At 35.1% G+C, this 144,179-nt stretch overlaps 1 protein-coding gene across 6 annotated transcripts; it reads right to left on the bottom strand.

Annotated features, from left to right (window-relative positions):
- Positions 1 to 23,802: 23,802 nt before the first annotated feature.
- Positions 23,803 to 143,098, bottom strand: KLHL4 (kelch like family member 4). 6 transcript variants are annotated; one of them, XR_007474918.1, is made up of 11 exons: positions 142,299 to 143,096; positions 78,421 to 78,588; positions 77,895 to 78,031; positions 74,838 to 75,034; positions 70,873 to 71,085; positions 65,961 to 66,147; positions 59,728 to 59,947; positions 57,889 to 58,056; positions 55,917 to 56,129; positions 25,548 to 27,105; positions 23,803 to 25,458 (listed from the first exon to the last, which is right to left on the bottom strand). XR_007474918.1 is itself a non-coding variant. In XM_004283102.3 (11 exons), exons 1-11 carry the CDS (start codon positions 142,718 to 142,720, stop codon positions 25,399 to 25,401), a joined length of 2,157 nt encoding a protein of 718 aa, XP_004283150.1. In that variant the 5' UTR covers positions 142,721 to 143,096; the 3' UTR covers positions 23,803 to 25,398. The 6 variants fall into 6 exon arrangements, 5 of the variants coding, with proteins under 5 accessions (XP_004283150.1, XP_049561052.1, XP_049561053.1 ...); XM_004283102.3 differs by having other exon boundaries at positions 26,934 to 27,105; positions 57,889 to 58,051; positions 59,723 to 59,947; XM_049705095.1 differs by having other exon boundaries at positions 23,803 to 26,751; positions 26,934 to 27,105.
- Positions 143,099 to 144,179: the final 1,081 nt, after the last annotated feature.

The following is a 144,179-nucleotide window of genomic DNA, read 5'->3' as shown; positions in this document are numbered from 1 at the left end:
GTTGGTCACAAAACACCGAGCTGATATCCCTGTGCTATGCGGTTGCTTCCCGCTAGCTATCTGTTTTACGTTTGGTAGTGTATATATGTCCATACCTGTCTCTCGCTTTGTCACAGCTCACCCTTCCCCCCCCCATACCCTCAAGTCTGTTCTCCAGTAGGTCTGTGTCTTTATTACTGTCTTACCCCTAGGTTATTCATGACATTTTATTTTCTTAAATTCCATATATATGTGTTAGCATACGGTATTTGTCTTTCTCTTTCTGACTTACTTCACGCCGTATGACAGACTCTAGGTCTATCCACCTCATTACAAATAGCTCAATTTCGTTTGTTTTTATGGCGGAGTAATATTCCATTGTATATATGTGCCACATCTTCTTTATCCATTCATCTGATGATGGGCATTTAGGTTGTCTCCATCTCCAGGCTATCGTAAATAGAGCTGCAATGAATATTTTGGTACATGACTCTTTTTGAATTATGGTTTTCTCAGGGTATATGCCCAGTAGTGGGATTGCTGGGTCATATGGTAGTTCTATTTGTAGTTTTTTAAGGAACCTACATACTGTTCTCCATATTGGCTGTACCAATTCACATTCCCACCAGTACTGCAAGAATGTTCCCTTTTCTCCACACCCTCTCCAGCATTTATTGTTCCTAGATTTTTTGATGATGGCCATTCTGACTGGTGTGAGATGATATCTCACTGTAGTTTTGATTTGCATTTCTTTAATGATTAATGATGCTGAGAATTCTTTCATGTATTTGTTGGCAGTCTGTATATCTTCTTTGGAAAAATGTCTATTTATGTCTTCTCCCCGTTTTTGGATTGGGTTGTTTGTTTTTTTGTTATCGAGCTGCATGAGCTGCTTGTAAATTTTGGAAATTAATCCTTTGTCAGTTGCTTCATTTGCAAATAGTTTCTCCCATTCTGAAGGTTGTCTTTTGGTCTTGTTTATGGTTTCCTTTGCTGTGCAAAAGCTTTGAAGTTTCATTAGGTCCCATTTGTTAATTTTTGTTTTTATTTCCATTTCTCTAGGAAGTGGGTCGAAAAGGATCTTGCTGTGATTTATGTCATAGAGTGTTCTGTCTTTATTTTCCTCTAAGAGTTTGATAGTTTCTGGTCTTACATTTAGGTCTTTAATCGATTTTGAGCTTATTTTTGTGTATGGTGTTAGGGAGTGATCTAATCTCATACTTTTACATGTACCTGTCCAGTTTTCCCAGCACCACTTATTGAAGAGGCTGTCCTTTCTCCACTGTACATTCCTGCCTCCGTTATCAAAGATAAGGTGACCATATGTGCGTGGGTTTATCTCTGGGATTTCTATCCTGTACCATTGATCTATCTTTCCATTTTTGTGCCAGTACCATACTCTCTTGATTACTGTAGCTTTGTAGTATAGGCTGAAGTCAGGGAGCCTGATTCCTCCAGCTCCGTTTTTCGTTCTCAAGATTGCTTTGGCAATTCGGGGTCTTTTGTGTTTCCATACAAATTGCGAAATTTTTTGTTCTACTTCTGTGAAAAATGCCAGTGGTAGTTTGATAGGGATTGCATTGAATCTGTAGATTGCTTTGGGTAGTAGAGTCATTTTCACAATGTTGATTCTTCCAGTCCAAGAACATGGTATTTCTCTCCAGCTATTGTATCATCTTTAATTTCTTTCATCAGTGTCTTATAATTTTCTTCATACAGGACTTTTGTTTCCTTAGGTAGGTTTATTCCTAGGTATTTTATTCTTTTTGTTGCAATGGTAAGTGGGAGTGTTTTCTTGATTTCACTTTCAGATTTTTCATCATTAGTGTATAGGAATGCAAGAGGTTTCTGTGCATTAATTTTGTATCTTGCAATTTACCAAATTCATTGATTAGCTCTACTAGTTTTCTGGTAGCATCTTTAGGATTCTCTATGTATAGTATCATGTCATCTGCAAACAGTGACAGCTTTACTTCTTCTTTTCTGATTTTGATTCCTTTTATTTCCTTTTCTTCTCTGATTGCTGTGGCTAAAACTTCCAAAACTATGTTGAATAAGAGTGGTGAGAGTGGACAAACTTGTCTTGTTCCTGATCTTAGTGGAAATGCTTTCAGTTTTTCACCATTATGGATGATGTTGGCTGTGGGCTTGTCATATATGGCCTTTATTATGTTGAGGAAAATTCCCTCTATGCCTACTCTCTTCAGGGATTTTATCATAAATAGGTGTTGAATTTTTTCATAAGCTTTCTCTGCATCTATTGAGATGATCATATGGTTTTTCTCCTTCAATTTGTTAATATGGTTTATCACATTGATTGATTTGCGCATATTGAAGAATGCTTGCATTCCTGGAATAAACCCCACTAGATCATGTTGTATGATCCTTTCAGTGGGTTGTTGGATTCTGTTTGCTAGTATTTTGTTGAGGATTTTTGCATCTATGTTCATCAGTGATATTGGTCTGTAGTTTTCTTTCTTTGTGACATCCTTGTCTGGTTTTTGTATCACCGTGATGGTGGCCTCATAAAAGGAATTTGGGAGTGTTCCTCCCTCTGCTGTATTTTGGAAGAGTTTGAGAAGGATAGGTGTTAGCTCTTCACTAAACGTTTGATAGAATTAGCCTGTGAAGCCATCTGGTCCTGGGCTTTTGTTTGTTGGAAGATTTTTAAACACAGTTTCAATTTCAGTGCTTGTGATTGGTCTGTTCATATTTTCTATTTCTTCCTGATTTAGTCTTGGCAAGTGGTGCATTTCTAAGAATTTGTCCATTTCTTCCAGGTTGTCCATTTTATTGGCATAGAGTTGCTTGTAGTAATCTCTCATCATCGTTTGTATTTCTGCAGTGTCAGCTGTTACTTCTCCTTTTTCATTTCTAATTCTATTGATTTCAGTCTTCTCCCTTTTTTTTCTTTATGAGTCTGGCTAATGGTTTATCTATTTTGTTTATCTTCTCAAAGAACCAGCTTTTAGTTTTATTAATCTTTGCTATTGTTTCCTTCATTTCTTTTTCATTTATTTCTGATCTGATTATTACGATTTCTCTCCTTCTGCTAACTTTGGGGTTTTTTTGTTTTTCTTTCTCTAATTGCTTTAGGTGCAAGATTAGGTTGTTTATTCGAGATGTTTCCGGTTTCTTAAGGTGGGCTTATATTGCTATAAAGTTCCCACTTAGAACTGCTTTTGCTGCATCCCATAGGTTTTGGGTCGTCGTGTCTCCATTATCATTTGTTTCTAAGTATTTTTTTTATTTCCTCTTTGATTTCTTCAGTGATCACTTCGTTATTATGTAGTGTATTGTTTAACCTCCATGTGTTTTTATTTTTTACAGATCTTTTCCTGTAATTGATATCTAGTCTCATGGTGTTGTGGTCGGACAGGATAATTGATACAATTTCAATTTTCTTAAATTTACCAGGGCTTGATTTGTGACCCAAGATATGATGTATCCTGGAGAATGTTCCATGAGCACTTGAAAAAAATGTGTATTCTGTTGTTCGTGGATGGAGTGTCCTATAAATATCAATTAAGTCCATCTTGTTTAATGTATCATTTAAAGCTTGTGTTTCCTTATTTATTTTCATTTTGGATGATCTGTCCATGGGTGAAAGTGGGGTGTTTAAGTCCCCTACAATGAATGTGTTACTGTCGATTTCCCCTTTTATGGCTGTTAGTATCTGCCTTATGTATTGAGGTGCTCCTATGTTGGGTGCATAAATATTTACAATTGTTATATCTACTTCTTGGATTGATCCCTTGATCATTATGTAGTGTCCTTCTTTGTCTCTTCTAATAGTCTTTATTTTAAAGTCTATTTTGTCTGATATGAGAATTACTACTCCAGCTTTCTTTTGGTTTCCATTTGCATGGAATATCTTTTTCCATCCCCTTACTTTCAGTCTGTACGTGTCTCTAGGTCTGAAGTGGGTCTCTTGTAGACAGCACATATATGGGTCTTGTTTTTGTATCCATTCAGCCAATCTGTGTCTTTTGGTGGGAACATTTATTCCGTTTACATTTAAGGTAGTTATCGATATTTATGTTCCTATTCCCATTTTCTAAATTGTTTTGGTTTCATTATTGTAGGTCTTTTCCTTCTCTTTTGTGTCTTGACTAGAGAAATTCCTTTAGCATTTGTTGTAAAGCTGATTTGGTGGTGCTGAACTCTCTCAGCTTTTGCTTGTCTATAAAGGTTTTACTTTCTCAATCAAATCTGAATGAGATCCTTGCTGGGTAGAGTAATCTTGCTTGCAGGTTTTTCTCCTTCATCACTTTCAGTATGTCCTTCCATTCCCTTCTGGCTTGCAGAGTTTCTGCTGAGAGATCAGCTGCTAACTTTATGGGGATTCCCTTGTGTGTTATTTGTTGTTTTTCCCTTGCTGCTTTTAATATGCTTTCTTTGTATTTAATTTTTGACAGTTTCATTAATATGTGTCTTGTCACATTTCTCCTTGGATTAATCCTATATGGGACTCTCTGTGCTTCCTGGACTTGATTAACTATTTCTTTTCCCATATTAGGGACGTTTTCCACTCTAATCTCTTCAAATATTTTCTCAGTCCCTTTCTTTTCCTCTTCTTCTTCTGGAACCCCTATAATTCCAATGTTGGCATGTCTTATGTTGTCCCAGAGGTCTCTGACACTGTCCTCAGTTATTTTCATTCTTTTTTTTCTTTATTCTGCTCTGCAGTAGTTATTTCCACTATTTTATCTTCCAGTTCACGTATCTGTTCTTCTGCCTCAGTTATTCTGCTATTGATCCCTTCTAGAGTATTGTTAATTTCATTTATTGTGCTGTTCATCATTGTTTGTTTCGTCTTTAGTTCTTTTAAGTCCTTGTTATATGTTTCTTGCATTTTATCTATTCTATTTCCAAGATTTTGGATCATCTTTACTATCATTATGTTGAATTCTTTTTCAGGTAGACTGCCTATTTCCTTTTCATTTGTTAGGTCTGGTGCACTTTTATCTTGCTTCTTCATCTGTTGTGTGTTTTTCTGTCTTCTCATTTTGCTTATCTTACTGTGTTTGCGGTCTCCTTTTTGCAGGCTGCAGGTTCGTAGTTCCCATTGTTTTTAATGTCTGTCCCCATTGGCTAAGGTTGGTTCAGTGGGTTGTGTAGGCTTCCTAGTGGAGGGGACTAGTGCCTGTGTTCTGGTGGATGAGGCTGGATCTTGTCTTTCTAGTGGGCAGGTCCATGTCTGGTGGTGTGTTTTGGGGTGTCTGTGGACTTATTATGATTTTAGGCAGCCTCTCTGCTAATGGGTGGGGTTGTGTTCCTGTTTTGCTAGTTGTTTGGCATAGGGTGTCCAGCACTGTAGGTTGCTGGTCGTTGAGTGAAGCTGGGTGCTGGTGTTGAGATGCAGATCTCTGGGAGTTTTTTGCCGTTTGATGTTATGTGGAGCTGGGAGGTCTCTTGTTGATCAATGTCCTGAAGTTGGCTCTCCCACCTCAGAGAGCCCAAACTCTTGCATCTTCCCTTAGAAAGGCACTAACATCGTTAACTTGAGATGTCTGGGGTTTTTTCTGATTACCAGTAATCTTTTGATGTTCGACTACATGTGATTTTTTTGTTGTTTTGTTGTTTTGTTTGTTTGTTTTCAGAAACAACTCGCTCCTCCCTTACTTCTTTGGAACAGTCCCTCAGAGCTATCCGAGAGGCTGTCTTTCCAGGCTATAGTCCTCAGTAATATCCTTGAATAAAACATAATTCTCAACTTTTAGGATGTACATTCTTTTCAGTTGACACATTTAAATTTTAGGATTATTTGCTCTAGTTCTGGAAAAAATATCATGGGAATTTGGTAGGGATTGCATTATTCTGTAGATTGATTTGGATAATATGGACATTTTAACAATATTAATTCTTCTAATCTAATACATAGAATATCTTTCCATTTCTTTGTACCATTTTCAAATTCCTTCAACAATGTTTAATAGTTTTCACAGTATAGTTCTTCCACTTCCTTTGTTAATTTTATTCCTAGGTATTTTATTCCTTTTGATGAAATTTTAGACAGGATTATTTTCTCATACTTATAGTTCATTATTAGTGTATAAAAATGCAATAGATTTCTGTATATTAATCTTGTTTCCTGCAACTGTACCGAATTCATTTATTAGTTCTAATAGTTTTTTGGTGGGGACTTCAGGGTTTTGTATATATAGTATCATGCCATGTGTAAAGAGTGACAGTTTTACTTCTTCCCCAAGGGAATGGTTTCCTTCTTGCCTAACTCAGGGCATTGACAGTAATGGTGACATAGTTTTTTTTTTTTTTTTTTTTTTTTTTTTTTTTGCAGTATGCGGGCAGACCTCTCACTGTTGTGGCCTCCCCCGTTGCGGAGCACAGGCTCCCAACACGCAGGCTCAGCGGCCATGGCTCATGGGCCCAGCCACTCCGTGGCATGTGGGATCTTCCCAGACTGGGGCACGAACCCATGTCCCCTGCATCGGCAGGCGGACTCTCAACCAGTGCGCCACCAGGGAAGCCCATGGTGACATAGTTTGAGTGTCAGATTGGAGGCCAATGAAAGCAGATGGTGTAGGCTTAAAAATATTCTTAATTTTTTTGGATTGTAAATTATTAGTGTGTAGATATGCAACTGATTTGTGTGTGTTGATTTTGTATCCTTCAACTTTGCTGAATATTTATTAATTCTAACAGTTTTTTGGGTAATCTTTAAGTTTTCTACTTGTAAGATCATATTGTATGTGAACAGAAATGATTTTATTTATTCCTTTCCAATCTGGATGCTTTTTATTTCTTATAAAATTACTCCAACTAGGACTGGTAGTACTGGGTTAAATAGAAGTGGTGAAACAATATCCATGTTTTGCTGAAAACTGAGGGTTTGAAAAAATATTCACCTCTCCCAGTCTTCACAGACTGGCTCTGTGCAGGGGAACACCTCCTCTAATCCACCTGTCATGAAAGCTGAAGGTCTTCTCAGGCCTTTTCTGAAGATGCATCTCCCATAAGTATATGTGTGCTTTTTTTTTCTTCTTTTATAATGCTCCCAAATACATGCCTATTTTTAAATGTCTTAATTTACTGAGGAGTCTCACCCCTGCTTCTTCTCAGAGTCATAGATGTTCTATTGTTTTCATCTGTCTGTTAATTTCATCCTCCCAGGCACTCACACATCTGAAATCCCCTTGAAGCTCTCTTGCATTGAGGCCCCCATCAATTGCTTTTATTCACCTTCAACCTGATACCTAAACTATGCCACCATTCCTGTCAGTGCCCTGAGTAAGGCAAGACAGAAACCATTCCCTTGCACAGCTCCCAGACAAGCCAGAATATAGCAAGTTATACTCTATGTCCTGAGTGAAGAACCAGGAATTGGGACTGTGCCATGCTGTGTAGCTCTGGAGATGTTTGGGGCAAAGGAGATCAAACACTTCATGAAATTTTCTACTGTTTTGAGTGTGTCTTTTTCTTGTTTAGGCTTTGGTTGCTGCAGCTTATTAAACTATTTCTAGAGATACCACATAGCTACTTTTGTCTATATGTTGTTGTTTATTTGGTATTTTCATGGGGAAATAGGGACTGAAGCTTCCTAGTCTGCCATCTTGCTGGTGTCAATCTCCTAAATTAACTTTTAATTCTCAAACTACAGTGGTTTGGGCTCCCATCCATGTGATAACAGTACCAACTCCCTTATTTCCTTGTATCAGTTTATTTCTGAATCTTCAAAGATGACCTTACATGTGCCCCCCAAACCAACATCTTAGTTAAAGACACCATATGGCATTTGTCTCCACACTGATTCCTCCTCTTCTCTAGTTGCCACTTGTTTTTGAAACTCACTGTTGCCACTGCTGAGAATGCCTAACATTCTGTGCAAACGATGGGTATCTCAATATTCATAAATTTTCTCCTGCTATGGCAATGTCAGACTAAATGGCATCTCCATACCTAGCCCCTGCATACAGCTCTGAGCTAACCCTTATATCTGGGTTGGCAAGCAGCTCTGTTTATGCCGGCAGTATCCCAAAGTCTCCTTTGATTTTTTCTATAAGCTTTTGACCCTGATCTCTTTAACCACAGTGAGTCAAACCCCATCTGTCTTATGGAGGTGCTCCATTCAGGGTGCTACCTGAATACCACAAATTGGGTAGCTTTTAAGGAATAGGATTTTATTTCTTACAGTTTTTAAGGCTGGGGAGTCTGAGATCAGGGTGCCAGCATGCCACCAGACCTCTTTTAGGTCACAGACTTCCTGTATCCTCATGTGGAGGAAGGAGGCAAGGGGTCTCTCTGGCTTCTTTTTTTATAAGTTCATTTATCACATTTATGAGGATTCTGCTCTCTTGACCTAATAATCTCCCAAAGGCATCACATACCAATACCATCATATTGGGCATTTCAGTTTCAACAAATGAATTTTGGGGGAACAAAAACATAGAACCATCCAAAATACTGAGTTTGGAATACCCACCTTTTCAATGCATTCACTCTTTTCCTTACAGCCCAGCCCATGTTCTACAAGTGAAAAATCTCCTTCCACTCCCAGCTATAAAAATTATTTTATAAGTGGAGTACTATAGATTTTCATGTAATTTAAGTAAGTTATATGTTCTATACTAATTTTGCCTAGGCCCATATGAATCATCCAAAAATGCCCTGATGCAATCAGAAGAGGCTCTACTGTTCCCAAAAGAGGACAGATATTAGTGTGACTTGGTAATATTTTGAGATATTAACTTATTACTTTTTCTCATTCTGTTTCCTTTCTCTTCTCCTAATACACGAAAGCAACTTGGTTTTCATTGTCTTAGGGGAAATAGGTGGCAGGTAGGAAAACAGATACAGCTTAAAATTCTTTCTGACCTTGGGATTGTCAAATCTTAAATCCTTAGAGGAAAGGGATGTACAGTCAGATATAGAATATCTTTAAGAAATAAGAAAAGAGAGAACTTTCTACCAGATAGGAAAATTACACTCCATGGTGGGAAAAAAAGCAGATATTCAAGAGAAGTTTGTGAGATCCAAAAGCAGAGATGGTCTGTGTACTTGCAAATGACACCACCTTAGTGACAAAAATTAAGAGAAGAATGACTGAGTAGTGCATCACAGAGAACTGAACAACTCACATCCTTAGTGGATTCAGGGGTGTCATGTAGGGCATAGAAGTAGCAAAAAGCCCAGTCATGAGGAGACCATGCAAGTGGATACCCTTACTCCTTCAGCCAGAGGGGAGAATACTGAATTAACTTTTTGTTTTGCATTTTTTGTACTGGTTTCTTGACAGCCTGGTAGAATGGAAGTTTGGATTCAGAAGTTTGTTGAGTTACAACAAAAAAAGAAAGCTATCTTTTCAACCTGAGTTTGCATTTTAAGATTTATACCCACTAAGTAAATATTCAACTATGTGACTTGGGACAAGTGTTAAAAACAGAAAGTATTGCCAATATGTCTAACTTATCTAAAGAATAAGACATGCAATAAACTTATGAATTATACCATTCCTTTTAGGAAAGTACAGAAAGGATAAAGTAGAGGAATGAAGTCAACAAGGTGTCAAAATAGGAGGTCCCGAGCATTTATTTCCCCACAGAATCACCATTTGGCAATTATCCACAGACAAAAGAACAATTGTGGGAGCTTCAAGATCTGGGTAGGAGTTTGTGACAGCTCAGTAGAGCCCAAGGCCAAGGAGAATGCTTTGATAAGGTGGGCCTGTGCCCCAGGGAGGTGGTCCACCAACCACAGACCCAACTGCAGACATAGAATCAGCCCTATCCCATGTGGACTTAGCTCCAGCCCTACTTGTCCATGGTCACAGAGGCAGTCCTATCTTCCCGGGGTACCCAGCAGAAACCATGTCCACATATATCCCTGTAATAGGCCTGCTGATTACAGACCTGACTGCAGACATAGATGAAGCCCCATGACCCAGATCCAACCCCACTTGACTGCAGTCCCAGAGGCAGTCCTGCCTGCCTGGGGACCTGGCAGGAGCCATGCCTACCTATAACCCAGGTAACAGGCCAGCTGGCTGCATACTTGTCTGTGGAACTGGAATCAACTCCATGATCTGACTCCATCGCCACTGAAACATGAACCCACAGCAGTTCTGTCTGCTGGGGACCTTGCAAGAGGCAAACCTACCTATGACTCTGATAGCAGGCCTGCTAACTGGACCCAGAAGCATCCCCACTGTCTACAGACCTGTCTTCATCCCTGCTTGCCTGTGGTCTTGGAGGCAACCCTGTCCACTCATTCACCCTGTTCCAGACCTGCTGGCAAACATGCCTTCAGCCCTGCCCACCTATGACCTGATGCCCCCACTTAAGGATGCTGGCAGTAAGCCCACCTTGGGAAACCACCAACAGGATCATCCACAGATCCTGTCTGCTAACAATACCATACTCTCTGACTAGGCTGAATGGTGAAGGTCTTTACCTTCTGAAGCCAGTCTGTAAAATGTAAATGACTGGAAAACTGCTCCTCCAAATGCACAGACACAAACCCAAGGCTACAAGGATCACAAAGAATCAGGCAACCACCAAAAGAAACTAATAAAGCTCCAGTAATTGACTCTAAAGAAATAGAGATCCATAAATTACTTCACAAAGAATTCAAAATAATCGTCTGAAAGAAGCTCAATGAGCTACAAGAGAACACAGATAGACAACTAAACAAAATCAGGAAAACAACATATGAACAAAAAAAAAGTTCAGTGAAGAAATAGAAACCATAAAAAAGAATAAAATAGAAGTCTTCAAGCTGAAGAATGCAACAACTGATCTGAAAAATTTAATAGAGAACTTCAACAGCAGAATCAAACAAAAGAAAGAATCAACAAACTCAAAGAAAGTTCATCTGAAAATAACCATTAGACGAAAAAAAGAAGAAATGGAGAATACCCACAGTTCTTATGGACATCTTTAAATATTAGTATATGTATTACAGTATTTTAAAAGGAGAAGAGAGAGAAATGGGTGAAAAATTATTTGAATAAATAATGGCTGAAAACTCCACAAATCTAGGATCTGAAATGGACATCCAGATTCATGAAGCTCAGAGGATCTCAAGTAAGATGAATCAAGAGAAATCCACACTGGGTACATTATAATTAAACTGTCAAAAGTCAAAGACAAAGAGGATTTTGAAAGCAGCAAGAAAGAAGTGACACTTCATGTATAAGGGAGCCTCCATAAGACTATCAGTGGATTTCTTAAAAACAAACACATAGACCAATGGAATAGAATCAACAGCCCAGAAATAAACACATGCATATATGGTCAACTAATATTTGAAAAGGGAGCCAAGAATATTCAATGGATAGAAGACATTCTCTTCAATAAATAGTGCTGGGAAAATTGGATATTCACATGTAAAAGAATGAAAATTGTACCCTACCTTATACCACTTACAAAAGTTAACTCAAAATGAATTAAAGACTTAAATTTAAGACCTGAAAACATAAAAGTCTTAGAAGAAAACACAGGGAAAAAACACCTTGACATTAGTCTTGGCAATGATTTTTGGGATATGACACCTAAGCACAAGGAACAAAAACAAAAATCAAGTGGTATTACATAAAACTACAAAGCTTCTGCACAGCAAAGACATGATGAAAAATGAAAAGGCAACCTAGAGAATGGGAGAAACATTTGCAAACCATCTATCTGAGAAATGGTTAATATCTAAAATATATAAGGAACTCCAACTAAATAGCAAAAATACAAAACAGAGAAACAAACAAAAAATTGATGAGGAAATGGGCCAAAACCTGAATAGACATTTCTCCAAAGAAGGCAAAAAAACAGCCAACAGGTATATGAAAATGTGCTCAATATCACTAATCATCAGGGAAATGCAAATCAAAACCACAATGAGATATCAATTCACATCTGTTAGAATAGATATTATATAAAAACACAAAACAAAACAAAAGACAAGTGTTGGCAACAATGTGAAGGAAATGGAACCCTTTTTGTATGCTACTGGTAGGAATGTAAATTGGTGCAGCCATTATGGAAAACAATATGAGTTTCCTCAAAAAAAATATAGAATTTCCATTTGATCCAGCGATCCTACTCTTGGTATATATCCAAAGTAATTGAAATCTGGATCTCAAGGAGATATCTAGACTTCCATTTTCATTGCAGCATTATTCATAATAGCCAAGATACAGAAACAACCTAGATGTCCATGGATGGATGAGTGGATAAAGAAAATACAGCATATACAAGCAATGGAATATTATTCAGCCTTTAAAAAGAGGGAAATCCTGACATTTGCGACGACATGCATGGGTCTGGAGGACAATATATTAAGAGAAATAAGCCAGACAAAGACAAATACTGTATGATCTCATTATTATATGGTATCTCAAATGGCCAAACACATAGAAGCAGAGAGTAGAATGTGGTTCCCAGGGACTAGGGGCTGGAGGAAATGGAGAGGTGTTGTTCAAAGGGTACAAAGTTTCAGTTATGCAAGTTAAATAAGTTCTGGAGATCTGGTATACAGCGTAGGGTCTGTGATTAGCAATATTGTATTGTGTACTTGAAAATTTGCTAAAAATGTAGATCTTAGATTATGTGCTTTTAGCACAAAAGGAAACAGAATAAAGCAAAACAAAATAAAGGGAGCAGGAAGAAACTTTTGGAGGTGATGGGTAAGTTTGTAGCATCAGTTGTCATGATGGTTTCATGGATGTATAATTATGTCCAAACACATCAAGCTGTATGCAGTAAAAGTCTACAGCTCTTTGTATGTCAATCATACCTTAATTTTAAAAAGGTACCTGTTTTGAAAGTTATATTAGATAATATATGTAAAGAATTTAGCACAGAGTTCAGCACATAATAAATACTTAAATATTAGTTATTAAAAAAAAACATGGGTAACCTGTGAATCCCTACTAACTACTTCACTCACCATATGTAACCTCCAGAAAAGAAGGTCCCTACCAGGTCAAGGATAATGTAGGGGAATCGATTTTCCTTTTACAACTTTCCTGTGTTTTTCTAATGTAATTCTGGTTATACCTGGATCATTAAGGCCTCAATGTAGATAAATAACAATTATTGCAAATACGTTGATCTACACACCACTGGAGAAGTGTGGAAAATAGTAGTACACACCCATGTTCAGTCCCCACCTCCTTACTGAATAAACATGAAGACCACTCTCCCTTAATCCTCTCCAGCTAATGGATGCCATGAGACTGGTTCTATTTAATGAAATGTTAGTGTGTGTCTCTTCTGGGCTGAGGAATTTAAAAGTCACTATGCTACTCCACACTGTCTTCTGTGTTAGTGGTCTTGAGGTCACGTGTTGGGATGTTAGTGTCACAAGATATAGAGAACCCAAATATACAAGACAAAAGAAACTCCATTCCCATCTTCAACCCATGCTACCATCCCCCAACTGTGCACACGCGCAAGCACACACACACATACACACACACACACACACACACACACTAAACGTGCATCAGGATTTGCATGAATGATAAATAAACATCTGATATGCTAATCCAGGAAGATTTTGAGGTTTCTTTGTTAAGACAGCCTTGTTTGACCTATTCTGATGACTGTAAATATTGTTACAATTTTGTTTTCCAATGGCTGATGAACCATATTCTATGAATTCCTTGGACATAGTATCCTTTTTGTACAGAGCATCTTTACGATGCCATATAGTAAATTTAAAGCTTCCATAGTCAGCAATAATATGTGAGCAATCCTAGGATTTGCTAAGTAATTCATGAGCCTCATTCTGTACTTCTTCACAGTCACTTTTAGATAATAAATCTCTTCCAGAGAGATAATTATGACATTCATATATCACATTTATGTGCTTTGGATTCAAATAAATCTGGCCCTGCTACTTAGTAGCTGTGTGGGTTAGGGCAAGTCACTTAACCTCTCTGAGGTTCAATTGTCTCATTTGACAAATGTAACTAAAACAAATCTATCTAGGGATGCTGTGAGGATAAAATGAGGTAATACATGAAAATCATTTAACATGATACCTAGTAAATATGCATACTATAATTTAACTGTTAGCTCATTATAGAAAGGGATTTTCAGCACTGATGTATGTAGCAGAGGCATTTGAAGAACTTAAAATGCTTTTCATGTTGGCCCCAAATCTGACCCACCCTAACATAGTGATAGGAGCATTATTATTCCAAGAGTCAATTAGTGCAGATGACTCCATCCCATGTCTACTTTCATGGAAGGCAGTCCAAACCAAGGAAAAGTATTATATCTGGGAACAATGGATGGTTAAGTATCTCAGGATTAGCAATGATGAGTAACCGTAGCCAGCTCTAAACCTGAAGGACAAGGGTAGGGTGTAGTTAGTGAAATCCAGAAAAAATATGTAGCTATAGGAGAGAGATGCCCAACGGAAGCTGTGGTTTTCTGTAAAACACATATACTGCCACAGTGCCATGGCAGAAAGAGAGCCGGGATAATAAATAACCTTTCTCTCCTCTTACTCTCTCCTACAATCTCCATCCAGTGCCTCTGGTTGAATAGTTCCCCAAATGAAAGTCAGAGCAAAGGTACTGTGTTGATAGAATCCTTAGAAGTCAGCCTCCCAGGGCACAGAGAAGAGTGGAAAAGGGCACAAGTAGATCTAGAGGAGCAACCAGAGAATAAAGAGCAAATCTATTTGCTTACCCAAGGCCTGAGTTTCCAGAGAAGGTTGCACAGGAGGAAGGTGGCAGAGAGGCTGAAAGAAATTTTCTCAATCTAGAAAGGCTGCAGAGGTGTTTCTACCTGAACTTGCTCCATGGTGGAAGAAGGACAAAATTGGAAAGACCTCAGAAGAGATGGCTGAGGGTTGAACAGAGGGAGGATAGGAACTTCTAGGTCAGTGTAGAATATGATTTAGTTCTTTTAAATCATGACATCTTTTAAGTTGTCATGAGTTCTTTTAAGTCATGACATCTGACTTTATGGAATAAGAATCATATTTACTAAACACATACTATTACTCTGTGTGAGTTTCCAAATTGTAACAAAAGAAACCTAGTTATTTTGTGCTGGTAAAAGTTATAGGTTATCTTCCTAAATTCATCCTATATAGCAATGTTATAAGTTATCTTCCTATATAGTCCTTCCACTTATCTTCTTAAAAAATGACTACTAGACATTTAAAACTGGCACCAATATATATCTGTTAACATTTTGCTATACTTGTTTCCTGTCTTTTTCTCTCCAAAAGTGCCAACCACTAACATAAATTTAGTGTATATCCTTTCAGTCAATTGTTTTGTACTTTTACATACACATATAATGATTTTTTAAAAAGGTTTGTGGAAGTGGAATTACATTATCTTAGCCCTTTTGAGAAACAACCTATCCTATCTGGTTCTTGAGTACGTTCCTCTCCAGTCTGACATACAGAAATCAGAAGAACATCTGAGTGCTTAGCTCTATAGTTCCCTCCAAATCTTCTGTATCAGGTGTATCAATTGTTCCACCAACAAGACCACCATGTAGGTACACAGGTAACTTATATCTTCATTTAGGGGGCCATGGGAACACCTGGACAGTCTCCTACCATATTTATTGTCACAGGAAGCTCAGAGTTTATTTTTATCCACTTTACGCCTAGACCTACATACTACACAATGATATCTGATTTACAACTGATTAAGCATAATGCTGGAGCTTGCTATCTCCTTAGGATTTATCCTAGAAAATAAGGTATATATCCTATCTAAGGGGTCTATTACCCCTAGGTCTCAGCCGAAGAAGGTAAGGACATGGCCAGTTCCCTCCTCCCCCAAATATATACTCATGTCTGTCTTGTTTCATCACCAATCCTCTGCTCAAGAATCTTTCCCTCCAAACTCATGGTATCTTTATCTACTTTTAGTGGGGAACCAGGAAAAATCCTGCTTCTAATTTAGCATAACTTTTTGGTAAATCTTTCTTTCTTATACCTAGATCAATGGTCTTTTGAATTTATAAAGTCAGATTTTATTCTTTACTCCTCATTGGGACTATAGTGTTGCAAAGTGCAGATGGTTACAGAATGAGAGTGAATTCCAAGAAGTAAAGAACATCTCAGATAATATGTAAATCATTACTCAGTTACACAAGCAGAATCATACAATATGTGACATTTTGTGTCTGACTTCTTTCACATATCATAATGCTTTCAAGGCTCATCCATATTTTAACGCATATCAATAGTTTTTCCTTTTTGTGGCTGAATAGTATTCCATTGTATGGATATACCACATTTATATAATTATTCACCAGGTGATGGATATATTGTTTTTTCCCCCATGCTTGACTATTAAGAATAAATCTACTATGGACACCCAAGAACAGATTTTTGTATGAACAGATGTTTTAATTTCTCTTAGAATGTGCCTAGGAGTGGTATTGTTATTGGTTATTGTTATAGGTATCTATATGGTAGATAACTCTATGTTTAACATTTTGAAGAATCATCAAATTATTTTCCAAAAAGACTGCATAATTTTACATTTTCACCAGAAATGTATGAAGGTTTCAGTACTCACCATACCTGTTATACCCTGTCTTTTAAAATTTTAGCCATCCTAGTGGGTGTAAACTATTATCTTATGGTTTTAACTTGCATTTTCCTGATAGCTAATGATTTTGAGCTTGTTTTCATGTGCTTATTGGACATTTGTATATCTTCTTTGAAGAAATGTCTATTCAAATCCTTTGCTCATTTTAAAATTTGATTATATATCATTTTATTAATGAGTTATGTTTTTTAATAAAATTCTGGATACAAGCCACTTACCAGGTATCAGATTTATCCCAGTCTGTGGGTTGTATTTTCACTTTTTTGATAGTGTCTTTTATAACACCAATGTTTTACATTTTGATGAAGTATAATTTATTTTTTCTTTTATCACTGTGCTTTTGGTGTCATTTCTAAGAAAACATTATCTATCAGAGTTCATGCAAATTAACTCCTATATTTTGATCTAAGAGGGTTATAATGTCATGTCTTACATTTAGGTCTATGATCCATTTATTTTTATTTTTTTATTGTAGTAAAGTATACATGACATAAAATTTAACATTTAAACATTTTTTAAGTGTACAATGTAATGGCATTAAGTATATTTACATTGTTGTGTAACCATCACCACTATCCATTTCCGGAACTTTTTCATCATCCCAAACTGAAACTCTGTGCCCATTAAACATTAACTTCCTATAATCCCCTGCCCTAAACCCCTGGTAACCACTACTCTATTTTCTGTCTTTATGAATTCTATTATTTTAAATACTTCATATAAGTTGAATCATACAGTATTTGTGTTTTTGTGAGTGGTTTATTTCACTTAGCATAACTCAAGTTTCATCCATGTTGTAACATGTCAGAATTTACTTCTTCTTTAAGGCTGACTTGTTATTTTTGCATTTATATTCATCAGGGATATCGGTCAGTATTTTTTTCTTGTCATGTTCTTATCTAGCTTTGGTATCAGGGTAATGCTGGCCTTGTAAAATGAGTTTGGGAGTACTTCCTCCTCCTTGCTGGAGTCCTTGAGTGCCTTGGTGTTGGAGTGGGTTGTGAAAGCCTGGGACACGCTAGTCAGCTTGGCAATGGGCCCTGCTGGATTCCCCCTGGAGTCTGTGTCACAGGCATTGATTGGGAGCCTGAGGCCACAAAAGCCACCCAGGTCAGTAGGAGCCAGCCAGTGCTGGAATGTACTGGGAAACTGCTGGAGCTTGATGGAAGTCTGTTGTCACAAGGGCTACCTGATGCCATAGGAGACAGCTGGTGCTGGCGTAAGCTGGGAGTCTGCATTCATGGGAGCTTGTCAGGAACCTGGTTCCAGCTGAGTCAGCTGGCACCTTGCTGGGCTGTGATCCTGGGACCACTGGAGATGCCTAAGACTGTGGGAGCCAGTAGGCACCAGAGTGGATTGAGGGCCTTGGTTCATGGAAGCATTCTAGGAGCCTGGATACAAGGAAGCTGCCTGGAGAGGAAGAATCACCTGTGGCCACTGGCCAACTGGGACTGCTGAAACTGGCCAGTTCCTTGGTGGGGAACTGAGTTTGCAGGGGCCCTCTAATAACATGGAGCCAAGGAAGCTGCCTGAAGTCATGGATGTTGTCTGCGACTGCTGGAGTAGCAGGCACCAATGTGAGATGGGAACTTGACTTCCTGGAAATCTGCTGGAATCCTGGTGCTGTGGAAGCCACCTGAGGCCACTAGAGTCAGCAGCTGCCTGGGACCACTAGAGTCAGCCGATGTCAGATGAACTGGGAGCCTACTGGAAGCCTGGTACCACAGATGCTACCCAGTGCCTTGGGACCCACCTGGGGTCACAGGAGCTGCCAGGTGCCAGGGTTAGATGGGGGGACCTGTATTCACAGGAGCCCACTTTGTGCCTGGTACCATAAATGATACCTGGTGCCACTAGAGCTAGCAGGTGCCAGGGTGAGCTGGGGCCTGGCTTCCTCAGAGCCCACAGGGAGCCTGGAATCACAGGAGCCACCAAGGGTCACAGGAGCAGCTTGGAGCCCCCAGAGCTGTCAGGTGCATGGGTGTGATGGGGGCCTGGGTTCCCAGGAGCCTGTTGGGAGCCATCCTATAGAAACCACCTGGAACTGTGAGAGGTGCCTGGGACCACTGGAGTAGGCAAGTGCTAGGGTGAACTGGAAGCCTAAATGTGTGGTAACCTGCTGGAGCCCTGGCATGGAAGTTGCTTGAGATGCTGGAGTAGGCATGTGCCAGAGTGAACTTGGGTCTGGCTTCACAGGAGCCCATTAGGAATTTTATGCCAAAAGTGACACTTGGGGCCACTGGAGCCAGTAGGCACCAGGGTGAAATGGTGGCCTGGGTTCCTGGGAGCCTTTGGGGATCCTGGTGCCAAGGGATCTACGTGGAGCTGTTAGAGTTGACAAGTGAGAAAGTGAGCAGGGACCATGGTTCCTAGGAGTCCTCCAGGAGTCCTGTCATGGAAGCTGCCTGAGGCTGCTGGAGTAGGCAGGCACTGGGGTCAGCTGGGGTCTGGCTTCATGGGAGCCTGCTGGGAGTTTGGCGCCAAGGACGGCATTTGGGACTGCCAGAGCTGCCTGCGGTCACTGGAGCCAAAAGGTACCAGGGTGAGTGGGGGTCTGGGTTTGCAGGAGCCTGCAAGAAGCAACATACAGCTGTGGGAATTGGCTTGGTGCTGGGATGGGTTCTCTCTGGGGTTTGGGGTAAAGTTGGGTACTCATTTTACTCCCCTCCCATGGGGAAGGTGTCTTTCTCCACACTGAGCTGCCTTAGCTTAGGAGAGGGGTAATGAGGTAGTGTGAATCTGTCTTTCTTACACTCCTCAATGTGTCCTTTCTTATTTCTTATTTCTGTGGTTCACCCAGGTGCTGTGATTGCCTCACCTAGAGTATTTGCTCTTGTGAAGGTATTTTCGTGTTTTCAGACCTATTTTTAAATAAGACTAGTTGTTCTCTGATGACCAGAACCTCTATGTGTTCCAATTCTAGCAAGGTCTAGTTAATTATGATCCAGATAGTATTATTTAACCACTCACATAAATACTAAAGCTTATGGAATCAGGCTGTTTGTATGAGGGTCTCCATGACCTTAGATGAAATGTGAATTGGGAAAATTCAGCTGGCCTTTGTAGAAAAGAGGCCACCAAATACTGATTCTCCATTACTTGAAATATCATCTAAATTACACAGACCTGGATTTGGTAGAGATTTCACAAACTTAGCCCTAATTTTTGCATATATCACTAGGGCCTAAGACACAGTAGATCCTTAATAAATATTTGTGATGCGGGGATATTATTTTCGAAGACTATTAATGTGTTTTTTTCCTTTTAATGTTTACTCATGTGTGAGAGTCCAGTATTTTGCTAGATATGTTCATTTCACCCATTGTTTGTGTATAATCTGAGTGTGTATGTGTGTCTGTGTCTGTGTAAGGGAGGGGATTAGGATTACAACAGGAAGGCAAAGAAAGTGGATACCAATATTAAACTTTAAGCATGTCAAATAGGACTTTTTCCCTAGTCTGTAGTAGGCAATAATCTTGAAAAACAAGTATTGTCAAGAGAGGAAAAGTATTCTATAGATTTTTTAAAATGTTTCCTTTACATAAGGAGAGGCAGGTTGATGAAATATGAAGTTTATGTGGTGTCTTCCACAGACTAGAGAGGAGATACTCCTTCCATTGTTCAGTTGGGGCTTAGTGTCTCTAGCAAGTGGTATATGATGTAAAAGAAGTCCATTACAAAGGGGAAAAGTAACTGAAAAACCTGTCCCTCTTCCTCAGGTGACTATGGTAAGAGAAAAATGACACCTAAAGAAATATATGTATTATGGTCTTTTTTCTTTTCCCGGAATAAGATCTTGAGGTGGGAATCTTGTTGGAGAGCTTAAGACAAAATCTAAAATCAGAGGAGTTTTTGTTCTCTATTCCATTTGGGACTATAGGAGGAGACTTCCTTTCAGTGTTCCCTCCATATCAAAATGTGGCAGCAACCACACCTGAGTCAAGTTAATGTATGGTAGAGTTAGGCAGAGAGAGAAACTGAGTTTAGTGCCCCAGAGTCTACTCTAAGGTCCTGTGTAGTATAGAAAGTATCTAGAAGTTCCTTCATGCCTTATGGAAATACTGGGAAAGTAGCTGATGGTGTTGTCTGGAGAGACATCATAATATATGTTGTGGGCTGCAGAGCAGGGAGACCCTGAAAGCAAGGTCATAGTGATTACAGAACAATCAAGAACCAATATTTTCTTTCCAATCTGAGTATAATGTCTAAATGTATCAGCCCTTACACTTGTTGAAAGAGTATATAAATTAATAACTCCCTTTCTTATCTTTGTTAGCTTAAACCAAACTGATAGGTCATCTCCACTATGCTATGGTAGCAAGGGTCCTGACCCTATAACTCCTTTTCCAAACTAGATTTGACTGAAGCAAGCACAGTTATGTTTTAGTACTCTGAGCCTCTGCAGCTCTCCATTCTGACTGCTCAACTCTGCTCAGATTTTGGCAGCCCAGCTAAGCCATAGTGGCCCAAGCACAATTTTTTTCCAGTTTTTTTTGACACATAAAAAATGCATCACTGTATAAGTTTAAGGCATACAGCATGATGGCTTGATTTACATGTATTGTGAAGCGATTATCACAATAGGCTCAACTAACATCCATCATTTCATATAGATACAATAAAGGGAAAAGAAAGAAGAAAAGAAAAAAATCTCCTTATGATGAGAACTCTTAGGATTTATTCTCTTAAAAACTTTCTTATGTATCATATAAAAAAGTGTTAACTGTTATCATTGTTGTACATTATATTCTTAGTACTTCTTTATCTTATAACTGGAAAGTTGTACATTTTGACTACCTTCCTCCAATTTCCCTTTCCCCCACACTCCGCCTTTAGTAAGCAGGTCTGATCTCTTTTTCTATGAGTTTGGTTTCTCTCTCTCTCTCTCTCTCTCTCTTTTAGATTCCACATATAAGTGAGATCATAAAGTATTTGTCTTTTTCTGACTTACTTCACTTAGCATAATGCCCTCTAGATCCATCCATGCTATTGAAATAGTAGGATTTCCTCATTTTGAATGGCAAAATAATATTCCATAGTATAGATAGATAGGTAGATAGATAGATAAATAGATACATAGATAGATAGAGAGAGAGAGAGAGAAAGATAGATATACCACAAGGTCTTTAACCATTCATCCATCAAAGGACACTCATTCTGTTTCCATGTCTTGGCTATTGTAAATAATGCTGCTATGGACATGGGAATGCAGATATCTTTTCTTTCTTTTTTTTATACATCTTTATTGAAGTATATTTGTTTGATAATGTTGTGTTAGTTTCTACTGTATAACAGAGTGAATCAGCTACATATATACATATATCTCCATATCCTCTCCCTCTTGAGCCTCCCTCCTACCCACCTTATCCCACCCCTGTATGTTGTCGCAAAGCACCGAGCTGATCTCCTTGTGCTATGCTGCTGCTTCTGACTAGCTATCTATTTTACATTTTGTAGTGTATATATGTCGATGCTACTCTCACTTCACCCCAGTTTCCTCCTCCCTCCTCGTGTCCTCAAGTCCATTCTCTATGCCTTCGTCTTTATTCCTACCCTGCCTCTAGTTTCATCAGTACCATTTTTAAAAAAAACTTCCATATATATGTGTTAGCATATGGTATTTGTTTTTCTCTTTCTGACTTACTTCATTCTGTATGACAGATTCTAGGTCCATCCACCTCACTACAAATAACTCAATTTCATTTCTTTTTATGGCTGAGTAATATTCCATTGTATGTATGTGCCACATCTTCTTTATCCATTCATCTGTCGATGGACACTTAGGTTGCTATCATGTCCTGTCTATTGTAAATAGTGCTGCAATGAACATTGTGGTACATGTCTCTTTTTGAATTATGGTTTTCTCTGGGTATATGCCTAGTAGTGGGATTGCTGGGCCATATTTTTAGTTTTTAAGGAAACTCCATACTGTTCTCCATAGTGGTTGTATCAATTTACATTCCCACCAACAGTGCAGGAGGATTCCATTTTCACCACACCCTCTCCAGCATGTATTGTTTCCAGATTTTTTGGTAATGGCCATTCTGACCGGTGTGAGGTGATACCTCACTGTAGTTTTGATTTGCATTTGTCTAATAATTAGTGATGTTGAGCATCTTTCCATGTGCCTCTTGGCCATCTGTATGTCTTCTTTTGTGAAATGTCTATTTAGGTCTCTAAAATATGCAAACAGCTCATGGAGCTCAATATCAAAAAAACAAACAACCCAATTAAAAATTGGGCAGCAGATATCTTTTCAAGTAAGTGTTTTCATTTCCTTTGAATATAGTCCCAAAAGTGGTATTGCTGGATCATATAGTAGTTCTGCCTTTAATTTTTTGAGGAACTGCTAAACTGTTTTCCATAGTGGCTGCACCAATTTGCATTCCCACCAGCAGTGCACAAGAGTTCCTTTTTCTCCACATCTAGCATTTGTATTTTTGATGATGGTCATTCTAATAGGCATGAGGTGATATCTCATGGTGGTTTTAATTTACGTTCCCCCAATGACTAGTGATGTTGAGCATCTTTTCATGTACCTGTTGGCCTTTCATATATCTTCTTTGAAAATATGTCTATTCAGGTTCTTTGCCCATTTTTTAATTGAGTTGCTTGTTTTTTGCTACTTAGTTGTATGAGTTCTTTATATATTTTGGATATTACCCCCTTATTAGACATATGTATGGTTTGCAAATATTTTTTCCCCTTCCATAGTTTATTTTCATTTTGCTGATGGTTTCTTTCACTGTACAGAAACTTTTAAGTTTGATGTAGCCCCACATTTTTATTTTTTTGCTTGCGAGCATGATTTTCAAATGCAGCCCTGGGCAACATATACATACCTCTCCTACTAGTCAATGTCTGATCAAAATGAAGCAAGCCTAACTGGACCATCAAGAAGATGGTATTCTTTCTCTGTTTGCCTGACCAAGCATGACTCTGGACATGATTTCCCTATTGGTGCCATCTAGCTGTGACTGGAGCATTGGCAAGCTGAGCTGTGGTAGGTCCTTTGATCTTTCTTTTTCCCACTGGCTCACACTCCAATTTAACTTGACAGGCCAAGCTTTGCTCTGGAGATAAAAGTTTAAGTAACTCTACTTCTGCATTGACTTAGATAAAGTATGAATTTAAAGATCCAACAGAACTCTCTGGGTGTGTGTTTATTATTTTTTACAACATCTCTATGTTTCCATCTCTACCCCTAGAACTGAAGATGTCTATAACCCTTTATTTAGAATTAAAGACAATGGCAGGAATAAGAAACAAAGTAGGGGAATTTTATTTTTTTATTTAAATACTTTAGCTATTGGAAAAATAAATATCAAAAGGTCAATTCAAGCTGCACTTGACATAATCTAAAGCCACACTTTATAACCAGAGGAAATAGATTTTATTTAAATTCAGTTTGTTAAAGTACACATATCTTTGTACAACCTATGTTGCTCTTTTTTTAAAAACTTAAAAGTAGTAGTACATTTTATAAGCATCTCTGGATTTTATTTGTTGGTTTCACATACTACAATACAAAGCCCATTTAAAAGGACATATTGCAGAAATTCTAAAATCATAATTTAATTGAAAAGTTACTTTCATAAAGAAGGTTTTCCAACATTTTATCTTAAATATTGGGTTGGCCAAAAAGTTCATTTGGGTTTTTCCATAACATCTTATGGAAAAACCCAAATGAACTTTTTGGCCAACCTCCCCCACTTTTTTTTAAATAATTGGACATGGAAGTGAGAATTTAAAGGTAAAATATTACCCAGCTAGTCTTTTTTGTTGTTTTTTAATTTAAAAACATTTGTAGTGCATATATCCTTAATATTCTCTACTGGATGAATATAAAATTGACAGAAAATCATGTACTGGTACATAAAAGATAATTATAGAATTAACCACGGATGTTGAACATTTTGGTGTTTCCATGTGTTAATATTGTAGAACATCTCAATTTTACTGCTGTTGAAAAATTGCTTTGTTTTTGAAAACTGGTTTAACTTAATGGCAGGTGTTTTAAGAGTTCATAGAAATGTTTGAGGAGAATGTTACTGTCTATACAAGTGAGGCCCTGACACTCGAAAGCTGAGGTCACAGTTTGTATCAATATGATAAATATTCACCATTTTATTGTATAGATTGTGTATATGGAATTACAATAATATTTTACTGGTAAAGTAAATGTTGCCTAACAAGACAACATGTTAAGGAATACCAAATCTATATGTGTGCTTTGGAAAATGGTACTGTAAAAGAGTAAGTCTGAAAATTTTAACCTACTGTGATCAGCATAACAAATTATGTCAATGAGCTTTTTCTTTTTTTTTTAATCTCACCACAGTAAAATCTTTCTTCTTGGTAAATGTGAGATATTATTTAGCTATTTAGGATATTGTTTAGATAAAAGAATGATGTCTTACTGAAAATCAAACCTTATAATTTAAGCTTTAGATGTTCTCTTTTATATTAGTTACGTTCCAAATGATAGGGTACTTAATTTTTTTTGAAATAGAAAATGTTTTTAACTTATCAGACTCAAAATTACTGATGCTTTTGTAACTTTTTATACTTTGGTCACTATCAATTTCCCTTAAACATTTTAACATTTTAAAGTGATGAGACTAAACATAGACTACTGGATTTTCATTTATATTATTAGCTGCAACAACATATACACTAAACACCTATATGTAATTAGTGTTTGAAAACTTGCTTTGGCTTCACAAATGAGAGCATTTATATCTACATATTAAAATGACACAAGAATTTTCATGTTTGATTACTAATTGAAGGAAAGAACATATTTCTTCTTCCTCTCCTCTTCCTACTCCACTTCTTGAAATTATCCAGTTTCCTTCCCTTTGATAAAGATAGCTTTATGGTAGCTTCACCACCACAACACATGCACCAGCTCTTCCAATGTTAACAGGAACTTCCTAACACAGAAAACAAAAACAAGGAAAGAAATGCTGTTTGAATGAACTCTGCATTTAGCATAATATATTAGAGTTGAAAAAGTCCTTACCTATTCTGGCCCAACCTTCATCTTGTATAAAGATATGGGGAAATGCAGCCCAAATAATAGTCCAATGTAGAAAGAGCATAGTCTTTAAAATGAAGTAGGCCTGAGTTTGAAGAACAGGTGATCTTGGGTAAATTTCACCTCTCTGATAATTTTCTCACTTTAAAAATTACAGCTAATAATACTCATTCTTCAATGAGCTTTTGTTAGGGTTAAGGAAGATAATGAATGAAAATAATTAGGCATATAGTAGTTATAATCTCATTATCTATTAGTTCTCTTTCACCATTTTCAAGGTCACACAATGAAACAGTGAAATGCCTGGAATAGAGTCTAGGTCTCTTAACTACTAGTCTATAATTTTCTGAAAAGTAAATCACAAATATTTTGATTCTTGTATTTGACCTACATCTTTGTTTTCTAAATATTTTCCTCCATTTCTAGCTGTCCTAACCATTGTAAAGAGCTACCTACATGGCAGAACTTGAATATTTCTGAGGGTCTTCATGAATCATATTGTTGGAGGAAAGAGCTAGAATCCCATTATCAGGTGTCAGTATATTACACATAACTTATTTAGAACAGTAACCAGCTTACTATGTAGAAAACAGAGCACCATGAAGTTAATGTAAGGAAAGGTGACGTTTGATACCAAATACAAGGTTTGCTTGTTTGTGGAAATGGTGAAGAGTTAATCATACTTCATATTTTATTAATCCATCATTTAATCAACAAAACACCATTAGGCATTTTGGAATAAATACAGAGCTATAACTGCAAAGCTGTCAGAAGCATCAAGTTTCCTTTAACACCACCAAGATGTCCTTTCAGTGCCCCTTCTTGTACTTTCCTTAGAATTTCTTCTGTTAGATGCCCAGCACTCTTGAGAGAGTTTAATTCCAGTCTCTTACTGTGCACCAAGTCCCTTGAATGACTGATCAGTAGTTAGGAGTGTTGTAATTTGTAGAACCTCTATAAGGAGGGGACTGAAAGATTTTCCTCCTGGGCACCAGCCAATAAGAAATGGCAGACATTTGTGGGTGAGGACATTATTCTTTGCTTCTCAAGTCATAATACATACATAGAAAGTTGGTCAGAGAGTAAAGCTCTTGGATTATTGAATCTGATTCACTTTTCTGTAAAAGGAATGAGTCCATCGTTAAGAGAATGTCTTGTCTCCACTTTATATGAGTACTGATGGATCCTGCTAATGATAAAACAGCTCAGTTAATAATTCTCTATAGCTAAATAAAGCACATGCTATAAATTTCATTAAAGAATTTGGTTCAGCCCTAGAGAGGAAGAGAATGGGATTAATTCCAAACACATATTTTAATTTTTAAATTAAAACGTGAAATATATCAATTTGAATACTTTAAATGAGAGTACCTCTTTCCATTCATCTTTCTGTGTATCATATGACTCAACAGTGTTCAAGTAAGTATGTCCATCATATCCTCCAACTACATAGAGTTTGTCTCCAAGGGGACATACAGCAACAGCATCTCGAGGAACGCTCAGAGGTGCCACAGTTGACCATGAATCATTTTTTGGATCATACCTTAAGAAGTTTAGGAAGACAATTGAGAAGAAAGTTCAACAGTGTTAAAATTAATAGACATTAATAAAATGTACTCTTATCTAATATAAGAAATTAAAAATACCTTATACATACTAAGTGTAGTCTTATTAATAAACGTTAAGGATAACTAAATGACAGAATTCTCTTCAGCCACCAGATGTCACTCAAAGCATAGTGACAATGAATTTCCTTTTAAAAATACCACACATTTCTTTGATCAGTACTCAGAATCTGTATGAGGAAATTTCACATATTGGCATCTTAACATTATGTGGAAAATGCCTCCTCTGTCATTTAGTATGCTAGCTGGAATGGGTTTTTCTTATTCTTTGTTTATCCAAGTTATATCTGAGATGCCTGATCTTGTTTATATGAGAGCTCACATGTTAAGTAATTCTGAATATAATTGCCTTTTTGTTTTATAAACTATAGTACCCTGGTTTTAACACTCTTTGTAGTTACAAAGACCACAGTTGTATTCTTTTCCCTCTATGAGAGTTCTTATTTATCTTCAGAGGACCCTGGGATGTTTTTCCATTTTAACTTGAAGTTAACTCCTTATCCCCAAGCCTATTCTGTAAGCAAAATGAAAGAGAATTCAATAAGCAATATTAATTAAAATCTTCTCCAGGAATTCTTTCCTAAAATTTGAAGCCAGTATAGAATACTAATATCTAAAAGGGGTGAACAATAAGAAAAACTTATATAATTATATGTAGAAATTATCTCCGATTTTATATTGGCCTATTTGTAAAGCCCAATGAAAAACATTTATTTTACAAAATTTCATTTATTATCATCTACTAATTTCCTTACAATTGTATTACTCATCTTATTTCTGTTTCTCTCTCTTTAATCATAATCTAAATTATCTGATCCCAGCTTCCATTTGAACTTGGTCTCACATCCAGTAATATTTTTTAATAATATATGAAATCAACAATAATTAAGATATCCTCAATATCCACCATATACTGTTGGGTTTCACCTTAAATTCTGATGTTATATTAAAAAGCAGAACCAGAAAATCCACAGCTGTATGCTTTAGCTAATCTGAATCTTTAACACAATTGCTATTGTTAATTGATGCTGCGCTCAGCTAACACAGTACACACATATATGAATTGTGAACCAGGGCTTGCGGAAGGATTCCCTTATAGATTTGCATCCAAAACCCAGGATTTTTCTGCATGTGCATGATAATGAATGCTCAAAAATCTGGCTGTTAATATTATCTGGACACTGGTTTATTAACTAGAGAGGTTTGGGGAATGTAGAATCTTCTGAAGAAAAAACATGGCACCTTGGTTGTTATCTGTAAAGACACAGAGGATCAGTTATTAAAGAAAAAGTTAGCCACTACCTCACCTTCAAATTAAAACAGCACCCCATTTCTCCCCTTTTGTTTCTCTTTTGCTTTTCTATTTCTCCTTACTTTGGATATAAGTATATATATATATATATATATATATATATATATATATATATATATATATTCTAGTGGAAATAAAAAGGAGACTGAAGTAAAGGGAATTAGTCATGGACTTATTCCTCCACTTAGAGTAATTACAGACAATTTGCTTGACTTCTTTGCCTCAATGTTCTCATCAACATTATAAAAATAATAATCCCTGACTCAGCCAACACAAGTTTATGTATTTTAGAAACCTTTAATTTAAATGATTATCTTAATTAATTGGATGAGACTTCTAAGGTACTGGGTAGGCCATCAATGTTTTACCAGAAAATAGTGTCAGGAGTATTGTCTAAGACATGGAAATGAGGATTATCTGATTCCACAGAGTGTGCATCTTTGACTTTCTAACTGACAAGGCTATTTTACAACTCTATAGGTGTAGAAGTTAAGCTGTAGAAAACTGAGTTTTCTTGTGATTCCTATACATAACAATAAAATAAATTTTGCTTGATAAAGATAGAATTAATTTCTAACCCCGAATGATGACCCCACCCAAATATTACATTTTATTCCCTATAGGTTATTAACTGCTTTTGTATCTATAACCAATTTTTTTCAGCATTCCTAATTGTTTTTATGTCTTTTCTTCGAAGATTCTTTGAAGCAATTTTAACGTCTTATGGGTTACCTCATTAATTAATGAATCACACAAAATTCTTTGACAAGTTACTATTATATTTGTATGAAAGTCATAATTTTCAAAAACTGTACTTTAGCACTAGTTATTTTCTCAAGATCTTTACAAGGAAAATGCCAATAAGGGGGATAATGTTAGTAATAACAATAATACTAATTACAAAAATAATACAAACAAAATAATAATATGTGCCAGGCAAGGCATTAAGTGCATTAACTTTTATTATTTTGTACCCTATGAAGTTGATACTAAAATTATTCCCATTTTTCACATGAGGAAACAGATGTTTAGAGATGTAAAGTAACAGGGTCAAGGTCACATAACTTGTAAATAACAGATCTGGGATTTGAACTCAGAGCTGTCTGACTGCAAATCTAGTGGTTTTAACTAGTATACTATACATGTTTTGGTATGCATAAAGTGCTTTTTCCCATTAAAAATTAAAAATAGTATATTTGGAAATATAATTATATCATTAAATAAAGTTAAACATTTAATTATTAGGATATGTTTGTAAGCATTTAATTTTGTAGTCTGTATTATGAAATTTTCTATATCAAAAAAATATGAACTGAGTTTATATTTTCCTAGTTGCCTATTTAAATTGGTATAGACACTTAAGCTATCGTAAGGCTAATTTCATGGTGATCACTCTACAGTGCTAAAACGCAGCCCAATTCATCTCTCTTTCAGGTCTTAAGATAGAATTTCCCAATTTCAGGGGTTCTTGGTAAAGCCAGGAAAATGCTGGCATAATAATGGGAGAGAAGAAGGTGATTTAATTAATATATTTTATGTATTTTAGATTTTTTCCTTATGAAATGTATTCTTTTTGGACCAAACCTAGTTTCTTAATCCCATGCATTTTGATACAAGGAACCAAGTAAATGCAACACAATTTACACCACTAAGATACAATAAAAAGTCTCAAAAACTGAAATAGAAGAAAAAAGCATAGACTTCAGTATGCTAGAAAGAAAATCTCTTACTAGTTTGAATTTATTATAAGAAAATTACTATTATAAGAGCTGAGAGTATTACCTGTCTCTCTGTCTATATATTTATATGATTTAACTTTTAATTCAGATGAAATTTTTGTGAAGTCAGGTTTGATTTTCATAGTAACAAACCTTCATGACTTTTTACTTACTAGATATAATTTTGTATAGTATTGCATTATTTTGTATAAAATCTTCTAGACAACTTTTAATATTTCTGTAATGAACGACATGAATTCTCTATATCAGTATCACTCTTTGACCACTGCTTCTCATGAATTTATCACTCCAATATAGTTTAGGCATTAATGGAAATTTGAGAAAGCATAGTTATTTTTACATGGATTTGTTTGTATATTTGATCAAGTTTTCCCAAATATAATAATTCCTGATGCTGTCTGTTTAGCTTATAGGAGGTGATATAGTCTTCTCCACTCTCGAGTCATATAAAGAGGTGGCTACAGTTATTCTTAGGTATAGAAATATGCATATTTTTACAAGCATAAGAGTAGAATTCAATGCCTAGATACCCTTTCTTAAAATGAAAGCTACACTTACCTTTTTTGAATACAAGTATCAGTTTTTTGAGAGTATGTATACATTCATTAGACAGGTGGGCCTAAACTTTTGTGAACTGTGTGTTGTCTGTAATTTTTTGTGGTCTATGGAAGGCATCAATAAATTATCTAAGCAATTTGAAATTTCAGTAGAATCTATCCTTTTTCAACTTCTTACAGTGAACTTTAACAAGTATTGAGTTGCATTCCTTTGGCCTTTCTAAAAGGGAAACATGATTCCCATCAGTTATACACACACAGCACAGAGTAAATACTTAAACTTTTATACATATGATGAAATTCTGTATCAATAAAAGTAGAAAATAGTGGCTTGATGTTTAATTCTATCAATAATACTGAGTGTAGAATAGTGAACTTTTAGTTTTATAATGAAATGGAAAGTCAAGTATGACTGGTTTCCAAACTTTTAATAACCCCAGTTATATGAAAAAAATCCTTTAGCCACTATTTGTCATTTAACAATAGAGGGTGTCAACTGCCACTTATGTAGGGTGATAGGGATATATTAGATTTTCAAGATCTTTTCCATTTGTAATTACATATAATTTCACTATTGTGCTTCTGGATATAAATAAAGGGCAGAGCAAATTCAGCTTTATCTTTTAAATATACAGGCAAGTCAAGGTGATTTTCATGTAGTTTTTATCTTTTTTTTCAATGCTACATTACTAGGGAGTGATGTCAGCAAGATGGTAGACTAGGAAGCTCTAGGATCTTATTCTGTCACAAAAATATTAAATAAACAAATAGAGACTGGTGAAAATAACTTTGTAGCTGTTCTGGAAATCAGTCAAAGATCCACAGCAGCCAAATACCTGCTCAGTCAAGAAAAAGATGTAGGCAATTTTGTGAATTTTTTTTTACTTTCTCTGGCCCCACCCCCTCCTAGAAAAGCATGGCATGGATTGGATAAAGCAGTGGCCCAGCCCCAGTTCCTTTCCTTGAACCAGAGAGAGAAGAGCAGAGCTAATATGCAGCAATTCAACCTGTCTCAGTTGTTGCCAAAGGGATTATCTTCTGTGTTACCTAATTCAGAGCTCAGACAGTCAAAAGTGTTTCATCTCAGATTTCAGGCTAGGAAAAGCCATGGGAAGTACTGTACATGGTTCATGAAAGCTGTTGGGGGATTACAGATGCATAGACAACTGGGAAAAGAGATTATTGGTACTACAATAGATTACTGATTACTCCAATAGAATAGCTAAGGCTCTGAAAGGCATCAGGGCTGAGAATCTTAAGGAAGTTAAGGCATTTAAAAGCAGCCATGTATACAGAGAATCAACACACACACACACACAAACACACATACACACACACAGGCCCAGGAAACAGACAAACCCAGTAGAGGTCTGAGAAGAACTCAAGCCTTCAAGATGGGCTTATCCCAAATATAGAACATAATTAGTGATTAAATAACAATAGTCTTCCTATGCATGGAGTCAATCTGCAAGGACTGGGAAAGGTATCTGTTATTTCAAATGGCCAGTTTTCAACAAGAGACCACAAAGCATACAGATAAATAAGAAAATGAATTTCACTCAAAAGAACAAAGTAAACCTCCAAAACCATCCCTGTAGAAACACAGGCATCTGTGTTACAAGAAAAAGACATTTAAGTGACTGACATATATTCTCAAAGAGTGAAAAGAAAAACAGGCAAAGAACTAAAAAAAATCAGGAAAAAGATAAATGAACAAAATTAGAAGGTCAACAAATGAAATAAATTATAAAGAAGAAAAAATAGAAATTCTGGTGCTGAAAAATGAGATGACTGAATTCAAAAACTCACTAGAATTTTCCATTGGAGACTCAAGCAAGCAGAAGAAAGAATAAGTGAACTTGAAGACAAGTGTTTTGAAATTATCATGTCTGAATGAAAAGAATGAAGAAAATTCAACAGAGTCTAAGGGACCTCTGAGACAACATCAAGTGGGTCAATATATGCATTTTGGGGGAAAAAGAAGAAGAAGAAGAAGAAGAAGAAGAAGAAGAAGAAGAAGAAGAAGAAGAAGAAGAAGAAGAAGAAGAAGAAGAAGGAGAAGGAGAAGGAGAAGGAGAAGGAGAAGGAGAAGGAGAAGGAGAAGGAGAAGGAGAAGGAGAAGGAGAAGGAGAAGGAGAAGGAGAAGGAGAAGGAGAAGGAGAAGAGAAGGAGAAGGAGAAGGAGAAGGAGAAGGAGAAGGAGAAGGAGAAGAAGAAGAAGAAGAAGAAGAAGAAGAAGAAGAAGAAGAAGAAGAAGAAGAAGAAGAAGAAGAAGAAGAAGAAGGAGGAGGAGGAGGAGGAGGAGGAGGAGGAGGAGGAGGAGGAGGAGGAAAGAGGAAGAAGAAGAAGAAGAAGAAGAAGAAGAAGAAGAAGAAGAAAGGGAGGAGAACAAGGGGGGAAGAGTAGGAAGAAATAGTTCTACAGTAATAGTAGGAGGATTTGACTTCCCACTTTCAATAATGGATAAAATAAACCAGACAGACGATCAGTAAGTACATGAAAGAAGAACAACATTATAGACCAAATGGACTTAGCAAACATATATAAAAATTTCTATTCCCCCAAAACTCAGAAGATATATTTTTCACAAGTAAGCATGGGACATTATCTAGGATAAAGCATATGTTAGGACATGAAACAAGTCTTAATAAATTTAAAAAGGCTGAAAACATGCAAAGTCTTTTCACAGTGGAATGAAACTATAAATCAACAACAGAAGGAAAAGTGATATGTCCACACATATATGGAAATGAAAGTACATACACTTAACAAATGAGTCAAAGAATATATCATAAGGGAAATTAGAAAACATCTAGAGACAAGTGAGAATGAAAACATGACTCATACAGAGTCTTCTGGAATGCAAAGAAAGCCATGATATGACATGGGGAATCAATAACTGTAAAGGTTTACACTTAAAAGGAAGAAAAATTGCAAGTCAAAAACCGAGCTATAGGAGAGGGGGAAGATGGTGGAAGAGTAAGACGCAATCACCTTCCTCCCCACAGATACACCAGAAATACATCTACACGTGGATCAACTCCTACAGAACACCTACTGAACACTGGCAGAAGACCTCAGACCTCCCAAAAGGCAAGAAACTCCCCACGTACCTGGGTAGGGCAAAAGAAAAAAGAAGAAACAGAGACAAAAGGATAGGGACAGGACCTGCACCAGTGGGAGGGAGCTGTGAAGGAGGAAAGGTTTTCACACACTAGGAATCCCCTTCGTGGGCTGAGACTGGGTGGCAGAAGGGGGAAGCTTTGGAGCCATGGAGGAGAGCACAGCAACAGGGGTGCGGAGGGCAAAGCGGAGAGATTCCCGCACAAAGGATCGGTGCCGACAGGCACTCACCAGCGCGAGAGGCTTGTCTGCTCACCCGCCGGGGAGAGTGGGGGCTGGGAGCTGAGGCTGGGGCTTCGGTTGGAGTGCAGGGAGAGGAATGGGGTTGGCGGCATGAACACAGCCTGCAGGGGATTAGTGCACCACGGCTAGCCGGGAAGAAGTCCGGGGAAATGTCTGGACCTGCCGAAGAGGCAAGAGACTTTTTCTTCCCTCTTTGTTTCCTGGTGTGCAAGGAGAGAGGATTAAGAGTGCTGCTTAAAGGAGCAAGAGAGATGGGAGTGAGCCGCGGCAAACAGCGTGGACCCCAGAGACGGGCATGAGACGCTAAGGCTGCTGCTGCCGCCACCATGAAGCCTGTGTGCAAGCACATGTCACTATCCACACCTCCCCTACCGGGAGCCTGTGCAGCCAGGGTCCCGGGTTCCAGGGACAACTTCCCCGGTAGAACGCATGGCATATTCAGGCTGGTGCAAAACCACACTGGCCTCTGCTGCCGCAGGCTCGCCCGCATCAGCACCCCTCCCTCCCCCCGGACTGAGTGAGCCAGAGCCACCAAAACAGCTGCTCCTCTAACCCCGTCCTGTCTGCGCGAAGAACAGACGCCCTCCAGTGACCAACCTGCAGATGCAGGACCAAATCCAAAGCTGAGCTCCGGGAGCTGTGAGAAAAAAGAAGAGAAAGAGAAATCTCTCCCAGAAGTCTCAGAAGCAGCAGATTAAAGCTCTACAATCAACTTCATGTACCCTGCATCTGTGGAATACCTGAATAGAAAATGAATCATCCCAAATTGAGGAGATGGACTTTGAGAGCAAGATTTATTATTTTTTTCCCTTTTCCTCTTTATGTGAGTGTGTATGTGTATTCTTCTGTGTGAGATTTTATCTGTATAGCTTTGCTATCACCCTTAGTCCTATGGTTCTATCTGTCCTTTTTTTCTTTTTTTTACTTAAAAATTAATTTTCTTAATAATTATTTATTATTTTAGTAAAATATACTAATAATATATATAATATAATGTATTATATTATATATAATATATTATAATAATTATCATATATAATTATATCATAATATATCATATATATTATATATATATAATAATAATATCTTACTTTATTTTATTTTATCCTCCTTCTTTCTTTCTTTCTTTCTTTCATTCTAATTTTTCTCCCGTTTATTCTGAGCCATGTGGATGAAAGGCTCTTGGTGCTGCAGCCAGGAATAAGTGCTGTGCCTCTGAGTTGGGAGAGCCATCTTCAGGGCACTGGTCAACAAGAGACCTCCCAGCTCCACATAATATCAAATGGTGGAAATCTGCCAGAGATCTCCATCTCAACACCAGCACCCAACTTCACTCAATGACCAGCAAGCTACAGTGCTGGACACCCTATGCCAAACAACTAGCAAGAAAGGAACACAACCCCACCCATTAGCAGAGAGGCAGCCTAAAAGCACAATAAGTCCACAGACACCCCAAAACACACCACCAGACATGGAACTGCCCACCAGAAATACAAGATCCAGCCTCATCCACCAGAACACAGGCACTAGTCCACTCCACCAGGAAGCCTACACAATCCACTGAACCAGCTTTAGCCACTGGGGACAGACACCAAAAAGAACAGGAACTATGAACCTGCAGCCTGCAAAAAGGAGAGCCCACACACAGTAAGATAAGCAAAATGAGAAACAGAAAATCTCACAGCAGATGAAGGAGCAAGAGAAAAACCCACCAGACCTAACAAATGAAGAGGAAATAGGCAGTCTACCTGAAAAGGAATTCAGAATAATGATAGTAAAGATGATCCAAAATCTTGGAAATAGAATAGAGAAAATTCAAGAAACATTTAACAAGGACCTAGAAGAACTAAAGATGAAACCAGCAATGATGAACAACACAAGAAATGAAATTAAAAATACTGTAGATTGTATCAATAGCAGATTGACTGAGGCAGAAGAACGGATAAGTGACTTGGAAGATAAAATAGTGAAAATAAAAACTGTAGATCATAATAAAGAAAAAAGAATGAAAAGAACTGAGGACAGTCTCAGAGACCTCTGGGACAACATTAAACAGAGCGGCATTCGAACTATAGGGGTCCCAGAAGAAGAAGAGGAAAACAAAGGAAATGAGAAAATATTTGAAGAGATTATAGATGAAAACTTTCCTAATATGGGAAAGGAAATAGTTAATCAAGTCCAGGAAGCACAGAGAGTCCCATACAGGATAAATCCAAGGAGAAATACGCCAAGGCACATATTAATCAAACTCAAAAATTAAAAACAAAGAAAGCATATTAAAAGCAGCAAGGGGAAAACAACAAATAACACACAAGGGAATCCCCATAAAGTTAACAGCTGATCTTTCAGCAGAAACTCTTGAACCCAGAAGGGACTGGAAGGACATATTTAAAGTAATGAAGGAGAAAAACCTACAACCAAGGTTACTCTAACCAGCAAGGATCTCATTCAGATTTGATGGAGAAATTAAAGCCTATACAGACAAGCAAAAGCTGAGAGAGTTCAGCACCACCAAACTAGCTGTACAACAAAAGCTAAAGGAACTTCTCTAGGAAAGAAACACAAGAGAAGGAAAAGACCTACAATCATGAAACCAAAACAATTAAGAAAATAGGAAGAGGAACATACATATTGATAATTACCTTAAACGTAAATAGAATAAATGCTCCCACCAAAAGACACAGACTGGCTGAATGGATACAACAACAAGACCCATATATATGCTGTCTACAAGAGACCCACTTCAGACCTAGAGACACATACAGATTGAAAGTAAGGGGATGGAAAAAGACATTCCATGCAAATGGAAACCAAAAGAAAGCTGGTGTAGCAATTCTCATATCAGATAAAAGGGACGTTAAAATAAAGACTATTAGAGGAGACAAAGAAGGACACTACATAATGATCAACAGATCGATCCAAGAGGAAGACATAAAAATGGTAAATAATTATACACCCAACATAGGAGTACCTCAGTACATAAGGTAAATATTAACAGCCATAAAAGTAGAAATTGACAGTAACACATTCATAGTAGGGGACTTTAACACCCCACTTCCAACAATGGACAGATCATCCAAAATGAAAATAAATAAGGAAACATAAGCTTTAAATGATACATTAAACAAGATGGACTTAATTAATATTTATAGGACATTCCATCCAAAAAAACCAGAATACACATTTTTCTCAAGTGCTCATGGAACATTCTCCAGGATAGATCATATATTGGGTCATAAATCAACCCTTGGTAAATTTAAGAAAATTGAAATTGTATCAAGTTTCTTTTCCAATCACAACACTATGAGACTAGATATCAATTACAGGAAAAGGTCTTAAAAAATACAAACACATGGAAGCTAAACAATACACTACTTAATAAGGAAGTGATCACTGATGAAATCAAAGAGGAAATCAAAAAAATTCCTAGAAACATGACAATGGAGACATAATGACCCAAAACCTATGGGAAGCAGCAAAAGCAGTTCTAAGAGGGAAGTTTATAGCAATACAATCCTACCTTAAGAAACAGGAAACATCTCAAATAAACAACCTAACCTTGCACCTAAAGCAATTAGAGAAAGAAGAACAAAAAACCCCCACAGTTAGCAGAAGGAAAGAAAGCATAAATAACAGATCAGAAATAAATGAAAAAGAAATGAAGGAAACAATAGCAAAGATCAATAAAACTAAAAGCTGGTTCTTTGAGAAGACAAATAAAATTCGTAAACCATTAGCCAGACTCATCAAGATAAAAAGGGAGAAGATGCAAGTCAACAGTATTAGAAATGAAAAAGGAGAAGTAACAACTGACACTGCAGAAATACAAAAGATCATGAGAGATTACTACAAGCAACTCTATGCCAATAAAATAGACAACTGGGAAGAAATGGAGGAATTCTTACAAATGCACAACCTGCCAGGACTAACCCAGGAAGAAATAGAGAATATGAACAGACTAATCACAAGCGCTGAAATAGGAGACTGTGATTAAAAATCTTCCAACAAACTAAAGCCACGGACCAGATGGCTTCACAGCCGAATTCTATCAAACACTTAGAGAAGAGCTAACACCTATCCTTCCCAAACACTTCCTAAATATAGCAGAGGGAGGAACACTCCCAAACTCATTTCACGAGGCCACCATCACCGTGATACCAAAACCAGACAAGAATGTCACTAAGAAAGAAAACTTCAGGCCAATATCACTGATGAACAGAGATGCAAAAATCCTCACCAAAATACTAGCAAACAGAATCCAACAGCACATTGAAAGGATCATACACCAGGATCAAGTGGGTTTTACTCCAGGAATGCAAGGATTCTTCAATATGTGCAAATCAATGAATGTGATACACCATATTAACAAATTGAAGGAGAAAAAACATATAATCATCACAATAGATGCAGAGAAAGCTTTCGACAAAATTCAACACCATTTTTGATAAAAACACTGCAGAAAGTAGGAATACAGGGAACTTTCCTCAACATAATAAAGGCCATATATGACAAACCCACAGCCAACATCATCCTCAATGGTGATAAACTGAAGACATTTCCACTAAGATTAGGAAAAACACAAGGTTGCCCACAATCAACACTCTTATTCAACATAGTTTTGGAAGTTATAGCCACAGCAATCAGAGAAGAAAAGGAAATAAAAGGAATCCAAATCAGAAAAGAAGAAATAAAGTTGTCACAGTTTGCAGATGACATGATCCTATACATAGAGAATCCTAAAGATGCTACCAGAAAACTTCTAGATCTAATCATTGAATTTGGTAAAGTAGCAGGATACAAAATTAATGCACAGAAATCTCTGGCATTCCTATACACTAATGATGAGAAATCTGAAAGTGAAATGAAGAAAATACTCCCATTTACCATTGCAACAAAAAGAATAAAATATCTAGGAATAAACCTACCTAAGGAGAAAAAAGACCTGTATGCAGAAAATTATAAGACACTGATGAAAGAAATTAGAGATGATACAGATAGATCGAGAAATATATCATGTACTTGGATTGGAACAATCAATATTGTGAAAATGACTTTACTACCCAAAGCAATCTACAGATTCAGAGCAATCGCTATCAAACTACCACTGGCATTTTTCACAGAATAAAGCAAATAATTTCACAATTTGTATGGAAACACAAAAGACTCCGAATAGCCAAAGCAATCTTGAGAACGAAAAACGGAGCTGGAGGAATCAGGCTCACTGACTTCAGACTATATTACAAAGCTACAGAAATCAAGACAGTATGGTGCGGGAACAAAAACAGGAAGATAGATCAATGGAACAGGATAGAAAGCCAAGAGATAAACCCATGCACATATGGTTACGTTATCTTTGATAAAGGAGGCAGGGAAGTGGAGAAAGAACAGCCTCTTCAATAAGTGGTGCGGGGAAAACTGGACAGGTACATGTAAAAGTATGAGATTACATCACTCCCTAACACCATACACAAAAATAAGCTCAAAATGGATTAAAGACCTAAATGTAAGGCCAGAAGTTATCAAACTCTTAGAGGAAATCACAGGCAGAACACTCTATGACATAAATCACAGCAAGATCCATTTTGACCCACCTCCTAGAGAAATGGAAATAAAAACAAAAATAAACAAATAGGACCTAATGAAATTTCAAAAGTTTTTCGCAGCAAAGGAAACGAAAAACAAGACAAAAATCAACCCTCAGAATGGGAGAAAATATTTCCAAATGAAACAACTGACAAAGAATTTATCTCCAAAATTTATAAGCAGCTCATGCAGCTCAATAACAAAAAAACAAACAACCCAATCCAAAAATAGGAAGAAGACCTAAATAGACATTTCTCCAAAGAAGATATACAGACTGCCAACAAAAGAATGCTCAACATCATTAATCATTAGAGAAATGCAAATAAAACTACAAAGATATATCACCTCACACCATTCAGAATGGTCATCATCAAAAAATCTAGAAACAATAAGTCCTGGAGAGGGTGTGGAGAAAAGATAACACTCTTGCACTGCTGGTGGGAATGTGAATTGGTACAGCCACTATGGAGAACAGTATGGAAGTTCCTTAAAAAACTACAAATAGAACTACCATATGACCCAGCAATCCCACTACTGGGCATATACCCTGATAAAACCATAATTCAAATAGACACATGTACCAAAATGTTCATTGCCGCTCTATTTACAATAGCCCGGAGCTGGAAACAACCTAAGTGTCCATCATCGGATGAATAGATAAAGAAGATGTGACATATATATACAATGGAGTATTACTCAGCCATAAAAAGAAACGAGATTGAGCTATTTGTAATGAAGTGGATAGACCTAGAGTTTGACATACAGAGTGAAGTAAGTCAGAAAGGGAAAGACAAATATTGTATGCTAACACATATATATGGAAATTAAGAGAAAAAAATGTCATCAAGAACCTAGGGGTAAGACAGGAATAAAGCCATAGACCTACTAGAGAATGGACTTGTGGATATGGGGAGGGAGAAGTGTGAGCTGTGAGAAAGCGAGAGAGAGGCATGGGCATATATACACTACCAAACGTAAGGTAGATAGCTAGTGGGAAGCAGGCACATAGCACAGGGAAATCAGCTCTGTGCTTTGTGACCACCTTGAGGTATTGGATAGGGAGGGAGGGAAGGAGGGAGACACAAGAAGGAGGAGATATGGGAACATATGTATATGTATAACAGACTCACCTGGTTATAGAGTAGAAACTAGCACACCATTGTAAAGCAATTATACTCCAATAAAGATGTAAAAAAAAATAACAAAGTGATCACTGAAGAATTCAAAGAGAAAATCAAAAAATAACTAGAAACAAATGACAATGGAGACATGATGACCCAAAACCTATGGGATGCAGCAAAAGCAGTTCTAAAGGGAAGTTCATAGCAATACAAACCTACTTTATGAAAAAGGAGATATCTCTAATAAACAACCTAACCTTGCATCTAAAGCAAATAGAGAAAGAAGAACAAAAATACCCAAAGTTAGCAGACGGAAAGAAATCATAAAGATCAGATCAGAAATAAATGAAATGGAAATGAAGGAAACGATAGCAAAGATCAGTAAAACTAAAAGCTGGTTCTTGCAGAAGATAAACAAAATTGATAAACCATTAGCCAGACTCATCAAGAAAAAGGGGAGGAGAATCAAATCAATTAAATTAGAAATGGAAACAGAGAAGTAACAACTGACACGGCAGAAATACGAAAGATCAAGAGAGATTACTACAAGCAACTCTATGCCAATAAAATGGACAATCTGGAAGAAATGGACAATTCTAAGAAATGCACAACCTGCCAAGACTGAATCAGGAAGAAATAGAAAATATGAACAGACCAATCACAAGCACTGAAATTAAAACTGTGATTAAAAATCTTCCAACAAACAAAAGCCCAGGACCAGATGGCTTCACAGGTGAATTCTATCAAACATTTAGAGAAGAGTTAACACCTATCCTTCTCAAACTCTTCCAAAATATAGCAGAGGGAGGAACACTCCCAAATTCATTCTACAAGGCCACCATCACCCTGATACCACAACCAGACAAGGATGTCACAAAGAAAGAAAACTACAGGCCAATATCACTGATGAACATAGATGCAAAAATCCTCACCAAAATACTAGCAAACAGAATCCAACAGCACATTAAAAGGATCAGACACCATGATCAAATGGGGTTTATTCCAGGAATGCAAGGATTCTTCAATATATGCAAATCAATGAATGTGATACACCATATTAACAAATTGAAGGAGAAAAACCATATGGTCATCTCAATAGATGCAGGGAAAGGTTGAGAAAAATTCAACACCTATTTATGTTAAAAACCCTGCAGAAAGCAGGCATAGAGGGAATTTTCCTCAACATAATAATGGCCATATATGACAAACCCACAGCCAACATCGTCCTCAATGGTGAAAAACTGAAAGCATTTCTACTAAGATCAGGAACAAGACAAGGTTGCCCACTCTCAACAGTCTTATTCAACATAGTTTTGGAAGTTTTAACCACAGCAATCAGAGAAAACAATGAAATAAAAGGAATCCAAATCAGAAAAGAAGAAGTAACGCTGTCAATGTTTGCAGATGACATAATAATATTCACAGAGAATACTAAAGATGCTACCAGAAAACTCCTAGAGCTAATCAATGAATTTGGTAAAGTAGCATGAGACAAAATTAATGAACAGAAATCTCTGACATTTCTACACACTAATGATGAAAAATCTGAAAGTGAAATCAAGAAAACACTCCCATTTACCATTGGAAAAACACGAATAAAATATCTAGGAATAAACCTTCCTAAGGAGACAAATGACCTGTATGCAGAAAATTATAAGACACTGATGAAAGAAATTAAAGGTGATACAAATAAGTGGAGAGATATACCATGTTCTTGGATTGGAAGAATCAATATTGTGAAAATGACTCTACTACCCAAAGCAATTTACAGAGTCAATGCAATCCCTATCAAACAACCACTGGCATTTTTCATAGAACTAGAACAAAAAAATTTAAAATTTGTATGGAAACACAAAAGATCCCGAATAGTCAAAGCAATCTTGAGAAAGAAAAACGGAGCTGGAGGAATCAGGCTCCCTGACTTCAGATAACACTACAAAGCTACAGTAATCAAGACAGTATGGTACTGGTACAAAAACAGAAAGATAGATCAATGGAACAGGAGAGAAAGCCCAGAGATAATCCCATGCACATATGATCACCTTATCTTTGATAAAGGAGGCAGGAATGTACAGTGGAGAAAGGACAGCCTCTTCAATAAGTGGTGCTGGGAAAACTGGACAGATACATGTAAAACTATGAGATTAGAACACTCCCTAACACCATACACAAAAATAAGTTCAAAATGGATTAAAGACCTAAATGTGAGGCCAGAAACTATCAAACTCTTAGAGGAAACATAGGCAGAACACACTATATCATAAATCACAGCAAGATCCTTTTTGACTCACCTCCTAGAGAAATGGAAATAAACCAAAAATAAACAAATGGGACCTAATGAAACCTCAAAGCTTTTGCACAGCAAAGAAAATGATAAACAAGACCAAAACACAACCCTCAGAATGGGAGAAAATATTTCCAAATGAAGCAACTGGCAGAGGATTAATCTCCAAAATTAACAAGCAGCACTTGCAGCTCCAAAGCAAAAAAACAAACAACGCAATCCAAAAATGGGCAGAAGAGTTAAATAGACATTTTTCCAAAGAAGATATACAGACTGTCAACAAACACATGAAAGAATGCTCAACATAATTAATCATTAGAGAAATGCAAGTAAAACTACAAAGAGATATCACCTCACACCGTTCAGAATGGCCATCATCAAAAAGTCTAGAAACAATAAATGCTGGAGAGGGTGTGGAGAAAAGGGAACACTCTTGCAATGCTGGTGGGAATATGAATTGATACAGCCACTATGGAGAACAGTATGGAGGTTCCTTAAAAAACTACAAATAGAACTACTATATAACCAAGCAATCCCATTACTGGGCATATACCCTAAGAAAACCATAATTCATAAACAGTTATGTACCAAAATTTTCATTGCAGCTCTATTTACAATAGACAGGAGATGGAAACAACATAAGTGTCCATCATTGGATGAATGGATAAAGAAGATGTGGCACATATATACAATGGAATATTACTGGGCCATAAAAAGAAATGAAATTGAGTTATTTGTAGTGAGTTGGATGGACCTATAGTCTGTTATACAGTGTGAAGTAAGTCAGAAAGAGAAAGACAGATACCATATGCTAACACATATATATGGAATGTAAGAAAAAATATGTCACGTAGAACCTAGGGGTAAGATGGGAATAAAGTCACAGACCTACTAGAGAACGGACTTGATGATATGGGGAGGGGGAAGGGTAAGCTGTGACAAAGTGAGAGAGTGGTATGGACATATATACACTACCAAACCTAAAATAGATAGCTAGTGGGAAACAGCCACATAGCACAGGGAGATCAGCTCGGCACTTTGTGACCACCTGAATGGGTGGGATAGGGTGGGTGGAAGGGAGGGAGATTCAAGAATGAGGAGATATGGGAACATATGTATATGTATAACTGATTCACTTTGTTATAAATCAGAAACTAACACACCATTGTAAAGCAATTATATTCCAATAAATATGTAAAAAAAAAACCCAAAATACTAAAAGAAAAACAACAAAAAACCCTGCAAAAAACCTTACTTTACACCTTAATAAACTAGAAAAGAAGAGTAACTAAACCCAAAGCTAGTATAAGGTAGGAAATAATAGAGATTAGATCATAGATAAATAATATAGAGAAAACAAAACAATAGAGAAAATCAATGAAATTATGAGTTGGTTCTGCAAAACATCAAAATTGATAAACTGTTAGCTAGATTGAGTATGAGAAAAAGACAAAACTCCCATAAAATCAAATGAAAGAGGCAGCAATTAGTGCTGATTTTACAGAAAGTAAGGATTATAAAAGTACTATCAAGAATTGTTCACTAACAATTTGATTAACCATCATGAAATGGACAAATTTCTAGAAACACACAACCTATCAAGATTGAACCATTAGAAAATTTCTATTTTTAAGATGAAATGGAAAATCTGAATAGACCTCTAATGGTAAGGAGATCAAAAGTATCCCAACAAAGTACAGTTCATCCTCAAACAACATGAGTGTTAGGGGCACCAACTCTATGTAGAGTCAAAAATTCGTGTATAGCTTTACAGTCCTCCCTCCATATCCATGGTTCCACATTTTTGGATTTAACTAACCAAGGATTGTATAGTACTGTAGTACGTATTTATTGAAAAAAAACTGTACATCTAAGTAGACCTGTGCAGTTCAAACCTATGTTGTTCAAGGGTCAACTGTATTCAAAAATCTCCCAAAAAAGAAAAGCCTAGGGTCAGATGACTTTACTGTTGAATTTTACTTTAGATTTAGAAAAGAATTAACACCATTTTTTCTCAAAATCTTCCAAAAAATTAGAGAAGAGGTAACACTTACTCATTCTATAAGGCCAGCATTGCACTGATACCAAAGCCAGACACTATAAGAAAACTACATACCAATACTCCTAATAAATACTGATGCAAAAAATTTTCAACATAAAACTAGCAAATTGAATTCACCAGCATTATTAATTTGATTATTCATCATAATAATGTGGGATTTATTCCTGGAATGCAACAATGGGCTATCATACGAAAATCAATCCATGCAACACACCACAATGACAGAATGAAGGGGGAAAAACATATGATTATCTCAACTTATGCAGAAAAATTATGTGACAAAGTTCATCACCCTTTAATGATTAAAAACCCTACCCAAAGCAGGAATAGAATGAAACCAACTCAACATAATAACGGCCATATGTGGAAAACCCAGATCTATCATATTCAATGGGGAAAGACCGAAGGCTTTCTCTCTAAGATCAAAAACAAGACAATAATAAGAATTTTCACTACTTCTATTCAACATAATACTGAATTACTAGTTAGAGTTGGAAGAGAAATAAAATGCATCCACACTGGAAAGGAAGAAATTAAAGAAGACACCAATAGGTGGAAAGATACCACGTGTTCCTGGATTAGAAGACTCAATGTTGTTAAGATGTCAATATCACCCAAGTGATCTACAGATTCAATGCAACATCTATCACAACCCCAATAACATTTTTTTGCAGGAATAGAAATATCCATTATAAACCCATATGGAATCTCAGATACCCAGAGTAGCCAAAATAATTTTGAAAAAAGACGGAGAGAGATTGACATATCACACTTCTTGATTACAAAACTTATTAGAAAGCTACAGTAATAAAGAGTGTGGTACTGGCATGATAACAGATGTAGTTACCAATGAAATAGAATACAGAGCCCAGAAATAAACCCTCACATTCATGGTCAAATAATTTTTGACATTGGGGCCAGGAAGATTCAATGGGGAAAGGACTGTTGTTCCAGCTGCTTCAAAGGCTGATGGGAAAACGGGATATCCACATATAAAATAATGAAGTTGGATCGTTACCCTACTCCATATATAAAAAATTTACTCAAACAGATCAAAGGCCTGAACATAAGACCTAAAACAGTAAAATTCTTATATGAATACATAGGGGAAATTATTTATAACATTGGATTTGAAATGATCTTTTGGATATGAGTCTAAAAGTACAATGTATGAAAAAAATAGATAAATAGGATTTAATATAAAAATTTGCACATCAAAGTGTGCTATCATCAGAATGAAAAAGGAACTGATGGAATGAAAGAAACAATTTGCAAATCACATATCCGACAAGGGGTTAATATAGAGAATATATGAAGAATTCCTATAATTCAACAGCAAACAGGAAAACAACCTGATTAAAAGATGGGCAAAAGACTGGAATATGCCTTTCTATAAAGAAGATATAAAAATGGCCAATAGCACCTGTTAAGATGTGCAACATATCTAATCATTAGAGAAACTCAAATCACAACCACAAAAAGGTACTACTTCAAATCCATTGGGATAGCCATGAAAAACAAAAGAAAACAATGTTGGTGAAGATGTACAGAAATCTGAATACTTCTGTTTTGTTGGTGGCAATAGAAAATGGTGTAGCTGAAATGGAAAACAGTATGGTGGTCCCACAAACATTTAAAAATAAGGAGGACCTTCAAGATGGCAGAGGAATAAGACGTAAAGATCACCTTCCTCTCCACAAATACATCAAAAATACATCTACATGTGGAACAACTCCTACAGAACACCTACTGAACACTGGCAGAAGGCCTCAGACTTCACAAAAGGCAAGAAACTCCCCATGTACCTGGGTAGGGCAAAAGAAAAAAGAAAAAAACAGAGGCAAAAGAATATGGATGGGACATGCACCTCTGAGAGGGAGCAGGGAAGGAGGAAAAGTTTCCACACACTAGGAAGCCCCTTCACTGGTGGAAATGGGGGGTGGGCGGGAGGGAAGCATTGGAGCCACAGAGGAGAGCACAGCTAAAGGTGCAGAGGGCAAAGCTGAGAGATTCCCGCACAGAGGATCAGTGCTGACCAGCACTCACCAGCCTGAGAGGCTTGTCTCCTCACTTGCTGGGGCGGGTGGGGGCTGGGAGCTGAGACTCGGGATTCAGAGGTCAGATTCCAGGAAAATGACTGGGGTTTGCTGCATGAACACAGCCTGAAGGGTGCTAGTGAGCCACAGCTAGCTGGGAAGGAGTATGGGAAAAAGTCTGGAAATGCCTAAGATTCAGTAGACTATTTTTCTGGGGTGCACGAGGAGAGGAGATTCAGAACACTGCTTAAACAAGCTTCAGAGACAGGCGCGAGCCACGTCTATCAGTGTGGACAACAGAGACAGGCATGAAATTCTAAGGCTGCTGCTGCAGCCAACAAGAAGCCAGTGTGTAAGCATAAGTCACTATCCACACCTCCCCTCCCAGGAGCCTGTGCAGCCCACCACTGCCAAAGTCCCATGATCCAGGGACAACTTCCCCAGGAGAACACATGGCATGCCCCAGTCTGTTACAATATCACACTGGTCTCTGCCACCACAGGCTCACTGTGCATTCCGTACCCCTGACTCCCCCTGCCTGAGTGAGTCAGAGTCCCCTAGTCAGCTGCTCCCTTTAACTCCCTCCTGTCTTCGTGAAAAACAGATGCCCAAGGGTGACATACATGCAGAGGCGGGGCAAAATCCAAAGCTGAACACCAGCAGCTGTGCAAACAAAGAAGTGAAAGGGAAATTTCTCTGTGCAGCCTCAGGAGTAGTGGATTGTATCTCCACAATCAAATTGATGTACCCTGCATCTGTGGAATACCTGAATAGACAATGAATCATCCCAAAATTGAGGCAGTGGACTTTGGGAGCAACAGTTGACTTTGGGTTTGCTGTATGCGACTGACTAGATTCTGATTTCATGTTTATATTGGTATAGGTTTTAGTGCTTGTAATCATTGGTGGATTTGTTGATTGGTTTGGTTGCTCTCATATTTTTTATTAAACTGTTTTTATTTTTATTTCAATATTTTTTAATTTTTTAATTTTAATAACTTTATTTTATTTTCTTATTTTATTTTGTTTTCTACATGTTCTTCTGAGCTGTGTGGCTGACAGGGTCTTGGTGTTCTGGCCAGGTGTGAGGCCTGAGAGTCTGAGGTGGGAGGGCCGAGTTCAGGATATTAGTCCACCAGAAAACTCTTGGCCCCATGTAATATCAAATGGCGAAAGCTCTCCCAGAGATCTCAGTCTCAATGCTAACACCCAGCTCCAGTCAATGACCAGCAAGCTCCAGTGCTAGACACACCATGCCAAACAACTAGCAAGACAGGAACACAACACCACCCATTTGCAGAAAGTCTGCCTAAAATCATACTAATTTCACAGATACCACAAAACACACCACCAGACGCAGCCCTGCCCACCAGAAATATAAGGTCCAGGCCCACCCACCAGAACATAAGCATCAGTCCCTACCACCAGGAAGCCAACACAAGCCACAGAACCAACCTTACCCATAGGGGGCAGACACCAAAAACAATGGGAACTATGAACCTGCAGCCAGAAAAAAGGAGACCCCAAACACAGTAAGTTAAGCAAAATGGGAAGACAGAGAAATATGCAGCAGATGAATGAGCAAGGTAAAAACCCACCACACCAAACAAATGAAGAAGAAATAGGCAGTCTACCTGAAAAAGAATTCAGAGTAATGATAGTAAAGATGATGCAGAATCTTGGATATAGAATGGAGAAAACACAAGAAACATTTAACAAGGACATAGAAGAACTAAAGAGGAAACAAAAAATGAGAAACCACACAATAAATGACATTAAAAATTCTCTAGAAGGAGAATAACTGAGGCAGAAGAAAGTAAAAGTGACTGGAAGTCAAAAGAGTGAAAATAACTATCGCAGAGCAGAATAAAGAAAAAAGAATGAAAAGAATTGAGGACAGTCTCAGAGACCTCTGGGACAACATTAAATGCACCAATATTCAAATTATAGAGGTCCCAGAAGAAGAAGAGACAAAGAAAGGGAATGAGAAAATATTTGAAGAGACTATAGTTGAAAACTTCCCTAATATGGGAAAGGAAATAGTCAATAAAGTCCAGGAAGGGTAGAAAGACCCATACGGGATAAATCCAAGGAGAAACATGCCAAGACACATATTAATCAAACTATGAAAAATTAAATACAAAAAAAAAAATTAAAAGCAGCAAGGGAAAAGCAACAAATAACATACAAGGGAATATCCATAATGTTAACAGCTGACCATCAGCAGAAACTCTGCAAGCCAGAAAGCAGTGGCAGGATATATTCAAAGTGATGAAAGGGAAAAAACTACAAGCAAGATTTCTCTACCCAGCAAGGATCTCATTCAGATTCAACGGAAAAATTAAAACTTTACAGACAAGCTAAAGTAAAGAGAATTCAGCATCACCAAACCAGCTTTACAACAAATGCTAAAGGAACTTCTCTAGGCAGGAAACACAAGAGAAGGAAAAGAGCTACAATAACAAACCCAAAACAATTAAGAAAATGGTAATAGGAACATACATATAAATGATTACCTTAAATGTAAATGGATTAAATACTCATACTAAAAGACAGACTGGCTAAATGGATACAAAAACCAGACCCGTATATATGCTGTCTAAAAGAGACCCACTTCAGACCTAGGAACACATAAAGACTGAAAGTGAGGGGATGGAAAAAGTTATTCCATGCAAATGGAAAGCAAAAAAAGCTGGAGTAGGAATTCTTATATCAAACAAAATAGACTTTAAAATAAAGACTGCTACAAGAGACAAAGAAGGACACTAAATAACGATCAAGGGATCAATCCAAGAAGAAGGTATAACAATTGTAAATATGCACCAAACATAGGAACATCTCAATACATAAGCCCAAAGTTAATAGCCATAAAAGGGGAAATCAACAGTAACAAAATTACAGTAGAAGATTTTAACACCCCACTTCCAACAATGGACAGATCATACAAAATGGAAATAAATAAGGAAACACTTTAAATGACACATTAAATAAAATGGACTTAATTGATATTTATAGGACATTCCATACAAAAACAACAGAATACACTTTCTTCTCAAGTGCTCATGAAACATTCCCCAGGATAGATCATATCTTGGGTCACAAATTAAGCCTTGGTAAATTTAAGAAAATTTAAGTCATATCAGGTATCTTTTCTGACCAAAACGCTATGAGACTAGATATCAATTACAGGAAAAATAAACTGTAAAAAAGGCAAACACATGGAGACTAAACAATACACTGCTAAATATCCAAGAGATCACTGAAGAAATCAAAGAGGAAATCAAAAGCTACCTAGAAACAAATGACAATGAAAACACGATGACTCCACACTTACAAGACACAGCAAAAGCAGTTCTAAGAGGGAAGTTTATCGCAATAAAATCCTATCTTAAGAAACAAATAAAATCTCAAAAAAACAACTTAACCTTACACCTAAGCAATTAGAGAAAGAAGAACAAAGAAAACCCAAACTTAGCAGAAGGAAAGAAATCATAATAATCAGAACAGAAATAAAAGAAAAAGAAATGAAAGAAACAATAGCAAAGTTCAATAAGACTAAAAGCTGATTCTTTGAGAAGATAAATAAAATTGATAAAAAAAAATAGCCAGACTCATCAAGAAAATAAGGGAGAAGACTCAAATCAACAGAATTAGAAATGAAAAAGGAGAAGTAACAACTGACACTGTAGACATACAAAGGATCAAGAGAGATCACTAAAAGCAACTATATGCCAATAAAATGGACAACCAGGAAGAAATAGACAAATTTTTGAAAAGCCCAACTTTCTGAGACTGAACCAGGAAGAAATATAAACAGATCAATTACAAGCACTGAAATGGAAACTCTGATTAAAAATCTTCAAACAAACAAAAGCCCAGGACCAGTTGGCTTCACAGACGAATTCTATCAAACATTTAGAGTAGAGCTAACACCTATACTTCTCAAACTCTTCCAAAATATAGTAAGAGAAAGAGCAGTCCGAAACTCATTCTACGAAGCCACCATCATCCTGATACCAAAACCAGAAAACGATTTCACAAAAAAAGGAATTTACAGGCCAATATCACTGATGAACATAGATGCAAAAATCATCAACAAAATACTAGCAAACGGAATCCAACAACTCATAAAAAAGATCATACACCATGATTAAGTGGGGTTTATCCCAGGAATGCAAGGATTCTTCAACATATGCAAATCAATCAATGTGATACCCATATTATCAAATTGAAGGATAAAAACCATATGATCATCTCAATAGATGCAGAAAAATATTTTGACAAAATTTAACACCCATTTATGATAAAACTCTCCAGAAAGTAGGCATAGCGGGAACTTAACCCAACATAATAAAGGCTATATATGAGAAACCCACAGCCAACATCATTCTCAATGGTGAAAAACAGAAAACATTTCGACTAAGAACTGAAAGAAGACAAGGTTGCCCACTCTCACCACTATTATTCAACATAGTTTTGGAAGTTTTGTCCACAGCAATCAGAGAAGAAAAATAAATAAAAGGAATGCAAATTGGAAAAGAAGAAGTAAAGCTGTCACTGTTTGCAGATGACATGATACTATACATAGAGAATCCTAAAGATGCTACCACAAAACTACTAGAGCTCATTAATGAATTTGGTAAGTAGCAGGATACAAAATTTATGCACAGGAATCTCTTGCATTCCTATTCACTAATGATGAACAATCTGGAAGAGAATTTAAGGAAACACTCCCATTTACCTTTGCAACAAAAAGAATAAAATACCTAGGAATAAACCTACCTAAGGAGACAAAAGGCCTGTATGCAGAAAACTATAAGACACTGCTGAAAGAAATTAAAGATGATACACACAGTTGGAGAGATACACCATGTTCTTGGATTGGAAGAATCAACACTGTGAAAATGACTGTACTCCCAAAGCAATCAACAGATTCAATGCAATCCCTATCAAGCCACCAATGGCATTTTTCACAGAACTAGAACAAAATTTTCACAATTTGTATGGAAACACAAAAGTTCCCAAATAGCCAAAACAATCTTGACAAAGAAAAATGGAGCTGGAGGAATCAGGCTCCCTGACTTCAGATTATACTACAAATCTACAGTAATCAAGACAGTATGGTACTGACACAAAAACAGAAATATAGATCAATGGAACAGGATAGAAAGCCCAGAGATAAGCCTACGCACATATGGACACCGTATCTTTGATAAAAGAAGCAAGAATATACAATGGAGAAAAGCCAGCCTCTTCAATAAGTGTTGCTGGGAAATTTGGACAGCTACACATAAAAGAATGAAATTAGAACACTCCCTAACACCATACACAGTAATAAACACAAAATGGATAAAAGACCTAAATGTTTATATTCCAGACACTACAAAACTCTTAGAGGAAAACATAGGCAGAACACTCTAAGACATAAATCACAGCAAAATCCTTTTTGACCCACCTCTTAGAGAAATCTAAATAAAAAGGAAAAGAAGCTAATGGGACCTAATGAAACTTAGAAGATTTTGCACAGCAAAGGAAACCATAAACCAGATGAAAAGACAACCCTATGAATGGGAGAAAATATTTGGAAACGAAGCAACTGACAAAAGATTAATTTCCAAAATATACAAGCAGCTCATGCAACTCGATTTCAAAAAAACAAAAACAAAAAAATCCAATAATGGGCAGAAGACCCAAATAGACATTTCTCCAAAGAAGTTATACAGATTGCTGACAAACACATGAAAGGATGTTCAACATCACTGATCATTAGAGAAATACAAATCAAAACTATAATGAGTTATCACCTCACACCAGTCAGAATGGCCATCATCAAAAAATCTACAGGCAATAAATGCTGGAGAGGGTGTGGAGAAAAGGGTACCCTCTTGCACTTTTGGTAGGAATGTAAATTGATAAAGTTGCTATGGAGAACAGTATGCAGGTTCCTTAAAAAACTAAAAATAGAACTACCATATAACCAAGCAATCCCATTACTGGGCATATACCCTAAGAAATCCATAATTAAAAGGGTCATGTACCACAATGTTCATTGCAGCACTATTTACAATAGCCAGGAGATGGAAGCAACCTAAGTGTCCATTGATAGATGAATGGATAAAGAAGATGTGGTACATATATACAATGGAATATTATTCAGCCATAAAAAGAAATGAAACTGAGTTATTTGTAGTGAGTTGGATGGACCTAGAGTCGGTCATACGTAGTGAAGTAAGTCAGAAAGAGAAAAACAAATACCGTATGCTAACACATATATATGGAATCTAAATTAAAAAAAATTGTTCTGAAGAAGCTAGGGGCAGGACAGGAATAAAGATGCAGATGTAGAGAATGGACTTGAGGGCATGGGGAGGGGAAGGGTAAGCTGGGACACAGTGGGAGTGTGGCATGGACATATATACACTACCAAATGTGAAATAGATAGCTAGTGGGAAGAAGTAGCACAGCACTGGGAGGTCGGCTTGGTGCTTTGTGACCCCCTAGAGGGATGGTCTAGGGAGCGTGGCAGGGAGATGAAAGCGGGAAGGGATATGGGGATATATGTATACGTATAGCTGATTCACTTTGTTATACAGCAGAAACTAACACACCATTGTAAAATGGTTATACTCCAATAATGATGTTAAAAATAAAACATTTAAAAATAGAATTGCCATATGATAAAGCAACTCTACTTCTGTGTATATACCCAGAAGAATTGAAAGCAAAGACTCAAACAGATATTTGTACACCTATATCCTAACAGCATTATTCACAGTAGACAAAAGGTGGAGCAACACATTTGTGCATTGACAAATGAATGGATAAAGAAAATGATGCTGTATGTACATATAATATAATATTTTTCAGTTTTAAAAGGAAAGGAAATTTGGATAAATGCTATAACATGGATGAGACTTGAACAATTATTGCTAGGCTAAGTAAAATAAGCCAGACACAAAAGGATTATGTATTATTCCACTTTTATGAGGTACCTAGGATTATGAAATTCATAGAAAAGGAAAGTAAAATGGTGGCTGCCAGTGACTGAGGTGAGGGAAGAATGGGGATTTGTTTTTTAATAAGGATGGAGTTTCCGCTTGAGGAAATGAAAAAAATATTTCTGGAGGTGAATGATGGTAATGTTTTCACAACGATGTAAATGTATTTAATGCCACTGAATTGTGCAGTTAAAAATGGTTAAAAGTGTAAATTTTATGTGATGTATGTTTTGCCACACTAAAAATATCTAGCATAATGAAGAGGTGATCAACTACTACTTTGCTAACTTTGGGGAAAACTGATATGGATAATCTCAGTGTCACATATATTTGACTATAATATATTATATATTGAGACAGTAATTGAACTCTTTTATGTTTTGCATAATGTTAAATTAAAATTTGTTTGCATCTCTTAAGATCCAATCTCAGGAAAAGCATTCCAGATATACACTGAGTAGCAGGGAGCTGGTCACTTATGATTAAACTTTAAAAAACAGAAAAAAAAGGAAAAAGTCTATCATAAATCAATTATTCCCTATAAGAAATGAAGTATTAACATCATCGATTATGCTTTTCAGAAGAAAAAATAATATTCGTATTCTTTCCTTTAGTCTTTTTTCCCTACATTATATCCTACATATCACTGTAAATCAATTTCCCCCAAATTATTTTCTTTGTGATATTCCATTTCTCCAAATTTAATTATCCTTTTGCCTACAAGATGAAATCCAAAAGTTTCCACCTTGACATTTCAGGCTATCAGAAAATCTGGTGCTTAATTGTGTTTTTGAATTGTTCTTCCAAATTGTTTCAACCTAAAGTCTCTGCTCATATCTATGAAGGTTTCTCCTTTATATTCAGGGTTTTGGCTGTGCTTTTTCCTAGACCTGAAATTCCCTCCATTCTTTTTTATGCCTACAAAGTACAAATTCTATCTTGTTCATGAATTTCCCTTGAGGACTCCATTCATATTGATCTCTGTCTTCTGAATTCTGATAACTTTACTGACTGTAAATTTGTCACTGGAACATGGTTAATATTATCAACTGTTATGTTTGTGCATATAGATATATATTTTTCTATCTTGAAAGGGAATATGAATGGTAAAACAACAAAGTAATATGACTGACATTTAAAAAAACACAGTGCGCTTTATTTGTCCAGATGAATGTCTCCCATTCAAAGAAGTTACCTTTGGGAAATTAAATACTTAATGCAATAGAGTCATTGTTCAAAACATTATTAACACTTCTCTTTGGGAAATCTTTCAGTTTATTTTGTAGTGATAAGCCTTCATCCTTTGAGGATTGATTTTGTTTTCAAAACAGTAAAGTTATTTTGATTTGAGCTGGTAAATAGTTGAATGACATAGCTTGTAATAAAATTTATTTATTCTTACATTTTTTTGTCTCATTTTATAGGGTGACTATCAAATGATAAAACAACACATTCTTTTTATACATTTCTTATGATGAATCTGGAATGCATAAGGAGGATTTCTTCACAATATTTCAGGCCTAGGAGTAAGTGTACAACTTTACAAAGGATTATACCGCTGTAAGAATTAATACTTATTTGTAAGACTACTTTCTGGTAGCTTAAAAATCCTTCTTATTTCTGATAAAAACAAATAACCAAATAAATACATGAATAAAAAGGAATATTTTACCGTTCCACACAGTCAGAAAGTCTGGAGCAATGGTTAGAAGCAGGGGCATCATGACCCCCAACAACATATAAGAATCCATTGTATGCTGCAACTCCCACACCTCCACGTCTTTTGGACATTGGAGCACACAGACTCCATTTGTTAGTATGTGGGTCAAAGTATTCCATAGATTTGAGGCAGGAACTTCCATCACGTCCACCAATAGCATATAGCCTAGAAAAAAGACAGAAGTGTGTGTGTGTGTGTGTGTGTGTGTAAATTTGTGCATAGAATGAAAGTGACAGAACCTTGTGCAAAGCATTGAACTGTGTGTTCTACTCCCTTAGTATTTCACAGTGAATGGCCTGAATTTGTGAATGGATAGTTACCTAAAGGCATTTGTTAAGGTCTACCTTACCCTAAACCTCTCTGTTTCATCATTTTTGTGAAAGTTACTTTGACATGATATAATAGATTAAAGGATCCCACTGGAAGTGAAGTACAGAGAAAGAAGGGAGATTTCAAAATTGTTGGTAGTATTTGTCAGTTAAACCTCAATAAAGCTAAACATTTTTAGAGAAAGGTAAGATGTTTCCAAAACCCAACTATGGCAACCTTACAATTTTAGCTAGGTTTAATTGCTTAGCATTAGAATCCCTGTTGTTTTCTATGAACTATTTTATTTAGTGTAAAAAAAATTTGTAACTAAGAAGATATTAATTTAATAAGTAACTAGGGGAATAGAATAAAACCTAGAAACCAGATTTTTTTCCTAGAAAGATATATTGGCTATGACATTTCTTTCATAAATTTTAAATGCCAATTCTTTTGATGAGCAGTATTTTTAATCTAATTTAAATTTAATCCTGCATCAATAAAGAAGATAAACATTTATTAAACTATATGTCTATAATTGCCCTTCATGCTCAATTGTGAACAATAGCAAGTCAGAAAGACAAAATTAAATTAGTCAGATTCGATGATTTCAGCTTCTTCTGTAAAAGGTAGGAGATTGCTACTGAGTCGCCTGATATCATTCAGGTTAGGCAAGAGATAATCAGATTTAGGAGAATTTTAATCTCTAAGACACTGTAAGTCTGGGTCTCCTCTTAACTATAGACATTTCCTGCTCCTTGCACAAGGTGCTAAAATTGAAATTGAATTTTACTTGAAATTGTATTGAAATTTCTACTGAACCCAATTATGTGATGAGATATTGGCTTTATGCATATGCATAGTCAGTACAGACATACAAGGCTGTCTCCTGCCACTGACCCATCCTGGTGTCTGAATTTTTCATCATTCAAGTCTTTCCTATATGCTGGTCATTATCTCCAAAGGTTCCTTGTCAGAAAGCACATAATTACCTGCAAGAAGAACAATTCAAGCTCGTAGAAACCTCTAACATCACTGGGTTTCAATATATTAGCTTCTCTTATAGGCAAGCGATCAGGAAGAGGGAAAGATTCAGAAAGGTGGTACTAGTTGTAATTCTAAAATACTCAGGAGAGTGAATGGTAAAGAACAAAGAGACTTGGCCTATTACAAAGACTTACCAAAATTTTGATAAGTCAAGAATAAGTTATAATGTAAAAAGTGGTAGCTTCCTGAGGGTAAGATTGGAACTTGTTTGATTCTCAAATTTAATGTACACACAAGTCACTTGAGGATCTTGTTAAAATGTCTATTCTGATTCAGGGGGTCTAGGCTGGGGCTAAGATTCAGCATTTCTAAATAGATCTCAGGTAATGCTGATGCTACTGGTCTCAGGACCACACTGGAGTAGCAAAGGACTACAGGATATTTAATTAAATGTTCATTTTAGATAAATATTTTCCATCAAAATGAAGGGAGAGTTCCAACAAAGGCCTTCTACTATCAATAGCTAGGATGTCCTGGTCACCGGGAATGCTTATTGATTGGTGGATCACATCACTGAAGTGCTGTACCACATGAAATGGGAGCAAAAGCATGCATGCTTGAGTTTACTCACTTGTTGTTTAATGCAACAACACCAACGGTGCTTCTAGGAGTTGACATACTGGCCACATAATTCCACTGACGTCCCTCAGGATCCCATCTTTCTACAGTGTTTAGATAACTCCATCCATCATGACCACCAACAGCATACATTGGTCCTTCAAGTGTGGCTACGCCTAAAGTGTAAAAATAGCATGAGGGCTCACCTAGGTAGGCCACACACAATGGATGTTGTTTCATTTTTCAAGGAACTGACTGCTTAAAAATTTGTTTGTATCTCTTAAATGGTTTTGTAAATAATCATTTAATTAATAATTTACTGATCTTGATATAAAAATTAATATGGTCTTTTAACCCTAGGAAATTTTCAGGCATAGTTAGGGTATCATGGTTGTAATGCTGAAGTCAAAGGAAGTAGTGGGACACAACTTTTCTCAGGATTAATAGAAAAGGGAAGCTGATTTGTTTTCTGGCATAATTTCAAAGTTATTTTTCAAATGTAAGTGATAAATGAGGTATGATATTGAATCTTAGATGAATCTTAGAATTGTAGGCTAACTGTGATAGGTCTTTCTAATCCCTGATTTTTATTATAGGGATAAAAAAATTCCCATGAGATAACTAAGTAGACAAGGATTTTTGAGGTTCAGTTAGAAATTTGTTCCAGTAGATACTATAAATAGCCCCTTTCTGTTTCTCATCTGCTCTGGGAATTCACGTAACTGGTTCCTCCCCACCTTACCTTCTTCACCATCTCAATCCGCCTCTCAGAGGTATACCCTCATCACCTCTCCTATCTCTTTAGTAATATCAATTAGAATTTAACAATTTGCTCTGATTTCTCTGTAAGATATGTTTTCTAAACATCACACTGACAGAACTGAGCTGAATAATTACATAGTCTATCATTTGATATAGATAATTTATCAGATATTTTGGGGCAAATAATACCAGTCCTGGATATGGCATGCTTTATCTGTGTAAAATTCAGTTCTTAAAGAACAATGCAATTGTTCAGCTTTTTTTTTTTTAAGAAACTCTGTTATTGAATCGTACGGAGTCTAGCATGAAGAAAGATATACCTTGACAAATACACAGGAGAATCAAAGTTCCCCACTGTTCCAGAAGTCTCCATTCCTTCTTAAACTTTTTTGGAACCTCTGGATTAAGTATAATTTAGAGCTACTCTCAACCAAAGTGTTTTTTTTCTAAATATTTCTGCCTTCAAACTGTATCCTAAGGCTTTTGCCTAAATATAGTTTTGCTTCTTATGTGAAGGGACACTAGAAACTAGTCCCTTGAAACAATGAAACAAAGAAACAATGTCTCTCCATTATCAAGTGTTCTTTTCTCTAAATTGAGTTTACAAAAAACTCCCTGTTGTAGTTTCGTGCTCTTCAACAATGTATTCCTTCTAAAAGTTTTTATCCTTCCTGAAGTGGGACCCCTTTAAAATACCGGTAGAATGGAGATAGGATTATAGCAAGTATGACATCTGAAACAAGAAAAACTTTCACAGTCTTTTATCATTTGCTTATGCTTTTCAGCATTTTGGAAACATTTTCACTAAGCGTTTGGCTAAATCTCAGTGATGTGCAGCTTAATTTTATTTTAATTAATTTTTTTTCAGATGGATGACCTTTATTATTTATTTTTAATTGGGGTATAGTTGTTTTACAACGTTGTGTTAGTTTCTACTCTACAGTGGAGTTCCCCGTGCTATACAGCAGGTTCTGATTAGTTATCTATTTTATACATATCAGTTAGTGTATTCCAGCTTAATTTAATTTTTAAAAAGCTCTACTAACTGTACATTCTTTAGAAACTATGTAACATTAAGCTCTTACCTAAGCCATGCCTGTGTGTTGACATGGGAGGCATCACCATCCAGATTTTGCCAACTGGATTAAAACATTCCACAGTATTCAAAGTTTTTAAACCATCTCTTCCTCCCACGACGTAGAGCTTATTATCAATAACAGCAACTCCAAACTGAAGCCTACGGCCACTCATGGTGCCAATATGTAACCAGCTGTTGGTCCTGAGGTCATATTTTTCAATTGTAGTGGTACCTGTTAAAAAATGTTGAACAATGGTAAAAACTGCTTGTATAAAAATTTTAATTGGCATCATTCATATTATATTTATGTATCTATCATTTATAGCATAGGATCAGTGATTGCAACTCAAATTAAAATAAGTAGCCCAGATGATTCTCCAACCTGGGAGGTAAGGTAAGGATATTTCACCACTTCTGAATCCAAATGGAGGAGTCAGAATAAAATAGTTTACTTAATATATATAGTTTATATGCTTATAATGGCTATAATAAGCTATTGGTAGTACTAACACAGGTGTCAAACACCATATTTTACAACCAAAAATTACTTCGGAATCTATTACTGACTGTTTACATACCTATAACCATTCAATATACTAATTTATGACCTTTTATTTTTAGTTTGGTGTGTGTGTGGGTTGATTTAAAATACAAACGACTAAAAGAACAGGAATGAAAATTCCTTTTAAATGGAACTTCAGTGTTGATTCACTTAATGTTCCATGATGGTAACACAAAGGATTATAATTAATAACATAATTATTTATATTCATATTATTTATGTATTATAATTAATAATGCAATTCTGAGGTATTACCTTCTTTATGTGCTAATAAAAGTTCAATTTTCTACTCAATTACTGAAATACCAAGTTTACTACCAGAGTATACTGTCACTACTGCCATAGTAAATTGTCACTACTTCATAATAAATTATTACTCCTGTAGGCAATGCTTTTTACCAGTCATCAACAATAGCTGCTGTTATTTTTTAATAAAAATTGATTCTGCACAACAGGAAAGTTTCTAATTACCAAAGTAAGAAATGAAAGAGTTAGACGATTCACATTCATAGCGTACCTAAGACAGCTTGTGACAGATTTAGGGAATTTCAACCCAATTTCACAATGCTAACCATAGGAATAAGCAAAAACACTTCTGTTGTTCTACTGGGAGATTTGTGGAGAAAATATAATCCATTAGTTAAGATGAAAACAGTTAATATCTGAAGCCTTTTCACTGGCAAATTATAAGGCTACAGTATAAGGATTTAGGCAGAGTGTATATTATGTCTATGGCTGCTTCTGAAAGTTTTTCTTTTTATATTGGACTAATGGAAACAGTGTTTATATCTTTTTAGGTCTTTTCTGGTGAATAGTGCACTATAAGTATTTTTGTCTCAAGAGTTTGGATTTTCACAATAAAAACATGCAAATATACAGGCACTCATTTACTCTTTCTCTTTAATCCCTGTATCTTTCATCGACAATGTGGATTTGGCTGAATGCTGATTTACAGATAGCAATCACTCTATTGACTATATTTATTGCTGAGAGGTCAAATAACACCACCTAGCTTTTATATAATAAATGTCTCTGGATGATACTGTTACAACTGGAATACCTACAAACAAACTCACATCTACTTTCACTCTGTCAAGCAGTCAATTTTCTCTATCTGTTTTCATATCTTTCCACTTCTTCATTCCAATCTTCCCACATCTGTCTTCCTATCCACTCTTTTCTATTTTAACTTTTCATTTTGAACTCTTTTCATTAGTGGAATTTACCAAAAAGCCAATTTAGATTAGGAAATGAAGGTTAGGGTGCACTAATTATTAAGATTATAGAGTTATTAATGGTGAAGTAATTAGGAAATTGTAGAAGGCTACATAAATCAGCTGTATGTTGAAGATTTACATTGAAATGATGAAGGCTGCTTCATGCCAAGTTAATTTTTTCCAGACATTAGATAAAATATAAAAGATAAATTTACCCCATATCTACTATTTGCATCTATGAATATATATGACTTGTAGTTCTGTATCTTGAATTCTGAAAATTTCTTTAGCCCATTTGCCTACTTCCACAATTGCTCCAACTAATCAAAATGTAAATCCTCTAGGTAGCTTATTATGGCAGCTCTATATTTGATGGGAAAACTTAGATTTTTTTGTTTTTACTAATCTCTCTCTTTAGGACTCACTTCATAACTTTTCTGTGTATATCGATCTTCTACACTTAAACTTTGCAAATATTGTTTTTTATTTCATTTCAAAGCTCCTATTCAACCCTAACTTATGATCTATTCAAGAGAGAACAAAACCAGCCAAACTTTGTAGTGTTGTTTGGAACATGATAGTTCCTGCTGTGAATATATCTGATGTAGTGATTTCCTCCATCTATTTTTAAAATGAAATAAAAATCACTATATTAACTTTTAATTTGTCCCCTGCCATATTGTCTCTCAGAATTCATTGTTTATAATAAATGAAAGGTTACTGAAAACCTTGTATTCACAAAAGCCCACAGTTTACCATTTGACCATTTAAAATTTTTGACTCTGTGATCATACTTAGAATTTTTTGATGAATCTTTTAATATACACGGTAGGAGTTATAGTTAACTCCAGCCACTTGTCTGATACCTATATTTAGCAACTAATTCCAAGTTAATTGTATGAGTCAGAAAGGTAATTAAAGACTGAGGAAGTACTGTATTTCCTAAACATCAAAAGGTGAAAGTTCAAAAAGTATCTTAAAAAGATAAGTGAAACAACACACTGTAAGAAAAGGCATGCATATAGAAATTTTTTTAAGAATGTAAATTGATATGTTTTTAAATGTAACATTCATTTATACAGATAAATGCTACCACTTTAATGTTTTTGCTTTACTTATTTTTTTCTTTCTTTTCTTTCTTTCTTTTTTTGCTCCTAAGTGCTCACCCTGAATTTTAAATATATTCTAAAACCCTCAAAGAGAGGGGTCAGTTTTGTTGTTGTTGTTGTTCTTTCATCTAAAATAGTGGCAGTATAGCAAAAAGGAACACAAAATTTGAGTAATAATTCCCTTTCCCTTAGTTCTAGGTGTTTGCCCTTGGCTTGGCTATCTAATCTTAGGGACCTTAGTCTCCTCATCTGCAAAACTGGGGTAATAAAATCTATCTTGTAGCATTATTGTGAGGATTAGAAATGATGTTTGCAAAATGCCAATCAAGGATCAGGTATTCAAAAATAATAGTTTTTACTATTATTGTAGTTGTCTGCAACTTCCCATAGACATTTTTATATTTCCATACAATAGGTATTCCAAGAGTCTCAAAATGATGGTTTTACTTCCTTCCATATCAAACTGTGGTAATAGAGTCAAGGGATCATAGGCTCACATTTCACTCATTTCTGTAAGCTAATAAGGAGTTGTAGATACTTATTACCATCTTGTGTAATACATTCATTTGTGTAATATTAACTTAAAAAACAGGAACCTGAAAAAATAACAAAAATAGTAACAAACAGGAAAACCAAACCAATAAACACAAAGTTTTCCATTTCTCACTCTGCAGGTTAGGCATTTTTTTTTTAAATCAGAAACTAAGCATAGCTGTGCTTGCATTTTGTACTTAGTACCTTTTTATATAAATATCAAATAAGACACCTTTTAAATGCTGTTAATGTTAATTCTATTCAACAAAATGCAATAAAATATCATTACTAGATTTGAAATTAATTATAATATTTCATTGTATTTGTTATTTTCTGAAGAACACTAGTTCTGTGACGTTTCTCTACTACTTTGGAAATAACTGCATTTGCAAGCTTTTGTTTTATAGGTTTATTATTAATTGACATGTCTCCTATATGGTCTTCCAATTTCCAGTTACACATACCAAAAGAAAGAATCGGTTTCCAGAAGCACAGGACTTTGACTTTTGTAACATTTTCTACAAGGTGTCAAAACATTTCTATGTATGACTTGGCAAATTTTAAGTGGTTGATCTTATTTCCTACACTGCCAATTCTTAATTACAAAGTCCTTGCCACATTGTTTTGGAAACATGGGTCTACAGACTGAGAAATCAAGTGTAAAAAGACAGAACTATAGAAAAACAAGTTCTAAGAAGTATTCAAGGTAGAATGATGGCTTCAGAAATTTTTCCTTATTCCTATTTGTTGAAATTCTTTTGTAAAATCATTGTTTTATTCCAGGATGCAATTGCTGATCTTGTTATCAACATTTCAAGTTTATTTGTAACTGGTCTTTGAGCAACTATCTGGAAATTGACAGCAAGAAGTTAGAGACCACTCTCCTATTCCTGTCAAAAAACAAATTTGGAGGACCCCATCCCTTCCGTTTACAGTAAATCTTTAAGTTTTCCATGAAAAGATCTTATGTTGCAAAGCAAATACTGAAATTTAAAAATTGTTCACATAAGAACCACAAAAGAACCCAAATTGCCAATGCAACCTTGAGAAAAAAGAACAAAGCTGAAGGTATCACCATCCCAGACTTCAGACTATACTACAAAGCTAAAGTCATCAAAACAGCATTGTACTGGCACCAAAACAGACAAATAGATCAATGGTACAGAATAGAAAGCCCAGAAATAAGTCCACACACCTATGGTCAATTAATCTATGACAAAGGAGGCAAGAATATACAATGGAGAAAAGACACTCTTCAACAAGTGGTTCTGGGAAAACTGGGCAATGAGATTAGAATACTCCCTCACACCATATACAAAAATAAAATCAAAATGGTTTAAATACCTAACTGTAAAACCTGAAACCATAAAACTCCTAGAAAAAAAACACAGGCAGAACACTATTTGACATAAATCATAGCAATATTTTTTGGTTCTGTCTCCTAAGGCAAAAGAAATAAAAGCAAAAATAAACAAGTGGGTCCTAATTAAACTTAAAAGCTTCTGCACAGCAAAGGAAACCACCAACAAAATGAAAAGGCAACCTATGGAATGGGAGAAAATATTTGCAAATGATGTGGCCTACAAGAGGTTAATATCTAAAATATATAAATAGCTCATACAACTCAATATCAAAAAAAAACCCAATCAAAAAATGGCAGAATAGGCATTTATCCAATGAAGACATACAGATGGCTAACTAACACATGAAAAGATGCTTAGCATTGCTAATTATTAGAGAAAGGCAATCAAAACTCCAATGAAATATCACCTCACACATGCCAGATGACTATCATCAAAAAATCTCCAAATAACAAATGTTGGAGAGGATGTGGATAAAAGGGAACCCTTGTACACTGTTGCTGGGAATGTAAAGTGGTACAACCACTATGGAAAACAGTATGAAGTTTCCTCAAAAAACTAAAAATAGAACTACCATATGATCCAGAAATTACACTCCTGGGCATATATCCAGAAAAAACGAAAACACTAATTCAAAAAGATATATGCACTCCAATGTTCACAGCAGAATAATATACAACAGCCAAGACATAGAAGCAACCTGAGTGTCATCAACAGATAAATGGATAAAAAAGATGAGGTATATATACAGTGGAATAGGATTCAGCCACAAAAAGAGGGAAATTCTGCCATTTGTAGTAACATTGAAGGATCTAGACAATAGTATGCTTAGTGAAATGTCAGAGTGACAAATACTGTATGTCATTTATATGTGAAATCTAAAATAATACAAATGAATGTATATCCAAAACAGAAACAGACACACAAATATAGAAAACAAACTAGTGGTTACCAAAGGTGATAGAGAAGGAGGGAGGGACAAATTAATGGTATGGGATTAACAGATACAAACTACTATGTATAAAATAGATAAGCAACGAGGATATACTGTATAGTACAAGAAATTATAGCCATTTTCTTGTAATAACCTATAATGGAGTACCACCTGCAAAAATACTGAATCACTATGTAGTTTACCTGAAACTAATATAATATTGTAAGTCTATACTTCAATAAAAAGAAATTAAATGTATCCTGAGAGAAATAAATAAATAAATAAATATTGCTGTCATAAGGGAAAAGTACCTATTAAGAGTTGAGGAAACACTAATGAAAGGGTTTTATCCCATAAGGTAAGAATAAAAAAGGAGGTCATAATATTTATATTACCTTATTTATAAGAAATAGCTTTAGATGCAGACATTTATATATAGCTTTAACACCACGCTTATAGTTTAGAGGGTGTTGAGAATACATCTTTTTTGAATGATACTTTCTAAAGTAATTAATTTGTTCCTGTTACCTTTCATAGCATCCATGCCTCCCACAGCATAAAGTGCTCCCACAGTTGATTTTCTAGGCTTTGTCCGAGGGCTTTGCATCATGGGTCTTCTCTCAGGTAAGAGATGATACTTCATAGCTTCCATCAGGAGCTTCTGACACTCAAGATCACCAGTAAACATGGAACTGTTTTCAAGATCTGCCAGTAACTGAAAAGTAATGATGCATGTATATGAAGTAAAGAGAAAACATTAGAAATAGCATTTTCATTTATATAACTTTGGAGAAAACTCAAGCTAATTCTAATGTATGTGTTATTATTTAATATTTTAAGTTACTTAGTAACATATTTTATCATTAAAAGCCTCATGGTAGTAGCTAATTTATTAATGCACATTTATTTGACATACTTTTCCTCTTTTGAGTATGTACATGTAATCTCCAGGAGTGAAAGTGAAAAAGCACTCATAAAATGTGCTACTGAAAGCAAAGTGAATGGCTGTGTCTGCACAGAGCAAGTGTCTCCTGCCCCGCTAGAGAAGCAGTCACCTTTTTGGTTGATTTAGGGGAGATGGCACAAACATGCGCAATTAAAATAATATCAGGACTTCACTGTTGGCACAGTGGTTAAGAATCCATCTGCCAATGCAGGGGACTTGGGTTCAAGTCCTGGTCCAGAAAGATCCCACATGCCGAGGAGCAACTAAGCCTGTTTGCCACAACTACTGAGCCTGCGCTCCTCAACAAAGGGAAGCCACCGCATTGAGAAACCCGTGCACCACAGTGAAGAATAGCCCCTATTCACCACAACTAGAGAAAGCCCATGCACGGCAACGAAGACCCAATGCAGCCCTAAATAAATTAATTAATTAAAAAAATAATATCACCATGGGGGCTGCATCTTTATCATCAAATCAAAGCATGAAGCAGGTGCTTTTTATCTGTACATGTACATGTGTACACCAGTAAAGTACATGTATTAGTAACTAGGTGATTCATCATCAATAGTATATGAGATCAATCCTTTCTAACCATTATTGCCCGGCAGCTAATATGACCCTAATTCAATGGGATAAAAGCTAAGTAAAGTATTCTTCTTGAGATGAGTTGAGAAGTTAAGAGTCTTGTTCAGAATTTTCCAAGGGTCATTTAGATTGGTTCCTTGGAGTCTGGAGTCTACAGTATCATAGGAATTGACAGGAACAGCAAGAAGATTGTTGGAATGGACATACTAATCTTACCCCATAAAACTTCCCCCTGAAGTTTCCTGTTCTTCACTGGTTAACCTCAACCCTGTTCTCACCCCACTTTTTATCCCTGATGGATCACTGTTTTGACTTGGCTGATGAGACCCCAGGTATTTCCTTAATGCATACGCTGTAGCAAATAGGTTTGAAAACTAGGCTATGTAATTTTTTTTTCTTTCAAAAATATTCTTCAGATATTTATCACCAGTCTCTTCATGTATTTCATTTCTAGAATATTTGTATAAGATTACCCACTACTACCATCATCAGGAAAAGTTCACACAATCCCACATTCTAGGCATACTCAGGAGTGGGAGGCCAAGGTACCACTGGTTGTGTGTTTCAGCTGGATATTTCCTGTTATTCCAATAAATTAAGAAAAGTCCAACTAAGCCTTTTGCTGAAAGAATGTCATATAGACTTAATAGCATTATAAAGTTAAGGGCTTCTGATCCTTTACACCAGTGTATTTCAAATTTTTGCATATCTAAGAATCATCTGGAGAACTTGTTAAAATACAGAATCCTTGGCCTCAACCAAATAAATCGTTTCAGTTGGTCTGTGGTGGGGGCCTGAGAAACTGAGTTTCAAAGAAGCCCCGGCTTAAGAGTAAATATGTACTGGGAGTTCCAAAGATGGCAGAGAATAAAGAGTCTGAGCTCATCTCCTCTCCCAGGCACACAAAAATTACAACTATTTATAGGATAACTATTGATGAAAAAGACCAGAACCTACCAGAAAAGATCATCTACAGTTAAGATGTAAAGAAGGAACAACAAGTTGGGTAGGAGGGGTAGTCACAATATAGTCAAGACCCATAATCCCGGTGTGGGTGACCCACAAAGAGGAGAATAATTACAACTGCAGAGGTTCTCCCCAAAAAGCAAGGGGTCTAAGCCCCACATTAGGCTCCCTAGCCCAGGAGCCCTGCACCAGGAAGACAAGCAACCAGACTATTTGGCTTCAAAGGCCAGCGGGGCTTACATTCAAGAGACTCAGAGGGCTGTGGAAAATAGAGACTCCATATTTAGAGGACACACACAAAATCTCACATGCTCTGGGATCCAGGACAGAAGCAGTAACTTGAAAGGAGACTGTGTCAGATCTACCTGCTGATCTTAGAGAGTCACCAGGAAAGGCAATAGGCAACCAGAGCTCACCCTGGAGTCAGACACTGGCAGCAGCCATTTGTGGGAGCTCATTCTGTCGTGTGGACACTGGCCCTGGTAAGGGCCATTTTGGAATCCTCCCTCTAGCTTATTAGCCTTAGGACTCAGACCTGCCCCCACCCAACAGCCTATAGGCACCAGTACTGGCATGCCTCAGGTGAAGTAACTAACTGAGCAGGGACATAGCCCCACTCACCATATGTGGTATATATATATATACACACACACACACACACACACACACACACACACACTCTATACAATGAAATACTACTCAGCCATAAAAAACGAATGAAAATTTGCCATTTGCAACCACAAGGAAGGTCCTGGAGGGTATTATCCTCAGAAATAAGTCAGACAATGACAAAGACTGTATGTTATCACTTATACGTAGAATCTAAAAAAAGTGAAACTAGTGAACACAGCAAAAAAGAAACAGACTCTACAAAAAATAAATACAAGAGAGGGTGTGGAGCAAAGAGAACCCTCCTACACTGTTGGTGGGAACGTATACTGGTGCAGTCACTATGGAGAACAGTATGGAGGTTCCTTAGAAAACTAAAAATAGAGTTATATGATCCAGCGATCCTACTCCCGGGCATATATCTGGAAAAGAAGAAAACTTTAATTTGTAAAGTTACATGCACCCCAATGTTCATAGTAGTACTGTTTACAATAGCCAAGACATGGAAGCAATTTAAGTGTCCATGGATAAAGAAGATGTGGTATATATATACAATGTAATATTACTCAGCCACTAAAAAGAATGAAATAATGCCATTTGCAGCAACACGAATGGACCTAGAGATTATCATACTGAGTGAAGTTAATCAGAGAAAAACAAATATCATATGATATCACTTATATGCAGAATCTAAAAAAAATGATACAAATGAACTAATTTACAAAACCAAAACAGACTCGGAGTTGTAGAAAACAAACTTATGGTTATCAAAGGGGAAGGGGTGGAGGGATAATATAGGAGTTTGGGATTAACAGATACACGCTACTAACTATAAAATAGATAAACAACAAGGACCTACTGTATAGCACAGGGAACTATAGGCAATATCTTGTAATAATCTATAATGGAAAAGAACCTGAAATAGAATATATATATATATATATATATATAACTGGAACACTCTGCTATACACCTGAAACTAACATAACACTGTAAATCAACTATACTTCAATTAAAAAAAAACAGACTAACAGATATAGAGAACTAGCGGTTACCAGTGGGGAGAGGGAAGGGGGGAGAGGCAAGTTAGGGGTAGGAGATTAAGAGATGCAAACCACTATGTATGAAATAAATAAGCTATAAGGATATATTGTACAGTACAGGGAATATAGCCAATATTTTATAATAAATATAAATGGCATATAATCTATAAAAATTTTGAATTAGTTTGAATTAATTCAAACTAATATAATATTAATATTATATTATATTATTTGAAACTATATTATAGTTTCAAATAATAATATTTGAAACTAATATAATATTGTAAATCAACTGTACCTCAACTAAAAAGAAGAGTAAATATGTACTTCCATGGGATTTAATTAACAGCTAAAAGTAAAAAAAAAAAAAAGTAGAGAAATCATCAGCAAATTAAAATCTATTTTTCAATGTTAACATTTAATTAGAAATGTTTTGCAAATTGATTAATTTTAACATTTATGAAGCTACGGATACATTAAGTCCAGAAAAGTCCTTCCTTCCAATGTGAATGATGTTTGAGGACTTTAGCTACAAGTTATATAGCATATGAAGTGTTCATATGTGCCTTATATTCATATATATATATGTATATATATAATATAAATGATATATACTACTGATCAGTTGGCTACAGAGAAATAATTTTGGTTATCACCAGTGTTAGAATTATATAGTGAGACTGCACTCCAACCTCACTAAATTTTACGTACTAAAATTCAGTATGAGGTGGGTCAATCCTGAGTTTTATCCAAGGGCGGGCATTTGTTTTTAGGATCATTTTTAGTACAATCCTTCTGTATGCATGGTGAGGATGCCATTATAATGATGCTCCAGTGCATCTGAAGCAATTATAATATGGTTTCAATCATAGTAGCTAATTACTCATGTTAGTTAGTAGGTATTATCCAGAATCTAACTCCTTCCTAGGGTCTCCTCTGGGATGCTACTGTAATGATTATTATCACCTTGCCTAGAAGATGGCAGGAAAAGAAAAAGAGTTAGGTTAGTCATTTTCCCTGCTTGTTACAAGTACTGTTTGGTGAGAGAGGAAACTGAATCTAATGAGTATTCTGAAGTTTGGGGATCATTTGTAGATTTTTTCCTTAAACCTTTTTTCCTTGCTCTTCATCATTATTAATATTGTTAATTGAAGGCTGTACATGTCCTTCTGTGAAACAAATCCTGTACCAGAAATTCTCTGTATAAAATTAAAAAAAAAAAAAAGGAATGGCTTAATGCCTAGTTGTTGTTTAGAACTATAATTTACATTCCTTGGGTAAGTTTCCATACCTGTGGTGGAAGTAATGGCAGTCTGATGTAAGAAAGCAGCATTGCTAGGTCTTGTTGCCTAGCCTGCACATCATGCCTTACCCACTGCATTAGAGCGTGGAAAATAGTTTCTTCATCAGGAACATTAATGTCATCACTGCATAAAAGTTTTGAAATCTCATTAGCTGGAAGCAGGAGGAATTCTTGGTTCTTTATTACCTCGATGAAGTGTTCCTAGAAAAGAGAAGTCTTCTACTGAAACTTTGTACTTTAGAAACTTCTTAACAAAATAAGCTTACCAAAGCATTTCTTTTTGTTAAACTTCAGAAAAAGCCAGAGAGACAGATATATGCATTCATAGAAAATAGATGTTATTGCTGCCCGTGACAGGGTATTGGAGGAGCCTCTGAAGCTGAGGAACAAAATGCTTCCACTGGGAGTTGTTTATTAAACACAAGGAAAGGCCTTAACTACTTCACAGGCCACATGGGTAGTGTCTGAGTTGATGCCAGTGCTTTTCTCTCTCAGATTTGTAGGTGACAACAGTTTATGACTCCAGAACTGACTGATGTCAAGTTGGCCTTTAGCCAAAAACCTGAAGAGAAATGCTAAAAATTTTCAAGGTGGAGGTTATATTGAAGGCCTGGTAGAGGCAGATTTGGCTGTGCATTTGATGGGGCAACATACTGAATTCATTTGAGATGAGAAAAAGAGACTGATTTAAAACTTCTCTTGTAAAAAAGCACAATCTTCTATTAACCAAGGCAAAGTTATTTTACAATGGATAAACATCTACAGAGTCAGGTTAATCTAAAAGTGACTCCTTTGGAGTTATTTTTTGAGGGGGAGTGGGGCTATCTCTCAATTTTTATGTTTTATAACTTGATTCTGTCTTCTGTCATTTGTGTTGTATTTTTATCAAGTATCAAATTTCAGGCAGCTGTGTTTCAATTTTTTTCATCAAAACACCACTATATTTTTCCTATTTATAATGTTATATATTTTCTTTGACAACACAATTATCATTTCCAACATTTTTCATAGTAAAGATCTTAAGATTTAAATGCAATAAAATATACTTCTGAAATTGACATAAGCAAGTCTAGTTGGTAATTTATGTTGCCCAATAAATAGATATTCTGGAAGCAGCTTAAGACAGCCTCTGTATAACTGGGGGATCTGGATAAATCAAATCACTCCCTCAGCTCCACTCTGAGTTTAGCCATTGTAGGAGGCAAGACTTCTGCCAATGAACCACCAGTGCCCTTGAGTTTAGTCATTGTGGGACTGAGTTAACCTAATAGCAAAATTATCCATACAAGAATCATCAAGTTTGATAGACCCATCAGGAAGCTCTGATACCATAAATTCCAAGTTAACTTGCCTATTTAGACAAAGAGCCCTCTTGTGACTAATCAAGTAATTGAGAGAGAACTGCTGCTTTTACTATAGCAGATGTTCCTTGTTGAAAACCCTCTCATCTATAGCAAAATGGTGGAGCTAGTACTAAAACTAAAAATACATTACAATTGTACAGCACTTCACACTTTACAGATTTCTTTCACAAACTTTAAGTCATCACCAATGCAGTCTTGTGGGAGGTGGAATTATTCTGATGAGAAAACAGGCTATGTGAATTGTTTGATCTCTTGTGCAGTAAATGGCTAAGTATGAACTCACACCTATGCCTTTAGGTCTACTTCATTTTGTTCAATACTTCAACTGCCTTTCATAAATGACATAATTTTTATGAAAGGGTTAAGAAAAAGATAAAACACTCTAAAGCTTATGGTTACCCATTACTGGTAGTGTATGTAAACTTTGAAACTGTGTAAATATTATGGAAGACCCCATCTCTCATTCTCTCATTCTTCTTTCTATCCACTCTCCAACGAAAGAAAAAAAAAAAAACAAGAGTGTGAGAGAGAGTGCCCTTGGTTTAGTATTCATTTTTAAAATCCACACTTACATTGTTGCAAAATGTATTCAATGAATATAGCATATTTGCTGAATGTTTCATCGATGCAGACTACTATTTATATAATTGTGATGGTTAATTTTATGTGAACTTGACTGAGCCATGGAATGTCCAGACTTTTGGCCAAACATCATTCTGAGTGTGTCTGTGAGGGTATTTCTGGATGAGGCCCACTCACATTAGAAAGGGCAATCTGTTTTACTCAGTCTATGATTCAAATGACTGTAACTGAATCCTTAGTTTAGCATTATTCTTAGAGATTAAAATTATTTGCATTTTTATATTATCAGTACAGTATTATAAAAGCATTATTTTAGCAAGATCTTGACATCTTTTGCTGCATTTATAATATATACTAAAATAACTAAAGAGGGATTAAAGGAGATAACAGCATTGCATTTTTTTGCACATCCTGCTTTAACACTCAGTTTCAGTCACATAATAGGAAAAGGAAGACAAGTTCATTTTGAGCAACAAAAATAACTCAAGCTGTTTATCAGAATGTGTTTTGTCTGCAAGAGTAAGATACCAGACAGGAAACTGTTAATAGTTAGTTCAAGAATTTAAGTAATTTAACAGGAAGTTTTCATGTTTGGCATTTGTGGTAGGATTAACCTTTGAACTGCTGTTCCTATAGATTATATAGCATCTATATTTAGGACATAGGAATATAAATAGCATAATTAAATGACATGTTAAAATGTCAATCTATTATAATATGATTTGCCATATAATGGTATTGTTTCAGAAATATGTTTAAAACTTCAAATTTTGAACAATGACCAAGGGTGGGAAGAAGAGAGGGGAAGTTTTACAAGAATTTTTAAGAGAATTCAAATATTATAAGTTTGAAAATTTTAAGGTCTGTATGAAACTCTAGAAATATTTTTTTAATTATATGCATCTCAATTCTAAAATGTACTGTTAATTTTATTGTTTTTAGTTGTGATTTTCTATTGTTCATTTTTATGTACTTGCCTTTATTTTTGAATCTTAAATAAAGGTAGCTATTTTCTTAGCTTGAAATTTTATCTTTTAATTTGGTTTCTCAGAAAGATCCATCTCTTGTGTTGTTCCCTGCTTCAGAGGTTAAAAAGTTCATTTTCTTCTTTGTATAAAGGAATTATTAGCGTGAATGGTAAGGATTTATTTAATATCCTCTGTCTACTTTTACTTGCCTCCCTACAATCTATATTTCATGTCACTCTCACTTGACTGAATAAAGATAGTCTTATCCCATGCAACTTTTAAAGAATTAACACATCAAATATGTTCAGTTAATTTATTATAATTACTAACAGAATTGAGAGGAATTTTAAGTTAATTAAAGAATTGAGTTGTTTTCACCGAAATAACATGTTTTCATTAAGAAATAAAAATTCTATTCAATAGAATTGTCTGATTTACTAATTTTGATAGTTCTTAAGTTCTTCCAGTTAATAGTGATCCAATAATATTACTTTTTTACTTATTGAATGATGCCTATTGGGTTAGCCAAAAAGTTCGTTCGGGTTTTTCCATAACATCGTATGAAAAACCCGAACAAACCTTTAGGCCAACCCGATAAATTTCATTAGAAATAATAATTTGTACAACTTTATGAAGTAAAGTTCTAATAGTACAAAAACATCAGGGAAATTATGTTTTCTTGTTACTGTGGATTCTACTTGAAATATGCATTTGTCCAGTTTAATTGTTGGCAATATTTTCATTTCTCCAAGCTCTGAGATTTAATTAAATCATTTTAGTTTGAAAAATGTGAAATTTGCTTGTGTACAGCTCAACCAGACAAATATTTGTATCTAATATCTATTTTGTGCAAGTCATTTGAAAATTATGTAAATTCATATTGCTTTTTAATTTTATCCCAACATTATAATCTTTACCTTGGAATGGTTCTACACACACAAACACACACACACAAACACATATCTGTAAACATATAATTAGTTTAGACACTGTGTTAATATATTATCACTATAAGTTAACATGAAGCAATTGATTTTACCATTGTGTATTTATGTGCCACACTCAGGAGCTCGGTACAGCCCTGGGCATCTCCAAACGATCGAATCCCTAAGCAGTTTGAAGGGTGGAGTTGTTTTATAAGAAAATTGGAGCAGACTTCAATGACTTGAGTCAGCTGCAGAAGACAAGCTGCAGCCAGCAAATTTTCAATAGTATCTTCTTTCAATTGCAGGACACCTAAATGGTTTGAAAAAGTAAAGAATTATTATATATTCCATAAAGTAAGACACAAATATGATAGATAGCTAAAATTTTCAATTTCTTTAATTAATAGGGCTGCTTTTTCTAGTGTACAGTAACTATTCAGGGAATACCTTTTGAGGTGAATATATGCAAGTGAGTATGTACAAACACTAATAAGATGGCTGAAGGGAGCCATACTAGATTATCAAAAACAACTGGAGCAAATGAACAGTGAGTACCACCATTGCAACAAAAAGCAATTTCTTGTTTCTTTATCATCTTAGACCTGCATTTAAATCTAATACTAAAAACTGTCTACATTATGACTCAAGAAGCATTATGTCATATTGTATGAGGATTGTACAATGGGCAATACAGGTACCTGTCATTTGTGTGGAAAAATGTCTGGGTAAATAACATTAAGCTTATATGTCCATATTTTTGCATCTGTATTTATTAGCTGATAAGGATGACTTTGCCCAAATATTACATCTGGAATTAATGCCCAGCACTGTCTTAAAAGAAAGAAAATGTTGCCAAGAGTCCTCAGCTAAAGAATTGTTTATATGATTATTTTCTTAGGTATAAAAAACAGATTCTGTTTAAAAATATCTGTAAAGATTTTTAAAAACCAAGATCAGAGCAATTTAAGCTGTTTCCTTTATATTGATATATCTGTATTATTTTTGAAGCAAGAATTATTGATGAATTAGTGCAAATGTTGTAAGTTATTTTGATAAGATATATTCCTATATTTCTGTTTTAGCCAAGCTATAGGGAAATTATAAAGAATGATATTTCATATGGATTATATAAACTATAAAGTATTATTTTATAATTTTGTTTTATAAAATACCTTAATATGAATTCTATCTGATTGCATAACCATAAAAATGAATAATAAAAACTGTAAGCTGCTATGTATTCGCTTCAACCTCTAAAATGTGTTGTAAAGGGATCCAGCCCATTGGCAAACTTTCTTGTGTTGTTTCTTATCCTGGATTTTGAAGGGAGAGCCCTGCCTATATTTTATGAAACTCAGAGAAATATGAACTATTCTCAGATTCATCTGCTGTAAACATTGAAACTTGCCCTGGTTATTAAGAATAACATTTATTTCTCAATGAATGAAACAATAAAACTCATAGAAGAAAACATAGCATAAAAGCTCCTTGGGTCTTGGCAATAAGTTCATGGGTAAGACACCAAAAGCACAGTGAACAAAAGCTAAAATAAACAAGTGGGACTACATCAAACTAAAGATCTTCTCCACAGCAAAGGAAGCAAAAAATAGAGATGGAAACCTACAGAATGAGAGAAAATATCTGCAAACCTTATACATGTTAAGGGTTTAATATCCAAAATGTATAAAGGACTCATACAACTCAATAGCACAAAAGCAAATAATCCAATTAAAAATGGGCAAAAAACGTGGATAGAATTTTTTTTTTCCAAAGAAGACATACAAATGATGAATAGGTATGTTAAATGGTGCTCAGCAGCACTACTCATCAGGGAAATGCATATAAAAACCACAATGAGATATCTCATACTTGTTAGGATGGCTATTATAAAAAAGAGAAGAGATAGTCAATGTTAGTGAGGCTTTGGAGAAAAGGGAACTTTTGTGCACTATTGGTGAAAATGTAAATTCGTTCAGCCATTAAGAAAAGCAGTATGAAGGCTCCTAAAAAATAAAAAAAATATAGAACTACGATGTGATCCAGCAATCCCACTCCAAAGGAAATGAAAACAAGATCTGAAAGAGATAGCTCCTCTCCCTTGTTTATTGCAGCATTATTCACATGATATGGAAACAATTTAAATGTTCTTTGACACATGAATGGATAAATAAAATGTGATATACACACACACAATGGAATACTATTCAACTATGAGAAAGATGGAAATCTTGCCATTTGTAACAACATGGGTGAACCTGGAGGGCATTATGCTAACTGAACTAAGGTAGACAGAGAAAGACAAATACTGTATGGGATCACTTGTATGTGGAATAGGGGCGGGAAAGGGAAGATGGAGAAATGTAGATCAAAGGGTGAAAACTTTCAGTTATAAGAAGTTCTCAGGATAAGAAGTACAGCATGGTGACTCTAGTTAATAATACGGTATTGGGTACTGCATACTTGAAAGTTGCTGAGAGTGTATCTTAAACAGTATCACCAAAAAAAAGAGTTATCTATATGAGATGATGTGTGAATTAATTACCTTGATCTTGGTAATCATTCATATATATATACATATATATATATATATCTGTGTGTGTATATATATACATATATATACACACACATATATGTGTATATACATGATATATATATATATATTCATCAAGTTGTATACTTTAAATATCTACAATTATATTTGTCAATTATTCCTTAATAAAGTTGGAATGAATGAATAAATAAATAAATATTTCTTGGCCCCCAAACTCATCCTGTTACCTTTGTTAGATAGTTTGATTAAATATGACTTTATTATTTCAAAAGAAGAGACTAAATCTATAGAGTTAGAATATCCCACTTCCACTCTCATTTTTACAAACAAGAATGTACCCACACCTCTCAAGAGAGAAAGAGAGACATGCTCTTGTAGCTTTGTGTTAAAATAGCTCTATTTTCTCATGGTCAAAAATTTTATAGTATATTATTTACCTCTTGCTCTTTTATATTACTGTATTTAAATACTGATTCTGCCACTTACTACTTTAGGAAATTTACTTAACTGGTTTATCCTTCAATTTTCTCACTTGCAGAGTCATAATAATAATAATGTGGGTTATATAATATAGAGTTACTGTGAGGATTGAATGAGTTAATACATGCCAAGCACTTACCGGTGTAAGCATACTGCACCAAGGAATCAAGTGCATTAGGATCGACTCCTTCCATCCTGACCTCTTCTTGTTTGGCTTCAAGCACATCATTAGTAAACATTGCAGCAAAATAATCAGACACTGCACTGAGAACCAACCTGGAATTAGGAATGTTTCATAGGAAATTAAATCAGTCCATAATCTCACTGAAAAACATGAAATATAGTCGGTAAGTTTTTAACACTGATGAGTACGTTTTCTGCATAAATCTTTCATAGTTCAGTAAAGTGTAGTGAAATTAGAAAGGTAAATTAAGTAAGTTGATTCTGTTTAGACAATTTGTGCTGTTTCTCTTCATCAATTTCTCTAAAGTTTGGCTCTTCTAAATATCACACAGGGAAACAGATCATATAGGCTAGTGCTTTTTCAATATAAAAACATAAAAATCTATTTTCCTCAATGCTCCAATTCGTAATCAATGGACTGATTCTTTCTCATTCATGCTAGCTATAGTCATTAAATGATCTGTCTGCTTAAGGATACTTACCGATGGGCTGGGATTCTGAGGTGTCCAGCAATGAGTAGCACATCACACAATTGTTTCTCTTTCAGGTAGTTCTCCATTTTATGAAGAGTTTGTTCCGCATGGTTTACAGCATGGAAGTGCTCCTCAGATCTACTAACATTCATTTCTTCAGGATGCTGTGTATCTAATCTAAAAGGGGGATGAGTGTGAGAATATATTTTTTTCTCCTAGTGGGTGTGCAAAAATCCAGTAGAAATTTAGGCTAAATTTATTTCTAAAAGAAATAAATAGAATTAAAGTAAACTTAAAATTTGCCCACCAATCCTAAATATTTCACTATTATTGCTCCCTAACCTCCATTAAAGTGAGGTGTCATGATTACTATTTATGTCTGGAATGTAACCATGGATGTGACTATGCATGGTTCAATGGCAGGGCTAGTGCTAATTGTTATATGCACAAACATAAACTTCAAGATACAAGCCTCTTTGATTTTTATTAGCATCACAATTATGCCATTTGGCATGAAATTGCAGGCATGATTCAAAATACTTTTCAAATTTGATTATATTCTGAAGCTTCTCCATGGAGTACTTATTACACATCAGAGATATTTCTTGAAGAATCTCAAGGCCGAGACTTCCACAACATTGTTTACAATATGTCATTCCCATCAAGAAAATAAACATATTTCCATCTTTTATTTTTTTTCAGCTTTACTGAGATGTAATTGACATACTACATTAAGTTTTAGATGTACAATGTGATTATTTGATATACATATATATTGTGAAAGGATTACCACAATAAGGTTAAAGTATCCATCATCTTACATAGTTACCATTTTGTGTGTGTGTGGTGAGAATATTTAAGATCTACCCTCTTAGCAATTTTCAAGTATACAATACAGTATTGTTAACTATAGTCACCATGATGTATATTAGATCCTCAGAACTCATTTATCTTCTAACTGGAAGTTTGTACCCTTTGACTGTTTAGGCAAAGATGATGACTGTTGAATCTGCAATAATGAAAGCTGTTTACATGTCTTTTCAACCTCATACAATGGTGGAATTTAAGTACTAACACAAGCACATAGAGGTTTACAGTGAGTAGAAGCTTAAAATTTTGATGGTAAGATGAACATACTTTTCTTGTTATGATTCTAGCTTCCAGGCATCATTTTCCAACACCAGTTAAGATTAATTTTAGGTCCCTCCCACAATTTAGGCTGTATTTCTTTGAAGACAATTGGCCCAGGGTGACATTACTCTCTTTTTGTCTGTGTAATTCAAATAAATGATTCACCTGCAAATCTTCTTAACCTTTAAAGATTATTTTGGACATTCTGTCACAATACTGTATGGACAATCAGGGTAATAGGATATGAATATCCTTAAAAATTGCTTATTTTTTTTTTAGAAAGGAACAATCCCTTGGCACCATAGAATGGAAGGAATTCAGGTTTCACTTATCCTAATCTTTCCTCTGTTCAAGAAATGGTTTGATTCACATTGAGTCAATCAAACATTCAATATCTAATTATCTTAGCTGTCCTTGTGTATACTCCAGCATGTATCAGAGATGGGCATATTCTAAAGGAGGAATATGCTTTGGGAAGTTCTTGCTGGGAAATATTTCTTTTTCATTTCCTATGTGGATGCCTGTGTGTGTGTGTGTGTGTGTGTGTGTGTGTGTGTGTGTGTGTGTGTGTGTGAAAGAGAGAGAGAGAGAGAGAGATTTCCCTGGCAAGGACTTCCACTACTATATTGAGTAGAAGTGGCACAAGTGGGCATGCTTGTCTTGTTCCTCATCTTATAGGAAAACCTTTCAGTAAACATTGATATGGTGATTTTTACAATGGCCTTTATTATGTTGTGGTAGCTTCCCTCTTTTTTCTAGTTTGTTGAATTTTTTTTTAATAATGAAAGGGTATTTAATTTTGTAAAATGCTTTCTCTGCATCAGTTGAGATGATTGTTTTTTCCTATGTTATGTTAATTATAGGGTATTGCATCGATTGATTTTCATATGTTGAAACAACCTCACATTGCAGGAATAAATCCCACTTTATCATGGCTTATAGTCCATTTAATGTGCTATTGAATTCTGTTTGCTAGTGTTCTGTTGAAGATTTTTGCATCTATATTCATAAGAAATATTGGTCTGCAGATTTCTTTTCTTGTAGTGTCTGTCTAGTTTTGGAATCAGGGTAATGGTGACCTCATGGAATGAGTTTGGAAGTGCTCCCACCTCTTCAATATTTTGAAAGAGTTTGAGGAGGATTGTTATTAATTCCCCTTCAAATATTTTGTAGAATTCACCAGTGAAGCCATGTTGGTTCAGGCCTCTTCTTTGTTGGGAGGTTTTTTGATTACTGACTCAATCACTTTTTACTAGTTACAAGTTGGTTCATATTTTCTTTTCCTTCATGATTCATTCTTGTGAGGTTGTGTGTTTCTAGGAATTTGTCCACTTCATTTAGTTATCCCAAAGCTGGCATACAGTTGCTCATAGTAATTACAATGTTTTTGTTTTTTCATTTCTGATTTTAGCTACTTGAGTCTTCTCTCTTTTCCTCCTCATGCAGCTTAAGGTTTGCCAATTTTGTTGATGCCTTCAAAGAACTAACTATTGGTTTCATTGGTTTTCTCTATTTTTTAATTCTTGATTTTGTTTATTTCTGTGTCAAATTTTTTTGTTTATTTCTGTGTCAATATTTCTTATTCCCTTCCTTCTGTTTCAATTTAGTTTTATTTTTTGCTATACAGTAGATTCTTATTATCTATTTTATGTACATTAGTGTGAATATGTCAATCCCAATCTCCCAATTTATCCCTTCCCCCGCCTTTCTCACTTGGTAACCATAAGTTTGTTTTCTACATCTGTGACTATTTCTGTTTTGTAGATAAGCTTATTTGTACCTTTTTTTTTTAGATTCCACATAGAAGTGATATCATATGATATTTGTCTTTCTATGTCTGACTTACTTCACTCAGTATGACAATCTCTAGGTCCATCCATGTTGCTGCAAATGGCATTATTTTGTTCTTTTTTATGGCTGAGTAATATTCCATTGTATATATGTACCACATCTTCTTTATCCATTCCTCTGTTGATGGACATTTAGGTTGCTTCTATGTCCTGGCTATTGTAAATAGTTCAGCAATGAACACTGGGGTGCATGTATATTTTCGAATTATGGTTTTCTCCAGATATATGTCCAGGAGTGGGATTGCTGGATCATATGGTAGCTCTAATTTTAGTTTTTTAAAGAACCTCCATACTGTTCTCCATAGTGGCTGAGGAATGAAGTTAGCTTTTTGATTTGACATCCTTTATCTTTTTTAATGTAAGCATGTATAGCTAAAAATTATCTGCTTAGCACTGCTTTTGCTGCTTATGATAAGTTTTGGTATTTTGATACATCTTTTCAACTTGAAGGACTCCCTTTAACATATCTTGTTGTGAAGGTCTAGTTGTAATAAACTTTCTCAATATTTGCTTATCTGCAAATATATTAATTTATCCCTCATTTTTGAAGGACTGTTTTTACAGATATAGAATTCTCATTTGATATTTTTTTTCTTTCAGTACTTTTTTCTTTTTTATTTTTTTGGTATGCGGGCCTCTCACTGTTGTGGCCTCTCCTGTTGCAGAGCACAGGCTCTGGATGTGCAGGCTCGGCAGCCATGGCTCACAGGCCCAGCCACTCCACGGCATGTGGGATCTTCCCAGACTGGGGCATGAACCCACGTCCCCTGCATCAGCAGGCGGACTCTCAACCACTGTGCCACCAGGGAAGCCCTCTTTCAGTACTTTAAATAGAGTCAGCCCTCCATACCCCTGGGTTCCACATGTTGAACCCATCCACAGATTTTTGTATCTGCGGTGGGTCCTGGAACGAATTCCCCATGGATACTGAAGGACAAATGTATATCATCCTACTGCCTTCTGTCTTGCAAGGTTTCTGATCAGAAAATTATTGATAATTTTATTGATGATTCCTTGTATGTGTTGAGTCATTTCTTTTCTGCTGCTTTCAAAACTGATCTATCTTTTACTTTCAACAGTTTCATTACAATGTGTCTGGGTCTCTTTGAGTTTATCCTATTTGAAGTTCATTTAGCTACCTGTATTTTAAATCTATGTCCCTCCTCAAATTTGGGGACTTCTTTACCATGATTTCTTCAAAGAAGGTGTCTGCTCTTTTTCTCTCTCTTCTCTTTCTGGGATTTCAGTTATGCATATATTGGTCTGTTTGATGATGGCTCTTAAGTCTCTAAGGCTCCATTCACTGTTTTACATTCTTTTTTCTTTGTGTTCTAGATTTGAAAATTTCATATAACTTGTCTTCAAATTCACAGGTTTTTTCCTGCTGGTTCAAGTCTGCTATTGAAACCCTCTAGTAAATTCTTCAATTTAGTATTGTATTTTTCATGTCCAGAATTTCTGTTTGCTTCTTTTTTGTAATTTCTCTCTTTCTTGATATTCTTATTTTGTTCATATGTTGCTTTCCTGATTTCTTTTAGTTCTTTTTCTGTGTTTTCCTTTAGCTCTTTGAGGATATCTAAGAAAGTTGTTTAAGTTATTTATCTAGAAATTTTAAAATCTGTTGTTCTTTAGGGTCAGTTTCCTGATATTTATTTTGTCCCTTTTGAATGAGCCATGTTTCCTTGTTTCCTTGTGATCTTTTGCTAAAATTGGGTATTTGGAAAAACAGTCACTTTTCCTAATCTTTGCATACTGGCTCTGTGTGGGGGAAGTATTTCACTAATCAGCCCAACATGAAAGTTGAGTTCTCAGGACTTTTCTGAGAATGCATCTCTGTGGACTTGCATGTGTGCTTTTTTATTCCAATCTCACATATACACACTTGCTTATACAGATCTTAATTTCTCTATGTCTCACCTCTGCTTCTTTGTCAGACCTTAGATATTCTTTTGTATACCTTTGCCTATAATTGCTTGCCCCCATGTATCCATGGGTCTGTAGTCCTGCAATTTTCATGTGCTATTATACCTGCCACTACTTTTTGTGGCTTCCAACTTGGCATCCAAACCATACTGCTATTCTCATCTGATCATTGAGTTAGGCAAAACTGAAATTAGTTTGTTGCATAGCCTACAGATAGACCAGAATGTGGCCAAAATTTCCACTCATTTCTTGTATCTTGAGGGGGAAATCAAGAAATAAGTTGCCTTCTTCCAATTATACTGTTCTACCCTGGTATAAGAGCAAGCATAAATGCCATGAAATTTCTGTTGATTTGAATGTGACCTTTTCTTGATCAGACATTTACTTGGCTGCTGTATATCCTTTATTTGCTTGCAGAGCTCCCATGAAGCTTTTTAAATCAATCTGTAGTTGCTTACTTGATATTTCCATAGAGGACAAGGATCTGGAACTTCTTTTTTTTTTTTTTTTTTTTTTAATTTTAAATTCTGTGTTTATTTAATGGAAACTCTCAAAGGCATTACAGTGTTTGATTGAGGATACAATATAGTTTTTACCAAGATGAGACAAAAAAGAGGATACAAAAGTATATTTACAGGGCTTCCCTCGTGGTGCAGTGGCTAGGAATCCACCTGCCAATGCCGGGGACACGGGTTCAAGCCCCGGTTCTTGAAGATCCCACATGCCACAGAGCAAACAAGCCCATGCACCACAACTACCAAGCCTGCACTCTAGAGCCCACAAGTCACAACTACTGAGCCCAAAAGCCACAACTACTGAGCCCACGTGCCACAACCACTGAAGCCCACACACCTACAGCCCATGCTCCACAACAAAACAAGCCACTGCAATGAGAAGCCCGCACACTGCAATGAAGAGTAGCCCCTGCTTGCCACAACTAGAGAAAGCCCACGTGCAGCAACAAAGACCCAATGCAGCCAAAAAAAAAAAAAAAAGTATATTTACACTGTGATTAAAGTTAAGTTAAATAACATAATTTCATAAATTAAAACCAGAACTGTAAAATACCAAGAGTGATAGAGTTATGCATATATTTTCTATAGTGTGATAATATTATTTTAACGATGAAAAATTCAGTAAATTTGCAAAATTAAAAAAAAATGGAATAAGAGAATACTGGGGGGAGAAAACCCAACATTACCTACATATTAGAAACATAAAGTGTGACTATTTTTACAAGCAGAGTGCTATTGGAAATTAAACCTATAATAGAGTCCTTAATTTCTGAAATGAGGTCCATTTCAAGTGTTAGGTGAACTATAAAAGTATTTTAGTGTTTCAGTCCACAGATTTTTTAAAAAAATATATCATTATCCTCTTTCAGTCCTACCAGGGATGAATATTAAAGGGTGCGAACCATTCATGCATGAAGGTGTGGGCCCTCTGTAAATATTAATGATTAACTGACTGACCATATGACACATTTACCTTTTTTTCTAAAACATCCATCTACACCTGTTTTCTTATAACCTTGGTTACAGCCTGAACCAATTAATGTACCTGTGTGAGATTATCATTTGCTCAATGAAGAAATTTTATTCAATCATGTATGTTTAATATTTCATCTTTTCTCACAGACTCTCCTACCTTGGAATCATAAAAGGCTCTTCATTAACATCTGCAATTTAGTCTGATTAGTATTTCACAGAATCACCTGGCATTTTGTTAACTATGACTTATTAGGCTAATATCATTCTCTAATAACAGGTTTGCCATAAAAATAAAACCCTGGTGAAATACTCTGAATTTTAAGTAAATTTGTTGAACATGGTAACGCAATTTATGATTATCACACACAAAAGTAAATAGGATGGAGAAAAAAATATGAGGCAAGGTTGTAGAGTAATAGATATTTTAAAACTCCATCAACCTATGTCATGTTTCAATAATATAATTAACAATAACTAACCCTTTAAGGTAGGAATTATTATCCTCATTTAAAAATGAAGAAACTTCTGCTAATTAACGTCAAGCAACCCAGGTATCTCCAGCTTCGATGTCCATGCTCTTTTTTTTTTTTTTTTTTTTTTATTTTTTAAAAAGAATATTCATTTATTTTTAATGACTTATTAGAACAAATACCTATAGATATCATTATATATATGATATATAAATTAATTATACAATATATCATGTATTAATTATTAAAACATACTCTGGTAAATATTATATATTCAATATGAAACAGGAGGAAAGGGGGCAGGGCACAACCTTTAAAAGAATTACATAGCCCGAGGACACAACATAAACTGATTAGAACAAAATAGGTCCAAGATGGTGGACGAGTCTACTTCCACTAGACCTTGAGCCTCAGTATACACTCATTGTAACACATCAGCAAGCTAAGCGACACACCCACAGGTGCCACGACAGTTCCAAGGATGACCATAAAGGTCAAAAAGTGGGCGGTGGCTCAATTCCTAGAAATCCCCACCCCTTCCCCAAAATAGCTGGAATACTCCTCCCACTCATCAGCGTATGAAATTACTCACCCCTATAAAACTAACAACCCCATACCCTGGTGCTGCCCTCGCCTTCTTTTTTTTTTTTTTTTATTTTTTTTTTATAGGTATACCTGGATTTAATTCTCACTTCTACCGCTTGGTAGCTGGATAGCCTTAGGCAAGTTTCATACCTCCCTGAAATTCACTTAATTCAGTCTGTAAAATGGCATAATAACTTATTATAGCATCCTTTTAGGAATTTTAAATCAGTTCTTGAAATAAAAGTACACAATATATAGACAAGTATGGATTCCTCAATAGATGTTTGACCTTTCATTTCTCCAGTATCCCACCCGCATCAAATAAAGAAAAATACTTTTTAAAATTTACGAATATTTCATTGTTGTAAAGTTAAAGCCATAAAAATAATCAAATGGCCTACTATCATACCGTTAGAAGAAAAAAAAAAAAGGTGTTCATGAGAGTTCCATATTAGAATACAAGTTTTCCTTAGGCACCTGTTTATGTATGCTATTCTGCTCTTTACAATAAATAATTAAATTTAAAAGACTTAATTCCTCACTTTTAAGACCTTATTAGTTTACAAATTACATATTGACCTATGCTAAATTTTATACTGACCCATGCTAATGAATTCAGTACAGAAAACAAAAAACACTGCACTCAAGCAAACTACATATATATATATATATATATATATATATATATATATATAACTTATATGAGAATTGCTACTCCAGCTTTCTTTTGGTTTCCATTTGCATGAAATACCTTTTTCCATCCCCTTACTTTCAGTCTGTATGTGTCTCTAGGTCTGAAGTGGGTCTCTTGTAGACAGCAAATATATGGGTCTTGTTTTTGTATCCATTCAGCCAATCTGTGTCTTTTGGTGGGAGCATTTAGTCCATTTACATTTAAGGTAATTATCGATGTGTGTGTTCCCATTCCCATTTTCTTAATTGTTTGGGGTTTGTTATTGTAGGTCTTTTCCTTCTTTTGTGTTTCTTGCCTAGAGAAGTTCCTTTAGCAGTTGTTGTAGAGCTGGTTTGGTGGTGCTGAACTCTCTCAGCTTTTGCTTGTCTGTAAAGGTTTTAATTTCTCCATCAAATCTGAATGAGATCCTTGCTGGGTAGAGTAATCTTGGTTGCAGGTTTTTCTCCTTCAACACTTTCAATATGTCCTGCCACTCCCTTCTGGCTTGCAGAGTTTCTGCTGAAAGATCAGCTGTTAACCTTATGGGGATTCCTTTGTGTGTTATTTGTTGTTTTTCCCTTGCTGCTTTTAATATGTTTTCTTTGTATTTAATTTTTGACAGTTTGATTAATATGTGTCTTGGCGTATTTCTCCTTGGATTTATCCTGTATGGGACTCTCTGTGCTTCCTGGACTTGATTAACTATTTCCTTTCCCATATTAGGGAAGTTTTCAACTATAATCTCTTCAAATATTTTCTCAGTCCCTTTCTTTTTCTCTTCTTCTTCTGGAACCCCTATAATTCGAATGTTGGTACGTTTAATGTTGTCCCAGAGGTCTCTGAGACTGTCCTCAGTTCTTTTCATTCTTTTTTCTTTATTCTGCTCTGCAGTAGTTATTTCCACTATTTTATCTTCCAGGTCACTTATCCGTTCTTCTGCCTCAGTTATTCTGCTATTGATCCCATCTAGAGTACTTTTAATTTCATTTATTGTGTTGTTCATCGTTGCTTGTTTCATCTTTAGTTCTTCTAGGTCCTTGTTAACTGATTCTTGCATTTTGTCCATTCTATTGTCCATTCTGTCTCCAAGATTTCGGATCAACTTTACTATCATTATTCTGAATTCTTTTTCAGGTAGACTGCCTATTTCCTCTTCATTTGTTAGGTCTGATGGGTTTTTATCTTGCTCCTTCATCTGCGGTGTGTTTTTCTGTCTTTTCATTTTGAGTAAGAAAATGGTGTCTTGTGTAGGTCTCTTGTGGATCAGTGTCCTGAAGTTGGCTCTCCCACCTCAGAGGCACAGCACTGACTCCTGGCTGCAGCACCAAGCGCCTTTCATCCACAGGGCTCCTTAATTTGGGCTCCTTGTCTATTCAGGTATTCCACAGATGCCTGGAACTTCTTAATCCACCATTGTGCTGAAATCACAGAAGTTACTGCAGTCTGATTTTAGTTAATTTTAAGGAGAATACTTGAGTTTCTTATGTTTTTCTGAGTAGTAGTGAAACAGATATCAGAACAATAAGCCTTTAATATTGCTTTTGCTGCAAAACTCTTTTGTAAAAAAAATTACTTTGAGAAAAAATGGAGGGAATTATCTTAAAAAATTGGTGTCATTAATTTTGGAGGTCACTTTGGAAGGCAATTTGGAAATATACTTAAAAAATTAAAATATAGATACTTTGTAAAGATATTCTTGGCAAGCCTCTGAGTTTGAAGTTGAAAATCTGAATGCAGTTATTTTAGAGAATGTGCCTTTTAACTTAGTTCAAATGTTGTAAAGACACAGAACCACATGCTGCTAACATAGAGAGCATAACTTCTTATTTAGACATTTCTCAAATAGCTTCATATTTTTTTCTGTTGTAAATTCCAGTTTTCAAGTGAGTCATGGAGGTTAAATGGAAACTTAGCCTTCTTCTAATGTTGTTAACTTAGTTCCCAAAACTCATTATAGAAAAGAGCATTTTCTTACTGAGGGAATGTAAAACTACACAGAAAATTAATTTCTATTTTTTTGTATATGGTGATGCTGGACCATATGAAAGATTGCTCTCTTCAATCCAAGGGACAAGCTTATGGCTTAAATAAAATTTTTGTAGTGACTCTCCTTTGGAGAGCTGTTAAAGCTTCATCCATGTGCTTTTCCTGGCAAATAGAAGGCACTCAGTAAATGTCTGATTAAGGTATTAATTTATGCACATTTTTAATGCTGTTGTAGCTTGAACTTTATTACATTTGGAGTCCTGGAAGTGTATGAATTAAATCTCAGAAGCAAATCACAAACTTAGAGCTTCTTCTTGCTAAGATAGCTATTCAGATAATATAAACTTGCAATCATGCAGATAATATAATGATCTGAGTGGCATAAATTAAGCCAACATTCTAAACCTATAGTAGGTATAAATTTTTCTCTGAAGAAATGATGTATTCTTTTGTGTGAAATAAATATTTTAATATATCATATGGGATTATATATTAAGATATCATCTGTTGTAAATGACTGAAATTGTTATTTGAAAGGAAATATTATATATGGATAATACAAAGCAAATGCCTGCAATGTTTCCATTAAAACCAAAACATTTTGCCATTTATGAAGGCTTATCAGTTATTAATGTTGGGGATAATATATTTTAAAATTTTGTTAATTATGATAAATGATGATGGCATCAAAGTTGAAATCACTTTCATCTAGGACTCTAAAATTTATTTGCTCTTCGAATTTTAGCCTCCAGAATTGTTAGAAAGTACGTTTATATTGTTTAAGTAATCAAGTCTGTGCTATTTCATTATGGCAGTCCTAGAAAACTAATGTAAGCTATATATAAAATTAAATATGATAAGGTCAGGTAATTTTTTCCATTAGTTTTATAAACATTTACTGAAAGCAACTATATGTATTTAACAATAATAAATGACAAAATCTCGAGATGTCAAAAACATTAAATATTGCATTAATTGCATTTTTAAAATTAATAAAATTTGAGAGGAGACAGTGTGGTGTAGTTATTAAGAACTTAGGCTTTTTACTCAAATGCTTAATTTCCATTCTGACACTTAATTAAGTGACTTTAAAAAATTTGCTTATCTTCCCTAATACTTAAATCCTCTCATCAGTAAACTTGTGCCAATTCCAAAGAGGTTTTTCTGAACACAACAGGAAATACTCATTAAATATTAGCTATCCTAGTCACTAAAAACACCAGCACAAACACCACTGTCATCATTGTAATCTCATCATCATAATCACCATTTTGGGTTGCCACAATCAGTGAAAGTGGCAGAAAAAAATACAGGGTAGCCTTAGAAGTATACAAAAAGAATACAGGTGAGCTTAGCTTTGAAGGATGGACATGGCCTGGATGAGCAGAAAAGAGTGAAAAAGGTATTTGAAGAATGGAGAACAAGATGAACAAAAGTTTGTAATTGTTGTAACTGCTGTTATTTTTCCCCAGCTAGATTTCTCATAACATGTTAGATGGAATGTAGAAGTAGCAAAGTAAAATTTAGACTAGGAACAGAGATTAAACACCAGGAAAATCATAGATCTTTTATGAAACCTGGTGTGGGCAGTGAAAACTGAGAAAAGGGAAATCTGCAGTCAGGAACTGAGTCAATAGGAAGGAGTTGCTCCGAATGAGTTAGTCTGAAGGGCAGTCCTAGATTACACCTGATAGTGACTTGACAAAGAAGCAAAGAGAGTAAAAGTATTTAGCATTTGGTTGCAGTGAGACTCCATTTGAAGGTCTTCCCTGAGTGAAATAATGGCAATTCTGAGCCAGATGCCTGGCAGCAGAAAAGTACACAGCATGTTCAGCATCTGCATTTGACTATCTTCATTGGGGTATACAGATTACATGTGGAACAAAAGTGAAAGCAATAAGTAGCATTCACAGATTTAATGAACTACAGCAAGGACAAGAAAGAATAATATAGAATTGTGATTTAAACAGCAGCAGGGTCAAGAGAAGTTGGTGGTCTTTTTACTTCTTTGCTGTGTGTTATTTGGGGGAAAGTTATTTAACTGAAGGGAACCTAATGGTTTTTTTTTTTTAATATTTTTTTTGGTTACACCATGCTGGACAAAAAGTACCTGAAAAGAGGTTGACAAACCAGAATGATGAGACATTCACACAATCTATGCATACATGATAGTCCCTTAGATGTGAAGATTGATGTGTGAAGTTTGTTTGAGGCTGGTGAAAGACTTTTATGTAGCAATTGCTAATGCTTTGGGGTTTCCAATGGGAACAGTGGGTGAGGCAAGGGAAAGTAGTCTCCCAACCAGTTCTTAATATGGTATTAAAATGTTTGCTTATTTATTGTTTTAATATGGTTTTCTAAAGACTGTTGATAGTATTTTGTTACAATGTTACTGTAACAGAGAAGAAAAAACCTGAAATATATATAATAGCCCATTCTCAAGGCTCCGCCTTCCAGGCTTGACCTTTAAATCTATAACACATTTCATTCATATAGAGGTAAAAAGTTGTGGAACAGAGAATAACATTTGTCTTATTGGAGGTTTACAGGAACATTGTGACCTGACCTACACGGGGGACAGCTGCAAGAACAAAGGATTCTGACAACAAGAAGTTTGCAACAACCAGCCACCTCCGCCCCACCCCTTTTCGTATTAATAAGGAAGTCTGAGTTCTAACTTGGGGAAGATGGTTCTTTGGGACACTAGTCCACCATCTTTTCAGTCTGCTGGCTTTCTGAATAAAGTCGATATTCCTTGCCCCAAAACTTCGTCTCTCGATTTACTGGCCTGCTGTGAGGGAGCAATATGAGCTTGGACTTAGTAACATTACTATTCTTCATTTGTTTTATAAGATTCATGAAATTTGTGAGTGACTTATGTTAAATACAGAGGTCAGATTTCTGCATCAATGATAGAATTCTTTTAATAAGGCATATTTTTTAAAATATAAAAATATTTTATCATGAATGATCCTATCTTGGAAAATATATTAATTTTCTTATAGGAATTACATTTGTAGTTCTACCTAAGTTTTTTATATTGTAAATGAATATATTTCTATTCAAAATAACAATTTCAATCTACTAATGGAAAATGAACGATTATAGAATGCTGAATAATAAGTTATGAAATCTGGTATAATCATTTGCAAGTAAAGCAGCCAAGTCACTCACTAAGTATTGGTACATGTTGACTCAAGATTCCTTTTGGATAAGTTATTGTAATTAAGTCACATTTTCCATAATATATTGAATCTGTGATGTCTATCAAGTGTTTCCTTTAACATAAGCAAAAAGCTGTTAGAGTTGATAATAAAACATATCACAGTGTTTTTAATGTGAAGAGCTATACTTGTTTCCAATATGTTTATGTCTTCCAGGAGTGCATGTAGTTTTTTCCTTTTGGGAATCATCATGGAAGGCTATTTGTTATATATAAAAAAACTCATTAACACCCTCATTTTCCAAGCTTTCTTGGTAAGACCTTAATGTTGTTTTACAAAAATTGTCTGAATTTATGTCTGTGCAGATACACACATCACAGTTCTACTCACCTTAGTGAAAATGTGCTACCTAGTGTAAGTCAATTTCAAGATCAAGTCCTAGACCTAGATTAAAAAGAAAAATGTATATTCTCATCTATACACCAAACAAAAATTAGATAGAGACTGTAATATAGATAAATATGTGGAATATAAAACCAAGGCTTTGCATATCATCATATAAAGACAAAATAATATATTTTAAAAGGTATTCTCAGGAGAATGCTGTAAACTGAAGTGTTACTACTTAGAGTGCCCTATACTCCAAATGCTATTTGATTTTGCTGTTGTCTTTCTTAGTTTTGAAATAAAATTTAATGAAAGAGAGAAATAATCCAAAGGACAAAGTAAATAAAACTAATGGTAGTGAATTTTAATGATAATCTTTATAGAAAAATGTTAGCTCTTAAATAATTGTTTTACTTGTTGTACTTGTGACCTTCCTCTCTTCATTCTAAAATACAGTTAAAGAATTTCTATCTATTTTACATATCTAAGTGAACTATAATTAAATTAGTAATAGGGAGAGACTGACGATCATGCTAATATATTTACTGTGGGTAATGTTCAAATGTCTTCCAAATATTCATTCTTCAAGCAGAGTAAAATAAATATTAACATGATAACCAAGTGAAAATATTTATTTATAAAAATAACTTTAGCTCTTTTAGATCCAAAAGAGCTTTTGTGAAAATAACAACAAAACTTCTTCATGAGGCTGAAGTGGGAGCTGACAAAACTGACACTTGCCTTATGGATACCTGTTATGACCTATTTCCCTTCAGAGTTGCTATATAGTAGGAGACACAATTTGAACAACAATATAACTAAATTATTTTTTAAATGAGCTATGTAATTTATAATTTTAACTATGGAGAAAATTCCCACATAAATATAAAACAGTCTTTTATGTTGGTCTTCACTATCAGAAAAGGAAGACTTACATATCCTCACACATTAACAGTATAATAATAATCATAATCATAATTACAGACTAATGAGTGTCAGTTATGAGTCAGGCAATATGCTATATATTTTCTTATATATTAAGTCTTTTAATATTCACTGTCTGTAAGTTAAAAATTTATCTCTATTTTTCAGATATGGAAACTCAGGCTCAGAAAGATTTAAAAATTGCCTAATATTATGTAAGCTAGTAAATGAAGAGTTAGGTTTCAAGCCAAACCAAGATCTGTCTGATCCTAAGGCTGATTTATTTCTAGTACTCCACAATACCATTTAACTACTTACATTACATTGCACATTTAACTTACAGAAGGTTGGAATCTTTGTATTGTATTCTAAATAGTTGGTACAGATAAAGTACACATTTATTCTAAAGAAAATCTCAGAAAAGATACATTTGTTGACAGCAGTTTTATAATTTATGAACTAAAAATTCAGAAATTATAATAACTTCTGAAAGCTTCTTAAATCATTTATGATACTGATAAAATGTAAGCATTACAAGTTAGTGACCTGGAAATCACATTTTTAACTCAAGATATTTTAAGGTAGGAAGATAAGGGATCTGGGGATTGCTTGACTTAGAAGTCATTTGAGAACTGTGTTAATTACCTGGGCTGACCTACTAACTTCAGCATTTTAGAGTCTTTACTTTTAGAACTTGTTTCAGAAAGACAGGGCTCTTGAAGCTGTGTCATTTATTGTCCTCTAAAAAAAATCTTATCTATGGATATTTTAAAAGATAAAAACTATGTTCTTCACTACCAGATTTTAGAGGAGACACATGAAAAAGGGAATGATATTTCTCTTTGAAAAAATATTTCCAGGTTGAAAATGAAGTGTTTTGCTTTTGATTTATATTTTTTAGATTCTTGTGCCAAATATTTGATTTGTAACATAGTTGGAAAACAGGAAATACAAGAATAAAAAAAGCAGAATAATGAGTTGCATCTTAATCTAATAGAGTTGGATGGCTTTATTGCAATTTGCATATATGTTTTATCTGAATACTTAGGCCACACACAGTGTTCTTGCTTCTTTTTTCAGAGTGATGTTATTCCCAAACCCAAAGTAGAACTACTGATGACATAGTGACAGAAGTAGAAATGATGAACTGAAATAATCCCTCCCTCTCAGTGATTTAAGAATACTCTATTGAAAGCAGTACAGTACAATCCTCTAAACCTATGTTTGGCATTCTCTGAGAATCACATCACTGTTTTGTTTGCTACTTATATTTTTCTTATTTCTAAACCATTCATAGGATCAAATGAATCTGATCATATGTTTACATCAGATGTTTAAAGTATTCAGGGCCTGTGATTGTATTAATAGAAAAAGAACACAGTGGTATTTTTCAGAGTGTTGTTGTAAAGGCAGAATTAAAATATAAATGTAATTCACACATGGTACATAAGTTCTTGAAAAAAACATTATAATAGGTTGTTCAGTTCTCAAAGCTTGATTAAATTTGAATGTAAAAAGCAAAATATATTTTTTAGACTGAGTTTAATGTTTCTGGGAAACATTTTTATTTTGTTTTGTCTTTCATAGTACTTGTGAATTTGGCATCTAGATGTCTAGGTAAGGAAATTTGTCAGGATCTAGTCAGTCATTAGGAACTACTGGAGAACAAATGAAATGCAAGTCTCAGAAAGCAAAAAGCCAGCAATACAGGCAGACAGATGAGGATGAAGTGGGCTGAGAATTATGGAAAGACAAGACACAGGATTAAAAGTATGAACTATATTCAGGAGGAGCCAATGGAAAAGAAAAAAGTCACAATAAAAACATTATATACCATATCATATTATAAATTATCTTAATTGCAATAATCATTAGAGCAAAGGAAACCACCTAAAAACATAATAATGAAATATGGCTGTCTTATTCAAAATATGGGAGTCTTATTTCCCATGATTTAGCCATAACAAAGTTATTATTTCTGGTTGCCACACAGGTTATAAAATATTCTACTCTACATATACATTTTTTGGAGGTTTTAGTTTTCCATATTTACTATGCATAAAATATCTCAAGGCCCCTTAGTGGTCACCAGGGAAGTATAGAATGAGCTAGCATTTTACTAGTCTTTGGATGGAAAAAAAATATCAAAATTAAAGTATCAGAATCTATTATGTTAAGATCGTATATATATATTTTAAAATTATTGCAGTATAGTTTCTTTATAATGTTGTCTTAGTTTCAGGTGTACAGCAAAGTGAATCATTATACATATATATATATCAATTCTTTTTTAGATTGTTTTCCCATATAGGCCATTGCAGAGTACTGAGTTCCATGTGCTATACAGTAGGTCTTTATTAGTAATCTATTTTATATATAGTAGTGTGTATATGTCAATCTCAATCTCCCAATTAGTATCTCCCCCCTTACCCCATGGTAACCATAAGTTTGTTTTTTACATCTGTAGGGATCATACATGTTTTAGTATTTCCATAAGAGTGGGAATTTAAATTTTGTCATCCCTCATTTGATTGGGTTAAAAACTAAGCTCAAAGTTTGGTTAATCCTCAAAATGACATCTAATTTTTCTAATATGATTAGTGGTTTTATGCACTTCTGTCTTTCCCCTAGATCAGTAAATTATCCCCTTTCTAATTATTTGTGGAAATTAAATTACCTGAATTTTAATGAAGTAGAAAGTAAACTCTTCTATTCTTTCCATTAAATTGCAGGATTGCTTTACATAATTAAACTATTAATGATTAATTCATGAACATATCACCATTTGTTTTTACTAAATGGAATTCTAAAGTATCAATATATTCTATATTCACATTAACTATTATAATGGTCCTTTAGAACTTCTTAATTTGGACTTCACTAATTCAAAATTTGTAATAATTCAAACAAATGGTAAGACGTAGTGGTGAAGCCTGGAGCAAATCCTCACTCATCATGGAGTTGAGGAGGCAAAGGCATTTTCCCAAGATTTTTCTGGGCACCTCAGGGTCTTGGTGCTCTGGCCTGGTGTCAGGCCTGAGCCACTGAGGCTGGAAAGCCAAGTCCAGGACATTTGGCCACCAGAGACCTCCTGGTCCCAAGTAATATCAAATGGCATAGGCTCTCCCAGAGATTTCTGTCTCAATGCTAACACCCGGCCCTACCCAATGGCCAGCAAGCTCCAGTGCTGGAGGCCCCAACTTAAACAACTAGCAAGAAAGGATCACAACCACACCCATTAGCAGAGAGGCTGCCTAAAATCATAATAAGTTCAGAGACACCCCAAAATACACCACCAGAAGCAGCCCTGCCCACCAGAAAGACAAGATCCAGTCCCACCCACCAGAACACAGGCACCAGTCCCCTCTACCAGGAAGGCTACACAAGCCACTGAACAATCCTTACCCACTGGTGGCAGACACCAAAAAGAATGGGAACTATGAACCTGCAGCATGCGAAAATGAGACCCCAAACACAGTAAGTTAAGCAAAATAAAAATAAAGAAAAATATGCAGCAGATGAAGGATCAAGGTAAAAACCCACCAGACCAAACAAATGAAGAGGAAATAAGCAGTCTACCTGAAAAAGAATTCAGAGTAATGATAAGAAAGATGACCTAAATCTTGTAAATAGAATGCAGAAAATACAAGAAACATTTAACAAGGACATCGAAGAACTAAAGAGCAAACAAACAATGATGAACAACACAATAAATGAAATTAAAAATTCTCTAGAGGGAATCAATAGCAGAATAACTGAGACAGAAGACCGGAAAACTGAGCTGGAATATAAAAGAGTGGAAATAATTATCACAGAACAGAATAAGGAATAAAGAATGAAAAGCATTGAGGACAGTCTCAGAGACGTCTGGGAAAATATTAAACACACCAACATTCAAATTATAGGGGTCCCAGAAGAAGAAGAGTAAAAGAAATGGTCTGAGAAAATATTAGAAGGTATTAGAGTTGAAAACTTTCCTAACATGGGAAAGGAAATAGTCAATCAAGTCCAGGAAGGGCAGAGAGTTCCATACAGGATAAATCCAAGGAGAAACACGCCAAGAAACATATTAATCAAACCACCAAAAATGAAATACAAAGAAAAAATATTAAAAGCAGCAAGGGAAAAGAAACAAATAACATACAAGGGATTCCCCATAAGGTTAACAGCTGATCTTTCAGCAGAAACTCTGCAAGCCAGAAAGGAGTGACACAACATATTTAAAGTGATGAAAGGCGAAAACCTATAACCAAGATTACTATACCCAGCAAGGATCTCATTCAGATTTGACACAAAGTTAAAACCTTTACAGACAAGCAAAAGCTAAGAGAATTCAGCACCACCAAACCAGTTTTACAAAAAATGCTAAAGTAACTTCTGTAGGCAGGAAACACAAAAGAAGGAAAAGACCTACAAAAACAAACCCAAAACAATTAAGAAAATGGTAATAGGAACATACATATCAATAATTACCTTTAATGTAAATGGATTAAATACTCCAACCAAAAGACAGACTGGTTGAATGGATGCAAAAACAAGACTTGTATATATGCTGTTCTCAAGAGACCCACTTCAGACCTAGGGACACATACAGACTGAAAGTGAGGGCATGGAAAAAGATATTCCATGCAAATGCAAAGCAAAAGAAAGCTGGAGTAGCCATTCTCATATCAGACAAAATAGACTTCAAAAATAAAGAGTATTACAAGAGACAAAGAAGGACATTACATAATGAACAAGGGATCAATCCAAGAAGAAGACACAACAATTGTAAATATTTATGCACCCAACATAGGAGCATCTCAATACATAAGGCAAATGCTAACAGCCATAAAAGGGCAAATCAACAGTAACACAATTATAGTGCAGGACTTTTTTTAACACCCCATTTTCACCAATGGAGAGATCATCCAAAATGAAAATAAATAAGGAAACAGAAGCTTTAAATGACACATTAAGCAAGATGGACTTAATTGATATTTATAGGACATTCCATCCAAAAACAACAGAATACACGTTCTTCCCAAGTTCTCATGGAACATTCTCCTGGATAGATCATATCTTGGGTCACAAATCAAGCCTTGGTAAATTTAAGAAAATTGAAACCATATCAAGTATCTTTTCCGACCACAAAACTATGAGACTAGATATCAATTACAGGAAAAAAAATTTGTAAAAAACACAAATACATGGAGGCTAAACAATACACTACTAAATAACCAAGAGATCACTGAAGAACTCAAAGAGGAAATTAAAAATACCTAGAAACAAATGACAATGAAAACATGATGGCCCAAAACCTATGGGGTTCAGCAAAAGCAGTTCTAAAAGGGAAGTTTATGGCAATAAAATCTTACCTCATGAAACCAGAAAAATCTCAAGTAAATAACCTAACCTTACACCTAATGCAATTAGAGAAAGAACAAAGAAAACCCCAAAGTTAGCAGAAGGAAAGGAATCATAAATATCAGATCAGAAATAAATGAAAAAGAAACAAAGGAAACAGTAGCAAAGATCAATAAAAAACTAAAAGCCATTTACTCAGCTATAAAAAGAAACAAAATTGAGTTATTTGTAGTGAGCTGGGTGGACCTAAGGCCTGCCATACAGAGTGAAGTAAGTCAGAAAGAGAAAAACAAATACTGTATGCTAACACATATATATGGAATCTAAAAGTGAAAAAAAAATGGTTCTAATGATCCTAGGGGCAGGACAGGAATAAAGACGCAGATGTAGAAAATCTGCTTGAGGACATGGGGAGGGGGAAGTGTAAGCTGGGATGAAGTGAGAGAGTAGCATTGACATATATTCACTACCAAATGTAAAATAGATAGCTAGTGGGAAGCAGCTGCATAGCACAGGGAGAACAGCTCGGTGCTTTGTGACCACTTGTATGGGTGGGATATGGAGGGTGGGAGGGAGACACAAGAAGAAGGGGATATGGGGATATATGTATACATATAGCTGATTAACTCTGTTATACAGCAGAAACTAACACAACATTGTAAAGCAATTTTACTCCAATGAAGATGTTAAAAAAAAAACAAAAACAAATGGTAGACTGATACTGTTGAAAAGAGTTTACCAAGCCAAACGCAAATATATATCATTTAAAGAGAAGACACACTCTTAAGATATATGAGAAACAATTATTTATTAATACAATCCAAAAATATAACCCTCATATAAACAGAGAAGAACCATTTGGTTTTTGATGTACTCATTACAGATAATTTTTAAATAGATATAGAATTAATAGCCCTAAGACGGCATATGCATTTAAAACAATTTTATTCCTTTTCCAAACAGAATCTGAATCCCATTTGTATAATACCCTACAAGCTAAGAGTGATTAGGGAAAATAAATCAAATTTGAATGAACAGACTTTTCTACACAGAAGTATTCAGAATGATTCCTCTTTACCTAATATCAAATGATGAAAAGATGGCACTTTCTCAATTCTTGTGGAAAATAATATGGATAATGCAGATTCATTCAATTCAGCAAGTTTTATTGAGATCCTACTATGTACAAGTGCTGATTAATCATGCTGTGTAACACTTCTGAATAGCCTACCACTTTCTTTAGAAGGTCTTTTGGTCCGATTCTCAAGAGACAATATTTACAGCCTAGTGTTGTCCTATGTTTCTACATACATTAAAACAAATATGAAATATGAACCAAAAGGGAATACTATTACCTTGAAGTAACCATTACCTTATCCCCTCTCCACATGTATTCTGTATGCCTAAAACTTACCATAATTCATTTTCTTCACTGAATTTCAGTTAAACTAACTTTGAATATTGAGAAGAAATTCAAGCAGAATAAGGTTAGATAAAACCTAAGCTTGGAATTGTCACGGCATCTTTGAGCAGGTTTTATACCAGAAGGTCTGTGCTAATATCTGTAACACCTAGAAATATAAGCAGACTTAGACAAATCTTGATTTTATTATTCTTCCTATTTATAGAAATGTGAGGAGAAGGTATGAGAATTTCAATTCCTTATGTTAAAGCAATCTTTATGTTCTGGAATGAATTCAAGCTACAGTGTCAATATCAATAACAATCATAGCTAACACTGAATAATCAATTTCTATATGACAGGTATTTCTCATAGCTCATGTAAAGTAACTCATTTCATCCCATCAACAACTCTATTCTTATACTAATTACATTGATAAGGAAATAGGCTGTGCAGATTGATAAAGTAAACTGCTGGTCATAAAGCTGCTAAACAACACAATCAGAATTTGAATCCAGACAGTCTTTCCTTAAAGAGCCAGAATATTAACTACTAAATAACACCACCTCTCTTTCTAAAACATCTTATCTCATTTGTCTCTCTCATGATTAATTTTGGAGATTAAATGCAGACTAATAATGTCTAACCATATATTAAATCTTATCAGGATCTGGTTAATTATAACAGCTGTAATGCATCAGAATTTTTCAGGCATCTCAGAAGTTGGAAGTTTCAAATATATATATATTTGAAATAATAGTTGCAGAAACTTAAGAGAGAAGCAAAACTTCAAAAACCCCACTGAGTTCTGCCTTGAGAAGTAGGAATGGCTTTCTTGACATAACAGAATCCATTTTTGCCTAAGCCATTTTGTGATCTAAGGCTAGCCACAACCACAATGCTTGCCCTTGAACAGGTCTTAATAATTAATGATCATTTTTTGGTGGGAGGGATGTGCATATGGCATGCGGGATCTTAGTTCCCTGACCAAGGATTGAACCTGTGCCCCCTGCAGTGGACCGCCAAGGAAGTTCCAGTAACTTATGATCTTAAAGGAACAAAGGAATGCAGGAGCAGAGATAGTGCAGTGATAAAGCAGTGTCCTAGTTCCTCCTCAAGGAATATACATAATATATCTTGGAGTTCTGCAGGAGCTAAGGCCCCCAACCAGGTGTAGGATGGAATGATGATGTTGACTCTCCTAACTTCAATCTACTAAAGCTTGGACTCTGTAGACCTTTGCCCCAATTCTATGCTGAATTCTCCTCTGCTTAAGCCCCTTCATGAATATGCACATACCCTTAGCTTAAAACTTCACCAGTTTTTGCTATTCAGGGAGACACTGCTTTAGGAAAGACCCCTGGTGCTCTTACTTGCTGCAGGTAATAATAAATACTTCCTTCTGCAGATCTTTGGCTTGGTCATGTCTATTGGCTTGACACCCACCAAGAGGTGAAACCACTTTTCAGGTAACATCCTCACAGCCATATTTTAACTCATAGCTGTAAAGAAATTGGTAGTATCTGTACTATATATTGCATCTATACTATATTTGGAGGTAAACTACCCTTTCCACTCTTATGTAATTGATTTTTCTAAACACCTTTGAGACACATTTAGGTAATTTTGTTATTGAAGGCTTTTTTAGTACCTAGCTAACTGAAATATTTTATAAAAAGAGTACAAGAGTTTATTCATCCACTTAAACATTTATTGAATGCCTACTCAAAAAGGAAGGAATACATGGAGGGCCTTCTCCATTCATGGCTTCATGAGAGGAATTATTACGTACTGTGTAACTAAACTGGGAAAAAGGACCAAAATCCATATTATCATGAGTAACCAGTAACTTTAGATTCACAACATTATAGTTTCTGTAAAAATATTTTTGAAAAACATAGTATAACATTGTACTTTATATCTATATTTAATATAATTAGTTTGCATTATTATATTTTAATTACTATTCTACAGCAATCTAATCGGACACTAATCTACATCATATTTTTAATTTCTTATATATTTATTAAAATATAGTTGATGTATAATATTATGTTAATTTCAGATGTACTACACAATGATATGACATTTGCATACATTATGAAATGATCGCCATGAAAAGAATAACCTTAACCAAGGTGGTGAAAGATATATACTGTGAAAACTATAAAACAATGATGATGGAATTTGATAAGGATACACATAAATTGGAAGATATCACATGATCTTGAATTAGAAGAATTAATATTGTTAAAGTGGCAATAGTACTCAAAGCAATCTACAGATTTATTGTAATCCCTATAAAAATACCTGTGATATTTTTCACAGAACTAAAAAGTAATCCTAAAATTCATATGGTACCACAAAATAACCAAAATTGCCAAAGAAATCTTGAGAAAAAAGAGGCTGGAATTATCACCCTCCCAGACTTCAGACTATACTATTGGGGTTGCCAAAAATTCATTCAGGTTTTTCTGTAACATCTTATGGAAACAAACAAATGAACTTTTTGGCCAACCCAATACAATGCCACAGTAATCAAAACAGTATGGTACTGGCAAAAAAACAGATACATAGATCACTGGAACAGGATAGAGAGCCAGAAATGAAGCCACACTTATATGGTCAATTAATCTATGACAAAGGAGACATGAATATACAATGTGAAAAAAACAGCATTTTCAATAAATGGTGCTGAGAAAACTGGACAGTGCCATGTGAAAGAATCAAACTGGAATACATTTTCACACCATAACAAAAGTAAACTAAAAATGTATTAAAGGCTTAAATGTAACACCTGAAACCATAAAACTCCTAGAAGAAAAGAGCCAGTATGTTCTTTGACATTGGTCTTTGCATTATTGTTTTTTGTATATATCTCCTCAAAGAGTGGAAATAAAAGCAAAAATAAACAAATGAGACTACATCAAACTAAAGTTTTTGCATAGTGGCAGAAACTATCAAGAAGACAAAAAGGCAGCTTACTGAATGGGAGAAAATATTTGTAAGCAATATATCCATAGGGGTTATTATCCAAAATATACAAAGATTTCATACAACTCAGCACTAAAAAAAATCAACACAATTAAAAAATGGGCAGAGAACCTCAACAGACCTTTTTCCAAAGAACACATACATATGGCAAACAGACACATGAAAAGATGATTGACATCACTAATCATCAGGGAAATGCAAATCAAAATCACAATGAGATACCACCTCACACTTGTAGAAATGGCTATTAACAAAAAACAAGAGATAACAATTGTTGGTGAGGATGTAATCTAATATTTTAAATCAACCTTCAATTAAAAAAAAACACCCACAAAGTAAAGGCTAGGACAATGGCTTCATTTGTAAATTGTAACACACATTTTAAGAAGAATTAACATTATTCCTTCTCAAACTCTTCCAAAAATTATAAAAGGGGGGGCAATTTACAACTATTTTATGATGCCAGCATTGCTGTATTAATAAGGAAAAGTTATCACAAGAAAACAGGAAAACATCTGTCATGAATATAGATATAAACATCATCAACAAAATACTAGCAAACTAAACCCCACAGTATTTTTAAAAGGATTATATCCAATGATCAAGTGGGATTTATCCCAGGAAGCTTGAGACAACAATCAAATGTCAATCAATATAATAAAGCATATTAGTAGAATGAAGGGAAAAAATACATGACAATCTCAATTGATACAGAGAAAAACACTGAACAAAAGCCAAAAATTTTTCATGATTAAAATAAGACACTAAGAGTTGAAGGGACCTTCGTCAACCTGATAAAGGACATTTATGAAAACCTGACGGCTAACATAATACTTAAAGCTGAAATAAACCACAGTGGGTTACCACCTCATAGCCATTAGAATGACTATTAAAAAAACAAATGAACAAACACAATCAGAAAATAACAAATAATTGGTGAGGATGTGGAGAATTGGAACACCCGTACATAGTATGTAAAATGATACCACTGGGGATAACTGCATGACATTTCCTCAAAAAGTAAAACAAAGAAGTACTGTATATTTCAGCAACTCCAATTCTGGGTATATACCCAAAGAATTGAAAGCAGAAACTGAAGCAAATATTTGTTCAACAATGTTCACAGCAGACTTATTCCACAGTCAAAGGGTGGGAAGAACCCAAATATCCATCAACTGATGAATGCATAAACAAAATGTGATATATACGTATAGTAGAATATTATTCAGCCTTAGAAAGATTGAAATTCTGATATATGCTGCAACATGGATGAATCTTGAAGATATTATGCTAATGAAATAAGCCAGAATAAAGGATGAATATAGTGTGGTTCCACTTATACTATGTGCCTAGAATAGTTAAATTCATAGACATGGAATATAGGATAGTGGTTATCAGGGGCTGAGGGAGTTATTTTCAGTGAGTACAGACTTTCATTTTGGGATTAAGAAAATGTTCTTGAGATGGACAGAAGTAATGATATGAGTGTTCTAAATGCTGCTGAACCAGACAGTTGAAAATTGTTAAAATGGTAAATTTTGTTATGTATATTTTATCATAATGATAAAAAAGAAGTATTGCTGAAAGAAGTTAGAACAGGTATAAATAAATGGAAATATATCCTGTGTTCAGGGATTAGAAAACAATGTTTATACGATGGCAATACTTCTCAAAGCAATCTACAGATTCAATGCAATCCCTATCAAAATTGATATTCAAATGAGTATGTAATAACAAGGGGCACTGCATAGCCAAAATAATCCTGTAAAAGAATGAAGTTCAAGTACTCATACATCCTGATTTCAAATCTTAGTACAAAGCTACAGTAATCATGAGAGTGTGGAACTCCCATAAGGAGAGACTTATAGACCAATAGAATATAACTGAGAGTTCAAAAATAAACCCATATATCTTTGGTCAATTGATTTTGGACAAAAGTGTCAAGACCATTTAAAAGGGGGAGAATATTCTCTTCAACAAATGGTACAGACAAAACTGGATGTCCACATGCAAAAGAATGAATTTGGACCCTTACTTCAAACCACATTAAAAAAAAACAACTCAAAATGAATCAAAGATCTTAATATAAGAGCTAAAACTATAAAACTATTGAAAAAAATGGGGTATATCTTCATTACCTCAGATTTCAAAATGGTTTCTTAGATATGACACCAAAAGTAGAGGCAAAAAAATAAATTAATACATTGGACTTCACCAAAGTTAAAATATTCTGTTCCAGAGGATATGATCAAGAAAGTAAAATGAAAACCCACAAAATGAGAAAAAAACATTTTCAAACCATGAACCTGATACAGAACTTGTGTCTATAACATATACAACTAAACACCAAAAGACAAACAACCCAGCTAATACATGAGCAAAAGATTTGAATAGAGAGTTCTCCAATGGAGATATACAAATGGCCAAAAAAAACAGGAAAATATGCTAAACATCATTAGCAATTAGGGAAATGCTAACCAACACCACGAGATACCATTTCATACCCGTTTGGATTTTGGAAACCAGGTGTGGGAAGGCAGAGTGTGGCACACTGTCTATCATGATAATATGTATGTTCCAATTTTGTGTTTAAGTTAGTAGAAAATTGGGATTCATTGACAGTTTTCTAAAAGGGCAGTACCATAATCAGAATTCAATAATCTTATTATTAGGGATAAGTTATCTAGTAATTCATGTAAACCCTTACAACGTAATTTATTTTTAATTTGTATCAAATCTCATGACACATACTTTATAACTTTAGAACTAATCTCTCTTGGAAATGTATTCTATTTTTCATGTATTATACTTCTGTGAGCTTCAGGGGTTAAACTGTAGTTTATGAATAAATCTGTAATCAACTATTTGTGCATTTAATAGTTTTATAATAAGGAAATTATTCTCCATCAATTTTATTAAATTTGTAAAGGATCCCTTTTTAAACTATTTTTACCTTGCTACACAATAAAAAATGCCCTTTTAAACCCCTCTTTAGGTGATTTAAGCACAATGATTAACATTCTCCTATCACTAGTCAAAACTCAAAGGATAAACTTTGATTAAAAATCTTCTAACAAACAAAAGCCCAGGACCAGAAGGCTTCACAGGTGAAATCTATCAAACATTTAGAGAAGAGCTAACAACTATCTTCCTCAAACTCCTCCAAAATATAGCAGAGGGAGGAACACTCCCAAACTTATTCTATGAAGCCACAATAACCCTGATACCAAAACCAAAGATGTCACAAAAATAAAATTACAGGCCAATATCACTAATGAACATAGATGTAAAAATACTCAACCAAATACTAGCAAATGGAATTCAACAGCACATTAAAAAGATCATACACCATGATCAAGTGGGGTTTATTCCTGGAATTCAAGGATTCTTCAATATATGCAAATCAGTCAATGTGATACACCATATTAACAACCTGAAGTATAAAAACCATATGATCATCTCAATAGATGCAGAAAAAGCTTTTGACAAAATTCAATACACATTTATGATAAAAACTCTCCAGAAAGTGCACGCAGAGGGAACCTACCTCAACATTATAAAGGCCATATATGACAAACTGACAGTCAACGTCATTCTCAATGGTGAAAAACTGAAAGCATTTCCTCTAAGATCAGGAAAAAGACAAGGCTGTCCAATCTCACCACTATTATTCAATATAATTTTGGAATTTTTAGCCACAGCAATCAGAGAAGAAAAATAAATAAAAGGAATCCAAACTGGAAAAGAAGTAGTAAAACTGTACCTGTTTGCAGATGACATGATACTAAACATAAAACCCTAAAGGTGCCACAAGAAAACAGCCAGAGCTAATCAATGCACTCGGTAAAGTTGCAGGATACAAAATTAATGCAGAGAAATCTTTTGCACTAACAATGAAAGATCAGAAAGAGAAATTAAGGGAACACTCCCATTTACCACTGCAACAAAAAGAATAAAATACCTAGAACTAAACCTACCTAAGGAGACAAAAGGCCTGTATGCAGAAAAGTATAAGACACTGAACAAAAAAATCAAAGACAATACAAACAGATGGAAAGATATAACATGTTCTTGGATTGGAAGAATCAATATTGTGAAAATGACTATACTACCCAAAGCAATCTACAGATTCAATGCAATGCCTATCAAATTACCATGGACATTTTTCACAGAACTCGAACAAAATAATTTTACAATTTGTATGGAAACATAAAAGACCCTGAATAGCCAAAGCAATCTTGAGAAAGAAAAACGGAGCTGGAGGAATCAGACTCCCTGACTTCAGACTATACTACAAAGCTACAGTAATCAAGGCAGTATGGTACTGGCACAAAGACAGAAATATAGATCAAGGGAAGAAGATACAAAGCCCAGAGATAAACCCACGCACATACGGTCACCTTATCTTTGACAAAGGAGGCAAGAATATACAATGGAGAAAAGACAGCCTCTTCAATAAGTGGTGCAGGGAAAACTGGACAGCTACATGTAAAAGAATGAAATTAGAACACTTCCTAACACCATACACAAAATAAACCCAGAAAGGATTAAAGACCTAAATGTAAGGCCAGACACTATCAAACTCTTAGAGGAAAACATAGGCAGAACACTCTATGACATAAATCACAGCAAGATCCTTTTGGAACAACCTCCTAGAGAAATGGAAATAAAAACAAAAATAAACAAATGGGACCTAATGAAACTTAACTTAAGACTTTTGCACAGCTAAGGAAACCATAAAGATGAAAAGACAACCTTCAGAATGGGAGAAAATATTTGCAAACGAAGCAACAGACAAAGGATTAATCTCCAAAATATACAAGCAGCTCATGCAGCTCAATATCAAAAAAACAAACAACTCAATCTAAAAATGGGCAGAAGACCTAAATAGACATTTCTCCAAAGAAGACATACAGATGGCCAACAAACACATGAAAAGATGCTCAACATCACTAAACATTAGAGAAATGCAAATGAAAACCACAATGAGATATCACCTCACACCGGTCAGATGGCCATCATCAAAAAAATCTAGAAAAAATAAATGCTGGAGGGGCTTGGAGAAAAGCGAACCCTCCTGCTCTGTTGGTGGGAATGTAAATCAATACAGCCACTATGGAGAACAGTATGGAGGTTCCTTAAAAAACTAAAAATAGAACTACCATACGACCCAGCAATCCCACTACTGGGCATATACCCTGAGAAAACCATAATTCAAAAGTATGCATGTACCAAAATGTTCATTGCAGCAGTATTTACAAAAGCCAGTACATAGAAGCAACCTAAATGTCCATGGACAGATGAATAGATAAAGAAGATGTGACTCATATATACAATGTAGTATTGTTCAGCCATAAAAAGAAATGAAATTGAGTTATTTGTAATGAGGTTGATAGACCTAGAATCTGTCATACAGAGTGAAGTAAATCAGAAAGAGAAAAGCAAATACCGTATGCTAATGCACATATATGGAATCTAAAACAACAGTACTGATGAAACTAGTCGCAGGGCAGGAATAAAGACGTAGGCATAGAGAATTGACTTGAGGACACGATGGCGGGGGAGGGGAAGCTGGGATGAAGTAGAGAGTAGCATTGACATGTATACACTACCAAATGTAAAGTGGGTCCTAGTGGGAAGAAGCTGCATAGCACAGGGAGATCAGCTCGAGGTTTTGTAATGACCTAGAGGGGTGAGATAAGGAGGGTGGGAGGGAGGCTGAAGAGGGAGGGCATATGGGGATATATGTATACATATAGCTGATTCACTTTTTTGTACAGCAGAAATTAACCCAACACTGTAAAGCAATTATACTCCTATAAAGATATTAAACAAAAAACTCATGGTGACAGGTCATAAATATTCTCCAATTTATGTATTCAGTAAATAGACAATCTGATCTATTTCATAGTTTCATAAATTTTGGTACTGGCCAAATAATTTAACATTATGGAGAAATATTTGGTCTCAGTCTTGTGAAAAATGTGGTGGTTCACAGATTTGATTTCGACAAGAAATCACTGCATGAAATAAAATCATGAAAGTAATAAAAAATATTTCTAATTTTAACAATGCTTAAGTGCTTCAGAAATATGGTTTTCTTTAGTTTTTTTTACAGCACATATATTTTTTATCTTCATCCTTTAATTTTACTTTTTTACTACAGCTTAGCCATTCTTTGCCAAACATTGGTGGTTGTTATTTATTTTCTCAAATAAATCAACCTTTATAGAAGTATTTTCTTATGAGTGTCTTTATCCCCATTAGAGTTGTTGATTTATGTTTGTTTATGTCTGTGTGATGTGTTGATTATTTTAATGAAGCTATCTTTCCACACTGACTACTATATGTTTCCTAGAATTCAAAAACAGATATGCCAAAATAACTCCATGAAAGATACTGTAGAAAATGTTACACTTTGCTTGGAGAAGGGTCAAGTAAATGTACTAAGGAAGAAACACTTGCTGTAACTGCAGCAGAAAATAACAGCTAAGCAGTAAGTTGAATTTGTATTTCTATTTCCAAGGATAACAGTTTTAAAGTGAAGATCTGTGGTTCTTGGTAAACAAAAGTGTATTTGAATTAACCCTTTTTGCATTTCATACCTGAGACCCAGGTTCTGCAAAAGCTTTCACAGGCACACATTTCTAAATAAGGCATAAAATATTATGCAAAGCTATTGGAAACTAAAGCACATACAGAGATAAAATTCACAAATTGTCTGCTTGTTCTTTGCCTCCTCAGGTATAAATTGCAATTTGATCATTAGTTTGCACATGTAGTCACTCATTTAACAAAATAAGTACCGATATTGAAGGCTCTATGCAAAGTGTTTGGTGGCTATCTCTCTCTCTCTACAAGGAAATTGTTGCTTTTCATTGAGCCAATACACAGGCACATGTATACTTACAAAGAGACATGAGAAAATATACATTTAATATTTCTACATCAAAAGTTCTGTACTTATCATTTATATTCAACTTTTCCCAGAAAGGATTGTGGTGCCTAGAAACATTAAAATATATACTAAAGAACCATTGCAATCAGACATAAACTATAAAAGATAGCTTTCAAAACAAGCAAAAAACTGAAACTAACAGCAAATTACCAAGCATCTAGTGTAAATTAGTTATTATAGTTGAGCAGTAAAGTTTTTTCTGTGTTTGTTGTAAGCCAAATCAAAAGGAAGCCATGTTCTGTCATATAAATTTTTGAAAAACAGAAGCATTCAAGTTAATTGGGAGAAACAGGCTTCTTTTTCTTGACATAAAGCTAAAAAGAAACCTTTTTGTTGACATTAAATAATGAACATTTTGTTACTCAAAGACACTGAAATATTTCACAAGCCAAGTTTCCTCTTAATGCCTTTCTGTAAAAACTGAAGGCATTACATTATAAATTCAGAAAAGTTGGGTTTACCCAAACTTTGGGTTTGTTTTACCATATCATAACATTCATGATTGTTGCTTTTGGATGAGCTAACATAATAGAGAGCATTTACAAAATCTGATGAATGGAAAGTTAGCATGTGGCCTAGTCCAATGGTTCTCAAACACCAATCAGATGTATTCAGTAGAGCTGTTACATCAGTATCACTTGGTGACTTTTAGGTCACACAATATAGGTCCTTGAGGCATGCCTCCCACAGATTCTGATTCAGTATGCCTGGGGCAAAGCCCAGGTATCCTCCTTTTCAAAATGGTACTTAGGTGATTTTGATACTTTATATTGTCTCTCTCAAATATCACTGGTTTCAATTGAACATGTAAAGTACTGGAAGATAATTAATTAATAATTGAATTCCCTGATAAAGTACAATTCAACAAATATTCATTGAGCACCTTCTATGTACCAAGCACTCGGATACCTAGGTGAGCAAGATAGAATTTCAGCTCTTGTAGAACTGGTATTCTGGAGTGAGGGAGGTTATCAATGAATAAGATAATTTCAACAGTGAGTAGTGTTATGAATAAAATAGAACAAGGCAATGTAAGGTAGACAATTAATGAAAAGATGGGAATTGATTAGTTGATGGAGGGAAGATAAGTACCTAAAGTACTAATAGTGTTTACTGTTGATTAAATTATAAAGACCAGTATTGGATTTAATTTCTGTAGTGAAGACTGAAAGACTGATATTTTATTTTTGTTTACTGTGAGACCAATCATAATCTGTATAGAAATGGACTGCATAAACACCTGCAGGTTTTGTAAAAATTTGGGCTCAATAAAAATCCTTCAATATACCTGATAATTTTAGTACATCCTTGGCTGAGACCCCAGAGTACTAAGTCATAAAAATATTTTGGGTCTAAATATTGTAAAGTCCTAAAAGAATCTGAATATGTCTCCATATTCATGGAAATAACATGGTAAGCTAACAACCTCAAGGGACTGAATGATTTGAGCAATTAGATGGGGGTCATTTAATATTATCTATTAAAGTACTGAAGAATGTACTCTAAATGCAACAATATAATTAAAAAATAGTTAATGTAAGCTACTCTTTGTGACAACAGATAACTAACAGATTAATCTGATTCTTAAAGTCGGGCCTAATTCACAAGTTGAAAAACTCATTATCATCATGGAGGTTAATACTTAACTCTTACTTGTGTATATATCCAGTTCATTGAATACAATTAGAATTTTTATGATATATTAAAACAACTCCTTAAAAGAGAAATCTTTTTGGTCCAGCTAATAACCTAAGCCATAATGATTCTAGAAGTCTTATTTTATTTTATAGACTTTTAAGAACTAGTAATACTCATGTATATGGAAAGTATACAATTGGTCCATGAATAAATCTAGACTATAGAATCCAAGGCCAACAAGAGTTCAAATCATGCTTTAAAAAATCAAATGCTGTTATTAATAAGTTTTCCATGTAAAATAAAACAGCAGAGATGGCTAAACTAATAGTTGTTTTCCAAATACATATTATATTAAGAGATCCAATTTCTTAAGAAGAAAACCGGCAATAAGGTTTTCCTAAAAATCTGTATTGAATTATAATTCACATACCATAAAAGTCACCTATTTAAAGTGTGCATGCAGTTCAGTGTGCACATGTAAACTTACTTCAACTCTTTTTTGGAATAAGACATAACTAAATAAATTCATAAATAAATAAATTTACATTTGTGGCAAGCACAAAAATAAGATTGGATAATTAATCTGTGTGTGTGTGTGTGTTTGTAAAGTGGTTGGCATCAGCTGGAGAGGTTGCATGGCTCAGGCAGAGAATATTGGATTTAAAGTCAGAAGAATTCAGAGAGAATATCAGACCTGCCGTTTGTTATTAACTCATTAACTTAAAAGGGGTAACAATCACAACCTTCTTCACAGTGTTGAGATCAAATGAAGTAAATGTGTGCCACTGTTCTGTAAACTGTAAAGCACTCCCATGCATGGAGAAACAATTATCATTTGAAATTATTTATAATCTAGAATGCTATGTCAGGACCAACAAAATGTGATATAAAAGGAATTAATATAAAGCCTTAGGTTTAGGTCCAAAATATATGAAAGAAGAGAATTGGCTTGCCATTAGTAGCTCAAAGTTAAAAAGCCCTACTGGATTAGTTGACCACATCACATTATGAACCAATAGAGTGTAATATACCTGACAAAATAGGCCAATACACTGTTTGGATACTTTACTACAGAAGTTTCCTGATACAGGGGTGGGTGGGGGCAGGGTACAGGTGATAGCAGACTTATCGGACTCATTGGTCAGATTACATGTGCAGATTTAGGTCTAATTATAGTTACCATCCTCTAAATGAGGTATATTGAAATTGAAGTATATCCAGAAGAGAATATCTAAGATAGTCAGGACCCTGGAAAAATAGGTGATATGAAGAGGAACAGTTGAAGAAAGTAAGATACATATATTATGTTCTGTAGGTGCAGAAAAGGAAGAGATCATCGTGGCTGGAGTGGTCAGGGAAAGCTTTAGGTGACGGGTAGAATCTAATTTGGTATGAAAATGGAATCTGAAAAAGACGTGTGTACTGGTGAGAGCTAATTATATAGTCATCAAATCTTGGATTTCACTTCTATTAAACTGAATTTGAAGGACTGAAAAGCAAATACAAAGCTGAGTCAATATAAGCTATTGAAAACACTTGCTCCAGCAATAGGGAAAAGGAGAAATTTCTTCCTAAACAAGTTCATGGATTAAAATGTTTGTACGAAAATTTAGAAAACAATGTCTCAACACAGAAACATTCATTAATAAAGGCGGAAGGTGATATATGCCATAATGATAATCATCAGAGTCTGCCCTTTAAGTGAGATTACTACAATTCTGTGATATTACAAAGTAACTGGAATCTTTTGTTTTCATAGAAACAATGACAGCTGAGAGCTAACCTTTATGATGAGGTTGGTGATCACTCTCACACTTTACCCCTGATGGCAAAAAGAGAGATTGTATAGTGTTACTGGCTGGAGTTTTGGATATTTGAGGTAAAAAGTGGAAACTGAAATAAAATGTTTGTGTATCTGTATTTTAAATTAATAATAATAAAGGAGAAGAAAAAAAAAGTTCATGCCAGGTAAGAGAGTTTTAAAAACAAAATAACCTTAAACAGTTTACTTTAAATAAAATATTATTTAAAATAAACTATAATTGATTATTTATGGGAAATCTATTCCATTATAAAATTATTTTCTTAGATGTATTTCTAAAGTAACCTAAACCATGGTTCTTGTGAAATGGTTATCATCTGTCATGACATCATTAGAGTTGTGATAATTTTATGTAGTCCTCTGCTAGTTAATATATAACATTGATCAACTGCATGGCAGTAACATTCAGGACCTCTTGAGTAAATAAGTAAATATTTCCTATGTAGTCTTTCTCTCTCTCTCTCACTGTGTGTGTGTGTGTGTGTGTGTGTGTGTATGTGTGTGTGTATATATGTAAAATATTCACCAAATATGTAGATACCAATTAGTTCAACACTACAGTTTGAAATGAAAGCTCATATATTTAACAATGCATTTTCATTAAAATAACAAAACAGTAAATGTAGTTCATGAGAAAACAATAATAACTAGCCTTTAAGTATGATATTGATTGAATCCTCATGTGAAATGAAAAGCTTTTTAAATGTCATCTTCTTAATTAGTGCACCCTTTAAATAGTGTTATAAAGTTATACACTAGGGACTTTCAGCTATACTGCATTAGATTACTACAGATAGGTGTATGCTAAAATGCTGAAAGTACAGGGTATGCTAAAACATTAAATAAATTTACCATTCCTTTTTTCAGCTTTATTGAAGTATAATGGATAAATAATATTGTAAGATATTAAAGTACACATATGATGATGTGAAATACTTATACATTGTGAAAGGATTCACCCCATCTAGTTGATGAGCACAACCATCACTTCAAATTTAATTGATTAATTAACTTTTCGTGAGAACATTTAAGTTCTACTATCTTGGCAAATTTCAATTATACAATATGGTGTTATCAACTATAGTCACCACATTAAATTAGATCCTTAGACCATATTCATCTTATAGTTGAAAATTTGTACGCTTTTACCAACCTCTCCCTATTTCCTCCACGCCCCAGCCTCTGTCAACCACTTTTCTTATTCTGTCTCTATTACTTTTTCAAAAAATTTACACTCAACAACTCTAGCTATTTTTGAATAATAGAGTTATACCTTGCTTCATCGTACAACTTCCTTCATCATTCTAGCTTATATCTTTATATTTTATTCTTTTTTGCACCTTTACCTCCAGCTATATTGAGATATAATTGATATGTAATATTGTGAGAGTTTAAGGTGTACAACATGATGGTGTGATATTCATATATCATATATATTGCAAAATGATTACCACAGTAAGGTTAGTTACCACCTCTATCACCTCAGGTAATTTTCACTTATTTTTTGTGATGAGACCATTTACGTTCTACTCTCTTAGCAACTTTTAGGTATATAATACAATATTGTTAACTATAGTCACCATGCTGTACATTAGATTCCCCAGAACTTATTCATCTTATGACTGGAAATTTGTACGCTTTTACCAACATCTCCGTATTTCCACCACTCCTCAGCCCCTGACAACCAACAATCCACTCTCTGTTTCTATGAATTTAGCTTTTTTAGATTCTGCATATAAGTGAGATCATACAGTATTTTTTGTTCCCTGCCTGACTTATTTCACTTAGCACAATACGTTCGAGGTTCATTGCTGTTTCAAATGGCAGATTTCTTTCTTTTTCATTGTTGTATAATATTCCATTGTGTATGTTTATGTATATACATATATAGATTTAGACAGTGTATACAACTATGTATACGTATACACATGCACACACACATATATACATGCATACATATCACATTTTCTTAAATCATTCATCCCTCAACGGACACTTAGGTTATTTCCATGCCTTGGCTTATGTGACTAACACTGCTATGAACATGGGAGTGCAGATATGTCTTCAAGATACAGATTTCATTTCCTTAGTATATATATCTATAAGTGGAATTGCTAGATCACATGGTAGTTCTATTTTTAATTTTTTGAGGAAGCTCGAAACTGAGTTCTATAGCAGATGCACCATTTTACATTCCTACCAAGAGTGTACAAGCATTCCCTTTCCTCAACATCTTCACCAACACTTGATATTTCTTGTATTTTTTAATAAAAGCCATTCCAACAGGTGTGAGGTGATATCTCCTTGTGATTTTGATCTGCATTTCCCTGATGATTAGTGATGTTGAGAACCTTTTCATGAACCTGTTGGCCATTCGTAAGTGTTCTCGGAAAAAGGTCTATTCAATTCCTCTGCCCATTTTTTAATCTAATAATAATAATATTTTACTATTTAGTTCTTTATATATTTTGGATATAAATCTCTTATCAGATAAATGGTTTGCAAACATTTTCTGCCATTCTGTAGGTTGATTTTTTTTAATTTTGCTTTTCAGTTTTAATTCTTTTAAACATACAATAGAATTTATTGTGTTCTTCCAGATTTCATTGTTTTCCTTTTTTTTCTTTTATTTATTTATTTATTATTTTTTAATTTTTTACTTTTAACATCTTTATTGGAGTATAATTGCTTTACAATGGTGTGTTAGTTTCAGCTTTATAACAAAGTGAATCACTTATACATATACATATGTTTCCATATCTCTTCCCTCCTGTGTCTCCCTCCCTCCCACACTCACTATCCCACCCCTCTAGGTGGTCAAAAAGCACTGAGCTGATCTCCCTGTGCTATGCGGTTCCTTCCCACTAGCTATCTATTTTACATTTGGTAGTGTATATATGTCCATGCCACTCTCTCACTTTGTCACAGCTTACCCTTCCCCCTCCGCGTATCCTCAAATCCATTCTCTCATAGGTCTGTGTCGTTATTCCCATCTTGCCCCTAGGTTCTTCATGACCATTTTTTTTTTTTTAGATTCCATATATATGTGTTAGCATACGGTATTTGTTTTTCTCTTTCTGACTTTCTTCACTCTGTATGACAGACTCTAGGTCCATCACCACACTACAAAAAACTCAAATTTGTTTCTTTTTATGGCTGAGTAATATTCCATTGTATATATGTGCCACATCTTTATCCATTCATCTGTTGATGGACACTTATGTTTCTTCCATGTCCTGGCTATTGTAAATAGAGCTGCAATGAACATTTTCGTACATGATTCTTTTTGAATTATGGTTGTCTCAGGGTATATGCCCAGTAGTGAGGTTGCTGGGTCATATGGTAGTTCTGTTTGTAGTTTTTAAGGAACCTCCATACTGTTCTCCATAGTGGCTGTACCAATTTACATTCCAACCAACAGTGCAAGAGGGTTCCCTTTTCTCCACACCCTCTCCGGCATTTACTGTTTGTAGATTTTTTCGTGATGGCCATTCTGAATGGTGTGAGATGATATCTCATTGTAGTTTTGATGTGCATTTCTCTAATGCTTAATGATGTTGAGGATTCTTTCATGTGTTTGTTGGAAATCTGTATATCTTCTTTGGAGAAATGTCTATTTAGGTCTTCAGCCCACTTTTGGATAGGGTTGTTTGTTATCTTGATATTGAGCTGCATGACCTGCTTGTAAATTTTGGCGATTAATACTTTGTCAGTTGCTTCATTTGCAAATATTTAATCCCATTCTGAGGGTTGTCTTTTCATCTTCTTTATGGTTTCCTTTGCTGTGCAAAAGCTTTTCAGTTTCATTAGGTCCCATTTGTTTATTTTTGTTTTTATTTCCATTTCCCTAGGAGGTGGGTCAAAAAGGATCTTGCTGTGATTTATGTCATAGAGTGTTCTGCCTATGTTTTCCTCTAAAAGATTGATAGTGTCTGGCCTTACGTTTACGTCTTTAATCCATTTTGAGTTTATTTTTGTGTATGGTATTAGAGAGTGTTCTAATTTCATACTTTTACATGCAGATGTCCAGTTTTCCCAGCACCACTTATTGAAGAGTCTGTCTTTTTTCCCACTGCATATTCTTGCCTCCTTTATCAAATATAAGGTGACCATATGTGCATGGGTTTATCTCTGGGATTTCTATCCTGTTCCATTGATCTATATTTCTGTTTTTGTGCCAGTACCATACTGTCTTGATTACTATCGCTTTGTGGTGTAGTCTGAAATCAGGGAGGCTGATTCCTCCAGCTCCGTTTTTCTTTCTCAAGATTATGCTGGCTATTAGCGGTCTTTTGTGTTTCCATACAAGTTGTGAAATTTTTTGTTCTAGTTCTGTGAAAAATGCCAGTGGTAGTTTGATCGGGATTGCATTGACTCTGTAGATTGCTTTGGGTAGTAGAGTCACTTTCACAATGTTGATTCTTCCAATCCAAGAACATGGTATATCTCTACATTTTTCGTATCATCTTTAATTTCTTTCATCAGTGTTTTATAACTTTTTGCATACAGGTCTTTTGTCTCCTTAGGTAGGTTTATTCCTAGATATTTTATTATTTTTGTTGCAATGTAAATGGGAGTGTTTTCTTAATTTCATTTTCAGATTTTTCATCATTAGTATATAGGAATGCTAGAGATTTCTGTGCAATAATATTGTATCCTGCTACTTTACCAAATTAATTGTTTAGCTGTAGTAGTTTCCTGGTAGCATCTTTAGGATTCTGTATGTATAGTATCATGTCATCTGCAAACAGTGACAGCTTTACTTCTTCTTTTCTGATTTGGAATTCTTTTATTTCTTTGTCTTCTCTAATTGCAGTGGCTAAAACTTGCAAAACTATGTTGAATAGTAGTGGTGAGAGTTTGCAACCTTGTCTTTTTCCTGATCTTAGTGGAAATGTTTTCCATTTTTCACCATTGAGGACGATGTTGGCTGTGGGTTTGTCATATATGGCCTTTATTAGGTTGAGGAAAGTTCCCTCTATGTCTACTTTCTGCAGGGTTTTTATCATAAATCTGTGTTGAATTTTGTCAAATGGTTTCTCTGCATCTATTGAGATGATTATTTGGTTTTTCTGCTTCAATTTGTTAATATGGTGTATCATATTGATTGATTTGCATATACGGAAGAATCTTGTATACCTGGGATAAACCCCACGTGATCATGGTGTGTGATCCTTTTCATGTGCTGTTGGATTCTGTTTGCTTGTAGTTTGTTGAGGATTTTTGCATCTATGTTCATCAGTGATATTGGCCTGCTGTTTTCTTTCTTTGTGACATCCTTGTCTGGTTTTGGTATCAGGGTGATGGTGCCCTCATAGAATGAATTTGGCAGTGTTCCTCCCTCTGCTATATTTTGGAAGATTATGAGAAGAATAGGCTTTAGCTCTTCTCTAAATGTTTGATAGAATTCGCCTGTGAAGCCATCTGGTCCTGGGCTTTTGTTTGTTGGAAGATTTTTAATCACAGTTTCAATTTCAGTGCTTGTGATTGGTCTGTTCATATTTTCTATTTCTTCCTGGTTCACTCTCGGAAGGTTGTGCATTTCTAAGAATTTGTCCATTTCTTCTCAGTTGTCCATTGTATTGGCCTAGAGTTGCTTCTAGTAATCTCTCATGATCCTTTGTATTTCTGCAGTGTCAGTTGTTACTTCTCCTTTTTCTTTTCTAATTCTATTTATTTGAGTCTTCTCCATTTTTTCTTGATGAGTCTGGCTAATGGTTTATCAATTTTGTTTATCTTCTCAAAGAACCAGCTGTTAGTCTTATTGATCTTTGCTATCATTTCCTTCATTTCTTTTTCATTTATTTCTGATCTGATCTTTATGATTTCTTTCCTTCTGCTAACTTTGGGGATTTTTCTTCTTCTTTCTCTAATTGCTTTAGGTGTAAGTCTGGGTTGTTTTTTGAGATGTTTCTTGTTTCTTAAGGTAGGATTGTACTGCTACAATCTTCCCTTTTAGAACTGATTTTGCTGCATCCCATAGGTTTTGGGTCATTGTGTTTTCATTGTCATTTGTTTCTAGGTATTTCTTGATTTCCTCTTTGATTTCTTTAGTGATCTCTTGGTTAGTTTGTAGTGTATTGTTTGGCCTCCATGTGTTTGTATTTTTACAGATTTTTTCCTGTAATTGATACCTAGTCTCATAGCCTTGTGTTGGAAAAGATACTTGATATGTTTTCAACTTTCTCAAATTTACCAAGGCTTGTTTTGTGATCCAAGATATGATCTATCCAGGAGAATGTGCCATAAGCGCTTGAGAACAATGTGTATTCTGTTGTCTTTAGATGGTATATCCTATACATATCAATTATGTCCATCTTGTTTAATGTATCATTTAAAGCTTGTGTTTCCTTATTTATTTTCATTTTGGATGATCTGTCCATTGGTGAAATTGGGGTGTTAATGTCCCCAACTCTGATTGTGTTACTGTTGATTTCCCCTTTTATGGCTGTTAGTATTTGCCTTATGTATTGAGGTTCTACTATCTTGGGTGTATAAGTATTTACAATTGTTATATCTTTTTCTTCGATTGATCCCTTGATCATTATGCAGTGTCCTTCTTTGTCTCTTGTAATACTCTTTATTTTAAAGTCTATTTTGTCTGATATGAGAATTGCTACTCCAGCTTTCTTTTGATTTCCGTTTGCATGGAATATCATTTTCCATCCCCTCCCTTTCAGTCTCTATGTGTCCCTAGATCTGAAGTGGGTCTCATGTAGACAGCATTTATATGGGACTTGTTTGTGTATCCATTCAGCCAGTATATGTCTTTTGGTGGGAGCATTTAATCCATTTACATTTAAGGTAATTATCAATATGTATTTTCCTATTACCAGTTTCTTAATTGTTTTTTATTTGTTATTGTAGATCTTTTCCTTCTCTTGTATTTCCATCTTAGAGAAGTGCCTTTAACATTTGTTGTAAAGCTGGTTTGGTGGTGATGAATTCTCTTAGCTTTTGTTTGTCTGTAATGGTTTTAATTTCTCCATCAAATCTGAATGAGATCCTGCTGGGTAGAATAATCTTGGTTGTAGGTTCTTCTCCTTCATCACTTTAAATATGTCCTGCCATGCCCTTCTGGTTTGCAGAGTTTCTGCTGAAAGATCAGCTGTGAACCTTATGGGGATTCTGTTTTGTGTTATTTGTTGTTTTTCCCTTCCTGCTTTTAATATTTGTTCTTTGTATATAATTTTTGATAGTTTTATTAATATGTGTCTTGTTGTGTTTCTCCTTGGATTTTTCCTGTATGGGATTCTTTGTGCTTCCTGGACTTGATTAACTATTTCCTTTCCCATATTAAGGAAGTTTTCAACTATAATCTCTTCAAATATTTTCTCAGTCCCTTTCTTTTTCTCTTCTTCTTCTGGGACCCCTATAATTCGAATGTTGCTGTGTTTAATGTTGTCCCAGAGGAGTCTGAGACTGTCCTCAATTATTTCCATTCTTTTTTCTTTATTCTGCTCTACAGTCATTATTTCCACTATTTTATCTTCCAGGTCACTTATCCATTCTTCTCCCTCAGTTATTCTGCTATTGATCCCTTCTAGAGAATTTTTTAATTTTATTTATTGTGTTGTTCATCACAGTTTGTTTGCTCTTTAGTTCTTTTAGTTCTTTGTTAAACGTTTCTTGTATTGTCTCTATTCTATTTCCAAGATTTTGGATCATCTTTACTGTCATTATTCTGAATTCTTCTTCAGGTAGACTGCCTATTTTCTCTTCATTTGTTAAGTCTCATTGATTTTGTCTTGCTCCTTCATCTGCTGTGTGTTTTTCTGTCTTCTAATTTCACTTAACTTACTATGTTTGTGATCTCCTTTCGCAGGCTGCAGGTTCATAGTTCCCGTTGTTTTTGGTGTCTTCCCCCAGTGGCTGAGGTTGGTTCATTAGGTTGTGTAGGCTTCCTGGTGGAGGGGACTAGTGCCTGTGTTCTGTTGGATAAGGCTGGATCTTGTTTTTCTGGTGGGCAGTTCCAAGTCTGGTGGTGTGTTTTGGGGTGTCTGTGGCCTTATTATGATTTTATGCACCCTGTCTGCTAATGGATGGGGTTGTGCTCCTGTCTTGCTAGTTGTTTGGCATAGGGTGTCTTGCACTGTAGCTTGCTGGTCGTTGAGTGAAGCTTGGTCTTGGCATTGAAATGGAGATCTCTGGGAGACTTTCACCATTTTATATTACATGGAGACACAGCCCTGATGACTGAACTTGGCTCTCCCACCTCAGAGGCACAGCCCTTACACCTGGCTGGAGAACCAAGAGCCTTTCATCCACACGGCTCAGAATAAAAGGGAGAAAAATTAGAAAGAAAGAAAGAAGATAAAATAAAATATAATAAAATAAAGTAAAATAAAATAATGTTATTAAAATAAAAATAAGTATTAAGAAAAAAATGTTTTAAGTAATAAAAAACAAATACAAAAGATGGACAGACAGAACCCTAGGACAAATAGTAAAAGCAAAGCTATACAGACAAAATCACACACAGAAGCCTACACATACACACAAAAAGAGAAAAAGGGGAAAGAAAATATATATCTTTGCTCTCAAAGTCCACCTCCTCAATTTGGGACAATTCATTGTCTATTCAGGTATTCCACAGATGCAGGGTACATCAAGTTGATTATGGAGATTTAATCCTTTTCTCTTGAGGCTTCTGGGAGAAATTTCCCTTTCTCTTCTTTGTTCGCACAGCTCCTGGAGTTCAGCTTTGGATTTGACGCCGCCTCTGCCTGTAGGTCGCCTGAGGGCGTCTGTTCTTTGCTCAGAGAGGACAGGGTTAAAGGAGTGGCTGAATCGGGGGCTCTGGGTCACTCAGGACAGGGAGAGGGATGGGTACGGATTTGAGGCAAGCCTGCGGTGGCAGAGGCCGGCATGACGTTGCACCAGCCTGAGGCGCACTGTGTGTTCTCCCGGGGAAGTTGTCCCTGGATCACAGGACCCTGGCAGTGACAGGCTGCACAGGCTCCCGGGAGGGGAGGTGTGGATAGTGACCTGTGCTTGCACACAGGCTTCTTGGTGGCAGCAGCAGCAGCCTTAGCATCTCATGCCCATCTCTGGGGCTCGCGCCTGTCTCTGGAGGTCATTTAAGCAGTGCTCTTAATCCCCTCTCCTCGCGCACCAGGAAACAAAGAGGGAAGAAGAAGTCTCTTTTCTCTTCGGCAGCTCCAGACTTTTCCTGGACTCCATCCTGGCTAGCCGTGGCACACTAACCCCTTCAGGCTGTGTTCACACCGCCAACCCAAGTCCTCTCCCTGGGATCTAAGCTCAGAAGCCCTAGCCTCAGCTCCCAGCCCCTGCCTGTCCTGGTGGGTGAGCAGAGAAGCCTCTCGGGCTGGTGAGTGCTGGTTGGCACCGATCCTCTGTGCGGGAATCTCTCCACTTTGCCCTCTGCACCCCTGTGGCTGTGCTCTCCTCTGCAGCTCCAACGCTTCCACGCCTCCGCCACCCACAGTCTCAGCATGCAAAGGGGCTTCCTAGTGTGTGGAAACCTTTCCTCCTTCACAGCTCCCTCCCACTGGTGCAGATCCTGTCCCTATTCTTTTGTCTCTGTTTTTTCTTTTGCCCTACCCAGGTACGTGGGGGAGTTTCTTGCCTTTTGCAAGGTCTGAGGTGTTCTGCCAGTGTTCAGTAGGTGTTCTGTAGGAGTTGTTCCACGTGTTGATGTAATTCTGATGTATCAGTGGGGAGGAAGGTGATCTCCACGTCTTACTCTTCTGCCATCTTCCGTAGGTTGATTTTTCATTTTGTTGATTATTTTTCTTTTTGCTGTTTCCTGTACATTTTAAATGTAAATAAAGGCTTTCTTTTAAACAAGTGACCACTACATTAACAGTAGTATTACATAAGATTTACATGGATCTTGAGTAAAAGCCCAGTTGATCTTACTCTGATGGTGTGATTATAAAAAATTCTGTTAGAAAAATCATACAAAAATGCATATTCATGTCTCTGTAATTTGGTTGTCAGTGCATTATAGGTAAATAACTTTGTCAAGATACCTAGGCACAATATCCGCATTTCAATACCAGCACCATGTTAAGTGTTTCTTAATACAGGCTTCTAATTTTCAAAATGTAGTGGTCATTTCTAGAATTTGTTCTTCTTGATTAAGTTTCTTTTCTGTCTTTTCGATTGTATTTCCAAATACATCCCTATCTCAGGTTTAAATTAAATTAAAATATTCTCTTATTTGCTAAAATGGATTTCTGGGATGATATTGTTTACAAGTAACATGTTCTAGTAATTTAAGCTGTGGATGGAATATGATAAATTTAAGCATTCATTTTGATACATGATTGACTTATTTGGATTATGATAAAATTAACCTAACAACATATGGAAAACAGGATCAGAGACCTGCCAATAAATATGATCCTTATAAAACCAGTAGCAGAAAAGCCAGGACTATTTACAATGACTGCCTTGAAAAAGAGGAAGTAATCTCCCCCAGAATGTGGAAATTAGCAAGATGGATAAGGGCAGAATATTTCAAGCTTGAGGTATTTTCTAGTACTCCTCAAATTACACAGTGCCTACTTATGGGACTGCCATTAGGAGTCCAGAAGCAAGACTGAAAGATTATCGTCACTGGGCTCTTAAAAGCAAAATCTGGTCAACAACACTCCATTTAGGTATCTGGCTTTACCTTAACACGAACATTTTCCTAATGTAGAGAAATAACCTGCTTTTTATGAAACTACTAGTCACCTAATTATTGTCCAAAGGGATAAATATGTCACACACACACACCACACACAATGCATCAGTAGTTGACATACCGGGACTAAGGATATAGCTGTTGTTGTTGTTTTTTAATACTAAGGGTACAGTTTTGTAAGGAATTTTTTTTCTTATTTACTTCACAAAATACTAATGTTACCTATGGCTTTTTGGATATGCTACTATTATAGCACATATTACATTTCATCTTACATTACAGTTATTGGTATACATATTTATGTTCTCTACTAGAATGTAAGCAACTGGAAAGCAGTTGTTTTATACCTCATTTTCTGTGTCAAGGTACTTGGATACATTATGCATTCTAAATGTCTATTGACATATGAATGAAGTAGTAGTGTAAAGAGAAGTTTTATTTTTATGTGACTTTTGTTTTCCAGACATGAGAGGAATTTACAGTAAATACACCTTCTTGAGTTTCATTTACCATTTTGTATCAGTGTAACAAACGTGCAGTCTGGATCATTTTAGCTTGTTTAATAGTAGTGAGAGCATCTTGACATACAAAACTGAATCTAAATAGAGTGTCAAATCAAAACACTTCTGAAAAAAGAGCAAGACTCAGTTAGTGGGAAGGTCCAAGGCTTAAAGTATCTCTGTTAAGGCTGTCAACATGACAGAATTTTCATGGTTATCTGTTGTGGACAACATTCCCTTCATGTCTCACAAAGTGCTTCTTGAACAAGGGTTGACAAACTATAGCCCATGGTACCAAATCCAACCAGCCATCTGTTTTGTATGGTCTGTGAGCTAAAAATGGATTTTACATTTTCTTACTGGTTAACAGAATCAAAAGGATGCAAGAAAATTGTATACAATTCCAAATTCAATGTTCATAAATATGTTCTTATTGGAACACTGTTGCACTCATTCATTAACATATTTTCTAAGGCTGCTTTTGAGCTAAAGTCAGAGTTAAGTGGTAGCAACAGAGACTGGATGGCCTGCAAAATCCAAAATATTTACCCTGTTTCTTTACAGAGAGTTTGCCTACCCTTGTAAAACATTCATTGCTTTCATGTCCCACAATGCGTTTCTAGAATATCAACAGACATAAAAGTTTTTATTATCTTATATTTTTAGTTTGATTTTACCACAATCCAAATAATACAATGACGCATTAAAGTGGATCTTTAAATTTCTTTAATTCCATCCACTGCTTGGATTACTAGATAATGTTACCTGCTAAACATTACCATTCCAGATATCCACTTTAGTGAATGCGAGAAGGTTGTTTGTAATTGACTAGATTATATGTGGAAATCTCCTCAAATGAGAAATTAAATGAAAGAATTGGTAAAATAGCAATGACTTTTTATACCTATTATAAAATAATTAAGTGAATGATTAAGCCATGGCTAAATAATTAGGAGGCACTTTCTATCACCTATAAGAAACTATAGTATGCTTAACAATTAGCATTATCACATAAGATGAATGAGGCATGATGAAACTTGTTCAAAATGTAAAATGATAATGTTAACATTAATTGAATACTTACATGTAAGACACTGTTTAATGACTTTATATTTATTGCCTCAATTAATCTTCCACACAACCATATGAAATAGGTGCATATACTTTCCTCATTTTAAACACAAAGAGAAACTGAGAGGTTAAATAATTCACTTGAGGTCATAACACAAAAAAGTTGCAGAACTAGCCTTTGAATTTTGATACTTTAACTCCAGGGTGAATCTGATCATGCTTTTCTATATAGGATGTGGAAGGAAAATGTCCCTGGACACAAGCACACTTGGGTTGGTTATGGAGCCATACTTTTTTTTTTTGCATAAAACAATGAGCATTGTAGGTTTGTTAACATGAGTTGAAGATAAATTCCATTGCTCATAACAATTAACTTTTTCTTCACCGTATTAGCCATTTTGTTAGCGTGCTTTTTCATTTCCATTGGTTTTACAAAATAAGTGATGCCTGATATTTTGAGCAAATCAAATACAAACTGTGGTAGACTATGAAAATAATGATTCTTCTAAGGAGAACAAACAATAAATACAAAGTCACACTTTGTCTGCTGTCCATAACAGTTAACAATTATTCTCTATGTTTGCAACCAGCAGCATAGAGAATATCAAGAGACAGGAGGAAAACTCGTTTGCATTTGGCACAGCAGCGAGAGAGTATTATTATGTACAAGCTCAGGTCTGACCTTTCAATGATGCCTGCTTAAAATTCATAGATATTGATTAAAGAAACTAATATTTTCAAATTTATATTGGTGCTTTTCAGTCACAGTTCACTTTGAAAATCAACTAGGTATATTTTTATAATCGCATATTATTTTGGATGTTTTGTAGAGAAATGACAAATTATGAAAAAAAATCATAAACACAGGGCATTTAGTACTGCTGAATCCCAGAAAAAAAATCATTGAGTGTAAAAATCAGACACTTCAAGCAAAACATAAATTGCCATGAATATGATGTTTTAGCAGAAGGAATCAAGCTACTTTCCAGACAGGCAGGAGACATAAAGGGAACTGGAAATACTGGGGAGAAATTTATATTTAAATAAAAATGATGACAAAAAGTTTTAATTGAGAAAAAATAGTTTTATGTCCTCTTTATTACTTTCTATTAAATGCAGCAGATACTGGATAATGATAAGTCCTCAATAGAAGATTCCAGAAAACCAGCATGAAAACAGTCTAAACCAAAAATGACTCAAAGTTTTAACACTTCTAAGAATATATGAACATATATATATATATATATATATATACACTGTATATTATACTGCATATATGATATGCAGATTATAACCTACATATTCTTGGTCCTTTTTGAATTATCTAATCTCATTAAAATGGCAACTTCTTGTATCTACTGTGCAGTACTCTCTTCTCAAATGTTAATGCATATTTTAGCCATAATTATTTATAAAATAGGGAAGTAAAATGAACATCTCATGTGATTTGTTTTATTTTAGTACTTAAAGAGTCTATGCTCTTTAATGAAACCTGAGAAAGTCAAAGGTTTGGGCAACAATGTCCAGCAAGAGAAGCAGCTCAAATACAAGATTAGGTGCAGCTTTGGGATCCGTAGTGTTATCTCTCTTCTTTCCAAGTTTTCTCACATAACTCCTTGTAATTTAAGTAGAGAAAGACAAACGAATGGGGATGAAGGATGTAGAGCTAGGTGAAGCTCATACTCAAAATCACATGAGTGATATACTGTGGCAGAATTTAAGGCTTTCCCTTCTATTTCACCCTGAGACTCTGGAAAGTGTCCACAAAATAAACATCTAAATAAATAAAATAAAATGAGTTCAGATTATTAATTCCCAAGGTGATCAGTATGAGTAGAATTTACTAAGTAGAATTTTCTAAAAATCATTTTATCTTTTAGCTAGATGTTCTAACTATAGTAATAGTCCTCTAAAAGTTTAATTGCCACTTTTTTTCAATGGCAATTCTGTCACTTTAACTTATGTTTTTGCTCTGCTAATTAAATTACCATACCTAGCAAACTTTAGTGAGATATAGTAGTTTCCAGAAATAAGTATCAATAATACTCATGGTTCATACCCAGTTATGTAGGCATGATATTTTGGCATGGTTGGTTCCTGATACAACCCTGACATAATCAGCCAGAACATGTTTGAGGCTCAAATTAGAATCGCCTAATTCATGTTGAATTCTGTAGCACTCTGTAATCCCTTCTTAGAATACCTGAATTAATTTTAAAAACCAAATAATTATAAAAGTTCCCCATGTCCCCCCTTTTCTGGCCATGTGCTCTTAGTTTCCATTAAATGAGAAGAATGAACTTATAGCTATTGACAAAAATAATTAAATAGATATTGAACAATTTTTTTAAAATACTTGAGTAAAATCTGAAGGTCATGTATGATATTTAAGCTAGTTAAGATTTATTTAAGCATTTCATGAGTAAAACAAATCATATTTATTTAATTGTACCTTGAGAAGAGGGCATGGTTTTTGAAAGCTTGACCTTTTCTAGGAAGTGTGTGTGTGTGTGTGTGTGTGTGTATGTGTGTGTATGAGAAAGAGAGAGAAAAGAGAGAGAGAGAGAGAGATTGTATGTGTGTGTGTGTGTGTGTGTGTGTGTGTGTGTGTAGGCTGGATACTATTTTGGGACCTCTGAGATGAAAGTCACAGAGTCATTCCAGAATTTCCATTTAAAGTTGAAAAACTAGAAAACTATGTAAAATATAAAAAAATAAAATCATTGGAGAACATATTATTTAGAATTCAAATTAATATTATAAACAAAAATTATCTTATCTTTTATTACATCTTCTTGATGTACTCAAAGAGATGTGTTTTTGAAGGACAACTTGTACCAAGTCAATGATCTCTTGGTTCCAACATATCAACTAAAGCAAAAAAGCTGGGAAAATGTCTTGAAATCTTTAGTTTATTCTTTTACACACATATTCACTTGGTTATTTTTCAGCAGTGTAGGTATGACCTTGACCTTAATGGCTCTCTTAGTGATCTGAACACTTATTATAAATTCAAGAGCCATTCTTCTTTCTAGGGTGATGGAGGTAGGGAGGAGAAGAGATATTATTGTACTAGATATAATGAGTTTTATTTATTTTGATTGCACACAAAGGTCAAAGCAAGCCTTCTGGGAAATAACACTGTAACAGTGGTAGCATAGATGAGTGATTAAGATGTTTCTCAACATAAATATAATTTACAAATCAAAAAATTAAATAACAGGCTTGAATTCAATAAATAGAGTATGTTCTGATGTCACAGTGTATACCATTCTCACTACTATTAATAAACCATTTCATGTATCCTGTGATTTAAAGCCTTCAGTGTACTTCACTAATGGTACTGCATACATCAGTAAAAAATAAGAAAAACCTTAACAATACTAAAGATGCAAATGGTTTAATCATTAAAAATGTTTAATAGTCCATTAGCTTATAAGTGCTTCTTAGGTACATTTTCAGAATTAAGCAATCATCATTCAACAAACAAAAGAAATTCTGTTTCTATTTACCTATAAATTAATATATGTGATTTAGTGTAAAATTAAAAAAAATACATATACATGTTCAAATTCTAACTTTTGCAAATAACTTTAAATTATATTTTAACAGTATGTGATGACCAAGCTATTTAAGAATGACTTAATCAGATATCCTCTACTGTTTTACTTTAATAGAACCTTAGAAAGACTATCAGTTTATTCATTCAAAATGAAAGACAATGAAACACTACTTATTAATTTTGCCAAATATATCCCCCACATATAAGCCTTTTCCACACTTTTTGGCAGATTGATATTTTAGCTAAACAATGACTAGAATTCTCATGCACCTGTAAAAATCTATGCTATGCTGGAAGGATAAAAGGAAATAATTTTATGCAAGGGGAAATAACTATTATTTAAACTTGACTGGAAGCAATAACAGATGTTTCATGAATTTTCATGTTTTTGCCAGTATTTTCTTCCCTTTTTTTTTTTTTTTTTTTGCGGTACACGGGCCTCTCACTGTTGTGGCCTCTCCCGTTGCAGAGCACAGGCTCTGGACGCGCAGACTCAGTAGCCATGGCTCACAGGTCCAGCTGCTCCACGGCATGTGGGATCTTCCCGGACCGGGGCACGAACCCGTGTCCCCTGCATTGGCAGGCGGACTCTCAACCACTGCACCACCAGGGAAGCCCCCTTTCTTCCCATTTTAATGGCAAAGAACTTTGAGTACCACCAGCAATTTTTATCCATTTATTTTTACAAGCCTCTTTCAACACAAAAGTAAAAAAAATTCTGTGATAGTCAGACCCTTACTAGATGTATAGCTGTCAACAGAAGACTAACTAAATTATCTAGAGGGAAGAAAGGGGATTTTAAGACTTTTTGGGCTTGAAGAAGAAAAAGTTGCAGGATAACTTTAAAGGTTATCCTAAATGTTTTACATAGATATATTTATCACCAGTTTTATATTGCTGAGAGGAAAATAAGCAAGTAGGGCCTAATTGTTTTAGTATATTTGTTGGTTAGCTTACAGAGAAACTGTCAGTGTTATTTGAATTATCTCCTCATCTTTGAATAAAGTTGCAACATTGATCTACTTAAGAATAACAGCATAAATATGATCTCATTCAGTTCTTGATTACCCATACTACTTATGGGCAGAAGCCAAAAGAGTAGATGATTCCTTGACCAGAGATAGTCATTGTGTTGTTCTTGAACTCCTGAGTGTATGGAGAAGCCCCTGTGTGGTGACAGACAATTTACAAAGCAAAGCATCTATTCTCAAAATGACTGAATATTTTAGATATTTTCTGCAAACAGTAGAATGAATAAGATGATTTAACTATTTTTTATGGTAAAAAAGGTATGTAAAATGTCCTAGTTTATGTCCTTGATGTGGCAGTTATCTGATGTGAAGTGTAAAAATTATTGCATGTAGTTATTTGTAAAAAATTCTGTAAACAGGCTAACATAGGCACTTTTAGACATCAGCTATAATGATGATTGCACACCCATAAATTTATCTAAAGGAAGTAGCTGAATATGCTATTAAGAGAAGAGCACGGTTAAAGTCCAAGATTTAGGAAATTTGGCTTATAGTTACAGTTTTGCCACTAATTAGCTATAGTTATTCTATGTTTTAACCTTTTCTCACACCTGTCTATTTCTTTAAAAGTCCTTTCTAACCAAAATCCTAAGATATTTATAAATGTGCAATTTTTATAAACTTCAGTCAAATGAAACGGGATAAAAAATTCAGAGCATAAATTTCCTTTTTCTTCATATATATAGTAGTTATGAAAATAATTATAGCATATATACTTGCTTTGATCACATGTGGCAAGTTCAAATGTATGTACTTTTATTTCTTTAATATAGAAATAAAAATCATCTCAATCTTGATACATTAGCAAGATGTACACTAATTGCTATCAAACTTGCTTTATCCTTAAGCAAGACAAGTTATTTAGATCAGCCAGGGCTTCCCTGGTGGCACAGTGGTTGAGAGTCCGCCTGCCAATGCAGGGGACACGGGTTCGTGTCCCAGTCTGGGAAGATCCCACGTGCCGCGGAGCGGCTGGGCATGTGAGCCTTGGCCGCTGAGCCTGCGCGTCCGGAGCCTGTGCTCCGCAACGGGAGAGGCCACAACAGTGAGAGGCCCGCATGCCGCAAAAAAATAAATAAATAAAAAATAAGTATCTATAGTATATATAGCATTATATTAGTAATCGTTGTCCAACCTTCAAAATACCTCACCTGAGAGTTGACGGACCACAATGATGGTAAAGTGTCATTGGTTATTTTGTTTCTGAGTTGAAAAATTAACAATAATGAACATTTTCCATGTGGTTGAAATTTGTTGCCATTCTTGGATTAAACTTTCTATGTTTGCATTTCAACACGTCTTGAGTCATTAACCCTACTTCCATCTTAATTATCCTGGGTAGCTTCTATATTAAACACTAGGAGAGCTGAACTGAGTTGCTACCTTGTAACTGCTTTTAAAACTTTTATTGCGAGGGTGTGCTTTTCCATTCCAACTGGAAACTCCATAAGGGTAAGATATATGTTTTTATTCCTTTGTCATCCTTTCACAGAACTTAATAAAGTTCATTACACATGGAAGAATGAAAGGCTAAATTAATGCTGCTGACTATTTTTAAAGCATTTTCTTGGTCAATATTTGAGAACTTAATGTAAATCATAGATTCAAGTGTATTTACTATTCTGTATATAAAGTACAATCAATTATTATGCTTTATAACCTATTATACTTTATATGAGACCTTGCTGTTTTATTTATTGCATGTTTACAAATATATCAAGTATTAGGATCCTGTAGGAATCCTGACAAATTAGGCTTGCAGGAGCTGATGAAGTGTTTTTTAAAGTTTGGTTCAGAAGTTTGTTAAAAATTCAGATTCCTAAATCTCACCTCAAAACTAATAAGTTAAATTCTCTGGTAGTGGATACTGAGTAACTACATTTTTAACAAGCTCCCCAGATTATTTTTGGGCACAGTGAAGTCCAAGATCCTATTTGCACTAACAAGAAAGAGAATTGCCCCAGGTATAGCTCATTAAACTAGCATCTCTGAAAATTATCTGCCTCCCACACTCCATTACAACCAACATAATACTGGAAGTCCTAGCCAGAGCATTTAAGAAGATAAATAAAAGTTATCCCAATCAGAAGGGAAGAAGAAAAATTATCTGTGTTTGCAGACAACATGCTCTTATATGTAGATAACCCTAAAGACTCCTCAAAAAAGCTGGTAGAACTAATCAACAAATTCAGTAAAGTTGCAGGATACAAAATAAACATTTAAAATCCTTTCTGTTTCTACACCAACAACAACCTACCTAAAAAGGAAATTAAGAAAACTATTCCATTTACAAAAGTGTCAAGAAGAATAAAACACTTAGGAATAATGAAATTGAACCTTATGGCATATACAAAAATCAACTCACAATGGATTAAAGATTTTAATGAAAACCTGAAACCATAAAACTCCTAGCAGAAAACATGGGGAAAAAGCTTCAAGACATTGGTCTTGGCAATAATTTCTTGGATATAATACCAAAGCACAAGCAACAAAAATGAAAATAGACTAGTGGGAATACATCAAACTAAAAGTACATAAAATAGCAAAGGAAACAATCAATACTCAAAAGGAAAATAACAAAGGAAACAATCAATACTCAAAAGGCAACCTATGGAATGGAAGAAAATATTTATAAACCATCTATCTGATAAGGGTTAATATCTAAAATATGTAAGGGACTCACACAAGTCAATAGCAAAGAAACAAATAATCTGATTTAAAAATGGGCAAAGAAATAGACACTTCTTCAAAGAAGACATACAAATGGCCAACAGGTATATAAAAAGGTGCTCAACATCACTAATCATCAGGGAAATACAAATCAAACCCACAGTGAGATATCATCTCAAATCTGTTAAAAATACTATTATAAACACAACAACAACAAAAAAACAAATGATAACAAGTGCTGGCGAGGATGTGGAGAAATCAGAACCTTTGTTATATGTTGATGGGAATGTAAAATGGTGCAGCTGCGAAGGAAATCAGTTTGGAACATCCCCAAAAACTTAAAAATAGAACTACCACAGGATTCAGCAATCACACTTCTTGATATATATCATTAAAAAAATTGAAATCAGTTTCTTGAGGAGATATTTTCACTGCCATGTTCATTGCATCATTAGTCACAGTATCCAAGACATGGAAACAGCCTAAGTTTCCATTAACAGATGGATGCATAAAGACAATGTGGTATATACATACAATAGAGTATTATTCGCCTTAGAGAAATCCTGCCTTATACGACAACATCGGTGAACCTGGAGGGCATCATGCTAAGTGAAATAAGCCAGTCACAGAAGGACAAAAGCTGTATTATTTCATTTATATAAAGTACATAAAATAATCCAACTCATAAAAACAGAGAGTAGAATGGTGGTTTCCGGTGACTGGGGGGGAGTGGGAAATGGAGAGTTGTTGTTGAATGGATGGAGTTTCAATTATACAACTTGAATAGGTTCTAGAGATCTGCTCTACAACTTTGTGTCTATACTCTATTGTGTACTTAAAATTTTGTTGAGAGGATAGAACTCAATTTAAGTATTCTTGCCACAATAAAACTAAAGCTAAAAAGATATTTTTGAAAATTAAAAATCACTTATTCAAATGTTTAGTGAACTGCTCAGAGTCCTGGAATACCATTCAACTAGACCTTGAAAAAAAAAAAAGCATCATACTTTTTAAAATCTAAACATCCTAAATGGATATTCCACATGTCAAGTCCTATATTTTCTATTTTTTCTCACCACATTTTTTTCCCTTAAAGCATTATATATATTAACATGCTTTCTTTGCTACCATTCATTACTTTGTTTTTCCTGTGTAATGGAATGTTGGAGAATCTGAGGAAAGCAAGTGGAACTTCTCCCTAAAATTACTCACAGACAAAATATTTTTCTTTTTTTCGGTACGCGGGCCTCTCACTGTTGTGGCCTCTTCCGTTGTGGAGCACAGGCTCCGGACGCGCAGGCTCAGCGGCCATGGCTCACGGGCCCAGCCGCTCCGCGGCATGTGGGATCTTCCCAGACCGGGGCATGAACCCATGTCCCCTGCATCGGCACGCGGACTCTCAACCACTGCGCCACCAGGGAAGCCCGTAGACACAAAATATTTGAATAACTTCTTGGACGTTAAAAAACCCAGACCTCTAAGATAAAGTCCAGATAGTCCTTATCTGTCTTTTAAGATCTTCCATGATCTATGCCTGACCTTCCTTTTTTGCTTAACTTTGTACTATTCTCCAATGTATATCATTCACTTCAGCCAAACTGAAATCTGTCATTTGAGCACACCTTAAATTTCTATGTTTCAGTGCCTTTTTCAAGGTACTGTGTTTGTCCTCCTACCTAGAATTGATTCTTCCCCATATCTGTATCAAAACGCTATCCATCCTTAAACTTGGTCTCAAATCATGCTCCTCCATGAAACATTCTAAGATTGCTCTGGTCAGAAGAATTATTTCTTGTCTTTGAATGCCTAGCAGTTTCAATGACCAAGCAACTTAAACTGTTTTTGCAATACACTCTTTTTTTTATTGCCATAAACCTTCCAAGTAGATGCACTTTAGCTCCCCAACAGTATTTTAAGTCTCAAGTGGGAATCAACATCTATTATTTATCTTTCATCTTTAAAGTGCCTAAGAAAACATAATGCATACAATTGGAATTCAATAAAACTTGTTGAATGGCAGAAACAAATGAATATCAACATCTTATTTAAGCAATTGGCTTGTTGAATGTTACAACAGAATTCAGACTAAATTAAAGAGTTGCCTAAAGTGTTATGTGACAGTCTGTTACACATGCAATTGTTTATTAGTATTGTTATAGACAATGCAATCAACATTAGCCAGAAAAGGACATCTAAATGCCACTGTGTTGAAGCAATCTAGTTATACAGGGAAAATGTGGACAAAAGACTTAACAGTTAGCTTCTATTGAGTGAGCTGAAAGTGAAATAACCAAGAACCCATCACATGTTAAAGACCTGCCAAAAACACTTGTAAGGTGTATAGTATGGCTCCTGAAGAAGCAATAGCAATACACAGTGTGTAAGAAGGGCAACAAGTTTACATTCTGTACAATAGCATTTGAAAGCATGAAAAGGACAAGCCACTTCGACTAACAGTAACAGGTTAAGAAAAGTTAACCAGGAGTAAAAAAGCATTCACTTCTGATAGTTTCAATAAACATAATTGCTAGTATTGCTCTCCTCCAGTGCAAATGCTAGTGATATGTAAGTATTATATCTATATATTGATTTGGGAAATAATTATTTTACAATGTTTTCAGAGTAAAAACATATGTTGAATAAAATTTCAGTAATACTTTTTCCATCCTAAAACATCAGATAATGAAAACTATTTGATTTTGATTTTCTCACTTTTAGTTACATTCTCTTAGATAGTTATTTTTAAGTCTATTTACAAAATCTTATTTCTCAACCACTGGGATACATATTGTCCATTCTCTTTAGTGAAATTGTAATCTTAATGGAATGGAATCACCATGAATAAAATATACTCAATGGCTGTATTTTTCATTTTAGCATGGAGTAATACAGATTTTTATATAAAGAAGCTTGTTTTATATGTGCCATTGTTTCCTCCTAAGAGATAAACCACAGACAGTAATATGAAGAAATAGAAAAAATGTGGCAGGCCATATTTTCATTTGAAAGCTCCAATAAATATATACCACTTCATTAGTAACCATGGTGTTCTGGAGTGATTAAATAAAAATGAGTTTATTTATACCCAACTATGACTTTATTAATTGCTATGCCCTTAAAAGTTGGTCCAAGCCAAATGATAGAATCAATATCATGGGGATAAGAATTGAAATTGCATGTAATGTTTAGTTGTTAACAGAACTTTAACTGATTTCCCTAAGATTGCCCTTAGGATAAAATCTTGTTGCTAATGTATAAGATTTTTGCATGGAGGAGATAACAGCCCACTAATTTTTTTTTCAGCCCACTGATTTTGATTTGGTATCCTTCTATTCAGCTGCCAAAGAACAAAAATAAACAAAACTAACAAATAACAACATGTACTCAATTCTTAAAATTGGGTGGTCTTCCAGCATTGATTTACTAAATCTATTTACTAAGATAGTCTTTGCTAAAATATTGTACATTTTTAAAGAAAAATTGTGATAGTGTAATGATAGTATAGGGAGTTCCTATAAACCCCACATCCAATTTTCCCTATTATCAATATCTTACACTAGTCTGGCACATTTGTTACCATTAATTGACCAGTTTTGATACATCATTATTAATTAAAGTCCATTCTTTATTCAGATGTCCTCAGTTTTTACCTAAAGTCCTTTTTCTTTTCCATATCACATTTATTCATCATGTATTCTTAGGCACTTCTTGGTTGTGACAGTTTCTCAGATTTTCATTGTTTTTGATGACATTTACAGCTTGAAGATTAAACACCAAGCATTTTGAAAAATGTCCTCCTATTTGGATTTGTCTGATGTTTTTCTCATGATTAGATTGGGATGGGGACGATGGGTTTTATGGAGGTAGAAGACAGAAGTAAAGTGCCATTCTCATCACACCATACCAAGTATATATACTGTCAACACTGCTGAGCAGTTTTGATGTTAACCTTGATTACCTGGCTGAGAGTATTCTTCATGTTTCTCCACTGTAAATGTACTCTTCCCCCACCACGCTTCCATGCTATACTCACTCTCCGAAAAGAAGTCACTATGTGCAGCCCACACTTAAGGTACAGTGTTCAGCTCCACCTCCTTGAGGACAGAGTATGTACATAAATTATTTGGAATTCTTCTGCACCAGAGATTTGTTTTTTCTGTCTTATTTATTTAAACATTGATTTATATCAATACAGACTTAAATTTTTATTTTTTACTTAGGTTTATAATACTTTTTTTTTGTTTGTTTGCTAATATTGTTCCAGCTTTGGCCATTAGGAGCTTTTTCAGTTGGCTTCTGTGTCCCTTTGACATACCCCCATGATTACTTTTTTGAGGACTTTCTACTTTATGGCACAAGATATTCCAGATTCATCTTGCAGAATACTGACTTATGTTTCTTTATTAAGGATCCAGTGTTCCCCAGTCCTCCACCTCAATTTTAGTTTTTCATCTCCTTCAAATATAAGAATTTCACACTGATATACATATACACATACACACATATACATGTATACATATGTGTGTATGTATGTGCATGTGTGTATATATATAGCATTGAAACTATTTTTACTTACAAGGTCATAGGAAAGAAATCAAAAAGATTAGTATTAAGGGGCAGATGTCTTACAAAAATCAGAAAGGAGATATACAAGTTTAAAAAATAAATTTTAATGTACTAAGTGATTGAATATTTAAGCAATGTTTAACAGGTCAATGCAATTAATATGCTGCTCCTGAAGTCACATATTAAGTAGTACCACATACTTTAAGTTCTTTATTTATATTTCCAAATGCAGAAGAAAAATGATTCTTGTCTTTCAAATACCAGAAATAACTATAGGTGCTTAATCATAATACTTAAAGAAACATGACCCTAACATATTGCCAGATGCCTAGATGGAAAGGAGTCCCAATTTTCTCAAATATTAAATATATTTTAATTAATGTTAGCTTAAATATATATGCAATACCACAATGTTAAGAATGAGTCGTGAGGACCATGGTACCTCACTCTCAGGAAAGAGGCTGTGAGTAGCAAGGATTTAAAATCAACCAACATAAGTTCATTAGGAATTAGGAATGTTAGGAATCATTGCACTAAGTTTAAATTATGTGTTAAAATATTCTAAATTTAGTAAAGCAATTGAATAACTTATGTAGTTTTATATGGTACATTTTAACCCATCGACAAAAGGATTTAACCTTAAATTTTCTATAAACAACAATAAACCTGTAGTTAGCTCCTTATTCTTTCCTTTGAAATAACAGTTTCTACTGAATAATGCAGTGTGAAATTAAGTAACACAGGCCTAGTTCTGAACTTTAGAAGGCCACATTATTTTTGCCTTGTAAGAAGATAAGCAAAAACCACAACAGATATCCAACAAAATAATACCCAGAGAAAGATGTGAATGTTACCTTTACATTCAAAAATTTTCCTTGGGAACATGCGAAAATATATGTAAAATATTTAGTGCCTGGAACATGGTAAAGGTTTACAAAAGGTACTTATTATTTTTAATGTTGTATTATTACTGTTACTTTTCCAAAATCATCTGCTACCACTTTCCAAAATCATCTGCTACCACTTTCCAAAATAATCTGCTACCCTTTAAAAACCCTACTCCAGCTGCACTAGCCTCCTTGTGTTTAAACATATCAAGCACACTCCCATCTCAGGGCTCTTGAAATTGCTGTTCTGTCTTCCTGGAAAGTGCTCCCTGTAAATAACCAGGTACCTTACTTCCTACTTTATGAGAAAAGATATTACAATAAACTTCATTATTTAAGATTTCTCTTATGCATAAATATTTCCCAAGCATATTCCATATCACAGATGGATCTGTGTTGAGGATGAAGACGCACAATACATTTGGCCTTATCTGAATTGTTTTGTTAAGAAAGCAAATACACCATCATGTGTCCATTTTCACAAAGGACACAGGGGCCACTGTACATGAGGCATATGGTCTGCTGGCTGCATAGCCAGAACCTCAGAGGACAAAATGACACCATGGTTAACAGGATGGCTGGAAAGTCTCCTCTGTGACCATGGAATATGCATGTGATCTTAAAGTCACTATAGTAAACAACAAGTCTGGACATATTTTTGAATTCACCAGTTAAGGGTGTTTGGAACATTAATCAATGGACTGTGTGGGGACATGTGGCATTGATGTAAATAGAAAAAATATGGATGGAGGTTAGGGGCTCCCCTGTAGCACAGCAGCAGTAACCTCTCATTTGTTTGAATTTTTGAGTCAGACACCCTCATGGCTGTCTCTTCATTTAGATGGCTTCACTTCATTTAGATCTCTGCTCAAATGTTACCTCATCAGAAAGGCCTTCCCTATCTGAAGGAGTATCCCTTCTTCACTCTATTCCCTCTAATTATTTTTTCTTCATAGTACTTACAACCATTTAAGTACTACATTTTGGTTTATTTTTATTATCTCTCTCTCCCCATTAGAATGTATACTCTATGAAAACAGGTTCTCTGTTTTGATCCTGTTTTATCCCCAGTGCCTAGAAGTGTGCCTGACACCCAATGGTGCTCAATATTTGTGGAATGAATTATTAATTAATTCTAGGTCTTATTCATCCAATCCCCCCTTCTTCGGGATATCAAAGTATATAGTGCCAGCTGCTCTTTTTTTTTTTTTCTAGGCAAGCTCACTTGAAAACTGAAAAGGTCTCAAATGGAGGGAATTTGGAGTCTTGTCTAACACTGCAATACTGGAAAAGATATACAAAATCATATATCATACAATTAGTAATTTATGCAAAAACCAAAAGCCCCAACAGGTAGTATGAGGGTATTATCCCCATTCCTGCTAATTCCTTAAAACTAAACACCCCTGTGAATCTCCAGCTTTGCACTGGGGCATGTTGTTCTGGGCCCATACACATATCATCAGCATTTTATTTAATGTTCTCAAGCGCAATGAGGAGATAACCGCATTTGTCTTGGCAAATGCAGTTTACCACTTTATACACCTGGGTACTTAGGCATCATCTCTTTATGAGCAGTTAAAATATATATTATATATATATATACATATATATATAATCTTATAACTAAATATTCTGTAATATAAAGGCATAATCATAATACACTTAAAATATTCTGATTTTTGGAATTCTAGGGATGAAATAAAGAAAATAAAGGACATTGAGCAAGGTCATTATGGGGAAGCAAAGATGCAGAGTTCGTAGATAACTAGGACAAAAAGAAAATGATAATTGAGCCCAGGCATACTGATATGTGCATACTCACGGTGTGGGATCGTGATACAGAGTTGCTCATAAATGAAGTACATACTATACTTCAATTACATAGGAATGTATTGAGGTTTTTAAATTCCACAAAAACATATTAATATAACTTAATACCTTGGCTTTACTATCTGTTTTAGTAGTAATGGTAGTTTATTCAACTATATTACATGTTAGTAATTTAGTCCATTCTCTATTAATCCCCTGCAATATCTGTAGGAAGCAGGATGGCTTAAAGACCTTTATTTTGCCCCAAGTGTTAGAGCCCATCTTGTGTTCTCCACACTGACTGCCATTTTTGTTTGTTTGTTTGTTTTTTAACCACAAGACTTCTATTGAGGGGATAACAGGTTGCTGCCAACTTCGCAGGATTTTTTTCTCCTGCTTCTCAATTTTGTTGAAAAAGAGAGGCATTAGGAAAATGGGGCATAAAAGAGTTCCTTATCAAACTCTCTTTACCCAAGATGAAACAATTCAGAATGGGTAATGATAGATTAATAAACCATCATATTTCAATTAATAAGGTCCTCAATTTACCCCTTCTCTTCTGCTTAAAATATCCTTGGCACATCTATAAAACCACTTCCTGTATTTATTTTAAGAAAATATTAACTTTCCACTGTAACCATATGATATTTAAGAGAAAATTTTTTAGAACATGAACACTATCAAGAATAAAATAAAAAGAAAAATATATTAAAAAATATTACTTGGTGACAATTTATATTCGACATTTTATCTGGCATTTTCATTTAGCAACTAATTTATTGTAAATATATTCTCATGCTGGAAAATCAGTTTAGGGATCCTCAAAGAATTTTGTCAGGAAGTCACAGTGGATAATTTAAATTATTCTACAACAGAGTCAAATGTGCTTAATATTAACTTCCAAATTCAGCAGTTTTTAAAATTGTTGTCCATGGTGAGGGGAAATAATTTGAAAACCTGCTGAATCTAAAGCATAGATTATATATTACTTTGAAATCCAAGTATTTGTACTAAATACAACCTGCAATCCCAAAAGTTATACAGTATTTTCTGGAGTAATCACAAAAATATTTAGGAAAATTCTTACATACACATTTTATTTCTTAAGACATCTGTATCACAATCTATTATTATACTTAAATTCATTTCAAAACATCATTTCATTATTTACATTTCATACAGAAAGACTGAGTTCGTATAAAGGTATCATTTTGCACAGTTGTTTTGTCTTTTGCCATAATGTTGTTATGCTGTTTTTTCTATTGATTATGTTTTAAAATTATGGAAGCAAGGAACTGTCAGGTAGATATATTGCAAAAACACATCTAGAAGCAAATTTGCCAGTCCTTCTCCTCTAAACTTATGTAGAGACACAGTATACCAAATATCCAGATTTCTAAATAAGTTAGCATACCTTCATGTTGAACTGCTATAAAATTTAAGACATTTCAAAAATACCTTTTTCTGTAGCTCTTTTACACTTTAATTACATTACCAAAATTAATTGTGTTAATTGTGTCTACAACATGTTGGGGAAATAAAATCTGATAATGAAACAAGAAAAAAAAAAGTAAAGATCTACTAGATTAAGTTATGTTAGACAATATTAGAGGAGGGAACATAATTTCCTTCCACTCAAATAATTCTGGTGGACAGAAAAATAAAGTCAAATATTTTATGAGCTATACTTAAACTATACTTTATTATCACTTCTTATTCAATTTTAATATTCTGAAACACCTGACATGTTCCATTTCCTACTTTAAGATCTCACTGCTGTAAGCAACATTTCATTACTTGCTTTATGCAAAATATTTTCATAATTGCAAGCTAGCTATGAAACTAACACAACTTGAAAGAAATCTCAAATGCCAAAGGAAACTGTTCTGTACTCTCACATAAAGATAACATTTATCAAGCGTCAGTATAGCAACCACGTACTAAGGAATAGATAAGGATGTGCTGAGCAGTCAGAGCTTTTATTTTGTCAGAGTTGGCCTGACAAAGTCAGAAAGAGTTCTATATAATTCATCACACTTGTACAAAAAATCATAACTATTTGAACATTCAAGCCATAGAGGATATATACAGAAAATTAGCAATTATAATAAACATCTCTTAGAACTGAAACAGTATTCTTAATGGAATTGGAATGGAATAGGAAAAGTAAACTCACAACTGTAAAGCATATATCCCATTAATTATCAAAATGAATGTATTATTACTATTTTCCTTTATAGACCTAGAGGAGGGGGTTACTCGGAGACCCTGATTGGCTGCATACAAATTCAGAGATTATTATAACACTTTTATTTAAACATTAAATGAGAGTTTTAGAGGATAAGTTAACCTAAGCTATGACTTTGTTGTTATGTTTTCGAAAACTCCTACCTTGCTGTTGAATCTTCTGTATTGTCATCAGCCATCATCTCCAAATCTTGTGAGTGTTTCTCACAAGCTTCTTTGAACAAATTCTCCTCTGGAACTGCTTTAGGAGTATCTTCATTTGCTCGAAGATGTTCTATCAGGTTTTGTGGGTGCCAATTCTGAAGGGCTCTTTGATGGGAAGGGGCCGATCCTGGCACTGGTGTCAGTATGTTGTGGTGGACAGGACTATTGCTTTTCTTCAGTCCATTTCTGTCCCGAGAGTGGTTCTTCAACCTGCCCTGAACCGGGGTCCCTCTATGCTCATATCCTTCCTGCTGAAGGCAGTTTCCAGTGTTGGGCGAACCTTGAGAAGGATGACTAAACCACCTCCAGCGTAGTCTTAGGATCTGTTTCACATCAAACTCTTTCTTGCCAGCCACTGACATCGTTGCAGGAGGAAAGACAAAAGCCTTCTCTCACAGAAAGGAAACAGCCTTTGTTATCTCTTGTTTCTCTGCCTCTTCTGTAGGACTAACAAAAGCATAAGTGCCGAGAGCAGTCTTTCTTGCTCTCCCCTCCCCCGCTGTCTGTGGTATACTGTGAATACTTCTAGCTTTCCAGCTGAAGCAGAAAGCTGCAGCTAACAGTGTAGGTGGGAACCCATACAGACAGGATGATGAGGTCAGACCTTAAACAAGTAAATCAGCTTAGCACAGGAAAGCAGCTACCACAACACACTCCAGCTGCTAGATTTGCACACTCCCAGCCCTCCTGCCTGGACTTGCAAATATCTAACCCAGCTCCTTCCTAACTGAAGTACAGTAGCTTCAGCCTTTAAATCCAAGCAAGTGAGCAAAAGCAAAGTGTTTAAATTCACTTCCTTCTAGATCCCACTCACCCCATCCCCTGCCAGATTTCATTTCCTGGCAACCCACTTTTAAAATGTGCCACTTTGTCCTAGGAGAATTTGTAACAGGGAATTCATTATGATCTATTTTGGGGTTCTTATGGAAAATTTGATGGTGGTTCATTAAGGGAAAACATCTTGTCATCTGTCCCCTCATGCACGTTTGTAGTTATTTTTATAAAATAACTGAAAATATGAGTGTCTTTATAGAAATATTTGCTTGAAAACTTGAACAATTCCAGAAACATAAGAAACTGTTGCTTACCCATGACTAAAAACACACACTCCACTAGGGAATGTAGTAACAGTATTTTAAGTCTACAGCTGAAGGAAGAGAGCAGTGTTTTTCTAAGCTCATTAGGTTAGAAGACATGTCTTCTCTCAGGAACCAAAACTTGAAAACGAATACTTCATCCTGGCTCCATGCCAGTATAAACACTTCCTTATCATGCTCTTTACTTTCACAGGCAGTGTTAAAGGTCTATTTTCTTTGTTCAAAAGTCCGTATGAGAGGATGCAAAAGAATGTTTTGAAGTAACTCCAAATTGTCACATAACTCAGCAATAACTGTGCACAAAGTACTTTGAGGTATGAATCAGAATCACTACTGTGTACAGGGATAAATGTTTCTATAACAGTATTGTATCAGGAATGTATTCACCAATGCCATTTTGAAATTTAGTTTGAACTTTATAACTTCCATGTCATGCATACATGTGATAAGGGGGAATTGTACCATTGGATCCTTAGAAAGAATATTGAAATTGTAAGGCTTTGATTTTAGTTCTGGCTTTACAGTCAATGAGCTGTATGATATTGGACAAGTCATTTTACTTCTTTACATCAGTTATGAAGAACTGATATGGAGGCTGAACAAATTTCCAAGTTTATACTTGCAATGGATTTTAAAAAATTTGGAAATAGAGAATAAAATGAATATCTTTTTGTAAGTTTTGGTAGATATTTTACCTGCAATTATCTATAAATCTAATTATACC

The sequence above is a fragment of the Orcinus orca genome, chromosome X (genome assembly GCF_937001465.1).
Source record: "Orcinus orca chromosome X, mOrcOrc1.1, whole genome shotgun sequence".
NCBI lineage: Eukaryota > Metazoa > Chordata > Mammalia > Artiodactyla > Delphinidae > Orcinus > Orcinus orca.
The sequence above is the reverse complement of the archived record's forward strand: the minus strand, read 5'-3'. Positions and strand labels throughout refer to the sequence as shown.

Coding starts and splice junctions, on each gene's coding strand:
- KLHL4 (XM_004283102.3), bottom strand. CDS start 142,720: ATGTCAGTGGCTGGCAAGAAAGAGTTTGATGTGAAACAGATCCTAAGA. Junction 71,086..74,837: donor TGGCACATAAATACACAATG/GTAAAATCAATT, acceptor TCTCTTTTCTAG/GAACACTTCATCGAGGTAAT. Junction 25,459..26,933: donor AGAAAGATGAATGGAAAGAG/GTACTCTCATTT, acceptor TTTCTGTGTTAG/GAAGTTCCTGTTAACATTGG.